This window comes from Mauremys reevesii, linkage group 5 (assembly GCF_016161935.1).
Source record: "Mauremys reevesii isolate NIE-2019 linkage group 5, ASM1616193v1, whole genome shotgun sequence".
In the NCBI taxonomy this organism is placed as follows: domain Eukaryota; kingdom Metazoa; phylum Chordata; order Testudines; family Geoemydidae; genus Mauremys; species Mauremys reevesii.
The window spans coordinates 43,876,605-44,020,783 of NC_052627.1; the positions used below are offsets into that span (position 1 = coordinate 43,876,605).

General features: G+C 39.2%; 1 long non-coding RNA gene across 2 annotated transcripts; it reads right to left on the reverse strand.

Moving 5' to 3' along the window:
- Window positions 1–9,035: 9,035 nt before the first annotated feature.
- On the reverse strand, window positions 9,036–120,431 carry LOC120407032. 2 transcript variants are annotated; one of them, XR_005599754.1, is made up of 5 exons: window positions 120,377–120,431; window positions 118,765–118,849; window positions 20,349–20,497; window positions 17,926–17,990; window positions 9,036–9,155 (listed from the first exon to the last, which is right to left on the reverse strand). It is a non-coding gene; the product is annotated as an uncharacterized LOC120407032 (long non-coding RNA). The 2 variants fall into 2 exon arrangements; XR_005599755.1 differs by lacking the exons at window positions 118,765–118,849; window positions 120,377–120,431 and adding an exon at window positions 25,884–25,979.
- Between the last annotated feature and the right edge of the window lie 23,748 nt (window positions 120,432–144,179).

The window sequence follows — 144,179 nt, forward strand, 5'->3', positions numbered from 1 at the left end:
GGGCCAAGCAGAGAATAGATAGCCTTGCCTAGTAAAAACAGTACTGAGATTCATGGGCAATATATTTTCCCCTTTTCTAGAGTGAGCAAAACACTATAATCTAGTCTAACAAGGGACAGAAAGAGAAAACAGCATCCTGTAAAACTCTTCAGAATTAAAAACATCTAGCCCATATTGTTATAATCACTTAACGGATTAACTGAGTGTCTTTAGTCCTTAACCCTAGTTTTGACTGCAGCTCAGCCCCAAACCTCTATCTGTCTAATCATATGGGAGTGGACAGAACTTTAACGAAGTTTAAGGATCCTATAGAAGTGGTGTCCTGTGCCAGTTTGCATGGCACTAATCCACTATGAGTTACAACTAGTTTGTCAGTCAGCTAAAGCTTAAACAAGTGAGGACTGAGAATATCTTATTGCTTACTCTGGGGCTTTAATTCGTTTTCAGTCTGTAGTGCTGACCCTGGTCACCTTCAAGTTCCAGAGAGAGAGAGGGACAGAGTGAATACATGGGGGGAATCAGAAAGACAGCTGGAGCTCAGAACAGCATCCACATCTCTTTTCTTGGGTTTGATACTGTTCAATACTTTAATTAATTACTTGGATAATGGAATGGAGAGTATGCTTTTAAAACATGCAGATGACACCAAGCTGGGAGGGGTTGCGAGCACTTTGGAGGGCAGGATTAGAATGAAAAATGTTCTTGACAAATTGGAGAATTGATCTGAAATCAATTAGATACAATTAATTGAAGACAAGTGCAAAGTACAATACTTTGCTCAGCTACAAAATGGGGAATAACTGGATAGGCAGTAGTACCGCAAAAAAGGAACTGGGGGTTGTAGTAGATCACAAATTAAATATGAGTGAGCAATGTGATGCAGTTGCAAAAAAGGCAAATATCATTCTGGGGTATATTAAGAGAAGTGTTGCATGTAAGACACAGGAGGTAATTGTCCTGCTCTACTCAGCACTGATGACGCCTCACCTGGAGTACTGGGTCCAGTTCTAGGCATCACACTTTAAGAAAGATGTGGACACATTGAAAAAAGTCCAGAGGAGCATAACAACAATTATGAAAGGTTTTTAAAACCTGACCTTTGAGCAAAGGATATATATCTATATCTAGATATAGATATAGATATAGATATGGGTATGTTGAGTCTTGAGAAAAGACCTGATAAGAGTTTCTAAATATGTTAAGGACTATTATAAAGAGGAGAGTGATCAACTGTTCTCCATGTCCACTGAAGGTAGAAGAAGAAATAACCAGTTTAATCTGCAGCAAGGGAGATTTAAGACAGATATTAGGGAAAACTGTCTAACTATAAAGGATAGCTAAGCACCAGAATAGGCTTCCAGGGGAGACTGTGGAGATCCTGTCAATGGAGGCTTTTAAGAAGTTAGACAACCACCAGTCAGGGATGTTCAAGGTATAATTGGTTCTGCCTCAATCATGATGTTGGACTAGATGACCTCTCAAGGTCCCTTCCAGCCCTACATTTCTAAAATTTTATTATACTTTTTGGGGTCTCTCATGTAAGAGAAAACTTCATCCAGATGAAAATTTAACACAATCTTTGTTTTCTATTCATACAGAGCAAAACATGTAGTTTCAATCTAAATTAGTTTTAGTTTAAAAGAAAAGAAAGAACAAATGTAATTCTCCACGAGAGAGAAAACAGAACATTTCTGTTACTCTGTAAAAGGTTTTATCTTGAATTCCTCAACAAACCTGTCTGCTAGCAAATCCAGGTAGGTTAACTTCTTCCATTTAAAAGTTCAGAATCATGACAACTTACTGCCAAAGAAAGCTAAACTTGTCAAGTGCTACTACATAGGAGATCCCAGATTGATGTTTTGACTCAGCACATTGTTCTCTGGCCACTCAGTGCTGGCAGCATATTAGAACAAAGGTTTTTTTTCTGTCATGATGACACACATCTCTTTGTAGCAGTATTGTTGTCTAATCAGGGAATAGATTTTAAGATTTTCAATGTCATAATTGACAGCATGGATTCAAAGGGTCTTTTCCAAAATAGAGGGATTTTGCTTTGAGGTGGCAAAGGCTTTTAGAGAAAGGTTGCTTGGTGTGTATAATTTGGAAATGTGAAGCATACACTTGATTCAGATTTGAGTTGTACCTCCATCTTAGCATCTTACCAGGACTCATGTTCACATCTACAGGATTCCCTTAATATGCATATTCACAACATCTAGTAGTAAAAAGAAACATGAACCCAACCATGTAAGCATAGAGAGCAAGTATATATGCTGCATAGGACAAGTGAATTATCTTTTGCTCAAAGTGTGATTTAATTCTGTGACTACAAAATGGCAATATCGCTTTTCACGTTGCTTTCTATGCTACCATATTCAACTTCTCAATTTAAAACAACACAAAACTTTTCTTTACCTCAACAGTCCTTCAGACTCAACCTGGAAGCTGTCTTCTTTCTTGCTAATGCATCATCTTAATAAACCTGATTCAACTGACACATATAATAAGTATCAGAGGGGTAGCCGTGTTAGTCTGGATCTGTAAAAGCAGCAACGAGTCCTGTGGCACCTTATAGACTAACAGACGTATTGGAGTATGAGCTTTCATGGGTGAATACCCACTTCGTCGGATGCTGCTTTTACATATAATAAGGGTAATTAAGGTGCAGTGTAAGTTTAGCTTGGATTAGATCTCAGCTTCACCATAACTACATCTATAACAACTCTTAGCTGAGTCAAGTTTATTGATACTGATGCATGATTAGGAAAGAACACCGCTTCATCATCAGATCCCAAGTGGCACTTCAAGAGGCTGGCAGAATTACCTCTAAACATGAGCAAAAAATATATGAGCTGAATAAGCCCAGAGCCCCCCATGTTTTTACAGCCGCTTCTGAGAGTAAAGACTTTAAATCATGACTGTACATACTAAGTAGTGATAGCAGCCTAATTTGTATTTATAATTTGAAGCATTAATGAAGAATCACTGAAAGAAGAAAAATAAACTCAGAATGTATACTTACAATATTTGCTTAACAAAAAGAGAAAAAAACTGAATTGCTACTGTAGCTGGATATGAAATCCGAGCAGCTGGGGTAAAATTCTGAATTATTTATATGCTGTGTTATTAAAAGTAAACCAAATAAACACAAGGGAACACCAGTCATTCCATGTGCTTTTATGAAATCTCCCTCAGGTTATTTCTTTTATATTTTAATAGTTTGTCCAAGCAGATTGCAGGGCTGTTCAAGTGTCATGCTAATATTTTGGCATGTGCAATAAGAAGTGATGGAGTGTAACACTTTTTTGACACTGTTAGCAAGTGCTTATGAAAGTGCTTATACGTATAATTGTCAAATTGTGTTAATTAGCACTGAAGGACCCTTCTGATTTGAAGTGTTCAAAAAATACACTAATCTGAGTGTCCACCAGGTGTTCTCTGTCTGAGGCACTTTAAGGACACATGTTTAGAAGGCTGTAAAACACCATTTCAATTCAATGCACAGAGTTGCTATCATTCCAATCCCATTAGTTCCCATATTTTCAAGTGTCTTCTTGACTAAGTTCAAAAATGTTAGCAGAATAATTGATCTGAATGTCACAGTATATGATGATCACAAATCTGAAACTAATTAAACAAATATAGAATATATTTTTAATTAGAGCTGCTTTTACATAGTGTCTCAGGTGCAGAGACTATGTATTCCCATGGGAATTAGGCACCTAAATACCTTTGAAGATCTGGGCTCCAGTCCCTACCTTTTCTACAACTGTAGTCTCTTAATTGCAATAAATAAATTTAAATGCAAACTACATATAAATTCACCCTATTCTTTAAGGCTGACTCAGGGTATGACTACACTGCAATAAGAGAGCCACAGCCTAGCCTGGGCTTGCCTGGGTCAGCAGACTTGGGCTCAGGGGGGCTCAAGCTATGGGGTTATAAAATTCCAGTGTACACTTTCAGGCTTGGGCTGGAGCCAGGCTCTGAGACCCCGTGATAGGGGAGCCCTGGACTCCAGCCCAAGGCCAAAGGTCTACACTGCAATTTTATAGCCCCTCAGACAGAGCCCCTTGAGCCTAAGTCAGCTGACTCAGGTTCTGAGACGTGCTGTGCGTTTTTGATTGCAGTATTACCCTTAAGGTCAGATTCTCCCCTGTGTGAGCTTTCCCATGTAGGGAGCAAGGAACTCCATGCATTTTAACTCATGGACTTTCCTTCCAATTATGATGTCTCAGGCTGTGCAAAAGCTCAGTGCCACTGTCCATCTACTTGACTCTTCTTACCTACCTCATGCCAGCATAGCTTTATAAAGATAGATACTCCTTAGGGCTGCATTTCTCTCAAGATCATTCAGTCAAGGATGAACGAAGTAGACCGGGCCCACATTATTTTATGAGGGGGATCACAAAGATATTAGCCACACCCTGGGCTCCACACTGAAGTACCATATCCTCCTCCCCACCCCTCCCTCCTCAGAGTTTCTGCTGATATTGAAAATTTATTTAATGGAAAATGCCTCATTGCTTTGTATGAATGTGCTTCCTGAATAACAAAGGTGGTGTATAGAGATAGCTCTGAGCCAGCATGTGCGCATGTCCCCTAGAGTCGACAGTGCCTTTTGGATTGAGCATTGGCCTGTGGAACTGGAATGCCTCCTGTGCTCTATTCCCACCTATCTGATTTTATTTTTACATATCACTTTATACACATTAGTTATGCCTCACAACAATTCTGGAAGGCAGATAAATATTATTCTTCCCATTTCATAGATTAGGAAAATTAAGACTGAAAGAGGCTAAAGTCGAGTTTGTCAACGGCACAAATGAGAGGTAAGCACACAACTCTTAATAACTTTAACTGTGACCACCTATGTTCTAGGACTGGAGTATATGAGTAAATAAAATAAGTTGGACTAAGAATATACTCAGACTCCATATCACTGGTTTCTCTTCTAGTATGAAGCTGGCCTGCAAGGCCCTGACTTTGGCTACTACTCAGCTGAGGGTAATACTTAGGGCTGGATAAAAATGTTTTTGATTGAAACTGTTTTTTGACAGAAAATTTAAATTTCAAACTACATTAAATTGTTTCCTAAAAGTGTCTATTTTCTATAGAAAATTTTGATTTTTTCAATGAAAAACTGAATCCCAAACCTGAAGTGTTTTGATTTGGAACTACTGTGGTGCCCCCAGAGAGGTGTAGATCTGTTGCCTTGTGTCCCCATACTTCTCTATTGGCTGTACTTGTGGACAGATTACATCAAATTATTTAAATTAAAGACTGAATCAGGACTGAATCCTTGCTTTCTCTGAAAATAAATCAGACAGTGACCAAAGTTTTCTTTGAAATATTGCTTAGTTTCCTATATTAAAAAGGTCTATTTGTGTTGTTCGTGAGGAGAGAATCTTTACATTCCAAATGAAATCATCTATAATGCATCTTGCATGCTTCCCATTGAAACATGTGACCTCTGATCTATTTCTACCAACATCATTATCATCCTTTATTATCAGAACCTAATACTCAGTAAAATGGCCTTGTACTTCACATCTTATGCCAAATATAAGTTATTTTCTTTCTTAGAATTTCAGGTGTGGTGGGGAAACATCCAAGAATATCTCAGCACTGCTGTTTTGGAACTTTTCCATGATCAGATGAACATGGCTGAGGTTTCTTCAAAAGTTAAAGCATATGACTGTGCTGTAATGCAAGAGGAAGGGGACATGGGAAACAGAGAGAACAAACTTGTTAAGAAGGGCTAAATATAGTAAATGACAGCACAGATGCTCAGTTACTCCCAGTAGTTGTGAACTGCTGTACTGTAGGGATATCTTAGCCATCCCATCTTCCTTCCATCCATAGTTGCTGCACTGGTACTGGGACATGGGTTAGCATAAGTAGTCCTATAGTACTTATATGTTACCGGCGGGCCGGGGGAGGGGATCTTCAGGAGGCCAGTTAAACTGTCTATCGGCCATAATTCTGTCATTTCCTATCTTTTGAGTGCTTCACTTTGCAACCTTAATATTTTTGTAACATAGTTTTTTGCAAACTAATCAGAGCCTCTTTGAGGGGCACCCACAGGATCCAGAAGGATGGAGTATGCTGCCCTTGCAGAACTCTTTCATCACAACACACCTTCCCCTATGTATAGAAATGCAGAGAAGAACAATTAATTATAAAATCATTAACAATCAAACTGATCCAACTCTTTACAAACAAAGGTGGGAAGGCTGCTTGCAGTGGTTGCTCTGAAAAAAGATCTCTCCTTAACTTCCAACATTCTGCTTCTGTGAGACAGGCTTCAGTGTAATAGTCCTGGATCCCTACTAATGCAAACCTTAGGGTACTGGTTTACACATCTGCCATTTCCCACTTGATCTCTCTCTCTCTTCTGTTCCTTCCCCCTCCTTCTTTGTCTTCTTTTTTACAATTACCTTTCAATTTGATTTTGGTTTTATTATTTTTAGTATAGCCTATCTACCACCACAACTTTCAAATACCGGCAAAGAAAATAGTCCTGAAGGCCACTTTTGCATAATAAAGAAGCTCCAGCCTTTTTTTTTTGTGTGGGATGAATGAGATTTTTGAGTTAATAATATGAAACATCTGCACTCAGCAGAATTCCAGCCATAAAAATCTGAAAAGTCTTTCCCTTGCATCATACCTAAGCCAGGCCATCTAAATCTACGTCTGCCTCAAATCACTGGCAGGTAAAAGTTGCCTCTCCCAGCAGGGAAATCTACTCCCAATGGGTCATTTTATGTCTTTGAGGCAAGGCAAACAAACATTTGGGTTCAGATTGAGTTTGCAGTATTGCCAACCTCAAATGTTCAAAAATCATGAGTCAGGCTCCCCAAAAATCATGATACTGGCTTTAAAATAATGAGATTATGTAAAAATAATAGATCTGATGTTACTTTTATTTGTTTTCTGCTTTAGGGTGCATTGGGGACACATTTTGAAGCTTTCTCCATAGCCTAGTAACTTATTTTGTCATTAAGAATGAAGGCTGCAACCATCACATATCCACTTGACTCCAGGAGCTGGAGCTTTAAAAAAATCATCATCATCATGAGACTCATGACAAAATCATAAGAGTTGGCAACACTGAGGTTTCTCCCCAAAGTTCATCTGAACTTTAGCATTTCTTGTTTAGTTTCCATGTATCGTTTTTTACAGTGTGTGCTGTTTGCTGGCAACAAACAAGAGTCTTAAAATTGATATTGGTTTGTACATGAGTATCTTTCAATTTGTGCAATTGTAAATTAAGTGTATTGAGGTAAAATTATGTCAAAATTATGTCAAAAGCTCCTACTTCTGGTGTCTGCACAGCAATTCAGGAAAGGCAACAATATTCAGGTAAGTTTTAGTCTGCAAGCTACAAAATGTTGATTTTCAGATGAACACATTTAATGATTGAATGTTCCTTGCTCCTGAAGAGCCTCTTCCTTTTTCTCTCTGCTGTTCTCCCCTTCCCCAAGAGACAACTCCCTACGATCCAAGCAGTCCTTACCCCCATAATCTTTTTCTCTCATCTTTAAAGCCACTACTCCTCAGAACAATATTATAGATGCACGTCTGTTATGCTACTCTTGATATGAGGGTTTCTTGCAAGTCTCCATGCCATAACATTCCTCTCTTTAGAGACCTTGACAGAGGTGCCATACTGGTTTGTGGGCATCAGGAAGGCAATGCAGAAGAGAGATTAAAAAATGATCATGCTCAGCCGATGTTGACAAAATAAAGGAGGAAGAGTAGCTGAGCCCTGCTGCAGCAGGAATAAAGTAGCATAAGAAGTCAGGATAGCAAGTGAAGCTGGGTGGGAGGCTTGGAGCAGCTGGTTTAGGATGCAGGGGGTTTCTATTTGTAGTCAGAGAAATGGCTAAGCAAGAAATACAAATAAACAAAATATTAAAATAGATGTGGAGAATCTAAAACTTTTGGAGCTTAGATAAAATGTTCAGAACATTTTTGGTCTATTCATCTGTAGTCCTGAGGTTGCTTCTAACCTTTGGCCTTCTATATGGCAGTACAATATCCTGCTATCAAGTCACTGAGATGGCCAATGTATTTCAACCATAGTAAATATTATTATAATATGAGACATCATAAGCCATCTAGCAGTAAAATACAGTACAAAAACAATTCTAAGACATCCAAAGATGCTGATATCAAATAATTGGTGTTCTCCATCCATTTTGGGAGCATGAGAAAAGGATAAATAGAGATGAAATATAGAAACTGAAGGCCTGATTCTGACTTCACCCACAACAGTATAAGTAAGGAGTAACTTTGCTGAAACCAACAGAAAGATTCAATGTTAAATTAATGCAGGAGGAGAATCAGATCTGAAGTATTCAAATATACCTAAACACGGCTTGTACAACTGTGATAAGAGTATGTGAAAGTAGGCACCTAAGTGCACATGCAACAAATGTGTTTGGACTTTGGGCCTCTATTTCTGAACATCAGAATCTGTGAATTATTCTGATCAGATGCTGTAGCTATGAAGCTCTTACCTTTAAAGGGGAGGCCTTGTGCTCTATCAGGAACTGACTACCCACAGTGAATGTATTGAAAAATCAATTTTCTACACATTTTAAAGTGTAATTTCAGTATAATTTCTGTTTTCAAAGCTGACCTCCTGCACTTTTATTTGACTTTCATGGTATTACAATTTATGACATTGTGATTAGCAATTTTGTTTGGTTGTTATTGCTCATACAGTTAAGATATTTCATATGTTGGTTACCCACAATGATACTGATTGTGACTATGTGCAAGAACCAACACCTGTACTACATATTAGGTACTGTCAGATGGATTACAACTCAACGTGTATTTACTGTATGCATTTAACAAGGTAACTAAATACTCATTTGCAAATGACAATTATGTGCACAAAAGTAGATGTGCAAATACATATCATTCTTGTCTCTCATTTAACAGATATCTGGCTCTGTGGTGGTTTTGAGATGTGGACAAATACTTATTGGGCACAAGGCTGAGGAACCCTCATGTTCATTTTCCATCTTGAGCAAATCCATATTTGAAGTCATCTTTTCTTCAAGTGCATCATTTTCCTATTAACCTATTTCTCCATCTGGTGCCGTTGCTTCTAAACCTTCTCATAGTGTTGTAACTCATGCCTGTTGACATATAATATGTTAAATATAAACCAAATGTTGCAGACATTTAAGTGATGATATCTTATAGATATTACAGGAGAAATTGTAAAGTAAACTTTGGCTGACAATTTTTTCTCCACCTAATAGAACAATAGACCAGTGGAATTTATACATAACTTTATTCTCAGTGTGAATTTAAGAATGGTTGATATGTTTTGCTTCTTAACCTTCAGATAAGCTTCACTTAATGCCCTTCAAATTGACTCTACAAATGTCCAAAATATTGATTTGCCTTCATACTCTGAAAAGTACAACTAAACAGATGGGCAGTTTCACGTGCTTTTAATTAACTTAAAAAAAAAACAACCCTACACACCTTCCGCACTCAATCCAGTTTATGCTGGTTTTGTTTTACAACATTATGGTTTATAAAACTTCGGTCAAACTGTGTTATTGTTTGATCATTATAAGAACAATCAGAGTAAGTGTTGCATTTTCTCATTCCAGCCAAGTCATAGTGTATATACGGTACATGATATAAGGAAACACGAAGGCTGATTAGTGTTCAAAGTACAGCACAGTGGGCATTATAATTCATCATTAATGTCACCATGGATTTTAAGCAGGCTTGTGCACAACCTCATGTGGGGGGGAGAATAAAAATCCACCCAAACCCACAACAAAAAACAAACAAACCCACTAGAAATAACATAAGAGATGTGAGTATGTCCTTGTACTATAACCTCCTTGCTGACACAGATAGATTGTTGCCATCCCATTTTCCTGCTACATCCATTGCAGGCTGAGGAAAGATTTTTTTAAACAGCTTTTCTTAAACTGAAACAGTAAACTTTTCCACTTATTTCCTGGAAGAGCTCAACTTCCTCAGACAGAAACACCAACCCTAACCGATCCCAAAACATTTGAAAAACTGAAATTAAATATATAAACTGGGCCAAAGATGAAGGTATAAATCTACCATGTTAGCACTTTTGTACTATAAAGCAGAGCTGAATATGAGGGAGAAGTTCAGGGACCCAAATGAATAAAGCAAACCAACATCCATAAGATAAATTTGATTTCAGTTGCCATTAGCTACTCTACCTAACAGAAAATGCCATGACCTATAAACTATCACATCTCCTTCCTGTTTTCAAAATGAACCTTACACCACTGTATGAATTTGGCTCAAATGGAACTTGGAAAAGAAGGCCATTTCTCTTTCTTGTGTTTCTTAGTTGAATGTTTATGGTCTTGTCTTTGAAGGCACGGTATGCACCTGTTTCCACTTGTTCAAAACAATCTGAGTCGCATTTCACATTGGAAGTTGTGTGCATTTAACTCAATTTGTGTGCGCATCTATCTGTGTGCATGCATATGCATGCAACCAAGGACATATTTTTGTAGTTTCTTGTAGTACTTATATACCCTCTTCAACTGTATTATCAATGGACCAATTATTTTGTTAGGCAAAATATTTTATTTCAAGCAGCATACACAAGCATGAACTTAATAGGCATAAATAACAATTTTGTGTGTTCCCTGATTTGTCTGCTAACAAATTTGCTGGATGCCATGGGCATTTACCCAATGCAACGTCACCTCAGGGCAAGTTCAGGGAGCACCTCAGGAGGCACAATCTCATCTGCAAGTGGGGATGCTGGTGATGGGCTTGCACACAACACCTTTCCTATGGGCAATCTGGCCCTCTGAATTTCTTTAGCATTCAGAAAAGAACACTCTTGTTTTTGAGTTTTCAGAAAAAAAATAGGAAATGAGCTAATATTAGTAAAGCATGATCTCAAATGTCTTCTAAGTTGAATGATGTATCTGTAAGGAGTTTGATAAATCATAATCAAGTAAATAACATACATTTCACTGATGGAAACTGAATCCACATAGATGGTGAACAAAAACTACAGTGGCTGGCAGCTACCTTATGTTATGATCTTGTCAGTTCTCACAAGCCAAGCAGCGCTGCAACGAGTCTGAATTTAAATAGATGAACCTCCAAAGGCAACCTATTGCTGGTGCTACCTAAGCATTTTCTGATATACTTTTGAACTAATGCCCCACATTGTCTTTTATCAGCTATAACTACACGGCTACAACTACATTGCACGCATCAAGAGGATATGACATTTTCTTTCACATTTTCTGAAAAAATGCATATATAGTAATACTACTAGTAGTAATGAATTGCGTTCAACAAGTGATTTCATTTCCATTGTAGACAAAATGATCATTACATATTGTGTGTGCATGTGTGTGTATCAGTTTATTGTTTGAAAGACACACGGTGGTTCTTTTTTTGACCTGATAGCTCTACTCTTTTCTCACTTTGAGAAGAGTCACTAGAGACAACATCCTAAGCAAATAGCTTTGGTTCTTTCCTTGTTCTGAGTCTTGATAGTCTGCAGTCTGCAAAATTCTAGTGGTAAATATGAGTATTAATATTACTATCTGAATTTGATATAAAATGTGATGAAAAGTACAGTTTTGGACAAATTACTTATCTTTTTAGCCTATTTGTAAATAGCAGAGAATAACTACTATACAAATAACTGGGTCTTTCAAAGCGTGCACTACTTTGTATACAGTTAATAGAAGTTTATAGATATTTTAAATGTTTTTTATACTCATGACTTCATTCAGTACAACTGTTTTTGTTGTATATGCCATAATAGCAATGAGAATATCCACTGACATAAGCCTATAAAAGATGTACAAATAAAACAAAGAAAAAGATGACAAGAAAACATCAAAACCCATTAAAAATCTTGCAGCAGGGTCTTAATGCCAAGAAAAGCAGATAAGCTTTTCACACTGTTGTGAAAACTGCAGGTAATTGATTCCCTTGGTATGGGAGTTAAAAAGGAAAGCACATTCCATATTCTTGTTGCAAAATGTAAAAGACTCTTTCCAGCAGTTCTAATTAGATTAGTGAATTCTGTTCCCGAAGATCAGAGGAATCAAACAGCATGCAAGGTGAAAAAAAGAGACATATGAACTGCACATCTAGATGAAAAGGGAAGAGGGAGAGTGTATTTTGAATGTTTTACACCAAAACATAAGCATTTAGAATGATTTATTATTAGTCTCTTATGTTTTATGTTTATTAATTTATTTTATTCTTTCTTAGATAGTTCAAAGGGAATTTGGGTTTGATGTTTCATAACTGTCACATGGGTTTACAACTTGTAGGATCTATGAAATAAGCAAGCTTTTATGAGTAATTTGAATGAGGAGAGGGTATCTTTGAGAACTGATATTCTGATATCAGAGGGGGCAGATTGGGAAGGGAACAGTGATGGGAGTAGAAGGAAGAGATGAATGGGGCATTGAGAATGACGTCTCTGAGGGAATTAGCCATATACTTTCTCAGGGCCAGTGAATGAATATATAGCTGTGGTAGACTTTCAACCAAAATGGCTCAAATTAATACTTTAGGGGTTTCTTCTTTGCTTCTCTGAAACTGACCTCTAAATCCTAACATCTACTGACCAAGTCCCTCAAATTTTATTTTAAATGATCTCAGAGTTTCCATGTGACCCCACTCCACTGCTATGCCTGTCTACAAGTAATAAGCACCAACATGTTCTACTTCTTACCTTTTACACCATTTTATTCCAATTCCTCCCTTTACTTTCTGTCTCCAACCTAAAAAGGTAGCCTGTAATTCATCACCATTCAGAAAAATGTGTGATCTCATGGATCCTGGATGTTGTAAAATATTGTTGTTGGGTTTTTTGTAGGGAGACAGATGTCTGTACACCATTAAACTAGTAAATCTTGTAATTTTTCAGAGGGTTGCCAAGCAAGTTATGACTGTTTCAAACCTTCCACAATCTGTTTGATATATCTAGAGGGAGCTATAGTAAACTATCCACCAGGTTAACTAGCACAAATTATAGAAAACTAGCATCAAATGCATGACATTTATATACTATAACCTCACTTTAAGTTCCATGCTACAAGTACAGTAACATTAGAGAGGGCAAAGCTTAAGAACACTGATTGTGACCATATGTGGAATGAGGGTAATTTATTTTTAGCATTGTATTTCTAGATTTTAATGTAATTCCACCACCCAGCACACGTGCATGTCCAAAACATTATCTAATATTTTAACAACTGCCATGAATAAAAGCCAGAAAAGAGAAGTATGCTTGTTTTACAGCATGTTAGGGGATAAAAGGTGTGTGATGGGGAGAGGCGGTATGGGTGAGGATTGGAAAAAGTTATTTACACACCCTCTATTTTTTCCTCTCTATTGCACCAGTGTAAATCTAGAATTTACTCTGGTGGATGGAACAAAAAGCATCCAGGACCTCTATTACAATATTCCACAGACTGGCATCTTGGGGAGCAGGGGTGGAGCGTGAAGTCAGTGATATTACCATGAGCAATGGTCCAATCTCTATTCCTCCTGTACTGAATAAACACATCAAAAACTACTATAAAATGAATGACAAACAAGACAAAAAGACAAATTTCCAATGCAGCCTCAGCCTCCATGCAGTACCCGCAAGTTCACGAGAGTACATTTTATAGCTTGCATGCTCAGATATTACATTTTAAAATATAGGTGTGCAGCTTTTGCAAAGTGCTCATGCAAGTGATGGCCTGTATGAAGTTTAGTAAATGCAAAAGGAGGGCATTATTGAGAAACGTCCCTTAAAGTCCTACAGCTGGAAGTATCACTCACATCTCTTCAAATGCCATTTGAACTAATCTCTTGACTACAAAGAAAAGTGAATGAATCAATTCACTATTGGGGGAGCACTCATATTTTGCTTAAGTGTTTGGAGTTACGAGTAGGAGACATAGCAGCTACATAGACTGATAAAACTCCTGACGCTAAATGTGCCAGTAAGACATAATCTCTGATGGAAAACTGACGAGAGAGAGAGAGAGAGATGATGTTGCCAAAACATTCATTTTTCATAAATGTTGTGCCTTTTTTCCATACTTATTTCAGATAGCTTCTAAAAATTATTTAAATTGTTTTCAATTGATTATAGACACTTTTCATTTACATTAGAGAAGTTTTTAAAAGCCATATAGGGCCCCAAATGCTTAAAACACATAATGCTTAGCACACTCATTCATAAATACTATACATTTCTTGGGAGTAAGACATGGACATTCAAAGAGGTAGTGCCTAATGGATGAACATCATAATTGAGAAGACTATATGCAATTCAGTAAACTTTAGACTTTAAATTTAATATGACTAATGAACAGAATGTTGGAGGTAAACTGGATTCTAAAGACTTCAACTCCTATGTAAAGCTAGAAATCTAATGCTACAAGGCATCATTTTACATATAATTACATTTCTATTTCTATACAACCTTTCATCCCAGGAGTCCCACAAACTATGAACCCAGTCCTGCAAACACACTGCAAAAGGAGGGGAATTTCTGGCCAAGAATAGAATGGCAACTCCTAATTCTAGAAGAATGCCATGGAATATTCAATCTCTAGGCAAGCAAAGGTGACCTTTATTTTTAAGTTCTGTGTGGTACTCAGCCATCATAACTTGGAAGGATGAAGGGCAAAATTAGTGCTGCCAGGAATTGACCCGATGGTTCAATAGAATATAAGTATTCCAAACCTGTTGCTTAGGCCTCTAAACTATTCCCTCCAGGATTAGATTTAAGAAGATCCTCGTGTTTTCTGCCAATTTAGGTCAATCTGAACCAACTATATTGCTGTTAGACGTATTATCTACTAAATACTTTCTCTTAGAGTAGGGTTACTTTTAGTTAAGGGTTGAGATTGATTTGATGTAATAATTTAACTTGTTGACAAATAAACATTTGAGGAAAAAAATGTTATAATATAAACTTGGCAAATTATAATGTGCATTTAACTTTGCTCTAATTTTAAATCTGGCTATTTATTACACCACTGTCTGCCAGAATTAGGTAGTAAACTGCTTTCATATTCAAAAGAATGTTTCCATTTAAAATATATGTTTAAAATTCTAATAAGATGTTGGATCTCATTCTCTTTATGGAAACTATATTGCATTACATTAGTTACACTGCTAGAGAAATGGTGCATTTCATTTTCAGTATCAGTTTCAATTAGCTAAAAGCATTGCTCACATTTTATCATGGGACAATAAAGTTAAAATTATTGTAATTCAGAGCGTCAAACCTTACTACATAGGTAGGTTTCCTATTAATTATTTATATATTTTTGTCTTGTGCCTAATCAATTTCTTACCTTCAGTGATAGTGCGCTACAGGCAGTTTGGAAGAGTAGATCGGAGTTCTATTGCTGTCCTGCATCATTTTAAAATATAACTTATGGTGGTTATTTAGAGAACTATATTAAGTACATTAAAGCCATGTGTGTTTCATCCACAAGAAATGCCTTATCAGCTCAGAGACCCATTATGATCAATATGTTTATTACTCATATTTAATAGAGTGAACTAAGCTGTAGATGATTACTGTTCCTGCCAGTTACCTGAAAATATGAGGTGCAGCAGACTGCTAGAAGGTTTCAGTATTCTCAAGATTTTTCAAGCTGTTAGAAGGTTTCAGTATTCTCAAGATATAGAAAGTATTTTCTTTGTTTTGTTATCTTCAAAGTTTGGAAAACACTCTAGCAGCTGAAATCCTTTAGAAGATATTATGTCTAACCAGACTAGCTAAAAATCTATAAAAGGTAAAACCCTGAATGTTAGTTCTTAAATGCTTTGCTAAATATGGATTCATGAAAAAAAAAGCTGAGAACAGTGTGTGTCATTTGTCTTGGCAGGAGGACATATTATCTATCACAATTATGCATATTTCAAGAATAAAAATAAAAGTGGTCAGCACTCCAATAAGCACTGAAGCCTTGGCATTGTATAAAAACATTGGATTTTTATAAGAGATTTGTATGATGGGAGAAATTCCACGAAATACCATGCATTATCTTAAACTCTAAACTGGTAGGAACATTAGAAACTGAAGGAACAAGATGAGGTCATACCATCTCTGTAGGGCCAGAGAAACATAGAAGATAGAGATGAAAAGCCCTATTCGGTTTATCTAGTCCACTCTCTGCCACCACAAGACTGTTCTCAAGAGCTTATTTTCCACGGGCCAAAGCACCAGTGATTCTGAACACCTGCAACTCATCAATAGCTGTGCTTTGCATCTGTCATAATAAAATCCTAGTTCTTCATCCAGTTCTGTCTTAAGTGTCCAGGGCGGCTCCAGGCACCAGCACGCCAAGCGCGTGCCTGGGGTGGCAAGGCACGGGGGGCGCTCTGCTGGTCGCCGCAAGGGCAGCAGGCAGGTTGCCTTCGGCGGCTTGCCTGCGGAGGGTCTGCAGGACCCATGGCTTCAGTGGACCTCCCACAGGCGTGCCGCCGAATCCGCGGGCCCAGGGACCTCCCACAGGCAAGCCGCCGAGGGCAGCCTGCCTGCAATGCTTAGGGCAGCAAAATACCTAGAGCCGTCCCTGTAAGTGTCTTACACAATGGGGCTGCCCCCACTTCTTAAGGAAAACCACACCATAGCATAACTGATCTGAACATAAAGTGAATATCAGAAAAAAATTATCTTAATTGTTTCTTTTCTCAGTTTGGTTAACCCTAGCTAACCCGGGTTTGACCAAATGAAATAATAATAATTGTTGCTTGTTATTTATAGTCTGAAAATACTTGTATGAAGTAACTGTTTCCCTATTAGTCAGCTAACTTATGCACAATTATTTCAAACTTCCCTTAGCAGAATGTCAGTCACCAAAGCCATATATACTGTAAAGTAGGGGTCAGCAACCTTTCAGAAGTGGTGTGCCGAGTCTTCATTTATTCACTCTAATTTAAAGTTTCAAGTGCCAGCAATACATTTTAATGTTTGTAGACGGTCTCATTCTATAATATATAACTAAACTATTGTTGTGTGTAAAGTAAATAAGGTTTTTAAAATGTTTAAGAAGCTTCATTTAAAATTAAATTAAAATGCAGAGCCCCCCAGACTGGTGGCCAGGACACGGGCAGTGTGAGTGCCACTGAAAATCAGCTCATGTGCCGCCTCCGGCACGCGTGCCATAGGTTGCCTACCCCTGCTGTAAAGCAACTATCACCTCTCTGCTCTCCTTTATCCCTCTGTATAGGTTCTTTTCAGGTTTCCTGTTTTTCAGGTTTCTCTTTAAGCCCTCATTGCCCTTATTAGTAGAGGTTTATGTCACACACGCTACTATAATCATCTCCCTAAACCTCAATTCCTGTATATTCACAGCCATTTCTAAGGTCTCTGCTTATACCATGTTGCTTCTTCTGATCCAGAGGTTCATACTAATGCTTAGCAAACAAATCTTAAAAAATCATGACTAAAATCATTGTTCAGAAAAAACAGATCGATTATACTTGTATTGAAGGCAGTGGCAAAAGTCCCATGACTTCAGTGGTCCAGGATCAGGCTACAATGAATAACTGAAATAGTTATTTTCAGATAAGAAAGAGATCACTTACACTTTGGGCTGGTCATTTTGTGTGTGTGTGTGTACACATATATGTCAAAACTTTTTTTTGATGGAAAGTTGGTTTACTAAATGAATTCTTTCTGTGAAAAGTGATTGTTTTCAGATGACAATTTCAATTTTTTGTCAAAAAACAGAATTCCTGAAAATGGAAATATTGTAATTCCAAAATGCTGGTGAGGTGATGTCTCATGGGAGTTTTGGTCTGGTTGCATCTTACCCCTTTCTCTTTATAAGCCAGGTTCCCCAGCTAAATTTCATCCCCATGATGCCCTGTGGCCAGAAGACTCCCATGACTTACTTCTTCCCCTTGCCAAGAGACTGTGGTGCCTCATGGGAGATGTAGTCTGATCAGGGGAACTCAACCTATAGAGGAGAATGGAAGAATAAAGCATATCAAAATTGATGGCATATCACAACTGGGTTTCACCCTAAATATTTTGATTTTTCACAGAAAATGTTTTCTGACCAGTTCTACTTACTTATATTTCAGATATACTAGACCCCAATCAGCAATTGAAAAACCAGTGAGTGTGACTGTCACTGCTGATGGGGACTCTAAAGTTCAGCAGTGTTTCTAGGTGCTCTGGTCTTCCACAAATAGGAACATACATATAGAAATCCAGTCCAAATTTTACTCTAAAAATTTCTGATAGGGTATTTGTTTTTACTGCCCCCTGATAGGGAGATTGGAAACTCCAAAGAGGGGCTATTCCATTTGTATTGTCTTCAGCTTCCAACAACAGCTGTTCCACCACACCCACAGGTTTTCCATAATCTTGTATCCTATTTACTCCCAAATCTTCCTCTAGTTAAAGTTAGTTCCTCCCATCTGTTCTCCTTGATATATATTATCTTACATTATTTATCCATAACAGATTTTTGCTTCCTTACTATGTTCCAGTTAAATCAACGATGCCAACATTCTTTGTGCTCATATGGTGCACGTCTAGTCTCCCTGTTTTCTTTGTCATGCGTCTTGCATTTGTACACAGGCAAGATACTTAAAAAACATCCCCTGACCTCTTTATTACATTCTGGGTTTTTAATCCTATTTCATGAATGTTTTCTTTTAACATTCTTCCCTTTCCCCCCGCTCCTCTTTTAGACCTATGTTTCTGGTTTTACTGCTGAACATTATTTTCTCCAATCACATCAAATTCTCAGAACTAAAACAAGCAGATAGGTGCACATTCTTTCTTCCTCTCCTCTGGCTTCTGTGAAAATCCCTGTCCATTAGCTTAACTTTTTTTTCCCTAAAGCTCTATCTATTCCTTGAACATTGAACATTCCAGTGCATTGATGTCTCTTCTTTCAATACTGTATCCCATCCAACTTATTATCTTGCTAAACAAAGACTTCATTAATTTACTCGTGAAGACTGAAACACTCATACATACATTTTCAGATTTTAATCTATCACAAACCTATGCAACCTAACTTTGCTTGTGGCACCAGAAGTATTCCTGAAAACACTACATCTGTGGTCTGTTCTTAAACTTACTCCATTGTTCTTGCCATATTCTTAACAATTCTTGATTTGGAGGAAGTCCAGTCCACTTTTACAGTGTTGCCACAATTTTTTTCCATAAAGAAATTTGTCACATCATGATTGTATCTATTCTCATTGGTCAAGCATGTGCCAGTTGAATCCCTAGATCCTGGCTAGAACCAGAGGAGAACTATACAACACTCTAGACAGCCTATCTTTAAAAAATAAATAAATCAATAAATACACACACACACACAACAGACTTAGTTACACTTCTACAAATCTAGAATAAGTTCAGTGAAGAAAATGGGTGGTGCTCCAGATTGACACCAGTGTAATTAATGTCAGTATCTAACCACCCAATATGCTTAGGTAAATACCTAAATAGGCATTAAACTTCCATTTAATTGCAAACATGGGCCTGATATGTCCTCTGTCTCCATGTACTAGCACTTTCTTTTTCTTCTATGTAGTTTTCCTTTCCTCATGACATGTGGTCCATGTTGTATGGCAAAGAGCTGGTTAAACCCCTGTTCTGGTCTGTATATATACACGTGTTAGGTGTCAGGAGAGTAGTCAACAAATCACTGCAGGTTGCTGTGCTGTTCATTAGCTGGTAACATAATCTGAACTACTCCAGGTGTCACATCCAAACAGAGATCATAAAATTGTAAATGTGGGGTTCTGAACATGGAGGTACACATTATTCTTCTCTCTGTTCTTTATACAAGTATTGTGGTAAGCAGCCAAGCAGAAATCAGCATTTTACGGAGAGTCTCAGAACACAATAACAAATTTAAACAGCGGTCAACCTCATGCACTCTGATGTGGTTGTGTAATTTATATATTATGATAATCTGTTTTTAGTTTATCCTCCTAATTCAATAGTTCTTTCATTTAAATAATTGGCTGATTCCCCATCTATGTTGCGGTATATATACACCATTGTAAAACAAGGATATTATTATCTTGGAAAAAGTTATGGTGTAAATAAATATGCATATAAAGTAATCTTAAAAAAATAAACAAGAGAAATAATTGTGTATGAGTGAATGCATCTGAACATGTTACAATTTACATATACTTTGAGTATTTTTAGAAAAGAAATTCTCTGGGGGAGGAATTCACTTAAAACTGAAAGGAGCAAAAGCCATTCTTTTTTAGTTTTTCTTGCAAAACAGAGTTTAACTGGTGGTGTACATAGTTTTGATTCTATTTTCTGGATACTGCACCTTTAAATGGAAGAAGTTTGCCTATGTCTCTGCTGGGGTAGGGCTGTGCAGCAACTCAAGATGGAGCCTCAGCTGGAATGAGGAGCATGTTCCGCTTTCCCCTTCATAGAAATGTTATGTCTGGTCTTTTTTTATTTTCTTCTTTGAGTCTAGAAAACAACAACTTAAAAACAATATAGAGCTTACACTTCCCGTTCCTGTCGCCTCAGATTTAGGCTAGTGCAATCTCCAATGCAAGCTGGGCTCAGTATTTGCTCACTCTAGCCAAATTATGTCAGCCTCCTGTGCAGGGATGGAAGAGATGGGGAAAGGCTACTTTTCACCCCTGCTCCAACCTTCTGCACCCAAGCACTAGCAGCCACAGTTGTTAATAGCTGTAGCATGCTTTGGGGCCTGATTCTCCACTGCTTGTCACACTGTGCAATCATTTACATCTGTGCAAAGTGAATGTAAAATACCATCTTTCTAACTTAGCAGTATTTTGCAGCTACTTTGTACAGGTATATGACTGGAGTTAGTGAAAGACAAAGGAGAATCAGGTTCACAGAGTGCTATATAAATGCTAATTTTAATTAGTAGTAGTAGTAGTAGTAGTAATTATTATCTTCCATATCAATTTGGGGTGGTCAGACATAACATTAGGGATGATGATGTAATGGCTTTAGCAGTAGATATGTTTTTTAGGCTAGAATATGTATACATTTCCAAAGAAATCAGAGGAATGCATAATTAGAGAGCATTTAATAGAAAAGACTATACATCCACAATAGTATTGACTTTATCTCAAAGGGAAGAATTAAAACTGCCATTATAATGAGTGCAGCTATATATAATTGGAGGATATTCTCAGAAATTTCTCCCTGTTTTTTACCCCCTGTATCCAAGCTGTTATTAGGTCAACTGCCACTCCTTGAAATGAATGGGAATTTACTATTGACTTGAATGACAAAAAGACCAGGACCCATATGAAATTCAAGTATTTGCTTCTAAAACGGAATTGATTTTTTTAAAACAAACAGAGAGAAAAGTGAATTGAAGACACATTTATGACTTTCACTACGGCAACAGCAGTACAATAATTTAGGGACATGCAGATTTGTTTCCATGTATGTTATACTTACATTAATTTAAATCTGAACTAGGCCAAATATTTGATAGAGAACAATCTTACAGAGGAAGGTGAAGGTGTTATAATGACGATGGGTAAGATCATGTGTAGTAGGAAACAATATTGCATGAGCAGGGAGTCTTTTCCAACTGTACTTTTCTGTTATTCTATAACTAACATTCAAAAGAGGTCATTTTATTAAATTCTGAGCTCTTGTGAAGCTGTGGCCCCTGTTTAGGTGCCTAAATGGGAGCTGGGCTCTTTTGAAAATCTTGACCATAGCCCCTGGGTAAATGCATTGTAGAATCATAGATGTAAAACGCAAACCCTGCCTCTCAATCTCTCTCTGCCAGTGTAGGATATTCTCTTGCAAATATCATCTAGTGCTTTATTTAGTCTAATGTCAAATATTAGAGCTAGGCAGAGAAAAGTATTTCTATTTCGTGGAGAATTTAGATATTTCAGAATTTGGTTTTGTTCCAAATTGTTCCAAATTGGAACAAAACCCAACACTTTTAAAATCTCTGCAAAAAGGAATACAGCCCAGGTTCTGGGGCAGTCTGCCTGGTGGGCTGCCCTGGAGCTGTAGACCCTGGAAACCCTGGGGTCCTCAAATCCAAGGCAGTCCAGCAGGCAGGCTGCCAAGAATCCAGGCAGGTGAGCTGGCGATAAACCAGACAGGGTCCTGACCAGTCAGAACCCTACCTAGGTTCCATAGAAACGTTGTCAAAAATCTAACCATCTCCATGAAATGTTTCAATTTTGATAAATCAGCCTTTTTCCATCAGATTTTTTCCAACCAGCTTCATTAGATATACTAAGCAATGGGGTTTCTACCATTTCTGTTGAGGGACTATTCCATATCTTCTTAGATCACAGCAAGGTTTACCTTATCTTCAATTTCAGTGCTCCCTTTGTAAATTCCATCTCATTACTCCTGCCAGCAGCTGGCAGTTCTATCCTAAATAAGTCCTTTCACTCTCTCTTTGCTTCTAACATCACTCAGATATTTGTCCCACTTAGTTGTTGCTTAGTCAAGCTATATATATATTTATTTTTAACCATTTCTCATAAACTAGTCTCTTCAGCTTCCACAACATTTTTAGGACTTTTCCTTGGGGCCAGATTAAAAAAAATGTTCCTAGTCCATATGGTTGTAAAGAAAAACTTGAAAAAATGTGCTGTATATAGCTGATGCACACTAGTGCTTAAAAGAACCGCTCAGAGGGGGGAATTGCCCATTTATTTCAATGGAGTATTAACTAAACACAGAAGTAATGGCATTGGGGAGGGCCTGCAAAAATTGTTCCAAGAACGGACCATATATGTGGCAGGAAGAGAAGAGTGCAGATGGACCAAGCCTCTCACCCTAACAGAAACACATCAGATGCTGCACTAAACCAGGGTAACTCTTGCCTCTTTTTGCTCATGAAACAGCTACTTCCATTCCTGGGGACACAAGGGAGCTCCATGCTGCTGTCTCTAACTCTATGGTAAAGGAATGGCTGTGGCACAGTGGCAGAGCCACGGGTATCCATGTTGTAGTGTGCCTAGGGCCCTGGCTTGTCTCAACCAGTCCTTCCTGGACTTCCTACAGTATGTCTCTGTCACCCTGCTAATGAAGAATCTATAAATGAACCTCCAAGCCTCTTGTAGTTGGTTCATAACTATTTTTTTGAACACTTAAACCCTCCCTCTCCCAAGGATATTCACACTCCCAAATGTCATTGTTGGGCCCTGCACATTATAAGATGATGAACAAAAGTCAAACAGGAATATGCCCCTGAACTTTGAGATGGTTTGGATCCAAGTCTATGTGCACAGTGGAACTTTCCAGGTTGGGTCCAACTCTCAATGGTAACAAGCAGTTTAGGAAAGAAATGCTATCTTAATACTGCCACAATCTAGGCATAATTTCTCAGATATGTGAGGGCTTGTGAGATTTTTTAAAGTAGTTTGAATGTACTGCCAGTAAAGCTTAAAGACATTGCCAATTGTTTGTTTTCTGGAACATCATTTGGGATGAAAAACTAGTTCACTCTGATCAATGTAATTGCGATGGGTTCGGTCACAGAGATCCCCTTGGGACTGTTACCTGATATGTTGAAATTACCTCTGAGCCCGTTTTCCTGCCAGCTTGGGACTCCAGAACCCTGCCTTGTTGAGCCAGACATGCTAGCCTGATGCAACACAGACTCAGGGTCTGGGCCATGCTCCCAAAGCTGCAGACTTTAATAAAAAACAGCTCATCAGGTTTCCTATCTCCAGCACCCAGATACCTATTTCCCAGTGGGATCCAAACCCCAAATAAATACATTTTACTCTGTATAAAGCTTATACATTGTCTGCCCTCTATAACACTGACAGAGAGATATACACAGCGGTTTGCTCCCCCAGATATTAATCACTTACTCTGGGTTCATTAATAAACAAAAGTGATTTTCTTTAAGTATAAAAAGTACGATTTAAGTGATTTCAGGTAATAACAGACAGAACAAAGTAAGTCACCAAGGAAAATAAAGCAAAAACACACAAGTCTAAGCCTAATACATTAAGAAACTAATTACTGGTAATGTCTCACCCTCAGAGATGTTCCAATAAGCTTCTTTCACAGACTAGACTCCTTCCTCGTCTGGGACCAATCCTTTCCCCTGGTACAGTCCTTGTTAGTTCCTGCAGACATCTCAGGTGATAACTAGGGGTTTTCTCATGACTGGCAGCCTTTGTCCTGCTCCACCCCCTTTTATAGCTTTGGCACAAGGCAGGAAACTTGTTTCTCTGGGTCCCCACCCCTTCTTCTAAATGGAAAAGTTCTAGATTTAAGATGGATTCCAGCATCATGTGACATGGTCACATGTCCTGTGAGACCCCAGCCTCCATTCTTCCTGGGCTGGCCCACAAGTAAACAGGAAGGTTTGCAAGTAAACAGAGCTATTTACAGTTCACTGAATCTGAAGCACCCTTAATGGCTTCCACTTCATATGATTGCATCAGTAATACAAGTTTATATCTTATCCTCCTAACTGCAGATATAGAAATAATACATGCAAACAAATGGGATGAACACACTCAGTAGAGTATAAGTGTTGTAATGATAACTTACAAGAGACCTTTTGCATAAAGCACATTCCAGTTACATCATATTCATATTCATAAGCATATTTTCATAAAGCATATGGAGTGCAACATCACAGTAATCTTCCTAAAGCTCTTTGTTTTAGTTATATTCAGTAACCTAACAGATTGTTGCCATGGTATTATGTTAAGCAAGCAAAAAAAGTCACTACTATTTCTTGCATTCTCTGTCTGGGCCTGTAACAGGGTTTACTGGCCTCCCGTGAGTGCCTCTACCATCCAGCACTCGTTCTCTAGCTGTGCTGCTTGTGGAGACCTCTGCTGACAGTTAACTTTCTGAGCAGGTTTTCACTGACTCAGCCCTCTGGCCAAGTCACACACAGTCTGTAGGTAACAACACAAACCCCTTCTGAGATACAAGTTCAACAAGGGCATATCTCAGTACTCTTAGCTAGGTCTCTTTATCTGTAGCCCTGTCCCTGGAATTGATTCTCAGTCTGTCTAATGGCCTATTCCAGTACCCTAATTGGCAGTGTTTTCACCTGCAGCCCTCAATGGGCTCAGGTTCTCAATCAGTCCATCTGGGCCTATCACAGTACCATCCTTCAAACTGTCTTTCAGCCTTTTCTGGGCTCTCTTTCAAATTATCCCTGCTCTGGTATGGAGCAGTGCCCCCAGACTATTTGCCTGTTGCCCCAGCTCTCCAGCTGAGTCACTCTTTAATTCAATCCCCTTCCAGGGATTGTATCATAAGTCTCACAAATACTGACCCTTTTTGGGGGTCTTTAGCCCCTTCCCTGGGGTGGTTTAATCTTCGCTTCTTCAGGGCCTTGGCCACTCTACCTGTGGCAGATGGTGTGTGTGATGTTATCTGATTAAAATATGACCATATAGATCATTGTTGCAACCACCGTTATATATTTGTAACAAATCTTGTACAAACTGTGGCATGTAAGATGTCTATGAAAAGGTTATGATTTGCTGGTTATCATTATGCTAAGTCTAGTGTTTTCGGTGGTAATACAAGGACTGGAATGCCTAAGGAAACTGCCTTTATGACTTCTTGTTAGCCAGTGTGGTGAAACAGAAGTTTACTTTTGTTGCTGGTTTGGTATATCTTGTGGGGGATTAACCACAAGTCTTAGGGTGTATCTGCCCTATTTCTCAGCAGTTTGTCATTAATTTGGCATCCTCAGTTTTGACCCTCTGAGGCACAGTTACAGGGGGACCCAGGCCTGCCCACTACTCCAGGTCCCAACCCAGGGACCCTATAAGTAGCAGCCGTTGGCTGCTTCCCTTTAACTCTATGCTTCTGTTCCTTGGGCTACTTCCACACAGTCCCTTTGCTTTACCTTCACCCTTCAAGTCTTTCTTGCATTCCCAGAGCCAGCCAGGAGCACCTTCCTTGCACCCTTGGTCCCTGCCAGTAACTGCTCTGTGCAGGTACTGGAACCAGCCAGCAACTAACTATGCTCTGTCCAGTAGCTCCTTTTATATGAGCCTACTGGAGTCTGATTGGCTGTTTCACACACAGCCACACTAGTCAGCCTGGAGGACTCACCTCCACTGCTCCTGTTTTGGGGCAGAGGTTCGGGGTAAGACCTCGAAGCCTCCAGTAGGGGGCCTCTGAACTAGTACATCCCATCACAGGACCTCCATGTCCCCATTTTGTTTATTCTGCTTTTACTTTCTTATTTCCTGTGCAAAGGTCATAGAGTCCAGGAGCTTTAATTGCCCATGTTAATTTCATATGCAGTATAGAAAGTGATGAAGCATAAACAGTACCTTCACTACCAAGCTCCTCGGGAATGGAAGTAATGCAGCTACTTTACTAGTTGAATTTTCTAAGGCTTGAGAGAAGAAATAAAATAACCTATAATTTATTTGACAACTTAAACTGAAGGGCAAAATTCTTGTGTCTGATCTACACTGTGGATCTTTAATTGTATATTCTGTACCCTGGAAGGCCAAATTATACTGTCAGTTACAACCATGAAATAATTAAAGTTAATGGTGTTGCTCAAGTCTGACAGAACAGTTTATTCCAACATATGCAATGTTGCAGTGTGTGTCATTGTGAAGGATTTTGCCCAAAATCTTTACTTGTCATTCAGCTTCCAGAAATCTGTGAATTAATAGACTGAGATAATGTGCACAAAAAGGCTGTATTTGCAGCTTGCCAGCCTTGGCATTGTTCTATTTTTATTTATTTAGCAGATAGATATAATGCAGAGAGATTAATGGACAACAGTTATCTAAGAAAGGAAATATTATAATGTATAATATTTATCCAGTACTATGAAATAACATATGATTATGAAATAGAAATTAGTTTCTGTATAGGCGTCTGTGTGTGTGCTTGTGTCTGAAAGGGATTCAGCTTTTCACTCTGCATCTCTTAATTGGATAAGAAAGACAAAAGGCCAGAGGGCTTGAATAGAGCTACACTCATTAATACCACTTGAGGATGTCGCCCAAAGTCAGTGTTTTTTTTATAAGAGCAAGATAAAAATGCCACTAACAATCCTGCAGACCATTTCCACTGGTCTCCTTCTTACTGTGGTCAGCTTACCTGAAATGGGGGGTAAGAAAGTAAATCTGCATTTTAAAATTTTCTAGACAATGGCTGTAATTTGGGGATATTTTACCATCAGTCTTCTTTGATCTTTTATGGGAGAAAAGTTCATGCAAAACCACAAAGCAGTTTGTTTTTTTCTGGTGAGTTTGAATGACCCAGAATGGAAGGCAGGATGTATTTAGACCTCCTGGTTCTGTTTTTTCTCAGTTACACAGTCAGTACTCAGCCAAAGTTCCTTCAAAAGCAGTTTTATTTCCCTTTGTTTATGTTTGCCACTGGATCCTGATTTGCACTCTCACTTTCTGAATGTTTTAACATCTTTATAAATACATCAGTTTGTTCCTGAGCCCTCTTTAAATCTTTATTTTTCGAGTACTTTGTCAGTCTTTAACTGCTTACCATCCTTATCTGTGCCGCTTCCCGCAGCTCCTGTTGGCCGGGAATGGCAAATTGCGGCCACTGGGAGCTGCGGGCAGCCAAGCCTGTGGATGGTCAACGTAAACAAACTGTCTCACAGCCTACCAGTGGATTACCCTAATGGGCTGTGTGCGGCCCATGGGCTGCAGGTTACCCACCACTGATTTAAAGACCAGGTTATAGAGAATCAACCATTTACACTAGTTTAAACCTCTCATAGCATAATTTTTGCACATTCTTCTTTGCAGAAGCATATTCAAGATAATACTGCTGTGATACTTTGAGAAAGCACATCTCTTCCATTTCTGCTCTCAGGGCACTGCAGTTCTAACAGGCTGTTAGCTCTCGTCTAATCATGTAGCTCTGCTCACCTTTCTTCTGTTCAGTATTTTATCCAGTAGCCACTCCTCAACCAGCATGGGATTCTCCCACCTTAGCAGTATGTCTCTTTCTTTTGTGTCTCTCTGGATGGATTTTCTCTTTTCTGTCTTTGGACCAAATCCAAACCTAAGTGATAGCATTGTTCAGTGACAGGCATTTTTCTTGCCACATTTATAACTTCCCTTTCTACCTGCTGAGCAGACTGAGTATTCACATAGATACTTACCTTCAGCAACTATATTAAATCTTATCTCTTGAGACTTACTCTGCTCATCCTTTTTTGTTTACCATGCACAGGCTATACATTGTTTTTTGTAGTCAGGGCTGGTCATTGAGCCACTTCTATAGCTTGTTCAATGTCCAAAATGTATCCAGTTTAGACACTGTCTCAATTCTGCTATTCTGCATAATATCTGTGACGCAAAGGGGAAAAAGTTGCTGCTGGAGTAGAGGACGGAGGTCGAATTGCTGTCTGCTCAGTTTGAACAGCCAGACACAAGGGCTATTAGAAAAACTTAGTGCAGAGCTATATGGTTCAGGGAGACTTTAAAGAAGCACTTCTACAGTGAGGCAGAGTAATACGTTGTGGTATACTGCAATGTACTTGGCCCCTGCTACGTTGGGGCCTGTTGGGAATTGTGTGATGTTTGATGTACAGGTATGACTATGACCTGTACATCAATGAACCTATTAATTTTGTGCCATTTGCTGTACATTTATGATTATTACACTCTGTGTGCTTGTCTCTGATCCTATGAGTTTTGTCACACTATACAGTAACAAGTATGTTGGTGCTTTCAGAGCTGCTAGGCACTCTGCAGCTTGCGTTGTGAACTAATAAGCATGAATTATGTTCCAAATAGAATTTTATTCAGTAACAAAATCAGTGAAAAGAAAAATCTGAGCAATTTAAAATCAAAGACATTAAAAATTTAATAAATTAATAGAACAGAACTTACCAAGAGGAAAGAACATTCATGTCCATTTTAGGTACACATACAGCTACCGTGGCTTTTATCAGGTCAGTATGTGAAGCTGTGATTGTTCCTAATGTACCCTGAGGTAGAGTGGTAAGGATGCAGCCTCTGCCGCTGCATGGAATGTTGGAGGGTGGAGAGGTACGGCGGAGCTGCAATGACGTTCTCCATGGACTGCAAAGGGAGGCAACCCCGAGTTTGTTGAACTTGTAGGGCCACAAGCATCTGCAACATCTGTATTTACTACCAGAGAAACCCCATTAAAACTTAGTGCATCTCCGTTGCCTTTTTCTGCTGTGAATCCTAGGCCTTTCTCCTGCCCCCTCTTTCCTTCTCCAGGCTGTCTGCAATGTTCATCCTCCAGGCCCTGTGCTCGCAATCTGAGCTTGTACGATCTCATTGAACATTTCATCCTGAGTCCTCCTCCTTCTCCTCCTTATCTAGCTCAGGCATTGCACCGGTGTGGAATTGGAACCCCACAAGACCATGCTAAAACATGCAAAGGTACCATTGTCTGTATAGTTGAAATGCAAAGAGAAACTCAAGATTCTAAACTCCCTTCCTTTGGTCCCCTAGAGACTTAAATAAGACATATTTATTGACACATCTGCTTCAGGGTCCTTGTGCACGGCGCCATTCACAGCATCAGCCGTGGTGAGTATGGCTCACCAAGGGTGAGGGAGATGAGGAGGGAATTGCTCCATTGCACGGAACTATGAATACAGAGCAATGTCACTGAATGCTGGCACCACTGGAGGTGGTGATTTTAGCTAATATCTTGTTCCTGAGGGTAACAAAGGCAGAGAGAGCACAGCTGCTGCTGGCATCCTGAAGTCACCCAGGCCCATATGCTGCTAACCTGTGTACTCTAATTGTACCTGCTGATGTCATCACAGACTGGGTGGGCAAGTGTCCTACTGCTGAGGAAGTATTAAGGTGGCCACCCCTAGCAACCTTCAGCACAAGATGAGATCTCTCATTGAGGATTTAAAAGATATTATTTTACATAAAGAAACTACTCTGCATGGCACCCCTTGTCTAATTCTACAGGAACATGAAAAGAAGATAGCAACACTTTATTGTGCCACTACCTCTTCTGGTATGAGTAAGTTAATGCAAAGTCAACAGCTGTGTCCTGTTAAGTTGGGGTCTCCATCATTGTAATGGGAACTAAATTTACATACTTACCCACGGATCCTTCCCCTGCAGTGGGTTCACCTGTTTCCTACTGCCAAGACTGACTAGACTGAGGTGGAGCCTCAAACAGGTCCTGACTCAGAGCATAGCTGGGCACCCTCTGCCCCCCATCACATGTCCCCCCATCCTCCTGCTTTTCATCCTCCACCTCACTGTTCAGGCCAGGCCCAAGGGCCTGTGGCTCGGGTTCCTTGGAAGTATCCATGGTGGTGTGCAGGGTGGTGGCGGGGTCTCTGCCAAGTATGGCATGCAGCTCTTTGTAAAAGCAGCGGGTTGGCAGCTTGGCACCAGATCAACTATTGGCCTCCTGTGCCTGCACCGTTCCTTTGTTTCACACGGCACTGCTGCTGCAAGACCTTCTCCTGCATCCTCCATCTAATCTGCTTGTAGATGTCAATATTTCTACAGCTGGTATGTAACTATGCTTGCACAACCTCCACTCTCCACAGGCCCAAGAGGTCCAATATCTCATGTCTGCTCTAAGTCAGAGCATGTCTGGAGCACTGTGGTCTGGGCAGTTGTGCACAACAGTGGAGGGCTATTAAGTGTGCTTGCCAAGACAAGCAATCAGGAAAAGGCATTTCAAAACTTCACAGGGCTTTAAAGGGGTGGGGGGGGCCTTCTGGTATCCATGACCCTGGGCAGTGGAGATCATAGCGGAGAGTGTCAGTATTATGAGACAGCTGCTGGAGGACTACTAGGGTCAATGTAGGTAATGCGGTATATTCACTCATGCTGCATCAACCTCAGTACATCAACCATGTCTCAATGCCACTCAGGGAGATGGTGACACTGATGTAGGTGGGAGACAAATTTAAGTGTAGACACACACAACTAGGTGAATGCAAAGTGGCTTATGTTGACCTTCATTTGTAGTATAGACCAGGCCTAGGACTCTGGAACTTGCTTCCCTTCCTCCCATTTGTCCAAGATATTCTGAATTTGATGGTCTTCCAGACACACTGCATAAGACATCTGTTTGATAAGGTGTTTGGAAAAGGCGGATAGCCTTCTTTCAACTATGGTGAATGGCAGAAAGGAGTTTCTGTATGTGTCTGCCTGCCTCTGTTCCTAGTGAATTGATTATTTTAATGCTGCTGAGATTTAATTGTATTGTAAGTGATATTTAGGGCATCTCCAGCCTTTTTAGTTCTTACTTATATAAAAAAAAAAAAGATTGGGCTTAATCATTTAATCTGCTAACCCTCTTCTAATAGCTGTTTATAATTTGATATCACAAATGGTCAAACTGTCTTTTTTTCTGATTTGGCCATTTTTAACACATGAAATATTTTACATCAAGTAATCATAATACCTTAAATTTTATGGAAACTTAAGAACAGGTAACATGTGACAGAACAGGTGCAACTAGATAAGTATGAGTGTCTGCTCAATGATAAAACCATGAAGATAGATTCATATTTTGTTTTATAAATTATATAAAAATGCCTGGGTTGTTTTGTACTAAATATAATTTGTACGTGTTCAAAGGATTCATTACTCCAGGCTGTCAAGTATACAGTCCTGATTCATATAGAAGAATCTTTTTTTAAATGGCAATAGAAGTTGATGGATCAAAATGGAGATACCCAACTGATTACCAAAGATGTCATACGATGTGAGTGATTCCCAGAAAATTTGAAGTTTATTCCCGTTAATTTCCATCTGTTTCATAATAGCAATTAGACACTCCAAGTAGGACATTTCTAAGGAATCACCTGCTCCTCTGGTGGTTGAAGTCACTTAGTCTTTGGTCCTTCTGCCTCACAATGAACTAGCTTCATACAACAGTTCCCTAGAAATTCAACAGCGGTCAATGACTTATTATTACTTACATAGGAAGGGTCCTGGAGGGGGCAAGAGTGGGGTTCACACAGACTATGGTAGATTTATTTGTTCCAAGTACTTAGGACTTGATTCTTGCAAACAAATGTGTGTGTGATTTCACTTTTGCGAGTAGTCCCATAGACTTCAATGGGACTAATCATGTGAGCAAAATTATATTCATGCCTAAGAGTTTGCAGGATCAGAGCCTTAATGGTTTCAGAGGCCAGGAATGCTTATACCAAATAAAATAAGTAAAACAGAGGAAAGCATGTTTTGAACAATATTCTGCATTTTCCCTAATTATTTGAATAAAATTCCGTGTATACATGAAAAAAAAATTACCTTCGCTGAATGCCACTGGTCATTAGTGGAACTGGCAGCTGTTAATGTATCAGTTTTTCTTTTCCTTTTTTTGCCTGTGCATTGGTATATCATATTTGGGTGTTACTAGGTTGGCTGGTAGCCTTCTAGAGGAATTCTTTTCAGCTATTCAGAGCAGCATATTATTACAGTAATTTATCTTATGTTTTTCAATTGCTGCAAATAAGATCTTTGCATTGTTTTTTTCATATATTTCCATTAACTGTTGCTTGACTATTGAATTGTGCCTTGCACTTCCAAGAGTCTTGTATGTATGACTTTCTCTATTTGTGGTATTTCTTCATAAATAGACGATTAGAAAATCTGGTTTACAGTAAGCAAAGTAAAATACTCAGGGCTGTATCAAGTTTCTAATGCAGCCTAAAATCAGAATTGCCAAAAATAGTGTTAGTCTTCTGATTTGTGTCAAAATAAATAGATGAAAACTCAACAAAGAAATAGGGTTTGCAGTTTTTTTTTCTCCCTGCCTTCTTGTAGCTGCATTAATGCCTTCCAATTAACAGCAGTTGTTACGAATAATTTCAGACATTCCATTCAATAATCCAGCTCTTAAAACTCTTTAAGGGGTTATTGTTGTTGTTCTAGCATAGGTTTTTTCCAACCACACTGTCTGCAAAGCAATTTGATCCCTGTGTCCAAACCTTTAAGAGTTCTTGTGTGGATACTATGTTTCAGTACTCCTTGACGAGCAGATGCTCTGCTTAAATTGAATTATAAATAAATAATTATTCGATACGGGAAGTGATTGTCTAGTAGCCGACTATATCTAATGTTATAGTTGTGTTTATTAATTTTGGCTGTTTGATAAACAAAGGTTTTAATTTAACTTAATAGTTCTTTGCATAGACACAGAAACATTATCTGGTCTAACTAAACTAGTATTCTTTCCCAAGGGAGAACCCATCAAAAAACAAATGATATCAATTTAATTATTTTCTTTCAGCGCACTCTACAAGCCTTGGTTATAAAAAATGTTTTTCTTCAGTCAATATACCATGTATTATGGTACCAAATTTAATGAAGCTTTACCTTTTTTTAAAAGTGAGAACTGAAGGATTTTTCATTACACAGTCATGTACCGCAATGTTTTAGCTTCCTTCTGTACAATAAATATTTTTCTACCAACAGTAATTTCATTGTAAATTAGAGGCAGTACTGAAGCAGAGCTCTGGAGATTTGACATAGTGAGGTGTTTAGTTCTCAGAATTTCTTTGGTCATACACTGCTAATATCAGATGATTTATTAAAACTGTGCTTTTAAGCAATAAAATATTCTCACGAGTGACAATAAATAAGTAAGTACAGTAACTCCTCACTTAAAGTCATCCTGGTTAACGTTGTTACATTGCTGATCAATTAGGGAACATGCTCGTTTAAAGTTATGCAATGCTTCTTTATAACGTTGTTTGGCAGCCGTCTGCTTTGTCCACTGCTTGCAGGAAGAGCAGCCCATTGCAGCTAGCTGAGGGGCGGGGTTGGAACCAGGGTGGACCAGCAGCCCCCCTATCAGCTCTCCACGCCTCTGAGTTCCCTGTGCAGAAGCTGCCCAGCAGGCTACCAATTGCTGGCTGTTCCGCCATCCCTCCTGCCACTGCCATGTGCTGCTCCTGCCCTCTGCCTTGGATCTGCTCCTGGGAGCCTCCTGCTTGCTGTGCAGGAGAGGAAGGAAGTGGGGGGCTAATGTCAGGGTAACCCCCTCCCCCCTACTCCTGCCCCCGCTTACCTCTTCTCCATATAGAGAGGGGTGGGAACAGGACAGGGCTCAGGACGGAGAGAGCTTGCTGGCCGCAGCTGCTGTCTCAACTTCCTGATTTTTTTAAAGACAATGTACTTAGAGTCGGGTCAGCATACTTAAAGGGGCAATGCGCATCTCTCTCTCTCTCTCCCACACACAGGGTGTATGTCTTTATCGCTATCTGCCACGCTGTCTCCCCTCCCTCCATTCATGCTGCCTTGTAGAGTGTGAGGCTACATTAACAACAATGTGTTAACCCTTCAGGGCTCAGCCAAATGCTAGTTCATCATTTAGCAGTAAGGCATTCCCTTGGAAATATCATAGAATCATAGAATATCAGGGTTGGAAAAGACCTCAGGAGGTCATCTAGTCCAACCCCCGGCTCAAAGCAGGACCAATCCCCCACTAAATCATCCCAGCCAGGGCTTTGTCAAGCCTGACCTTAAAAACCTCTAAGAAAGGAGATTCCACCACCTCCCACCCTCTTCCACCCTCTAACTTCATCACTTCAACCAAGTTTCACAATCATCATTGCTGTGTACAGTATTCAATTGTTTATTTAAAACATACTGTGTGTGTGTGTGTATGTGTATATATATATATATATAGTTTTTTATCTGGTGAAAATTTTTCCCTGGATCCTAACCCCCACCCCCATTTATATTAATTCTTATGGGGAAATTGGATTAGCTTTTCAGGAACATAACTACAATGTTAAGCGAGGAGTTACTGTAAATAAAAAGTTGCCTGGAAAAACTAAGTTTCCCCAAAAATATTCTAGAGAACTAATTGTTGTGCATGAAACCCTATTGAACATTAATTATATTAGTGGAAAATTACTCATGGATTATTACTTTCTGTATAATAGAGTGTTAATCACAAATATAACGGAGACAAAACTGTTGCTCACTAAGTCCTGAAATGTTTGTAAGTACAGATTTTTAGGATCTGGACTTTGACCTTATACTTCTTAGCCATTTAAAAGCCATCTGGGAGGCCATATGGTAGTTGTATAGAAAGTGTTTTTTTGATCTTGCAGGAAAGTACTGTATACAAATTCTATATGCACAGTATCTTGAAGATTAATGTATTTACATTCAAATTGATTGCACATTCCATTGATAAGAGGACAAATGAGCGCACATGAAGATATGGTAAACTCAGTGATAATAATACATACGGTTTTGAAAAGGTTCACCCTGTGGGGTTAAAATTGAACTAGTAGCTATTGTTAAGGTTAACAATGCTTAATACTTTCCCTTTATATGCCTGCTTTCAGTTTTCTATAAATTTTACCAAGATTTAACTGTCTGGACTGAAATTTTTCATGCCAACTCTCTCCCTCAGAAATGTTTTGGAGAATTTCAGTGAAAGTGGCTTAGTCATTTCTGAGAATTAGATCACTTTGCTACACAACCAATTTTCTGGTTTTAAAAAGCCATGACATTACATAAAAAAATACATTAAACATTAAAGTTGCAAGGTCAAAAACTCAAAAGTTAGGAAATCCTAGAATAAAGTTGCCCAGGCACTCTCAAATGGCCCTTTTCTTTCCATAAAGGGTTTTTCAGTCTAAGGGTTACAGCAGTCTCTATTGAGCTGCCATAGAAAGGAAAGGAGGAAGAAAGGAAATGGAACTAGGACATATTTATGGCAAGTCATTTTTTTAAAGTTACTTTTTGAATAATGAGGGACAATTCATCTTCTGCCCACTTACACTCCACCTATGGGCCTTCTATTTTTAACATGTGTAGAAAGGTAACAACATACCTAATGACCTGCTTTTTTCATATATAACCAGCTTGGCTTCTTTTACCATACAGTCACATAATCAATGACTTAGCAATTAATGAAAGCTCACAGGATTTCCGGCTTATGAAAAAAAGAGCTGCTGTTACCATATTACTGAAAAATCATCAGTACAGATTTTGCTGTTAGCACATCTTCATATTTTTAATACAGATTTTTAAAAAGGCCTTCTCAATGTCGCTGCTCTCCCATCTTACTGATTACCTGATATATGAGAAATTTCTGTTTTTCTTAAGGTTTGGACCAAGGCCAGAGTCTTCAGTCAACAGGTTTTGTTATAGTTTACTTATTGTAATTCAGTGTCCTATTAAACTAAGTCATTATCTGGCTAGCTCTAATGGAAGTATTCAGTACTGTGATCAGTGAGTGTTGTTGGACCACTTTCAGCACCTTATGAGACTTTCAGCTTGTGAATTAGACTCATAGACTTTAAGGCTAGAAAACCTTAAAGTCTATGATCATCTAGTCTGACCTCTTGCACATTGCAGGTTACGGAACCTTGCAAATACTTGAGTATGTGCTTAACTCCTACTGAAGTTAATGGGACTAAAGCATGTACTTAAGTTCTAGCATATGTTTAAGTGCTTTCCTGTATAAGGATAGGATTAGTCACATGCTTAAAATTAATGAAGCACTTAAGAGCTTCAGTGAATTGGAGCCATATTTTTGAGAAATCTTTTTTTATTATTATTTTGTAACCATCTCTGGATTTATTAAAACTGGTCAACATTTTTTGTTTAAAACATTTTTTGACAAAAATGTACATTCAATCAAAATGGAAATTTCCATGGAATGGGTTTGACAACTTTTGGGGGTTTAAAAGCAAACAAACTAAAAGCTGAAAACTGAAGATTTCAGCCAAAATCCTTTTGTTGTTTTTGGTTGCCAAAACAAATAATTTTCCATTTGCAGCCACTTCTTACAGCCCCCCTTCATATATGTTAGAAGATCAACTCCCTCAAGTCCACTTACACCCACTGATCAATATATAATTTGCGTCTGAGCCAAAAATTATTGAAGTCAATGGAAAGCCTATCCTAATTCTTCTCTGTTCTGTAGGTATAACTATTGTGGTTATCTTGAAGTGTACATCTACTGTTAAAAGAAAAACAGCTTTTATTTATATTCAGAAGAGAAATAGTATGAACAAAATATAATGTAGGTGATGCATCCAAATGCTGGTTATTGGCGAGACAGTGAGAAAAGAAGTAGATATTGACCAGAGAGTTTTGGGCGTGTGCATACAAACAATGGGCTGAGGAGACAGTTCCTCCTCCCATCTCCCCTGAAGATTGCATTCAGATGTAAAAGAGAAAAGCATGGGGAGAGATTCAGACTACTTAAATAGTTTGTTTTCCATATATTTTTTCTTCCCTCTGGTCTACATATGTTCTAGAAAGCCAATCCAACATATCTCCATTGTCTGATTTAGATGTCAGATGCAGAACAGCAGAGCTGACCTTCCATTGAACACCACTAATTACTGGAAAAGTACAGCAGGGCAACATGGGAGGAATAAAACTGGGATATTTTATTGCTATAACCAAAAACACAGAGATCAAGGCTAATGCTTTACCAACCAGAAGAGCCAGAAACAGTTTCTAGAGTCCCCTAGAGGAAACATCAATACATTGGCTAGTCTACTTCATATTATCACTTCATGGTTTAAGTCCTTTTTTTTTTTTTAAAGACATCTGTGGGCCCAAAATCTGTTAATGCATTTACAGTATCCTTTAGGGATGCATTCAGAGAGCAACAATTCATATGATTACTTTAAATTATCTTGAAGAGTGCAAGGACAAATTTAAGAGGCTATGAGTCCAAGTCATTAATGAGGTTACACAACAATTTCCACCCAATTGTCTCTTAAAAGTGTGGAGCGCACACAAAAACAGGTAAGTCCTTTGATTTTGCTTTTCACATAGATTTCTATGTCACTGTCCCCAGCTCTCTAACTCTGCACAAAGATGGTGTGCAGCTAAAAAAAAGTTAAGTCAGCTGAAACCAAACAAGTGATCTAAATGTAACCCAAACGGTATGTTACTTTCACATGTGCAAACACACACACACACACATACCCCGCACACACACACCATTTTCAAAAAAGGAAGGCAGAATGGCCAGAGAGGCAGACAACTGAGAGAACAGTAGGATGTGAAATTCTACTGACTCTCTCTGTTAAGACTGCAAGACCCAAAAGGCAGGGTCTGAGTCTGCTTCTGTGTTGCATACTGAGCCAAGGGCATGCTCAGAACCTCAATATAAAACAATAATGAATAAATAGCAGTGAAGTCTTAATTGTAAATATATACATATTTACATTATAGCACTCAACATGGCACTTACAATATGTGTGGAACTGATCAAATAGCATTTGCCAAATACAAAATTGTGAAATTAAACAGTAAACTCCATCCTTCTAATTTATAGGAACAAAGTTAGCCTTCAGCTTTTGATGGATCACATGTGGTATTTAATTGGAAATGCCTTTTTAAAGTAACCTATAATATTTTGTCATTTCTGTTAGGAACTGTGGTGCAACTGAGGCTGGGGTTACACTGTTGGCGTGATACCACCCAGCTTTAAGCATTAAAACATTTGTAGGGTTGCCAACCCAACAGGATTGTTCTGGAGTCTCCAGGAATTAAAGATGATGTCATGTGATGAAAACTTCAGGAACATTTCCAACCAAAATTGGCAACCCTAATTTCAAGCCAGGCTGTGACAGGCTCTTGTTTGTATGGGCAGGGTCTAAGGAGGCTTCTCCACAGCTTTGCATGCCTTGCGCAAGGGCTTGTCATGAGAGCAGTTTCTGCACTTGCTCCCCGTGCGTACCACTGAGGTGTGCGCCTCACCACAAAGTGCCTCTGGAGAAAGCAGAGCTGTGGCCCTATCCCATTCACATCAACTCAATAGGAGGCCCACTGCATCAAGGGGAATGCATGGCACTGTTCTTGAGGCACGTTCTGTCTGTAGTCTGAACTGCTCCTTACTCAGAGCTGTTCCTTAAAGGCATAGTCCAGCCCTAAGGAATCATGTAGCACAAGCCCACAGGAGTGTTATGTCTGAAATATTTTCCTTGAACACGTATTATTCTAAGAGGAAGAGAGGGCTATGTTATCCAAGAGATTGGCCTGGTGACTGGAGCCTTGTAAGAAGGCTAGAGATACATTACTACATTCTGCAGCAATATTTAATTAAAGTACTATCATTACCACTGTGATAAAATGTAAGTCCAATACATATAAGCACTCTCAACATTTCCCACTCCTAAACTGTCTTTTGATTACTCATGGGCCTCATTGTCTGCCTAACATTCTTTTTTATTGCTTTCAGCAGTATCGTATGAGTCTAAGCAGATATCAGTTTTGAACAAGAAAGATTTTTCCACTCACCCCAAAAGTTGTAGATTATTTATTTTCATATTTACTTTCACACTGACATTGTGACGTATTTGATACCTAGTGAAATGTAGGGATTCAACTCTCTTAAGTTTTCAATACTGTACATCTTTATAAATGTTCTTCCACTGAAGAAAAAAATTTTCAACAAAAACTTCTATTATTTATAATACTGGTAAATGAAAACCCCAGAAATAATCCCAAATCTTTCCTAGGGTCATATGCTACCAGATGCTAAATATCCTTAGACCCTCAGAGGGACTGAGCAGTTGCTGAACATTTAACTTAATGAAAGTTACAAATGCTCAGTACCTGGCAGAACCGGCTCTGAACATTAAAGAGAAAGCCAAAGAGTCTGTTTTTTTCTTATTTTATATCTTCTAGCGTAATAAAGTTTTAAACCAATAAACATACACAAGTATTTCTATTAAAGTCAAAGAAACAACCTGAGTGATTAGAGCTACTGCTATGCATAAGTTTTTGCAAAATGTGACCCTTAGAGTTTGATGTGTTGGCCATGTTTTTGTGGGGAGTTTTTTTTTGTGTGTGTGTTATTGATTTATTTTTTAGGGAGCATGTATAATTTTTGTCAGTCCCTCCCCCCCCAGCTTTTCTATGAATTTCAGTCTCCTGCAAGGAAGTCTAGAATAGTGCCAGCTTCTGGGATCCTTGTTTGTTACGGTGTAAGTCGTTGTACTGATCGTTTTCACACTAAACAAGAAGGATCATATTTTGATAATACTGCAACTACCCCATCAGTCATTTATTGTTACTGTTTATTATTTGTATTGTGATGGTGCCTAGCATTCAAAGCCGAGTTTTGCTAGAATCTAGGACTTTGCAAACACTTGTGTCAAAGGTTCACCATTGGTGTGCTCCCTTATATGCTGTCTCTATCACCCCATCAGGCACAGCTTGAGCCACTCAATGGTCTATTTCTTGCAACTGGGCCCTCTGGCCAGGTCACTTGGAGCCTCACCCCTTCCAGGGTAACAGGAAAGTTCAAATAAAAACCTAAAATCCAATGACTCTATGCAAGTTCTTCATTCTCACTCCTTCCCCTTTTACTCCCAAGACTTATATCTCATCTGCTGCATGGAGGGAGGAGTGGTAGGTAGAGTTGCCAAATTCCTGGAGATTTCATCATATGACATAATCTTTAATTCAAGATTAATCTTTAATTCCAGGCGACTCCAGGAAATCCTGGAGGGTTGGCAACACTTATGGTAGGGGAGTTAAGACCCACCAATATCCCCAAGTTTCAGCCCAGAGCCCTTGCTATAAGGGCCTGTTTCATACAATCCCTGGCTGGCTTCCTGACTTTGCCTGTTTGCTGAATTTTCCAGTCCTCTCTCCCTGGACTTTCATCTCTCCATACAGTGCCTCTCAATTTGCTGCTGAGGAACTTTCTCGGCATGGCTCCTACCCTCTCTGGCAAGCATCCTTCTCTCTGCCTGAGCTGCAGCCTTTTATCTCAGCTGGAGAAGTAACAATCACATCTATTAACCCCTTTCTGCTTGCCATAGTGTGAGGTCTGTACACCACCTCAAAAGCTGACAAAGATGATCCCTGCCTTGAAGAGTTTACAATCCCAGTAGAAGAGTATAGGCATAAGGTGGATACAGCAAACAGGTAGGGAGAGTACAAGGAAACAATGCAACAAAACTGGTCAAAGCACAGCAGCTGCCTAACAATTTTTAATTTGTTGTTGTCAGCCACACAGCAAAGAAGAGTTGTAAGAAGGGATTTGAAGGAGAATAATGAGGCAATTTTGTGGATATGTCTGAGTCCCCTCCCATAAATAGGGGATGACATGAAAGAAAATGAGAAGTTGCCTGTTCAAAAGAATGTTAAATGTGTAATGAAGACTGGCAAAATTTGTAGAATGAAGGCAGGGGTTAACATTTTCTTCTCTTTTTGTTTAATGCCTGAGAATTCTCACTACAGGGAGAAAAGCAGGAAAATAAATCAGGCAACACATGCAAGTGAAAATTAAATATTAAAATTACCCTGAATTTTTACTTTAAAAAATCATAGAAACTAGAAAATACAGAAGAGCCCACTCTTGCTCCCATTCAAGTCAATGGGAGTTTTGCCAATGATTACAGTTGGAGACTGAATGGGATGTGAGGCTAGAACATCATCCTTAAGGAATCCTGCTTTGTCTTTGCTTTGCAGGGGTCACCAATCTGTGGACAGACACAATAAGGACCAAGTCCTGTGAACTGCTAAGTGCCCACACAGTTCTGACTGAATTCAAAAGTGAGTAAGCACTCTTAGCAAGTGCTCAGCAATCTTATAAAAAAAAAGTGGGGGAGGGCATGAATTCAGGGCAGAGTATGAGCCTTAAGGATTCACTAGCATTCTCCTGTGCCTGTTAACTTTTTATTTTAAATAAAAATATCAAAATCCATTTTTCACATTTCTTTTAATTTCAGCATTAATAAAGGACTACAAGACAGCAACTATAGTATAACTTGAACTATTGTGTGACTGGATTAGTTTTTTACCATTTTTATTGTAATTTCCACCACAGGCTCACACAATCTTAATTTGGATGCATTTTGTAAAAGTCTGCAAAACTTGGCTGTAAACTGTAGTGCTCTGAGCCTTTAAACATTTCATTTTGTGAATTGCTGGTCAATCTCCTATTCTCCCCCATTTTCTGTGTTCCAGATCTTGCAGACCTGACCCTCAGACCTGTGGAGGCACAACCCATCAATGCATTGGGGAGTAGAGCTAATGGAAAATGTGTAACTGAAACATTGTTTCATGAAAACTGCAGTTTCATTACAATTGGAACATTTAAAAAAGTGCCTATTTTGACAAAAACTCCCATAGGGATTTTTTTTTCATTTTGGAAAGTTTTCATTTTGAAAAAAAATTCAAAATTTTATTTCACAATTTCAAAATCTGGTTTAGAATTTTATTTTATAGGGTTTTCATTTTTATTTTTTTATTTTTACATTCTATCATATGTCAGTAGTAGTAAAGTAAAATATGCATTACTACTACTGATGTCATACTAAAATAGTTTAAATATTCTATTATTTTATTGTTAAAATCATTAAGGGAAACTACTGCCTACTACTGATAGTGACTCCTTTGTGTGTTGTGATATTTCTATCTAGAAAAGATGGTAAGATGTTTCAATCAATAAAGAGTAACAAACTGCCCTTAATGATTTTAAAAATACACAACTTTATATACAACTACAACTACTGGCATGTCAGTTAAATAATGCAATAAAATAATATAAAAGTGAAATGAAAACAAAACAATTTTAAATTAATTTTCAAAATTCTAAAACAAACTTTTGAAATTCTAACACAAAAATTTTCCTAAATGACTATACATATTTCTTTTTTGCATGGAATTTCAAAAATACTTGGTTTTGGTCTAAGTCAGAATGAAAAACTTTGAAATTTTAGAATTTCCCACAAAATGGAAATTTTGAGTTTTGGCCAGTTCTATTTGGGAGATTTGCCTGAACAGGGACTTAGTAGTGTCTAGATTTAATCTAACAGCTGTAACCTGATAATAGTGAAAAGTTGACAGACTACTAAAATGAAAAGTATTCAAAAACTGTCTTGAACATTTATTCCTTGTTGTCTTTCACAAACAGGGGATAAAACTCCCCTGTTTTTGAACTCCCTACTCAGAATGATGAGCACTTAGTCATACAGGTTGTCCCACTGACTTCAGTGGAGATATTCATGCAAGTAACTGTTAATCACTGAGAGTAAGATGTTCACTGTCTGCCCCAATGTAATCCTGAAAACAGTCGAGAGAGGCAGGCACAAAATATTACTATCCCATTTTACAAATGAGGAAACAAACACAGAGGTTAAGACAATTTGACCCAAGCCACACAGTGAGTTAGAGACAGAGCCAGTACTAGAAGTTCACAGTTTCTCTAGACCACACCACTTTGCTCACCATTTCATCTGGGATTTTGGACTTGTCTGAACTTTAAAATAAAATGTAAATAAAAACAGAACTTTTGGTCTGAATTCTGCAGATTTGGTCCCATGTATATTATGATGTCAGGGAAAGGGTGAAAAATGTATTGTAACAAAAAATGTTCTCAAGAATGCAAATTTACACATTATTAACAACACATTCTGGTGATGGTGACTAATAAGGATGGAAACAATATGTGCAGAGTCTATTGTCAATTGAATGTGGAGAATGTGTTTGATTGTTATCTTGTGGCCATCCTTGGATGTTTCCCTAAGGGCCTGATTGAATACAGACGTTTGAGTTTTTAAAATTATTAAAAATTCTTATTATACATTGTGTCTACTAGTACTCCATTGAAGTTAATGGGTGTTTGCAAAGGACGTCAGTAGTAGTAGGATTTCACCTTATGTCCTCAATATTTTTGTTCATTCTAACTCTCTTGGGGTGGGGGTGGGGGCACTATGGTACTAGGGCCTCATCCAAAGTCTACTGAAGTCAGTGACTTAACTGGTGCTTAAAACATTCCCCTAAAAACATAGAACTGGGAGAGTAATGAAAAATGTTTCCAAAATGTTTGAATTATATTTTGTATTCCCTGTGTCTACATTCTCTCCACCATGCATGAATGTTTGTAAAAAGTAAATGTAAGGAAATATTCAGGTGGCAGGAAGTATTTGTGAATATTCAAGATTTTTCTCAGTTGTGTTTGTGCAGCCACATTAGTTCTTCGTGGGTTTAAAGCACCGGTGTTCACATTAGCAAGAGTAGCCTTTCATATAGGCAAGTGTCTTTTTTGCCATCATCCTCCACTGCTGTTCCTTGTGTGTGCTCTTGAACATTAAAGACAATCACAAATGGCGGTGGCACTTGTTAAATTTAAGTTAACATATTAAAGAGACAAAGTTGTTGTAAATATTTCTTACATTCCTGGCTACAGCTTTGGCATGAGATTATTTTTAAAATCTGAATATTTTTTCACAATTTGGAACCCACCGACACAATTACTGAGTCAATTACTGTGGTGATGAGGAGAAAAAAAAATACAGAAAATATTGCTGATATTCTTTATGGATGTAAGATACTCCTGAATAATACAGTGCATGGCATACTTCTCTCAGCTGTTGGCGAGAGCCCTGGTATGATGTCTATTACTTGGTCCTGACCATGCCCCTGACATTGTAGGCATTGAAATACATTATAAATAATTATAAGATTGGGTTTGAGTAACACAGAAGAGTAGTCAACTTACCAAACTTCCCATCTAGAGGCTCTAAACTGAGGCTGTTCTTGGATCTGACAAAGGCCTTCACAGCTACAGTAGAACCAAGCATGTACATAATAGACAGTTACTTTGCATGAATAAGAAAAAAATATCAAATGTCAAGGCTCTGATTTTGTTGTCACTTTTAGTAGTGTTACAGCAGCTCCATTTATTTCATTTGCGTTACTTCTTATTTACATCATTGTAAGTAAGAGGAAAAATCAGGCTGAACCCGGCCTACAAATCTTACAGTAGCCTAATTTTTGCAGGAAAGATTGCTTTTGGCAAGGGTGCAGTGGGCAAGAAAGGAAAAAATGCTTTAAAATAGTCCAGAATTCCCAAAAGCTGATTTTTTTCTGCTACCTCTCCCTAAAGTGCTCTCGTCCTCTCCCTAAAATAATTAAATTCCCCATCACAGCCTGGCAACCCACAGCCCCCAGGTTTATAACAATTACAGTCATCAAATTAAGGAACAGAAAGACTATCACACAACTCAAAAACTGTATTCCAAATATCAAAAACTTGCAACAGTTTTCAAGCGCTAAGCACCCATCCATAAGCTGCAGTATGTTTGCATAAAACAGCATTCAAACAAATGCATATACCACCACCATTTGGGGAAAATATAGTGAACTACTCAGACATTCCAGGAACAGAAACAATGCTAGTGACTCCATTATTCTTAGTGAATAATTAACCAGAATCTCTTTGTGCAGAAGGTTGATGTTATTTTTCTAATTATAATAACATTTAACTCTTACATAAACATATTCATCTAGCCATTTCAAAGTGCTATACAAGTAACGTTGTCTTCATTTTACAGATGGAGATTAAGGCACAGATTTGTCTGTCTGAATGTCCTGACTCCACATTGGGTGCTGTACTCATTGGAACACAAGAGCATAATGTTCCACCTATTACTTTTCTAACTCATGCTTTAAATTTGACTTGTTCCCTTAGGAACCTCTTCAAATGCACAATTTCTCCCATTTTTGTCTTAAGGCATTGCTGTATTTGCAAACAAAATGTAACCACTGACTAACTAGTACCATCAATAAAGCTTCCTTACTCTTTTTAAATAGTGCACTGATGGATACAATTACATGAAAGAGCAAAATTATGGCAACGGGGTTCATTTTACTTTCTATATCTAAAGTAAAAAAGAAAGATTCCCTTTTGATTAAAGGCCAGTTTCTCATCTGCTGTAAATTGGTGTATCTTCAATGGAGCTAGGTAGGTTAATACCAGCTGAGGAGCTGGCCCTAAATGTTCTGGGATATCATAAAGAACACTTACTGACAGGGTTGTGATACAGCCAAAACTACCATTAAATTACCTGTAAAATATTTGGTACCAAATTCTAGGCCAGATCTTTTCAGTTATAATTCAGCCCTAGGTTAAATAAACTCTCTAACTGAATGAAATAAAATGTGTGGCAGTCATATACTTTCAAATTTAATTCCAGTAGAAACAAATATATCCTGCTCTTTTGGAACTGAATTATCACACACACACACACACACACACTCTGAAAAAGCATGGAAGCTTTGTGACTTTCTGAGAATGCTAGACTTCTTATATTTCAATCACAAGCCTACATGTATAGTTACAATAGATCCCTACAGTAGTAATTTCTCTGACAATTAATCAGTTGGTTCCATGTAAAACTACTAGAGATAGGCTCAAGCTACAAATTTGGAGATGTCCGGTTTTAAGTTTTGCTGCAGGCCCATGGCCAATATAATTTAAAAGTGCTCACTATCAAAAATGTGATTGATTATATTCTTTTAGGTGATCTGAGAAAAACTGCTCACTTTATCAGTGGTTCAGTGTATATGTTTTTATCTAAATTGCTTATATTAACCTGGGTCATCACAAAAAGTCCACTCCATCCGTCCCACTATGATCCAGTCAGACCATTTGAAAGAAACATCTACATAGGTTTCAGTCATCCTGGGATATGGAATAATAGATAGATCTGTATATACTGCAAATTGTCCCATAATGACTCATGGATTAGCTAGGTCAGTTTCAAGCAGAAAATTCCTGAGAGGTAAGGTCAAAGCTGTCTTGAAAGCCCTTAATTGAAAGTTATGCAAAATAAATGGAAAAGCAACATTCAGTTGACATCTGCTTTCGTGGCTAGTGCTGGGGTAGTTTTAAGATCCTCATCATTTTGAAATGTTAGATAAAAGTGTCAGCATAGTTCTGTAGGCCACTTGAATACAGAATGTGGTCAAAATATACCTCCTTAAAGAGTGTTATGTTACTGTCAATAAAAGCATTGGCCACAAGCTTAGAACACTAAGAGTTTATGTATTTGGCTAGACAGACATAGGAGCAGGGGACAAGAAGCATTTGTATGCTGGCTGTTGAAAGCTAGCCATATGCTAGAATCTAAAATAAAAGATGCTTCTCCCTACCAAGGTGAAGTATTCACATAGGAGATTGTTAGCCATGGGACCAAAACCTGGATTCCAAAGACTAAAATAGATGCAGCCATAAACACAGACATAGGAATTTTGGAAACCTTCAGAAAGAATATTTTGGATCTGAACTTGCTGTCACTGAAGACACTGGGAATTTTACAGCTGATATCATTGGGAGCAGAATCAGAGTCAAAGGCTTGAGGAAAGTGGATTTATTTTCCATAAAATGCATAAGGTGCATTGTGTTTTCTTATCTTCCTTCCTCTCTAATATTAAATAGGGTTAGAGTGGGGTTAAATTTGGCCCTGAGGGAAAAAAGATCAGGAAATTTTAGCAATGGCTCACTAGACTATGCAACTTCTCATACTGTATTTGCTTGATGAGACTACCTGCCTGTGCTGTTGAGCTAACACATTCTGGTTGATTTGAAAAGTTGAAGAGGTTCTGACATAGTTTACAGAGAATTGGTAGAAAAGAGGATTGTGATAGAGGATAAATCTCAGGGTATTGATGAAGAAATGTATATCTATTGCTTTGTATTGAATAGTCTGAAGAAAGCAGATAAAAACAAAGTATGTTGATTATTTTATGGTGATTATAACTTGGGACTGATACTGCATAGAACTCTACACAGGCCAACGACTTTGACTCAGTGAATTCGGAGAGGCTTCATGTTAATGGTGGCATCTGCACACATGGAGCTCCTTGAAGAAATGGGGCTTGGTTTGTAATCACTAAGACCATCATATTGGTAAAGAATAACAACTTTGACTATAATAAAATATTGTATCTGGATTGTCCTGTGTGGAAAATGGTTGGGGAAAAATATTAATAATACTTTTCAATAAATGAAACCACTGATTATTGGTTTGAAAACACACTACTTAAACCTTTTGCCTATTCCTAGATGAGTGGCATGTGTAATTATACAGTTTTAAATTGCAGCTCGGTTCACACCATGATGATGAAGATGAGCCAATGTATGGTTTATATTTCAAGTAGAGTGCATCACAGTAATCTAATCTCAAGTGACAATGGTTTAAATTATGGTGTTGAGGTCTGCATTAGAAAGAAAAAGTTGCAACCCCCTAGCCAGATGGAAATGATCAAAACCAGTGTTGGCTACCACTAAAAGACAACTAGGACTCCAACCAGAATTCTCAGTTGCAAACCTGAGAGTCAGTTGATGGAGACACACCTTCACAGATGTAATTTTTGCCATATGGTAAAGTTGCTCTTCCCTACTTATCCAACATCACTTCCACCTTATCTGGATTGATCCCAAGCCATTCACTCTCCCCCATGCCCCGATCTCTGGCAGATATTAGGAAAGCACATTTACTTATTCTGTCTGCGTCAAAAACGGTACAAACAAAAAGTTGGGTTTCATCAGCATACTGATGACCACCTAACCCAGGCTTTCTCATTAATTCTTCTAACAGCCTGGTCTACACATTGGCCAGGACAAAGGGTGAGTTACTACCCTGTGGGTTGGAATCCCTGTACTTGATATAATTTTTATGAAATCAGATTGTAGCAGCTAGAATACTTATATTTACCTAATGTATTGTATTTTCTGTTCTAAAAAAAAAATCAACCGAAACTAAGTAAAAGTATGACAGGGCAGATCTTTTGTGACAAGATTTCCTCTAGAAGTGGTCTGTACCCACTTCCAATAAGAAGGCCCCAAAGATTTTTGGTATGGCAGTGGGACCTCTTATTTTTAGCAGCACTAGTGCTTTAGAAACCTTTAATCATCATTGCTACTGGCAAGACATCTGTTGGAAATTTTGCAGCACTGAGAATGAGAAAGCTTATAACTTTTCAGAGTTTGTTAATATAAAGTGTGAAATAAGACCTGTACAGTATTATTTGAAACCTCAAAATGTTCTGATAATAAATGGAACCTGGCTAGAAAAGCTTCGGAAGCCCACAGAAGGCCTCAGTAGGGTTAAGTGAATCAGTTTTATAAAATAAGAGCCTACTCTGGAGCCTCTGTGTCAACCAGGCAAATCTCTGAAGTATTTTAGCATTCAGATCTGTTCACTCAAAAAAACCAAACACTCTTCACTATTCTTCTGTTGATCCCCTTCTTTCCCTTTGATTTTTCACAGATGCTGGACTCTTCGCTCCCCATATCCCCTGCTGCTTTCCAAAGGCTCTTCTACTTTTGGGGCTCTTGTAGTGGGATCCAGCAAGCCTAGCAATCTCTCTACTGGACCCTAGATGCTGTTGTATTCAGTCTTGTCTGTCCTTCCCTGGAATGCTTTCTGAAAGTGTGAAAGCACTGGAGAAATCCCAGAATGCGAAAAATGAAAGTGCAGTGGTCTAAGGCCTAACAGACAGGCTGCCACATTTGTTAGACTCCAATTAGTATGTCAAAGTTTGGAAACATATATGGCCCATTGAGAGCCAGAAAAGAGAAGCCAGGGTCCCATAAGAGCATGGTGTTATGGGAGGAGAGGAAATACCCTTTAAACATTTGCATATTTGTAAAAACTGAAATGAATCTCTCCATTTCATCTTTTAATAATTTACTATTCATGAGATCTATTGTTGGCTAAAATGGTCAGTAGCCATAAGGCACAGGAAAGTAACTATAGAATCCTTTGTGGTTTTAGAATGCAATACTGTTCCCACTCTTCACCCCGTCCACCAAATAGTGTTGGTATTTTAATTCCATAAATACAGAAAACAACGGGTTATCAAATTTTACCAAAGACACAAAGTGTACCTTTGCTCAGACTAAATATGGATGCTGTAAAACTGAAACAGTAGGTCTGACTCAAAAGAGAAATTCATCAAGGTCATTGGTTAGTCATAATTTAACCTCAGTAACTAGAATCTTGTTCAGCACAGAAACCTTATTCTATGTATATGAAACAGCTCAGCATTTGCCTATACCATTTTCTAAACAGGGGGTTATTGTGTTCTTTTGCCCAGAAAAAGGAGACATTTTTATGTGAGTAATTCTACAGCAGCGTGAATAATCTGGCAGTTAATATTCCAGTTTTTGTAGCCAGGAAAATAAAAGAGGGCCATAATATTTCTTTATATAATGTATGCAATTAGAAATACATTGGGAGATGAGGGTGGCTATAAATTTGGATGGATTTTTCCATATGTAGATTTAAAAAACTTTACAGCAGTATTATTTTTCTTAATAGTTACTAAGATATTCAAAATTGGTGTTACATTAGATTTGTGTGTGTGTGTGAACGATTGGATTGTTTATGCATACAGTTGATATCCAGGTTTACCTTTCTAATGATTTGACTTTATATAAGCAGAGAAGTTAATAGGTGCATCTGAGAGTTTTGCCATTGACTTCAGTAGGGCCAGGATTTCTCCAAGGATCTGAACACCATTATTGTACCACTATTGTTCTTTATCCAGAATAACATTTTCAGTCATTAAATAGTTTTATGAGAAGAAGTTGCCCCACTGTAATCCATTTATGTTGGTGCTCCTACTTGTAGTACCTGAAAAGCTGCTGTTTATGCTATTGCATGCTCACTTGTTTTGGAACTAAAGATACACTTTGCATTATCTGTCACTGAGTCAATTATTATTCAGGATGGATCCTCCCCTTTAACCTCTTTTTCCAACCTCTTTTAGATGTATGTATCACATACTAATTGTAGATAGATGATAATTTTCTAATAAATTCTATAAGACTTTTTCTCTAAAGGGAATATGTAATCATTTGAAATTATTGCCATAAAATGCAGAAAATCATAAAAGACTATGATCCTATTTTTTTTGCCTACTGCATAACACATACTAAAGCAGGAATTGGCATTGATGAGTTAATGGTTTCCTAAACCCATTCTACTTCATTGACTAGTACTGTTAAGAATAATAAACAAATATCACACAGTAACTTGATAGAAAATAAAAGGGAAAAGTTCATGTACCGGTATTGATTCTCAAATGGAATCCAGCATATAAATTGCTTTATAAAAGCATATATATATATATATATATATATATATATATATATATATATATATATATATATATATATAAAAGCATAATTTAGTTAAGTTGGATTTTTTTTTCCTGTTAGAGTGCCAAGAAGGATCCTAAACCCTATCAGAAATTTACACACTTGATAGATTAGTCTCAGTTCAGAGACATATTATAGTTCTGATGAATGAGAATATTTTCAAGCACTTAGCTTTCTGAGCTGGAAGATTTAATAAATAAAACTGGTGTACAGAATCCCATGTGCGTAAATTGCTGTTTTTATGTCCCTGATCTCTGATTTCAATCTTAGTTCTTATGTGCAAATTACAGATTTAAAACAATTTATACAGTGATATTCAGAAGTGGAGAGAGAGCGAAAGAGACAAACAGACAACTACAAAGGCACCGAACAAAGCTATCATAAAAGCTGTCATCAGTTTGTCCCTACATTGACAAAAAATGAGGCCTGTAATTCACTGATGCTAGCAATTGGGAGACATTTATAACACTATGATCTAACCCAAACACCAGAGCCTTGTGTACACCTCCTTTTTCATCACCTACTACTGGAGTAGCTGACCTGGAGGTGAATTACTGGTTTCATTTTTGCCAGGGTAGACGAGGTCAGAATTCAAGCAAATAAGAAAGGGCTTTTGTCACATGTAGTGATACCACTGATACATGACGATGCAATTTTTCAGCATGGCTGGCATAAGTGTAGCTCATGGGCGTGACATACCTTTTGAACACCTTGTAATGCAACATGTGGATCTGCACCATAGAGATTTTACATCTTCAAAATATGATGCTCCTTCATTCAAGCAGCCTTGAAAAGAGCCAACTTGGATAATACCCTGGATCACATATTGTGATTGGGTTCTCCTTATGTTCAAGCTCCATATTAAAGGTGAGGGTGGGTGCAATCTACACCACCGGTGAAGTTAGCTGTACTCCCCTCATGTAAGCCTTACTTGGATAAAGTATGGAGTTTTCCAGCTCTGCATCTTGTAACTATAACACACATGTAGCAGACCAGGCCTTCTGTGGCCCCTTTGTGTTGGGTGAAAACAAGTATGTTAAAATTCTAGCTGTGTTCTGAAAAATCAGACAAAATACTTGCTGCCAAGAAAAAAGAAACTGAGAACTTTTTTTTCCTGGAAGTTACTGTGTATGCTTTCCTATGGGCCAAAGCTGGGTTCTCCTGAGACCTATAGCTTGTGAAACAACAGCATCCCTATTCCAATGAAGCCTGAACAAACAACTTGGGAAATGTCTTCTTGTTGGTTTATTATGTGTTTTACTTTATATAAAGTGCAGTGCTTGCACATGAGGGTGTTTTGTCTGTCCTTCAGCCCTTCCTCTTCTCCAGTTACAGGAGGATACAGAGGAAAATTATAGCATAGTAACCCACTACGCCACCTCTCAAGTTTCACCCAAGGAAATTTAAACCTGCAAATTCTTATGTGCATGTTTCTCATCACACATGTGAGTAGTCTCATTGATCTAAACTGGCCTACTTATGTTCGCTAAAATTTGTATGCATGTTTGCTTTATCTTAAATAGAGTAAGTTGAAAGGGTACCAACTACACCTGACACCACTCACAAACCATTAGACAAAAAATTTATAATAGAAATTTAAGTTTAAAACAATATTTCTTTATTACAAATAACATCTGGATGGGGAAGCTTTATTGCATCAAACGTGTCATAAAAATTATCTCCACACATTTTGTGCTCTTCAGTTGCTCAAGAGCAGGTTTCACAAGTACTTCTGACACAGGGAGTCCTAAATGGCTGCACAACTGTATGCTTGTAGAATGTGGCTGGACCAGGGAATGGTTTAAGAGGCACTCCCTCAAATTGCTAGGATCAATTCCAAAATGGACTTCACCAGAACAGCAACCTTGAACTGGTCTGCATTCAATGGGGAGCCAGCACAGAGACCATAGCACCAGCTGATGTATTCATTTCAACCAGTCTTGCTGAGCAGATGGGCTGCTGCATTTTGTGCCAGCTAAAGATTTTCAGAGTGTAGCTTCATTCCTACCTATAAACTATTGCAATAATCACAACAGAAGAGCACAAAATGTGTGGAGAGCCATGACCAGGTCTTTGGCTAACTGGATGTGGTGCAATATTCAGTTCATTCACAAGATAGAAGTGGGCAATTTTTGTGGCATGGTTATTTTGGGTAATAGGAATCAAAAGTTCCCCAAGACTACAGTCTGAAAGCAGATGAGCTTGTAAGTGTGAGGGGATGGGGAAGGGATGTTGCAGAGGAAACAAAGCGATTTCTTCTTCTCGTTAACATCATCTCAGTTTTGCTTGGGGTTCAGCTATATCTTCCATGCTTCATTCAGGTGCTCATTTTGGCAAGGTTTTGAGATGGTACAATTTACATTTATCAAAAAGCGATTCAGAACTGGGTGACTGAATACTGCTGGTGTTTCTACTCATGTTATTTCACCAGGTCTCTCCACAACTTCATATAGATATCAAATTATGTGGGAGAAAAGTAGCAGCATTGTGGGACTCTGCGGGCAAAGACTTTGCTGATAATGACTATATCTGGATAAGAGGAATAATGTCAGCTATTTCAGAGTTTTTCCATTAATCTCTGAAGATGATGAAGGTGGGACAGCCGGAGAGTGATCAGTAGTATCAAAAGCCACAGAAAGATCTACTCATATTGATGTGTTCTCCTTAACCTATGAGAGTAAATGATCACTCACCAGAATCTGCTGTTTCTTACCTGAAACCTATATCAGAGAAGTCCAGGCTACTGGCAGTTGACAGATGGAGTTAGGAGACTGGTTTGCTAACTTCTTGTTTGGCTTGCTCAGAAAAGGGAGGATGGAAACATGATGATAGTTTGGTGAGGTGTTGATCACAATTTTTTTTCATACTTATCAGACTTTTGCATTTAATGCATATGGTAGATTCTCCTAATCAAGCATGATCTCTATTTTTTTCCTGAAATATATTTGTTATCCTTTAAAAGTTTGTTGTATTAATATTTTTAAGAAGATAAAGGCTAAAGAAGATAAGGCTAAAGCATAGCCATTGTTTGTGAGGGTTTTATTTGCCTTTCAGAATGGAATGTTAGACTATATCTTTTTCCTTCTGATTTTTGGAAATTTATTCATTTCTTTGGGTCCATTTTCCCCCAGCTGCTGGAGAATTTTGACCACATTTGTTATAATTTGAGAAATTGCCACATTCAAACAACAGCAACAAAAGTAGCAATTTTTAAATTATATGCATTTTATAAAACCCAGCTTGAAGCATTATTGGTAAATGAAGTATTAAATGCAATTTATGAGGCTTATCTCCCATTCAAACTCCTTCTGTGAGCAGGACCATGACAAGTTGCCAATTTGCCAACATAAATAAAAAAAATTGTTAAAATTAAGTTTCCCTTTGCTGCTGTTCTGAAAAGTTTTGATTGTTTTGGATGCTCCAGAGTCAGTGGTTATCCAAGAAGAACAAATAAAAGGAAGGTCATGGCAGGAAGGAGTTGTGCATCATTGAGCATGAGGGAACCAGCCCAGGTATACAATACCAGCAAATGAACCGTCATGTTTTATATGATGGAAAGTAATGAGGGCGGGAGTATTAATAGGACTGAATTAACCAAAGGGTTCCTATGAAAGCCATGTCCTGTGAAACAATGCAGAAACATGACATGGTTATATGCAAAACTTCCAGACAGATGGACTCAGTGATTATGTCATTCCAGTGCCTAATCTTTTAACATGATATATGAGAGAGAGAGAGAGAGAGAGAGAGAGAGAGAGAGAAGTAATACATTTGTTTTATTGTTGATTTCAGTAGGAGAGAATAATCTGAGCCACAATGAGGCCAAGAATTTTTAAGTAGTGGAAAGTAGAACTGAGTAAAAAAATTTGCATAGAACTTTTTTTTCAGTGAAAAATGCAGATTTAGCAATATCGAAACATTTCACAAATTCATGTCCATTTTGCCAAATTGTTGTGGTTAAAAAATAAAAGAAAACTAAGAGATAAAATTCTAAAGCAAATGTGAAGTTTAATTTTGACATTTTCAAGACAAAATACTTCAGGAGGCCAAGAGAGATGGTTTCAGTTACTGGTTTTGGTGCCTAATTCTAGAAGAGGGTTCATGGCTGAAGATCCCAAGCTGAGGAAGGAGCTTATCTCTAGCCTGTCAGCAAGTGCACCAGATCAGCCATTTAGCCATTAAGCACCTCACCTGACCCAACCCACTCTAGGAATGTATTTCATTCCTAGATAGCTTAAGTGACTCCCCACTCAGCCTGTGTCTTCTGAGGATCCCTTTCTTAAGTGCCAAACTCTCCCCATGCATTGTATGGGGACCCGAGGTGCATAGCTCTGGGCCAATGATACATCTAGGTGACAGGCTGCTTAGAGGTTAGGCATTGCAATGCTGAGAGAAGCACCGTCTAAGTACCTTTGAAGTTCTGATCGCAGCGGCCCAGGAGCCAGCCAACAGGGCTGCTAACAGGGGAGTTTGAGTGGGAGTTCCCATTGGAGGAGCCAGGTATTTTGTGTTTGCGTCTGTCTTTAGGGTGCTTGTGTCTCTCTCTGTCGGGGCAGACTGCTGAGCCCTGATTAGGGGGTGGAGATAGGCGGAGGAGGGGGCCTATAAAAGCAGCCGCTCAGCCAGGCAGCGGCACAGCTGATCGCAGCGGCCCAGGAGCCGGCCAACAGGGCTGCTAACAGGGGAGTTTGAGTGGGAGTTCCCATTGGAGGAGCCAGGTATTTTGTGTTTGCGTCTGTCTTTGGGGTGCTTGTGTCTCTCTCTGTCGGGGCAGACTGCTGAGCCCTGATTAGGGGGCAGAGCTAGGCGGAGGAGGGGGCCTATAAAAGCGGCCGCCCAGCCAGGCAGCGGCACAGCTGATCGCAGAGGCCCAGGAGCCGGCCAACAGGGCTGCTAACAGGGGAGTTTGAGTGGGAGTTTACAGGGGGAGGTGGAAGGGGGCGGCGCCGTGTCCCCCGAGTTCCCCAGGTAGGAACGCCGAGCGAGGCTGAGACAGCAGCAGCCATGAGCCAAGCAGTGGAGGATACACCGGGGATGAGAGCATGCAGCAGCTGCGGTATGTACATGGTTCTAGCGGGGGACCCAGAACAGTACTATGTATGCATGAAGTGCCGCCTAATAGAGCTGCTGGAGGAAAAAATCCAAGGCCTAGAGCTGCAGGTAGAAACCCTGGTAGAGCATACAAGGGGGTTCGAGCAGCTGATGGAGCAATGGCAAGCAGTGACCAAAGGGGAATGCCCAGGGGTACAGGGGGAAGCAGGGGCTAAGGCCAGTGAGGGGGGACCGCCGGATGAGGAAGATGGGCGGTGGAGGCATGTGACCGTGAGAAGCAGGCCGAGAAAAAGGAGAGCCAGTGAGGGAGAAATAGAGCTAAGGAACAGGTTCAAATGTCTGGAGAATGAGGAAGGGGTAAAGCAGGTGGTAGCTGATGGTGGGAGGCCAAGGAAAAAGAGAAGAGCGGCTAGTCCGATAGAAAGAGGGGAGGAGTCTATGGAGGCAGCACCAAGTGTGGGCCAAGGGAGGATACAGGATGGCTTAACGGGAACCACAAGGAATTATAGGAATGGAAGGAGCTTGCAACCAGGGGGGATGGAGGATAGGTTAGAGGACCGCACTGTCCCCAGGCAAAGGCAGGTCTACGTGATTGGGGATTCCATACTGAGAAGGTTGGACAGGCCTGTGACCAGGGCCGATCCGGAGAACAGAAGGGTGTGCTGTCTACCAGGCGCTAAAATACGGGATGTAGACCTGAGGTTGAAAAGGAACCTAAGAGGAGCAGGTAAGAACCTTTGATCATCCTTCATGTAGGAACCAATGACACGGCTAGATTCTCGCTAGAGAGGATCAAGGGAGACTATGCCAGGTTGGGTAAGACGCTCAAGGAAATTGAGGCTCAGGTGATCTTCAGTGGGATCTACCTGTCCCTAGGGAAGGGCGCCAAAGGGGTGACAGGATCGTGACGATTAATAGTTGGCTGAGGGAGTGGTGTTACAAGGAGGGCTTTGGGATGTATGGGCACTGGAAGGCTTTTGGGGACAGACAACTGTTTTCACAGGATGAGCTCCACCTAAGTAGGGAAGGAAGTAGACTTCTAGGAGGGAGGCTGGCTCAACTGATTAAAAGAGCTTTAAACTAGACACTGGGGGGAGACGGTTGGGAGAGGTCCAGGTGCTCTCCACGCCAAATTTATACACTGGGAATGAGAATAACAGGATAACAACAGATATAGCCAGAGGGGGACGGTTAGGTGTAAGGAAGAGGGGGGGGACAGATACTAGATCGACAGGTCATACTGGTAGTACTGTGTCCCTACCAAGTTGGGTGAAAAGGGTGAGAGGAGCCAAACAGCAAAAATTAGGATGTTTGTTCACCAATGCGAGTTTAGGTAACAAAATGGAGGAACTGGAGCTCCTGGTCCGGGAATTGAAACCGGATATCGTAGGAATAACCGAAACATGGTGGAACGGTAGCCATGACTGGAGTACAGGTATGGAAGGGTATGTGCTGTTTAGGAAAGACCGATGCAAAGGTAAAGGTGGGGGAGTAGTATTGTATATCAATAATGAGGTGAACTGTAACGAAATAACTAGCAATGCAATGGATAATACGGAGTCTGTTTGGGCAATGGTCACATTGGGGAAGAACACTACTAGAGCCTCCCCTAGGATAGTGATTGGGGTGTGCTATAGACCGCCGGGATCTAGCCTGGATATGGATAGAGAGCTCTTTAATGTTTTTAAGGAGGTAAATACTAATAGGAACTGTTTGATCATGGGGGACTTTAACTTCCCGGATATAGATTGGGAAACAAATGCTAGTAATAATAATAGGGCTCAGCTTTTCCTAGACGTGATAGCTGATGAATTCCTTCATCAAGTAGTTGCTGAACCGACGAGGGGGGATGCCGTTTTAGATCTGATTTTGGTGAGTAACGAGGACCTTGTTGAGGAAATAGTTGTAGGGGACAACCTTGGCTCGAGTGATCATGAGCTAATTCGTTTCAAAATAAATGGGAGGATAATCAAAATTGCATCTGAGACTAAGGTATACAATTTAAAAAGGGCTAACTTTACTAAATTAAGGCGACTAGTTAGGGAAGTGGATTGGACTAACATATTTAGGGATCTAAAGGCAGATGACGCCTGGGGTTACTTCAGGTTGAAGTTGCAGGAGTTGTCAGAGGCATGTATCCCGAGAAAGGGAAAACGGCTCGTAGGTAGCAGTTTTAGACCGAGCTGGATGAGCAAGCATCTTAGAGGGGTGATTAAGAAAAAACAGAAAGCGTACAAGGAGTGGAAAATGGGAGGGATCAGCAAAGAAACCTACCTTATTGAGGTCAGAGGGTGTAGGGAAGCAGTGAGAAAGGCAAAGAGCCGGGTGGAGATGGACCTAGCGAAGGGGATTAAAACCAATAGCAAAAGGTTTTTTAGCCATATAAATAGGAAGAAAACCAAGAAGGAAGAAGTGGGACCTCTTAAAACTTTAAACGGAGTGGAGATTAGGGATAATCTTGGAATGGAACAATATCTGAACGAATATTTTGCCTCGGTCTTTAATGAGGCTAATGAAGGGCTAAGGAATAGTGATAGAGGGACTGATGGGAATGAAGATATGGGGGTAGACATTACGGTATCTGAGGTAGAAGCCAAACTTGAACAGCTAAATGGAAGTAAATCAGGGGGCCCGGATAATCTACATCCTAGAATATTAAGGGAATTGGCAAGTGAAATTGCAAGCCCGTTAGCGATGATTTTTAATAAATCTCTAAACTCGGGGGTTGTACCGTTTGAGTGGAGATTAGCTAATATAGTTCCTATATTCAAGAAGGGGAAAAAAAGTGACCCGGGTAACTACAGGCCTGTTAGTTTAACATCTGTAGTATGCAAAGTCATGGAAAAAATTTTAAAGGAGAGAGTGGTTATGGAGCATGAGGCCGATGGCAACTGGGACAAATTACAGCATGGATTTACGAAAGGTAGATCGTGCCAAACCAACCTGATCTCCTTCTTTGAGAAAGTAACAGATTTTTTAGACAAGGGAAATGCGGTGGATCTAATATATCTTGATTTCAGTAAGGCGTTTGATATGGTACCGCATGAGGAATTACTGGTTAAATTGGAAAAGATGGGGATCGAAATGAAAATCCAGAGGTGGATAAGGAGCTGGTTAAAGGGGAGACTGCAGAGGGTCGTATTGAAGGGGGAACTGTCGGGTTGGAGGGGGGTTACCAGTGGAGTTCCTCAAGGTTCGGTTTTGGGTCCGATTTTATTCAATCTATTTATCGCTGACCTGGGAACCAAGAGTAGCAGTGGGCTGATAAAGTTTGCGGATGACACAAAGTTGGGAGGTACTGCAAATTCGGAAAAGGATCGGGATATCCTCCAGGGAGATTTGGATGACCTTGTAAACTGGAGTATTAGTAACAGGATGAAATTCAATAGTGAGAAGTGTAAGGTTATGCATTTAGGGATGACTAACAAGAACTTTAGTTATAAGCTGGGGACGCACCAGTTGGAAGTAACGGAGGAGAAGGACCTAGGAGTCCTGGTTGATCGTAGGATGACTATGAGTAGGCAATGTGATGTGGCCGTTAAAAAAGCTAATGCAGTCTTGGGATGCATTAGGCGAGGTATTTCTAGTAGGGATAAGGAGGTGCTAGTCCCGTTATATAAGGCGTTGGTAAGATCTCATTTGGAGTATTCTGTGCAGTTTTGGTCTCCCATGTTTAAGAAGGATGAATTCAAACTGGAACGGGTACAAAGAAGGGCCACTAGAATGATCCGAGGAATGGAAAGCCTGTCGTATGAAAGGAGACTTGAGGAGCTCGGTTTGTTTTCCTTAACCAAAAGAAGGATAAGAGGAGATATGATTGCACTCTTTAAATATATCAGAGGGATAAATACCAGGGAAGGAGAGGAATTATTTCAGCTCAGTGCTAATGTGGACACGAGGACAAACGGATATAAATTGTCAGTCAGGAAATTTAGGCCTGAAATTAGACGAAGGTTTCTAACCATCAGAGTAGTGCAATTCTGGAACAGCCTTCCGAAGGAAACAGTGGGGGCGAAGGTTCTCCATGACTTTAAGATTAAGCTAGATAAGTTTATGGAGGAGATAGTATGATAGGATAACGGGCTTAGTCAATAGGTCAATTAAGTGCCACACTGGTAATTAGTACAATGGGTCAATGATAGGATATTGTTAGCCTTTTTCCAGAGGGTATGGCTGGAGAGTCTTGCCCGCATGCTCGGGGTTCAGCTGACCGCCATATTTGGGGTCAGGAAGGAATTTTCCTCCAGGGTAGATTGGCAGTGGCCCTGGAGGTTTTTCGCCTTCCTCCGAAGCATGGGGCAGGGGTCGCTTGCTTAAGGAGTGGGTGGATCGGCTTATGTGGCCTGCATCTTGCAGGAGGTCAGACTAGATGATCATAATGGTCCCTTCTGATCTTGAATTCTATGATTCTGGACCTAAATAACTATGGCTGAACTCTGCTGACCAGAAAGTAGGGTAGGACAGTGTGAGCAGTCAAAGCTCCACTCATTCCCCACCCTTTCCTGCCCCAGTCTCCATTCTCCTACTCTGGTATTGGAGTAAGCAGGCACCTAGCCTCACCTGTTTTCCTGCATACTGTGAGTAGCCATGTAAGGGTTCAAAGAGGGTCCTAACTCCCCTGAACAGGAAACAAAATCAAATTCACAGTCTGACTCACACACAGGTTAAAGAAAAGTGCCTACAAATCATGAGAAAGCTCCTGTAAACTGACCCTAAACTAGTCAGATTGAAGCAAGGTTTTTTGTTCTTTTTTCCCTTTATAGAAGGGAGTTTATTTTCCAGCCAGTGTATCTTAAGTTCTTTCCCTCTCTGCCTTTATCTAAATTGTCTGCTGATTTTTCCCCTACAGTGTTCAATCCACTTATCTTCCTGCTTATATATTTTCTGACTAGATTTCAAATATAAATTATTTCCATTTACTGAACCATGAAAGGTCTTTCCATAATTTGACCATGTACAGTAATCTTTCTTAAAGCTGAGAAATGCTTCAATGGCAATTTTCCATGTAATGGAACAATACATTTTTATATTCAATAATAATGAAATATAATTTACACAGGAATACATTCCTATACCACATAGTTCTGAGAGGAATGAAATTTTTAAAAGCAGTTCCTGTCTTCACATTAATTAATTTTGAAAATATAAAACTTCTTCATAGTTGCAAAATTAGACAATTATACAAAATACGGTGCAATCATAATAGTTTTCCGGTTCTGAACATTTTTACTTGTTAGTCTCACTACTAATGGACTTTCAGAGCCTATGAAAAATGTCTGAGGGTTACTAACCCAATCAAGAGTTTAAAATGTATGGACTTTACCTTATATCTTGTGTGTTCTTTGCACAACACTGTGGGATAGATTCACAAGAGTGACTTAGCCACCTGCCACTTTCAGCAAATAAGTCCAACATTTAGGTCACCACAGGCATTCATAAAACCATTGCTCAGCTGCCACATAATCCTGTAGGTGCCTAGGTTTCCACTGATAAAGTCCCTGAGGTGCCTAAATTTTGGCAGGTGGGCATGCACTGAGCTGCCACAGCCCTGATGCTGCCCAGCAATTCAGGGCCAAACTCACGTGTAGAACAGAATTAATAATGGATTTTTCTGAAAGAAATTCTGGTTTGATTGAAATTAAAATACATTTTAAATATTTTTTTGTTAAATTGAAATTTTAAAAAATTGTTTTGAATTGACCAAAATGTTTCAAGTTGACTTGAAGTTTTTTGTTTGTAGGGGTGTGTTAGCTGTTGGTCCCAGGATATGTGAGAGAGACAAGTTATGTAAGGTAATAAACTTCTCTTCTGGTAGTGGAAGGTACAAGCATTTGAGTTACCCAGAGCTCTACTTCAGGTCTAGGGAAAGAAAGTGTGTCTGAACTAGACACAGGTTGGGATAGATAGCTAAGCATAAGGGTTAATGAGCTATAAGTGGTCACTTGAAATGGAGTGGGCAATTAGGGTTAGATTGCTATGCAGAAGGGATTGAAGTGGGCCATTAAGGGTTAGCAGGCAGGTGTGTGTTACAGATGTTGTAAGGAGCCATGAAACCAGTGTCCCAGAGTCTAGCATAGTTATGAATTTAAGTTCCCAGACTTGCCTTCTAAAGATTTCTTCTGAGGGCAAATATTGAAAGATCAGATATGAAGTGAGCACTCTGTGAAAAAGTGTTCACTTGAGGTGATATGGTGTTTTTGTCTTTTATCATTTTTTGGTGAGAGTTCATCTGACAGCATACTGATCGTCTAGTTTCATCCACATAGTTGTTACTGGGGTATTTGTTGCACTGGATAAGGTAATGTGATAGGCATGTGTACGCCCCATGAATCTTGAAATTTATCATCATAGCAGTGAAGATATGTCTGCGTTCAAGGAACCATCTCCTGCAATTTACATACACTTCAAACAAACAAAAATCGCCATGTGCTCCCACACAAAGGGGAAAAAAACCACAGGAAACCTACCTGGAGATCATCCAAGAAACCTAAAACAGCTATCTAAAAAATCTCTGATGATAGCCATCCACCGCAAAAACCAAAAAGTGAATCAATTACAACTCCACAACCAATAGAACACCACCTCCAGGAGAAACCAAGACACCATGACCCACCACGTGGACACTACACAACACTCCAACCTTATCAACCTATCAAGTTTACCCCTAATCAGAACTAAAGTATCTGTACTCTCCAAGGGACTGAACTTCTGCACCGTTACAGAACCTGATGCCATCATAACATATGGAGAACTAGAAGAATTCTTCCATCAACACCACCTCAAGGAATTCTTTCCCCACAAAGATGACACCTCCCACAACTATAACATCCCAAACCAACAGAAAAAAAGAATCATCTGACTGGACATTCTGCAATGGATAAAACCACACACTGGATCATTACATTGATTGCTTCCGGAAAAAAAAAAGACTGAAATTCTTAAGAGACATTACAGCCAACATAATCTCTCTACAACTGAGAGAACAGTTATACATACAGTCCCTGAAATCCAACCAGTAGACAGTGATCAAGCCACCAGACAGAGAGAGCACTACCATAGTCTTATATACTCCAGAAAAAGAATGAGCTTTATCACTATGGGATTTTGCAAATTAAAGGTTAACTCAGGGGTCAGCAACCTTTCAGAAGTGGTGTGCCGAGTCTTCATTTATTTACTCTAATTTAAGGTTTCGCGTGCCAGTAATACATTTTAACATTTTTAGAAGGTCTCTTTCTATAAGTCTATAATATATAACTAAACTATTGTTGTATGTAAAGTAAATAAGGTTTTTAAAAATATTTAAGAAGATTCATTTAAAATTAAATTAAAATGCAGAGCCCCCCGGACCGGTGGCCAGGACCTAGGCAGTGTGAGTGCTACTGAAAATCAGCTTGAGTGCCATAGGTTGCCTACCCCTGGGTTAACTAAAAGGAGTTAGTTTTGGTGGTTCTTCTTACCTGCTTTTTTGAAAATAAACACCCTGCAATTGTCATATTAATTATTTAATATGAATAAAAACCTAGTTCTTACTAATATTATATAATTCCTATCATTGATAGGTCTCAGCATATTTTTATATACCTAGTCACTGAGCTTCATAGTACCACTATGAGCTATTACCATGGGTAATATCTATGAGAAATAGTAACTATGAGTGACTGTCTGGGTTCCCTCCCCACTCTGAACATTAGAGTACAGATGTGGGGACCCACATGAAGACCCCCTAAGCTTATTTTTACCATCTTAGGTTAAAAATTCCCCAAGACACAAATTCTTTCTGATACCTTGGATTAAGTAATGCTGCCACCACCAAGTGATTTAAACAAACATTTAGGGAGGGCCACTTGGAGCCCTACCTTCCCCAAATATCCCCCCAAACCCCTACACCCCTTTTCCTGGGCAGGTTTGAGAATAATCCCCTCACCAATTGGTACAGGTGATCACAGACCCAAACCCTTGGATCTTAAAACAATGAAAAATCAATCAGGTTCTTAAAAGAAGAATTTTAATTAAAGAAAAGGTAAAGGAATCACCTCTGTAAAATCGGGATGGTAAGTACTTTACAGAATAACAAAAGACTCAATAACAGAGGATCTCATCTCTAGGCAAAACCTTAAAATACAAAACCTGGGATAAACTCCCTCCTCCTACAAAGGAAATCACAAGCCAAAATAAAAGTAAGCTAACACATTCCTTCGCTAGTACTCACTAATACTAATGGAGTTGGATAGCTTGCTTTCTTGAACTGTCTCCGGCAAGCACACAGAACAGACAGACCAAGCTCCCCTTACCCCCCCAGATTTGAAAGTATCTTGTCCCCTTATTGGTCCTTTTGGTCAGGTGTCATCTAGGTTACCTGAGCTTCTTAACCCCTTACAGGTAAAAGAGGAATTAACCCCTTACAGGGTATAGAGGGATGTTATGCTACCCTTAGCTGTATGTTTATGACAGTTACTATTTCAGAACTGAATATATTAAAATGCAGAGGTAAAAATGACTTATTCAAGGTATTACAGCTCACGGTAATCATCATCTAGGAGTTTCTGCTTCCAGGTTCCATGCTCTAAGACTAGTTAATGATGCCTCTTCAAATAAGAGTCTATTAGGCCACTCAACTTTGTTCAGGCATCTCCTCTAGTTCTTTACTAATCTCTAAGGCCCATTGAAATACATGGAAGTTAGGAGTCTACATACTTTTGAAGATTTCAGCCCAAGACCCTTAAAAATACAATTTAAAAAGCCATGGACTCTTCTTCTCAGTCTCTCTATCATGAACTCATGTGCCACACTTACTGTATAATCCTGCCCCAAAATACAATTGCATTTGAAATGATACTGTGATCTCTTCCAGAATGCTACCCTACTAAGCAACTCTCTTGGCTCCAGCCTTTAGAAAGGTGTGAACTTTTGGCATCATTGTGTATCTCTGCTTTTGGCCTGTCTTCACTGCACATTTGATGGGTGCTAATCTAACTTTATTAGTCTCATGCAGAAGAACAAGCCTGCTGGGAAAACAACAGATAGCTTGCAAGCTTTTGGAGTCTTGTTCAGAGACCTCAACATCTCTGTCTAAACGCTTATTGTCTATTTAACCAAGACAAAAGGAGAGATTGGATCACCATAATGAACTTTAAATTTTTATTTCTCGACAAGGGTAAAACCAGGGTGAATTAAAGCTCTAAAATCCTTTAACACAAGAACAAATGAAAGCTTTAAATTATGCATTTTTTTCTGTCAACTAAATAGGCATGACTTTATAAGAATGATTTAATCCAAAAAACAGATGCACTCTTCCCTTAAGACAGAAAACCAAGCCAACTGGCTTGCATAAGCATTTTCTGTGTGTGATTATTGGACGTGGCAGCTTGAGAGAACCAAGAAGCAAAATTTCTAGCCATGGCAGGAGATGCAAAGAACAGAGGTCCAAGTCTTCAGAGGAAATAAAAGCAAGCAAGGGAGAGACTGGAGGGAAGATGTTCAGCAATGTTTAATCAGCGAGTTCAGGAATCAAGGCATGAATGCTGTGATGACATGTATAAGCAGCTGCCCTTTCTGAGATTTTGCTGTGAAGTGCAGTACTGAGAGCTGTTGTGTAGCACCTGGAGCCATGGTTACAATTTTTACCTAGTAATGATTCCACTGTGATTAATGTAGGTACCCATGACATGTGGAAGGATACTGATGAGGAGTTTCAATGGCAGACAATAGAGTAACTCCCTTCATTAAACAAGTCTGCTCACTTTATCATAAGAGAGATGGATATATCATATTTCTTGATTGTTAGGATCTTATTTTTTCTGATTGTGAATAAACTCACAGATTTCTACTCTAGCAGCTCTTTCCTTAGTTTATTTTTGCATTATGTCTTTTTCCTTTTCAAAGCTGATCAGGACAGAAATAAGACCCCATTACATTTTTCCTTTATCTCTGGTGGTGGAACTGAGCAAATTTTGTTCTATATATCACTGTAACCAATTCTCCCTCCAACTTTTAAAAAATCAGTTACAATATGTATTGGATACAATTTTAAAGCATTTTATTAAACTCCTTGCTAGCATATTAATGTGTTTAAATATTTTTTATTTATTTTCTAGTTATTAAATGGTATTTGGTAGGAACAAACAGTCTATTTTAAAACTCGGAGTTCATTAAACAAGTCAAATTTTTTATTGAACTCATATCCACTAACTTCTCAGATACAGCTAAGTAAAAGGAATGTGAAATCACCTTCTTGTCAATGATAAGTGTGCTTCTATAAAACAATATAAAAAGACCAGATCTTACCACCTTCAAGATAGAATATATAATGTCTTTCTAAAGCCTTGGTACAGTCAGAATCTTGAAAGAATACACCAAGATGGCAAAGCTCCCATTGACTTCACTGATGTAAGACCAGACACTTTGTGCCAAAGTCAGTTTGAAAATAGGTCTTCAGAGCTCTTGAAAAATCATACCCAGTGAGAGAGAACCCTAAGATGAAAGTGATACCACCCAGAGAAAACCCAAACTCAGATGTAATCAGTTTTCACTGTTAGAGGTTTAGGGAATTGGGGCTTATTTGCCACCTCTCTCTTTTTTTACCCTTTCACAGCTCTTCCAGCTGAACTAGCATAGTGGGGAATGGATGTAAACACTGTGTTCTGCAGCAAATTACTAGCCCCAAGGCTAAGGGAAAAGTGGAGAGGGGTCTCTGGTATAAAGCCTTCCAGGGCTCTTTGCAGAGTGATTCAGTTTATATCCATAGGCACAAAGTCACAGAGGTAAAACTTGAAATAAAAAAAAAAGTCAGCATCAATTTTAATGAGGCCAATATTTCCCTTTACAAGTTAGATCCTGAAGAAAGAAACTCAAAAGTTAAGTGCAAGTGGGCTATCGGAGGCAGCTAAGTCTGAGTGTAGTTAACAATTTTAGGAAGAGAGACTGTGAATTGTTAAAAGGTTCAGGAGTGCCATCCCTGACTTGAAGGATTATAGAAATGAGTCCCCAAAAAGGGAAGATTTCAGATGATCACATCCAAAAATAAGGCAAGTAGAAATGACATCTCTGACTAGACCTGATGCTAATCCTACCAATCCTACCAATGACTTCATCTGGAATAGTGTTTATAGCTCCAGTCACCCATGTTCAAGAAAGAGAAATTCAAACTGGAAAAGTTTCAGAGAAGAGCTACTAGAATGAATGGATGGCCTCTTTTATGAGAGGAGGAATGGATGGAAATGAGGTAGTTTTTAACCATCAGGGGAGTGAGGTTTTGTAATAGCTTTCCAACAGGAGTTACAGAAGAAAACAATTAATTTAACAAGATAGCTGAGCAAATGTATGAATAGGATTGTATGACAGGGTTACTTGTGATGATGGGAGGCAGTGTTTTGCATCCCTGGGCATTCTTTCTAGTTTATGTCTTCATTACTAGGGTAAGTCGACCTAAGTTAAGATACTCCAGCTACATGAATACCAACATAGCTTAGGTCCACTTACCCCAGTGTCTTCACTGCACTGTGTTGATGGGAGATGCTCTCTGGGTGACTTTACTCTTCTCGGAGAGGCAGAGTACTGGAGTCAACTGGAGAGCGCTCTGCTGTCAATTTAGCAGGTCTTCACTAGACCTGCTAAATTGACTCCTGCTGCATTGATTGCAGCAGCGTGGATCTTCCCATGGTGGAGACCAGCTCTCTGTGTATCTCACTTACTTCTTGTCATTGCAGGGGCCTTGGCCATTGGTGAACCTTCAGTCCCTTCTATTCTCTGCCTAATACAGTAGAATTTCAGCGTTACGAGCACATTGGGAATATTCATAACTATCAACAAAATATTATGGTGGGTCTTTCAAAAGTTTACAACTGAATATGAACTTAATACAGCTTTGGAACTTTACTGTGTAGAAGAAAAATACTGCTTTCCTTTTATTTTTAGTAGGTTATATTTAACACAGCAATGTATTGGATTTTTTTTGGTCTCTGCTGCTGCCTAATTGTGTACTTCCAGTTCCAAATGGGGTGTGTGGTTAACTGGTCAGTTCGTAACTCTGGTGTTCATAACTCTGAGGTTCTGTTGGACTCTAATCTCCTATGGGTTGTAATGCCTTGGTCTAATTTTGGTTGTTGGGTTTAGTGTATGACTTCTGTGTGGTACTTCTGGCCTTAAACTCAGAAAAAGAGGAGCCCAGAAGCCCAACTAAGCACCCAGCTCCATCTATTGCACAATCCTCTCTGGTAGCAAGAAAGATTTACAAACTCCAATACTGGAGACTAAATAACAATAAAGTACTTATATGGCCTCCATTAACATAGTATCTGCACACCTCATAATCTTCAATATATTTATCCTCACATCACCCCATGAAGAAGGAAAACGATGTTATCCCATTTTACAAATGGAGATCAGAGACTCAAATAGACTAAGTGACTGGTCCAAGGAAGAGCAGGAAGTTGAACACAGGTCTCCCCAGTTCTGCGTTAGTGCCCTAACCACTAGCTCATCTGTTCTCTCATATTTTCAAAATTGCTTGGCTGAAGCTTTTGTTCATTTGAGAATTAAGATATGAACAATGACTTTGCTGAAACCTGCCTCCAAACTTCCAGTATTTAACTATAGAAAGGAGATTACTTAATTTATATTGAACAAAGATCTTTATATTTACTGATATATTCTTTTTAGGCATTGTAGTGAGGCGGCCTGGCTCCCAGCCGCACCTGAGAGGGACGAGCCAGAACAGCCGCCACAGTGGGCGGAGCCACCGCCCCCTGTCCCCGCCCCCTGGAAGCCAAGGGGTGGGACAGGAAATATAAAGGCCCGGCCCCAGCTCTCAGTTGCTGCCTGGCGGCCGGAGAGGACAGACGCTATGGACCGAGCTCCTGTTGGACCGAGCCTTCCCCGAGCCCGGTACCCTGAGGAAGGCTGGCCAAGCCTTCCCCGAGCCCAGTACCCTGAGGAGGACTGGCCGAGCCTTCCCCGAGCCCGGTACCCTGAGGAGGACTGGCCGAGCCTTCCCCGAGCCCGGTACCCCGAGGAGCTGCCTGAGTGTTCCCTCGCCCCACATCCTGAGGAGCAGCCCGACCTACCCAGCACTCAACACCACGAGGAGCCCATGGTGTGGGACACGGCGGAGGATGCCAGAGATGAGCAGGTACCCATGGAGGGGGAGATGGGAAGTAGCCCGGGGGTAGTCGACCCCAGTCTGGCTACAGCAGACTGTGAGCCAATGTTGGTATGTTGCGGTCAGGACACCACCAACACAGCTGCAGACTAACTGCCGCTGTTAGGGCCCTGGGCTGGGCCTGTGTCCCCCCCTGCCACCCCACTTACGGGTGGCAGCCTCCCCCTCACACCAGCGCTCAGGCATAGAAGCCTGGACTTATCAGTGTTTGCTCAGCTCCTGCCTGAGGACCTGAGCCCCTGAACTGTTGCTGTTTGCTCAGCTCCTGCCTGAGGACCTGAGCCCTTGAACTGTTGCTGTTTGCTCAGCTCCGGCCTGAGGACCTGAGCTCCTGAACTGCTGGGTGTGTTCGCTCAGCTCCTGCCTGAGGGTCTGAGCCTGCGAGTTACTGTTTGTTGCCCCGCCCTGACCTAGGGCTTGGGGCTTAAGAGGCTGTTTGTGCTGCTCAGCCCTGCCTGAGGCCTGAGCCCGTGTGCTACTATTCACTGCCCCACCCTGACCTAGGACTTGGACTCTGGGGATCGAACTGCTTGCTAGCCTCCTGTAATGAGGCGGCCTGGCTCCCAGCCACACCTGAGAGGGCCGAGCCCCCGCACCGGACTCTTACAGGCATATTGAATAGTTTACAAAAAAAATCTACTTCTGCAGAAACTTATGAAATATTGTATATTTGGTTAATTTGGAGTGAAATGTAGTAAGCTGTCTTTATTTTACATGAAGAATGATGCATTATGTTTTACTTTTTCGCTGATAATAATCAAATAGAAATTGCTTTACTTACTGAACACAAGTCAGAAGAAGGTTTTAATGTAGTGAGTTAATTTTCTGAAAAAAAAGCTCATGTAAGATTCTCTCTAATTTCAAATTCATTGATCTTAAGGACCAACAAAATTATGCCACATTGTTGAAGGGAACGGATGAAAGGAAGCACTCTACAGTACAGAATGGCTTTATAAAGATACAAACTTGACAGCACAATAAAGCTCATAAACAATAAAGCTCATATGCACAAATTCCATTGATTCAGAGATAGCTACAAGTATGCATCCATACTTCTCTTGCATTATGTCCATTTTGTTTTCTCCTCAGAGCTGTAAATATTATTTTTCATTTTTTCCACATTCTCATGCCACTGAATTTTGCTTTAATGTTTGCAGCTGTCAGTGGAATCTTCATGAAATTGGAATGATGGTGGTTGGTTAAAGAAATAGGAACACTTTGAATTGGCTCCTGAAAATGAGAAGAAAATGCTGCCTCTGTTAAGTGTCAGAAGATGAAGACAGACAGCAAATATCAGGGAGGTGGAAGTTTTCTGTTGCCAGTTTGCCACCAACACTTGCTGTATGAGAATGGAGCCTGTAATCCACTGTACGTGCACATGCATATGGATGACTCTGTTCTATTGATGAATAGAAATGTTTGCCTGGCTGATCTCCTCCAGGCAGATGCTGATAAGGAGAGAACTGCTAGAGAAAAAGGTAGGTCTTGAATCCAGTTCCCAGCCCACATAGCTGGGCTAAATGTTGAAGGATGGAAAGAATCCTCCCTTTCCCCCTCTCCCCCCCAGGGACATAGAGTTGAGGTAGATGCACTCTGCAAGGACTACTGTAGCCTCTTGTCTAATGAAGCATCCTATGCCACTTACATATGGATAGGATGTGGGGGCGGTTCCTAGGTATTCCTTGTAAAACATGGATAATATTTACCCCAAAGTTGCTTTAAATAATGCTGTATAAAACTAAGTAACAGTCCAACAGAATTTGTGATATTAAAGTATCCCTATCATTAATTAATATTGGGAAGTATAAGGGTTACTGCATATACTATTATATTTCTCTAAGGCAAAGCTGGCAGCATCAATACATCAAAGGGTTTTTTGAGGCTACTATTTAACATTTATAAATCACATTTTTCATGGAAGATTACATAGTAGAATTATTTATTTTAGTTATTTAGAGTTGGATACACAAAAGAAGTTAGGTGTTATGATGCTGAGCACAATTAATACAATTGATGACAAACCAGTGATCTTCTACCAGATCCTGACAAATATGTATGTCTCCATTATGATTATATTGTATCCTTTTGGATACACACTACTTTGGTCCCTTGAGAAAACATCTGACAAAGAGATGCTCCGTGTACAGACCATGAGAATTCGGACACCTTCTTACAACTTGGGACACCATGAACGAAAAATTAAAAACTCTAATCTTGGAATTAGAGCTGTACAAATAACTGATGTTTTGGTTTAGTGGCTGAACTGAATATTTTTTTTAATTGTTCTGGGTTGAAGAAAATGTTTATTTCATTTGAGAGTTTTTTAAAAAAAAAGAAAGTAAAATTCAAAATGAAAAGTCATTTCAACTTGAAAACCACAAAATGTTTAGTTCAGAAAATGTTGAATGAAATGTGTATATATTTAAAAGTTGTGTTAGTTTTCTCCATCTGAAACAATTCAGCAAACTCATTATGATTTGTGTAATGTTTCGGTCAACCCAAATCTGCATTTTTTTTATTTTATTCTTTTTTGGTGAGGGGAGGTGAAAAAAATTCACTTAGCACTAAATTTTTATGGTCTTTGTTAATTTTTAACCAAATCAAGAGAAATCAAATAAACCTCATCCACTGAGATATCTAAAACTAGACTACCTAAAGCATGAGAAATATGCTGTATGGAAAAATTTTGCACTCATAGTGGCAGAAGGATGATATGACTTGAAAGAACTTTCCATCCATAACTTCTGCCATTGCTTGACAATGCAACCAAAAAAACAGGAATTTCTAATGATAAGCCCAAGGAAACATATACTTTCAAGGCATCCAAGAAATAGTTTTAGCAACATACAGTACATCCATTTCAGTCTATTGTTTCTGCATGTCTGCAAGTATAAGCCAAGTTTTTGCAAAGCAGAACATGATGAAAAAGACCAGGAGGCTGAGCATACTGACTGTAATTTAGTGGGATATAAGAACATTGGTTTTCCTCCAGATATTTCTCAGACCTCAAGTTCAATAGTGCCAACTTCTAACTTTTACCTTGTTCAGTGATGTTAGCCATCAGGTTCTTTATCATATGTGAAAAGTACTCTCATTCCAGAATGAAAACATGTGTTACATATGATTATAGAACTGGATAAATTCCCATTGATATCAAATGCAAATTGAAATTTTAAACGTGTCTTTTGATGTAGAACACAATGGAGAGGCTAATGGGAAGACAAGGGTAACAGTAAAATAATAGAAATTGCAGAAATTAGTGAGGTGGGGTTTTGGTTATGCTTTTATCAGTAAATGAACACGAAATGTAAATGAATTTCATCTACGTTATCATTAGGCAGTTTTCTGTGGCTATTCAACAGCTCCTACTGAAAGCAATGTGTTCTTATAGTACTTTTGAAAATCCCCACCAGTTATTTTAGTACCTAAATGTAGATTTAGGAGCCTAGGGGTTTGCACCTTTTTAAAATAAACAAATAAATAAATAAAAATTGGCCTGTATGTTTATTCTATTCTTGTGAGCAACTGGGCTATTTAAATGTATACAATTCTTGCTCTCAAAGTAAGTCTTTGATCAAAATCCAAACCAAAGCTTTTTTCAAGTTTGAAAGAGCTCAGTTGAATTTTCTAAACTGTTTTCTCCATTTAAAATTGGGATAAAAAAACTGACAGAACAAAACATTTGGGAAGGCCGCTGGATGCAACATTTCTCCCCGCCCCCCGCTCCCTGATTGTTCTCTCCCTTCTTACTGTCCCCCACCCTTGAAGGTCATTAGGAAATCTCAGAAATCTCACATAAACCTCCCTGTTCTCAAGAAGTTTACAGCCCAATTTTGCAGACCAAAGAAGATCAGAAAGTTCAGTTAGATATCCAGACTCTTCACCTGTAACAAGTTGAAATGCAAAAGAAAGAAAGTCCTGCCCCAATCTTCCTATGGCTGCCATATGTATGTCATTTATTAGGGTAGAATTTACTATTTATTAATTGTGACTGTACCACAATTTTAATGTATCACCTGAAGCAAAATAGATAATGATATTAACTAATGGCTGCAAGTACATGAATCCTTATGACTGTGCAATTTTTGTTTCCATTTTGTGTGCAGGGTCATAAGCAGAACTGGTTGGGAATTTTCTGTCAGAATAATTTTCCAACAGAAAATGTCCTTTTTGCAAAAATGTCCCCTGAGGAAAATTTCAATTTTTCAGAAAAATCCCCACAAATTTCTGTCAGGAAAATCAAAATGATGGCTTCCCAACTGCCCACCTGGAAGGTTCTTGTCAATTTTTTTTTTTTTTTGCCTACAAGAAGAAAAATTATAAAGATCCTTCAAAGCAAGCAACAATATTCCATTTTTTAGGGAGTAGCTGTGTTAGTCTGGATGCACAAAAAAACAGGGAGTCTGGTGGCACCTTAAAGACTAACCAATTTATTTGGGCATAAGCTTTCCTGGGTAAAAAACCTCACTCCATGCATCTGAAGAAGTGAGGTTTTTTACCCATGAAAATTCCATTTTGGTTCTCCCAAAATAGAATTTTTCTGGGAATCCTTTCTTGCAAAAATATCTGCATTTTTTATTTTTTGTTCTGGCTTAACATTTTCAAGAGGCAGAAGTCTGTGTGGTGAATAAAGATCTGGAGTTGGACACACTATGGTGACACTGCTACTGCCACTCTCTGCGTCGAACACCTAAGCCCTATCTTACAGTGTGATTGCAAATAATGGGGAACTTTCCCAGATACTCAGAAAACAGGAGCAAGAAAGAGGCAGATATTAGATGACCTGAATCAAACCTGCCCAAAACACTCTGCATTCCTGAACATCATCTCTGCCAGACCATGCAAACAGGCAGGATTGTCATATTAACCACCCAAGTCATGAACCAATAGTGCTTAAAAAAACTTGAATGGGCTCTAGGAAGCCAGTGTAACAACTATTAGAGAGCAGATCAAGCAAAACTACAAGTTAATTTGTTATAGCTCTCTAAGCAGAAATTAATTGCTAGTAGAAGACCTCACAATTGTGAAAAACAATACCAAAGGCAGGTCGCTCTTCCCCAAGAGCTTAATTCTGGTCTCACTAAATCCATTTGACTTCAGTGGAGTTACTCATGATTTCTACCATTGACAGTGGGATCAGTGTCAGTCCCAAATATAAATACCAGGACCATTATCTCTAAAGACAGAAGCTGGTAGATGCAAATTAAATTGGAAATCGAAAGAACCTACTATATTACAAGCGGCGAACAAACAAATTATTTCCAGATTCTTATACCATAGTCTTAATTTCCAAGCTGTCAGAAAGGCATTTTGCTTTCTAAATGGAAGGATATTAGGAATATTTTTTCCAGTTACCAGAAGACAAATAATAAATGATAGCAAACAATAGCTAATAAATCCCATCCAGTACAAATATTTGGGAAAATAATCATTTGTGATAAAGTTCATGACAAATTCGTGATTTGTGAAGATTGTTGGGCCAGAGTTTTAAAACTGGTGGTAGGGGGAAGATATAACATTTTTCACCAGTAATTTTTCACCAATAATTAATTGTCAGTGAAAAGACTAGAATTTAGGGGGATAACTTTCAAAAGCCCAAACGACAATTAAACACCCATCTCCAATTCAAACTCTATGAAAGAGGGGCATCTAACTCTGAACTGTGCCTTTGAAAATCTCCCTTTAGATATCTAGCTACATGGTTGCAATTGAATCAGCAGAGTGGAGACTTAGGGACCATGTGAGTAGCACATTTGGACTCTGAGTGGGAAGAAGTAGGTGCCATCTACTGTGATGTATACTATTGTGTGACTACTCTCAGCTGAGATTATCTAAGAACATAAACGGCAACAGAGGAAATTGTTTCTTTCTCCATAAGAAAACCAATACTAAGATGGATCAGGGAAGCACACTGAGGTGGAAAAAAATACCTGTGGCACCATAGAATTACAATGCGGGCTCTTCTTATGCAATGATGTCTGGGGAGATATCTGGTGGCAAAAGATTCTATTTATTTTTTAGAGCATCCTGTCCCTTTAAATCGTACCATTCAATTTCACATAAAACTTTCTCTCTATATATAAAACCAGAAATTATATATAATCTAGCTCTTGTACATAAATTATGCAACAGATGTTTTATATTTATTTTCACACAGGTATAATGTTTTATTCATTTCTAATTAAATGTTTATTTGACTAATATTTAAGCTAACTTGAAGTTATGTGTTTTATTTGAAATTTGAAAGCATGCAGTACCTCTGTTGTACTGGCATGCTGTAAGAAAAATTCTTTAAAAAACATTTTCCAAACAAATGAGGTAGACAACAAAATTGTGTGCTGCATGTCAGCATCTTCTACTGAAGATACTGTATGTGGTCAGCAATCAGAATCTGCTGTCTCCTCATGTTAAGTGGGAAACTATACTGCAGAATTTAAACAAACTACTTAAAAATAAATTCTACAGGAGAATATTTGAATTTTATAGCTTTTAAAAAAGTGAGAGAAAGGTCTGCCAGCATCAGAATTGTTAAATAAAATATCCAAACGTCAAGTAAAAAGCTGTAAAAGAAAATGTAGATTGTAAAAAGGGTCCTTTGTCCCAAGTTATTTTGTCTTGAAACTTTAGAGATCAGTATGTTTTTATAGATATAAAATGGCTAAGGAAATGCTTCCCAGCACTTTTTAAAATGACTATACCCTACCAGATGGGATAACACTGAGGAACCTTTTTTAAATGTCAATCTTAACGTTAACATGTCAGAGAGAGAGACTGATTTGTAGGAATTTGAACAAATGTGGGCTTCTCCTCAGCAGGATGAAAGGTAGAAGCCAAGGGATTGAATGAGGGTCATTTCTTAGAAGTATCTTCACACTAATAATATTAAACCATTTTTCTAGAGCTAGGAGATTATCCAGGTGCACTTGTAGCTTTTCAAGAGGCAAGTGGCAGTATGTATTTAGGTCACATTTTCACAGGAACTGGACTAAAAATTGAAAAGTGACTACCCAAAAATCCAAAACCTTATAAAGATTTGCTTTGAGTTTAATACTACAAATGGTCGAAGGTTTCAGGTGCTAACAGGCAATTTCCTATTTTATTTATAACTGATTTTCCTATCTTCAAGTATAATACAAACCACCAGAGCTACATTACTGCATAATAAAGAACATAACACAGAGATGACATGGATGTCTCCTCGCATTTGGTGATATCATATGTGATATGCTCATCATGAGATCATCTCAAGGGAGTGGAATGACTTGTATGTTTCTATCCTACCAATGAATGGATATTTTTGAAAAACTTCCTGTCAATTTAATGAACTTCAATAAACATATGTACAAATTTACACAGAGTGATGGGGATACATCACCAATGAATTAAATCTGCCCCTTGGAATTGTCATAGGGAAGCACTAGTGTTCCAGAATAACCTAATAGCTTACCACTTCAGCAGATACAAATATTTCCCTGCCAAAGTCAGTGTTCGGCATCAGTACAAGCTCTGTGCAGGGTGCATGTCCCATGAGGGCAGCCACAGAAAACAGAGGTTTCCAACCTACAAAGTTCAGATCCAAACTTTCCCCCCAAAATGAGGATAGTCAGAGCCAGGTTTTCGTTAAGCACCACACTAGAAGCCAGCTTCAATTTTGGATCTGAATCTCAACGTTCCTATAGTTCAAGCGGTTTCCTGAGCTAGGTTTTTGTTTGACTCATTATCGAGATATAGACCAACCATTAAGTTCAAATGTGAATCTGGGCCAAACATTCTCATAGCTTGGACTGTAAAACACATGTGCCAAACTGTGCACAGTACTGAAATTACTCTCCCCCAGAGGTGAATCTTTCTGATGCAACTGAATTGCAGGATGCAGGTGGGTGCAAACTGAGGCTCAGTAAGTCAGGAGGGCAAGAAATGGGCAGAGCTAGGGAGCAGCATCTTTTCATAGGATGTTTTCCTGGGGAGCTCATGCAATTCTGCTTGAATAATAATATTGCTAGAAGAATCACTGGCTCCCTCTCTGCACCTGCTTGGCCCTTCTAGGGTAATAGGACACAGGCATTTTTTATGGTTGCGGAGGGGGATTGTGGAAGGATACCTAGTCACAGCGTGAATTCAAGGGCTTCTAAATGATCCCAAACCACACCACTTGTCACCTCCATAAGGTCAGAATTCCTTCTTAAAGAGAGAGCATGGAGCAAACTAATTGCCAAGAATCTTGCAAAGTTTCCAGACTCTCCTCCAACTATCATTTCCACAAGAGGGGATGATCTGGCCCTGTATCCTGGCTAAGGGCCTGAAACCATCCAAAGCAGTGACTTTGAAAAGTCTGGAGACACTTGAAGCTTTCTTAGATGTCATGGAAAAATTTGAAATCCATCATGTTTAATGACATTTCGGCTTGTATAACACATTGGCTGGATTTCTTTTTCTGTTTTGTTTTGTGTTACTAAGAATATTTGCATGAAAACAGGATATTTATTTATTAAAAGTTCATAATTTCCTGCTGTTTCTCCCCCACTGTGAGTGATAATCCTTAAAATGCATTAGCAGCAGGAGCCCATGAATGCTTAAGAGAGATAGATCCTGTTTTCCTGTAAACATCCTTTGTATTTGTCTGTGATAATAAAATAAGGAAAGGAAGGGGGAAAAATAGAGAGAGAGAAAAAATGTATGATGCATGACAGGCAGGATTGTTTCTATACAGACTGGTTTTAAAATTTTTCCATGTGATGTCAACTGCTCTTGAATACCTTTCATATGCCTCTCATTCTCAGCCATTATGTTGTAATTATAAATCCAATCTTCACACATATTGAACAGTCACAAATTCAGCACCTTCCTTGCAGCCAGGAGACAGAGAGAGAAAGAGAGAGAGAGAGAGAGAGAGAGAGAGAGAGAGAGAGAGATAAACTCTGTCTATACTCCTGCATTTGCACTATATAAAATGATCTATAAAAACAATGCCAGAGACAGGCAAGCAAGGAAAGAGGCATTCTTGTCTGTCCACACCACCACACACACAGCTGGAAATCTAGGTGTGGAGACCATCACCTAGAAAACCAAGGAGCAAAGAGTTAAAAAAATGGGGTTGCTAAAAAAACAAACAAGGGAAAAAAAAACCAGGCAAGTCTCAAATACAGACTTGGATTTAGCTCCATACTGTCTTCTCATCTTTCATTTTCCTTTGAAATATGGTTTGCATTTCTAAGATGTACTAGTCTGATTGTCACATGACTGAACACTGTAATAAGATGAGGCCCTGAAACATAAACTCTTGTGTCAGAGGCCCAGTCTGAGGCCTGAAGCCCGAACCAAAGTACTTCCAGTCATTGCTAAGCAAAAGCTGGGCTGTGAGCCAGAGGCAGGCCCCACTCACAGAAGTTGGCGAGAAGAGGGTTGCTAGAAGCAGGTGCATCCACACATAAGTGCTAATCAGAGAAACTTGTGCCAAGATGGCATCAGAACACTCCACAGAGATAACGAGGAACAGGCAGGTGCATCTTAAAGACAGGGTCAAAAGGACAGCATGATGGATAGATCTGTTTGAAACAACATGATCAAAGGAGGAGACAGCACTCTAATGAGCCAGAGGGTTGTACTTCAATACGTCAGTAGGGATGAGTAATCTGTCCTGTAACTGTATAAAAGGAGGTCCCGGAGTGCACATCTTTGTCTAGCCTAGGGGGCAGTGGAAAGTCCCGCCACTGACTGAGCTGGTCCATTGTCAGGGGGCACAAATTTGTAATATGTCTTGTAGAGTCTACGGGAAACTATTACTGTGCTTCATTTGACAATAAACCTGGCTTGGGTTCCTTAGTACTTTATAGAGTCTGTGGCCTTTGGTGGTTCTCTCGGGGTCTGCTGTGTCAGCTATCTGCACAGAACCGGGGCAGCACAGAGGGAACATGCACACAGCTGACTGTTATCATCATCGAACAAGAGCAGAGCACCACACCACTACCTACTGACAACAAACACGTTTACAGTTTTGAGGTTTTGCCTAAAATCAGAGAAGATTCAGGAGTTACAGAACATGATGATGTACTATACAGTGCAATAGAAATTGCACTGTATAGTACATTGACATATACTCTAGCAAATGCCCAAGTGAGTTCTACTTTTTATGAAAAAGATGATCGTATGCGAGACCCCTTAACAGGTCCATTCTTCCACTCGGGTTATTTTCTTAGTCCTTTTTACTCCTGCTATCAGTGGTCAGTCTGTGTTTAAGAAGCTTGCAAGAGCTCTTCTTTATTGTGTGCCCATTTCAACCAGCTGTGCATAAGAAAACTTCACAATGCATATCCCCGATTCTCTGTCTGGGAAGATCAGCCACTACAGGCACAGTCACATATGCCATAATTTCTTACTCTAGGGAAACTCCTAAAAACAGGACCCTGACTGTAATTAAAGCAAATGTATTTAGAAAACCTGGTCATGGCACAATCTATAGTATATCCTCATTTTCACAGGTGTTGTACAACTGCAAATCCCATTAAAATCAGTAGGCACAACAGTGGTTCAATTCCTTTGGAAATCAGTTTCCATAGCTATTAAAATTTAGGGTTATATCCTCAGATGGGTTAACATAGGGATTTATGGCAGCTGAGGATCTGCCCATTAAGATTTAGGAGCAATATTAAAAATATTATTTTAATAAATATACAGTTGAAATAAATTATTTTTACTACAGTATAACACAATGTTGGCCTGTCCTCTGCCTCACTTTCTCCTCCCTGACTCTATGTTCCTGTTCCCTTTATACCCTCAAGGTTAACCCCACACCCAAACCATTAGTTTTGACAAGAATAGGGATGAATCCCACATCCAAACCAAACTCCTGTTGAAACCAAAGGACGTTTCGCATGCAAAATAACTGCAGGATCAGGACCACAATTTAAAGCAGTGATAACCAAATGTAGGGCATTCCCTGGTAGGGGCATGTGGAGGAAGGTTCGGGGGGCATACGGAGAGGCCTGGGCCAGCCATGCCAGGGGGGCAGAGAGTGAGTACAACCCAGTCCCACTCTGCCCCAGCCACAGCTGCACTCCAGCCCAGCTCTGCACTCATTCCCTCTCCACCCCCAAGCCAGCTCCACCCCCATCCCCAGTTCCACCTTCAGCCCAAGCGCCTCTCCTGAGCCAACTATGCCATAATAGAAGAGGAGCATGGACAGATTCCATTACTGGGAAGGGGAAGGGAGCGCAACAGGAAAAGTTTCAGCACCATTGCTTTAAAGTTTAGATGTTCACTATTATGAGGAGCTTGAAACAGAACAAGAAAGAGAAGGTAAGGCGGTTAGAAATCAGCCCAGATAAATCTTTCAAGATCTCAGCAATTGCTTTCAAATGAAATGAATTGACTGCATTAGGAACATCTACACTGGATCAGACTAGTGATCCATCTAGTCCAATAATCCTGTCTCTGACAGTGGCCAGCACAAGAAGCTTCAAAAGATGATGTAAATAACCTTAGGCTAGGCATCTGTAGGATAATCAACCCCCAAAATATCTAATTTTAGAGATTGGCTTGGACCCTGAAGGATGACACCTGCATTCATGACTGCATATAAAGGCACATAATTCCCCAGAAATGTATCAGTAAAAAAAACCCTCTCTTTTTATTGAAAGTAATTTCTTTCACTCTTGTGTAGAGAGGGTGAAATTTACCCTCCCAGGACAAAGCCTGAGGTAATGGGCTTAGTGCAGGCAACTAAGACCCAGTCCTGAAAAGAGTAGCTCTACTGAAGTCAATGAGACTGCTCCCACGTGGAAAAGTTAAGCACACACTAAGTCTTAGTAGGATTGCGTCTTAAGCAGGAACTTGAGTGGGTGGAGGGGACAAAATCCATCCCTTACACAGAGGGGAAAACTATGGCGCTTCAATGCAGCCTATCTATGGCTACTCTTCCAGAGCATGATCTAGAACAGTAGTTGCTGCACCTCTATGCCTCTTTTGTAGAGGTTCATATGGATCTAGTAGCCACACCAGTAGCTGATTCCTACACTTCCCTTCATGTCAGACTCTTCAGAGCTGGCAGACAGCATCTGTGATGCTGGGGGCACAAAGTTGTCTGAATACCAGCTTTAAGTGTGATTGGTGAAGGACTCCCCCTATGTACAGGAATCCGTGCATGATGTAGAGCTCCTGTAGTATCTCTTATGCCACTTGCCTTCTCTGGGTGGAATAGGCATGGACTGGGAAAAGACCACAGCCAGGAGTCCCTATCTTCAGCTACCTTAGGCTTCCAGATCTCCTTACTGGGACCACAGGCAGACAAAGGGTAAGTTAGAGCACCCCAGTGACTGCTCTAACTTTAGCTGGGGTGCTGACTGATTACCATCTATTCCCAGAATCAAAGAGGCATTAAGATGCCTTAAAACACAACTCAGACGTACCCCACTATTGATGCTTGAATCATTTGAATTTTACAACTATAAGAAATAAATGATACCAATTATTTTTCTATCTATAAACCTCCATTAATTCATGCCCTCAGGCAAACAATTCACAAGTGAGTAGGAATAATGATTTTTAAAATGATATAACATCAGAATATGGACAAAAGAAATCTCAGCTCCATACAAAATTATAAATTGCAAATTTTAGACTGGCTAAAATTTTCAGACTCAGGCACCTGAAGTCAGGCTCGTAAATCCATATTTACGCTGCTAAAGAAAAGTGACCTTATTTTCAGAAGTGCTGAGAATCCACAAATCCCATTGGAGATGGAGGTCTGAAAAAACTTGAATAATCCTTACTAAGAATAATCTAGGCTTTGCAACCCTTACTATTTTCCATTGCATGGACAGCAAATGCAAACTATGGCATATGATATATCTGGTTGGGAATTTGGGACCTACATGTCTTATGTTAACTAACATTTGGATATTTCATATTTTTCTTGGACTCATTTACACATTTATAATGGTGCCAGAATGAGGAGAAAATTAGAAAATATTTTGTGTAAAAAAAAATCCCTTTTCTCAAACCCTTTTACTTGAAGACCTACTTGTTTTCTCATTACTCAACTCATGATGTTGAAGCCCAGCAAAATGAGACCAGCCTTGTTCACGCAGATATATAACTGCATGCTCTATTTAAAAAAAAAAAAAGATTTACAGCCTTCCAGATGCCACAAAGCAGATTTGTTATACTATACCATGAGTGACAGTGGTTATAACTGTGTCATAGGCCAGGATTTAGGATTTATACCACTAAGCTTGCCAAAAACCTCTTGATCTATGTTAAATTATTAGAATGTTGGGCCCTGATTCTGTATCAGTCTGCTAGTGCAGATTCCTTTGCTTGTGGAGAGTCCCACTGAGCTCAATGGCTTCTGTATCAGATAATGGAGTCTGTGCTAATTGATCCCACTACAAGATCAGAGCCTTTGATTGCAAGTTTTTTAGGGCAAGGAGCGTGTCTTATTCTACATTTTCTAAAGTACTGTGAACATCTATGTAGCTATATAAAATCATAAAAAAAATAATAAAACGAACCCAGGGTAGGGTGACAGGGGGTGGGAGGTAATAGGAGCCTATATAAGAAAAAGACCCCAAAATCGGGACATCTGGTCACCCTAACCCAGGGCTAGTGGATAGGTGTAGCCATTATACGAACAGCAACATTCTGGCAGGGAAGTTTATCAACATCCCGTTGGCAAAAATGTAACAAGGGGCTCCCAGAAGCTGCAGAGCGCTCCCTATAGCACATCACTGGCAAATGAAGAAACATGCACCGGACCATTTAAAAAGTGAACGTGTTCTCTGCTTATATTAGAGATGGGATCAATCTGAAATGTTCAGCTTTGGATCTACTATTTCCTGATGTTGGGCTATGGGGTTGTGGCTGACACCCATCTCTAGCTGAAGCACACAAATCAGATTGTAAAGACTGGTCACTAGAGAATTAAACACCATACTGGAGAAAAGGACAATTCTATTTTTGTATTTCACTACAGGTTTCTTTTCTGCATCTGGCAAATAATGCCAAATGGCAGACAGATGATTAATATTAATCATATTTATAGACATTTTAAAAGACTCTGCATCCTCTCCATAATATCTTCCCTCCAAACGTAAGCAATTATTGTGGTTACCCCAATAGGGAAGTTATATGATTGTAAGTGGGAAGAGAGGTGGTCCAAGCAAGAATGAAGTAAATGTGAAGCTGATCAATGATGCAGTCTTTCTTCTAAGTTGTGATCATGTTATGGAAAAGGTTGATAACCCTTATTCTAGGCCCTTCTTCTACCTTTCCCTTTGCAAGCTCCCCAGCAAATGATGGAGCATGTTAGTTCTAGGGCTTTCTAGCCTAATTAGAAAGACATTTTTCTTCCATTTCAGACTTCTGACATGACATGTCAAATCAAAGGTCTGATTCAGTCAGGTCTTGAGAACATTTTTTTTTTTTAGGCGAACTACAATTTGTTTTTCAAAAAATCCAACCATATGTTTAAAATCCCAACTCAGTAACACAGTATCTCTGAAGTTTTTAAAACTATGAATAAATGCATTTTAAAAACACATCTTAAAAATCAGTTCCTCTTCCATTTTCCCTGCCAAGGTCTGAGTTCAAGAATTCATGAGCTGGATTCACTAATCAGTTTCTCACCCTCTTACACCACTCAGGAGGTACAAGTCAATGGAAACTGGCCAGCAGACAATTCTTCTGTTGCAAGGGAAGTTCTCTGCCAGCACAGATGTGTTGGATACAGAGATGTGCTGCCCCTCCCACCTCCTGTTTGACATACAGTGGTGAGGTGGGGGAAAGAGGATGCATGTCAGAGGAAGAAAGAGGCCTCCCTGGAATTCCACCATGACAGTCCTACAGTGGTTTACGGTCCATTAGGAAACACTATGCCAGTTGCAAACTCAATGCTTCCTGTCAGTTTTGTTTGGCACAAGAGAGACTCTAGTTTTGTGTTTCTCTTGACTTCCTTTATGCCAATTTTATATTTAAGTCACATCCCATGTAATTTCCCTTATAAATTGTTTGAGAAGAGCAAATGAAGAATGAAATCAAAGATTAATCAAATTGCAGTACGTACATTGTTAGATTCAGATTCACTACCTGACAAATATTGCAAAGCACTTAATTTGCACTTCTATGGCACTTTCCATCTAAGAATACCAAAACACCAGCCCTGAATACATTTCTCCTCCCACCACCCTTGTCAGGCATACTTTTCAGGTTCTTGTACCCAAGAGATGTGCTATTCCCATTGGATAGATGGGGAAACTGAGGTACAGAACTGTTTCTTGCCCAATGTCATTAATTCTTAAAAGTCTAGGGCCTTCTCCATACTGGCCTATGAACTCATTTAAAATACCATTTTAAACCAATTCAAGATAATGTCATTTAAACGTGGCTGAGTTGGTCATATTTCTCAAGTATATTCTTTAGTGGATTATACTTGACCAACTATGCAACTGATTGCAAAAGTGTCCTTCTAGCAATTTATTCAATGTATAATGGCATTATTCCTCATGTGTGCTATGGTATTTAAGCAGATCCTCTAGCAAGAAACATGTTTAAAGTTAGGTGCTGTGTGTGTTAGTTTAATGTGCATATTGCTTTATTTCTCCCCTCCTCCCCCCGATTGTAGCACTCAGCATTGAGTTAGAGAGTTATCAACTTTTCATAAATGTGTCAAATAACCTGAATAGCTATTTTCAAGGTTTTTTTTTAAAACGGGCTTGTTTTCCACTTCATTCTGTTTCCTTTTCTTGTCTCCTGATGGAAAACCCTGCCAAATATTTCAAAAGCTCTTCTTGGCAAATAGTAAAATAATTGGGAGAGCGAATATCCTAAATTAGAATGTTTTGGCAGGTTTCATTTTTGGATGCTGATGAGACAAGACTTTTTTTTAGTATCCTTGACCAAATCATTAGTAAAGACACTTCCCTGCCCATACATCTCCATTGCACTACAGCTAATGTTTGCTTGGAGAACAAGCAGGGAGATTGGTCCCAATTTTGATTTTTTTTTAAAGCGCAGATAGCATTCAAATAAATCTGTTTCTCTCGTCCCATCTGTCACTCATTGACACCAAACTCATAAAATCTTATTTTTCTCCCTATCCTTCTGTGTCAGAAAGCTGTTCCCTGCCCTTTGGAATATAATATGATGTTGCATATTATACAATTAAAGGTTGCACAACACATGGAGTAGCACAATTTGTATCATTGTCATTAAAGGCTAAATTTTATTACTATATTTTTTGGTTAGGTTTGGCACCATAGAAATGCATGTAAGGCCCAAGAAAACATTTTTAATGGGCCGGCGGGTGGGGGCTGGGAGACAGGAAAGAAAGAACATTGTGGCCTTGCACAGGTTTCAGCACTGCAGAAGCCAGATGGCATTTTTATTGGATCCCATTCTAAGTTTGTGTCAGCACTTCCTTTATGAGTCCTTATTTTGATTTGGATTATAAATTGCTCATAAAAATCCATCCTAGACTGAAAGTTGAGGCATAAAGTCTCAGTCTGAAAGGAATTTTTTTGTGAAGTACCAAACTTGGCTATTTGGTCTTTTAAACTCCTAAGATAACAAACAAAACATACCTTAGGTGAGCTGAGATAAAGTTTTTGCTTTACACAGGAGTGTCCCCAGCAAGCATTAAAATTAGAATGTAAGGAAAGCTGTGTCTATTTACTGATGCTTCTGCATCTTCACAGTTCCCTACATGGCTCTTCCAAAGACATTCTTACTACCAATGAAACCAACTGCAATAAGCCACAATACAAAGCACACATTTTTACAGTGCCATTCTCCCAGTTGAAGAAAAGATGTATTGACTAATGAGTTTACTTCTCATAGTGTTATTTCCACTCAATTAAACTTCATCATGAGCCTGAATAAAAGCCCTTTGAAGTCAATGGCAGTCAGGCTTCAGGTGAAGAGCAGAGAAAACGGTCCTTTTAGGTTTTTATTTTTCTTATAGTTTTTCCTTATACTTTGTGTTCTCATATCTCAAAAAATGAAGTGAAAAAATGTGTTATTAACCTAACATGGAAAAGAACATAGCTCAGGATTCAGATGCTTACTTGCTTGCCAGCATTCTCTCTTCCTAGTCTCTGGCTTGGCCCACCTCTAGCTTTTTCCTTAATTGCTTTTACAAATGGACCTGCAGTTGAAGATGGAACAGACCTACATAACAAGGTTAGGATTAAATAACAGTTATTGTGGTTAACAGACTGCATTTTGCCTTTAGAAATACAATGCATGCCTTCTGAGGAGGGGGAAAAGTGGAAAAAATGCCAGATTTTTAACACCATTTCAGCAGTTTTCTCCAGAATTGCCTCACTGCCAATTATATCACATCACACCAGCAGCCTAAGAAAGGAAGCTGGCCTTTCTCACTGCAAGTCACAGAGTTGCTTTGTAGTTTGATTAATCTATCCTCAGCCTGCTGCTTTTAGCAGACTCTAGTGTGTTTCGGGGAAATACACGTAATGCTGTGAGCCTCTCATTCCCAAGCCTGTACAAGGGTACCTGGCCAAACTGTGTTCAAATGACAACATGGCAATAAACAGATACTGCAAACCACACCTCAAGGAAATGATAGAGAGCCTCTGTGATGCCTCAAAGAAAAAAAAGAGAGAGTAACAGTTCAAGGCAAAGGATATCTTGCAGAACAAAGGTTCATTATAGGCAATACTTTGGAAAGCTTATTCTGACGGATGTTTTATTTTATGGGTAAAGAGTGTATCTTAAGGAATACACTAGAGTATGTAATACTTGACAGAGTTCCATTTTGTTTTTGGTGCATAATCAAGAAAACAACACTAACTGATAATCACAAATAATTGGTTAAAAGTGTTCCTGGCACTCAGCGAGAGAGCGAGAGAGCACTGCAGAAACTGGATAATGCTCCTGTGATGCTTTGCAGAAGCCACGTGTGCTTGTGTTGTCAGCAGATCATCAAACCCAGACAACGCTTTGGTCAGTTTAATAATGAACCTGGGTATAGAAGTAGGCTAGCCATTAGCAAGGATGCCAGCTTCTGCTTCACAAGTTAAATCAGCTTCTCTTTGTTGGGGATAGCAGGCGTGTGCAAAGCATAACACAAAATTTGTTACAGTTATACTACATCTTGACTTGTTAGTGATCTCTCTTACTTTCATCACCAGATCCGCATTAGTTCTTTATGTCAGCTTCAATATCCAGTTACATACATATGTACTTGCTGTGGCTCATGATGATCTGTGATTTGAAAAAGTCTCATGAATTTTACACATTGTATTCTGCATTCATGACTTTCTTAGTTCTCTAGATGTATTTATTTAAATAAAAGCAATGTATTTTTTGTATTAACTTCAATACTAGCGTTGTTCAACGGCTACTGGGCTAAATATGTTCATATAGAGGGGGGCTCAAGCTGCAAAATTGGTTTCTGGATTTCAAATACCCAAACACTCCAGGTCGTTTGGATATGGGGTTTAGCTTATCCCATTTTACTAAGATTCTGCCTACTAGCAATATTTGGGTTTGTCTGAACACCCACAAAATGTGGGGTGTTTGGATCTTAGGTTTCAAATTAGGTCCATCAGCTACTTAAAGCAGAGATCAGGTTCAACTAGTGACAGAAGAACATTAAAAAGTAAGTAGGTGCATAACAGATAAGCCCCCCAGAATTCAAATAGGTATGGAAGTATTTGTAATATTTTACATTTACCATTTCCAGTCTTGGCAAGAACCCTTAACAGCAAAGATGCATAAGAATTAAAAACCAATACAAAAGTTAACCAAGTGGGATGGAGGTGGAATTTCAGCTGGACCTTTGAGTTTCCTTACTCAAATGGGGTTTGAGCAAGTCAGGCCTCTAACGTTACTTTAAAATACATAGAATTTGTATGGTACTTTGATTCTTGAAGCTTCATAATTTCTTTCTTTCACCATGCTTATAAGTATCAAGTTATAAGTACTGCTGGAATGGCAGTGCTTTTCATTGGATAGTTTTTTTCTATTTTCTTCCACCCATCTGCCAACTGCTTTATTTACCCAGCCAAATAATGAAGTAAACCCTACAGTAAAATTCTGTTACATAGGAATTCCACACACTATTTTGTTGATAGTATTTCATTAACACAACTTGGAAGCATAAAAAAAAATGAAGTTAAATTCTCAGATTGAAAGAAGTGAGTAAAAACAAAAGGTTCAGTTCCCCATAGTAATGAAAGAAGAGCATGTTTTTCCTTTGTTTTATTTCATGAATGTGTAAATGACAGAGGTCATTTATGGTGCTCACTTCATGCTCCAAGGAAAAGAATTCCATTCTGCACAAAACATGCTGAACTCAGCATATTGAATCTAGCCAAAAATAAGACATTAAGGACTACGATTTTAAAAAAGTGTGGAGGCAGACTAGAGAGACAATTGTGTTCATAACATATACAATTGTGAGTTCAAAATAGCTAATGAGACATAAAGGGGTCATTGTATTTGCAAACAAATTATCCATTAATATTCTCATAAATTTATATTGGACACACTCAGGCCCAGATCCTCAGATGGTACAATTCAGCATGTGATTTACATCAGCGGAGCACATGAACCTCTGTGTCCAAACATAGAAGTGCAACATATCTGCCTGTTTTCTGAGAATTTGGTCCAAAATTCTTAAGGGGCTGAACAAATCGGTCAGGGAGAAATCAAAACCATTCCTGTATCAGCTGCACTGGACTATGTAAACTGAACCCATAATATATCAGTTATGCTAATACTTTAGATAATTGTATCATGTCTTCGTCATCACAACATCCTGAAGTTGTGCCGTGATATTTAGCAGTCAGAAGTTTGAGTTCACTCAAGTCTGAGGCAACAACAGAACCTGGAATTATACCCAAGACCATTTGGAATCAAATTTTTTAACTGAATTGTGTGACTGAGTGATTAGTCACTCTTCCTTTTAAGAAATGCAGATAATACATACTGATAGTGATGTCATTGCGTCTTTAGCTAACTTAAAAAGTGAACAAGTAACTTTTTATGAAACTCAATTTTCTGTGATGAGTTTTCATTTCTGCCTTTGATGAAAATGCTTGTGTGGATCAAATGTTGATTCACACCCCGTCTGGACCAGAGTGATTTAATCCTATTTGATAAAGATCCAGTTTTAGTGATTCAGTTTGCAGGAGAACACTGCCTTGGATCTTTAAACAGAGCGAAATTAAGGCAACTGAGGACTTTAAATACATCACAGCACACCTCTCATTCTCCTGTATTTCCAACCTCAAGCTGTGACCCTAGCCTTCCCTAACATATCTGAAGGTGAGACGTGTTCTGCTTTACTCCCCCACAGAAGTGAAAGAAGGTGGAATGTACCTACTTATGGGGTTGTACTAGAACTGTTGCAGTCTGTTCTAAATAGATCCTTATACCAGATTCATCAATGTAGTATCCGAGTGTCTTCCTGTATTGCATTAAGCAACTGTACTAACATTTGTCATTTGTCTCCTCATCCTCCCCTTAGGTGAAGCATCTGCAGTGTAGCATCTTGTTTTGATAAACCTTTTGTTGTTTTAAATATACATGTTTATGTATTTATGTTAGAGAAGGGAAGGTCAAAGAAACACCTTTTGCAGTTGGAGTGGAAGCTCGTGAAGTTTGTGACGGTCCTTAGTTCATGTTGGAGTAAATTCCAGTGTCTCAGACCAGCACTTGAGAAAGTTATGGCTTCCATACTCATGAGCTTTTATCTTATTGTAGAGCATTCCATTGTGCTGGAGGAGAAGAGTTATCAACCATGGTCTTAATCCCAGAGCTTTAGATGGTCTTTTAGATTCCCTAGGCCCAGACCATGGAGCACCTTGAAGGATCAAAAACCTTGAATTTGATTTGAAAATCCAGGAAAAGCCATTGTAGAGAGGAGAACTGGTCTCATGTATTCATTGTAGCCTGTATTACTTAGGAGATGTGTTGCCACATTCTATACTAGTTGGCACTTCCTAAGTGCTGAAGGCTTCATGCCCAGACATTGCTGTACTTGAACTCAGAGTTCAAGAGTGAGTGAATAACTGAGGCCTGATTATCATCCACAAGGATGGGATGGAGTCTCCTAGCCAATCAATCAGAGATGATGGATGCTGCTATGTGAGAGCTTAGTTTCAGTGAGAAATCCAAGAGTACTCCTAGACTATGGACTAAATTGACCAGTTTGGGTGTGCACCTTTAACCAAAAGACACTGCACCATAGGTGAGAGTTCTTCCAAATGCTTTTCTCTGATCACCATCATCATTTCTCTTTCTCTGGTTCATATTCAGCCAGCTACTCTTCATCCATGAGTTGAAGCTGTCCAGGCACTGGGCCATCTTGGTGTTAGTGGTATGGTATGGTCACAGGTGGTGAACGATAGGTGAAGCAGTGTATCAATTACATATTGCTGGCACTTGAGTCCATATCAATTGACCAAGTCACCTAAAGTCACCTCAAGTCTACTCATTGGGTGCACCCTTCCAGGGAGGATTCAGACGACAGTATCTCATGATCAACAGTGTAGAATGCTGCAGATAGGATGGATGATATCAGAAGGATGAGAATCAATAGATACAGTGCAGATATCGACAGGAGATCATCCAAAATAGTTTTAGTCCCATGTCCTTGCCTAGAATCAAGACTGTGCTGTGTTTAGGTTATTAACTTCAGTTAGATGAGCTTAAAGTTGGCCTTTTGCTAGCTTCTCTATGAACTTGCTCAAGAATTGGAGGTTTGATACTGGCTGGCAGTTGGCTACAACTGATGAAGCCATGGTGGGTTTCTTCAGTGATGGTCAGACTATTGCATATTTGAAAAGGGAAGGTGAAATTACTTCTCTGAATGAGGCATTGGCTCTTTCGTCAGAAATGGCACTTGCTGTCCATGACTCTTTTACAAGCCAGAAAGGACATGGGTTGGATTCTTGGATCAAGGTTTTCCTGTGGTTTCAAGAACTTCTTGATATCTGACTGTCCTGAACTCTGGGAATGCAACTGGGCTTTTGATTGGTGGGCATAAGCAGAACAAATTGTTTGAGAAGGCTGCCTGAATGAGTAGCAGCCATGTTAGTCTGTATCCGCAAAAAGAACAGGAGTACTTGTGGCACCTTAGAGACTAACACATTTATTTCAGCTTGAGCTTTCATGAGCTACAGCTCACTTCTTCGGATGCATAGAATGGAACACACAGGCAGGAGATATTTATACATACAGAGAACATGAAGAGGAATCACTTCAAAAGTTTTTTTTCTCCTGCTGATGATAGCTCATCTCAATTGACTAGACTCTTCCCGTTGGTATGCATACTTCCACCTTTTCATGTTCTCTGTATGTATAAATATCTCCTGTCTGTGTGTTCCATTCTATGCATCCAAAGAAGTGAGCTGTAGCTCACAAAAGCTCATGCTGAAATAAATTTGTTAGTCTCTAAGGTGCCACAAGTACTCCTGTTCTGAATGTGTAAGAGCTTTTCAGTGAAGTGAGATGATAGTTCACTGGAGCACTTGATGTTCAGTTTTGATGCAGGGTATAGACACTCAGGATTGATTAAGTGGTTTACCACTTTGGAGTAAGATTGAGATACTGAAGCTGCCAGAGTCCTCTGTTGGAATGGTGTTGGTGGGTCTTAGAGGTAGCAACCTTAACACCAGATTGAGATGCATGGGGCAATTCACCCCTCAGCTATTTCTATAGTGTCTGTGTTTTAATCTGGTTCCATTTTATATGCTGGAATGCCTGGCTGTGACCTCATTTACTATTGATGAAGACTAGCTATGCTAGGAAACCCAAGAAATACTTGAGTTTATCTGACCCAAGACAGACCCACAAGACTTTGAACCAGATCAGAGATATCTTGGTACCCAAGTTGAACGTAGAATTCTCATACCCAAAAATCTTTGGTTAATGTTCTTTTAAGTAGCACATATGGGATACCCAAGTGATAGAAAGGGCTATTTAAAAAAAAATGCTCATAAATTGTTGCCATCAAATTTGTACAAATACTCATTGCTTTATGGAAATTCTATTTGTACATGCACATGCAAATAAAAATAGTAATAGTGCATGCAAATAGGTACATAGATGTTCTATTGTGAATGCTGTAGTTTTTTTTCTGGTGCACCTTAAGCACTACCTTGTGAAAGTGTGGCCCAAAGTGTAATCTGATCCATGAGGCACATTCATTTTTAAAGTAAAAGTTTCAATGAATACAAATAAAGAAGCCTCTTTCTTCTCTTGAATTTTTTTTTCTATTCTGTTTTATGGGAATATCATATATCTCAAACTTCTTTCAAGGCTGTCTCTAATTTTGACTAGAAAGTTCTTCTTACCTTACCTCCAGTAGACATTGTCCCTCTCAATAGACATAGGTGAACAACAATACATTCAATGAATTAATCTCTATTCTGTTTAGGAATTATCCATGAACGGATGGTGACATTTATTGTTTTCTTTTAGCAGGTGATTAACAATTGCTCGCAAATTTTGTAGCTCATCACCTAAGGAGCATTCTCTCCCTTGATTAGATTACTCAAATCTTGGATATAGACTCAAAATTTGCTTTGCATGAATATGCATGAAAAAACAATAGTGCTCACAAAAAGCAAGTAAAAGCCCCATGTTGGGAAATCACTTTAAACATGTCTTTAATTCTATCCCTATGCAAGACAAGGTTTAAGCATGTGATTACATTTAATCATGCACTTGAGACCTACAGATTTCACTTGAAAGTAAGAATGTGCTTCAGTGCTGTCCTGAATAGGAATGCTTTCCTGAATCAGAGTCCAATAAGAATACAGTCATAGTCAAAATCTGTTTAGAATCCTCAAAGTGTTTTAAAGGAATCAGTAATTAAACTAAAACTTGTGATTTATGATGTCCTTTCAAATCTAAGTAATTTTTCTGTTTTCCTGCCAAAAATTGGCTTTGGTTGTAGCCTTTTCCCTAAACTCCTTCAATACCTTTGTATGTTCACTGTACTTAAAGTAGCGTCCATATGGCACAATATACGAATATGGTGTATCAGGGCCTGATCCAACATGCATTTAAATGAATGAATGAAAAATTAGTTATTTCAGTGAGTTTAATGCTGGATATCACTCTGAAGTCCTTACTGAGGAACTGATCCAACTCTCAGTGAAGGTAATGGAAAGAATTTTATTGGGAATTGAAACGTGTCTTCAGTTCCTATGGACTCAAAATTCCCTGTGTCAATGTGCACATACTCAAACACAGATCTAAATGAAAACAAATGTTTGGCAACTTGTTACACAAAGGCCAAATCTCTGTGTGTGTGTGTGTGTGTGTATGTATTTGGGCCAAATCAAAATTATTTGTGTGACAAAATGTCACTATATTATTCTGAGGGGTTTTTTTTTGTTTGTTTGTTTTTTTACCCTTATTAGTAATTGTAAATGAATATAAATCTAACTTCTCCAAATTTTATTTCAATATCTATTTGCATTATAGTGTCACTATAGACAGCAATCCAAGAAGGGATTTCTATATAAAACTATGTTCAAACCTGTCATAACTTTGACAAAAATAATTTTCTCAGACTAGAACTTTCCGTGCTTGGTCTCCATAGAGAGCAGTTCTGTTTTTGCCAAGTATAAAGAAATTTGGTTCTGCCAGTTTTCCATATCCAAAACACAAAAGATTTCATAATTTAGATACTCCTTGACACTCAAAACACAAGAGCTGTGGGCCAGATTCTCAGAAGAGCTGAGTACTTGCAGTTCCCATTGACTTACACTGGAGTTGTGAGCACACCGCCTCTGAAATCAGCTCCTCTATTTTAAAAATCTGAATGCTTCAGTTTAATGATTCCTGTTTATGATAACATGGATTTGGACACAACAGGTCAAACTGTGCCTTGACTAGCATAGGAGCAAAGGTGCTGCTGATAGATTCTATCTGCAAGTAAGATTCCTGTAGCAGAATAAAGGCATATTGTGGAGTTTGCTTTTCTGTCCTGCTGATCAGAAATGTTGCAATGTTTCTAACTAATCTATAAAGTCACCAGCTGAAGACTAGACCTGCCACCAATTTTAGACTTTGCACCTTGGGGTATGGTGGCACATTAGCCAGACCCACCTGCTTGAATTTTCTTCAGCATTGTGAAGAGATCCTTCCATCTGTGTAACAGGAAGTAGCTCCCTATGCTTTTTTTCCCTAATGCACACCTGCTCAGAGTAGGATTTAGTTGTCCAAATGATGCTTTGATTAGCTCATTGAGTGTTCTTGGTGACATAGGCATGTTTAAATCCTCCCCACATGAAGCAAACATCAGCCTATTTACATACTAGGTATCCATCCACCTATAAAGCAAATCAATCTCAGCTGATCAGCATTTGTAAGCCACTTTCACTATAGTATCCAGACTCTGAATATGGATTAATAAACAAAATGTTAGGGCCTATCCAGGAGGACACTCAATTTTCCACTCTGTAACTGAGATAATAGTGGGATTACCTCACTAAATGCAATTTTGGATTTTCTTCTGGTCTAGTTCTTGAGGAACGTTATGGACCAGGCAGGTGATTTGACAACACAACCAGAACATAGCAAGAGTAGGGCTCTCTTGAAAACAATTTATATTGACATATAGTTTACATTGAAAACTCTACATACATATAAAAGCAATGTCAAATGCTAGAGGGTATTCAGTGAGTTGATACTTATAAAATGTATTACAGTAAAACTACTCTGAATGTTGACACAACACAATATTAACAAGGAGAAAAGGTGGGGGGAAAAAAGGAAACAAGAGGTAATGCAGTGTAGTGGATAGGGCAGTTGACTGGGAGTCAGGAGACTTAGTTTTCCATTCAGGCTCAGACACTGACCTGCTGCGTCACCTTGGGCAAGTTACTTCACCTCTTGGTCCCCCCTGATTCCTTCTCACCTTTTGTCTGTCTTGTCTCCTTAGGTTATAGTCTCTTTGGATCAGGACGGTGTCTTACAGTGCATTGGCATAATGTCTAGCACAATGGGGCCCTACTCTTCACTGGAGCCTCTAGATGCTACTGTAATACAAGTAAGAGGATGGAGTGAAGAAGAAAATGACTGGGGTACAGCCAGCTAGAATGGAAGCAGAGGAAAGTTACCTGGGTGTGAGAGGAGTGAAGCCAGGACAGCCACCCAGGAGGGGAGGTGGCAATGGTTCTGTGGTAATTTTGGATTAATGAAGATAATAGAGCAGAGCGCTTTGGGGGGCAGTTATTTGATTTTTTATTTAATTTTTGCTTGGGACCTTTACATGTGTTATGTCCTGATTCTAGGCACAGCTCAACACCTTTTTCTAGAAATTAATTATTTTTATCTGCACTACTGCTGTTTCTAACATTGTAAATCTAACAAACTAAGATCAAAGAGAATGCATAAATCCTTCTGGCAATGAATACATTATAGGGATGATGGAGAATTAGGGAACAACAGCATTTTCCTTCAACTGGCTGGAAGCCAGAAAGCAGATGTGTTGTGTAAGTCCCAAAAGACCACAGGGGCTAGATCCCCAGCAAGTTTATCTGTTCATTCTTCTCAGATAGTCATAGAGGCAGCTGAAAAGCTCCATAATGTTATGGATATCTTCTATTTCACTGCTTGGGGAAACTGGCATATTGATGGCTTTTCACAATGACACCCAGTCCTGTGTCTTGATTTCTCCAAGAGTGAATAATGACATTACCCAGCTAGTCCAGTCCCTGAAATAAATAGAGCATTGAAGAACTGGCAGAAGTCATGACTGATCTTTAAAAGACATATGTCCTCTACTTGTGATTACCTTGGAGTTCTATTAGAGTCATCACCTGACATAGAAAGCCAAACAACCATCACATGCAATAAAATTAAAATGTAGTCTTCTCCCATATTTAGTTATTTAGAAAACTACATCCCCTCTTCTCAGACAAAAGTCTACTCATGGTTATCTTTGTCTCTTCAAGTCTTGACAACCTTCTACTAAATCCATTGGAAGCCTCCAGTTTGTTTGAGACATCAACCTGTCTCTTGATTTAAACATAAGGCCATATTTCTTCCAACTGATTCCTATTCAAAAGTGACTTCACAAATGGACTTTAGAACAGAAAATTCTCATTGGGGTGCTGAAGGGGCTTGTTCTTCATGTCTGATGTTGCTATCCAATTATTTATTGGAGTCCAATCCCATTAATTTTAGAGGGAGCAGGATCAGATCCTTAAATTACAAGGTTATAGCGCTGGAAAGGCCTGCACCAGAAACAAGAAGTTTGAATGTAGATAATCTGTCTGAGAAAGTTTGGGTTGATAAACGCTGCAGAACAAAAGTCTTCAACTAACTTTTCTTAACAGAATTTGGAAGAAATGCACCTACTGTACATTTTCTACCCTAATTACATTCTTGGAGCTTTGACTTCCCCCTTTACTCCCTAGTCACATATAGGTATCTAAACATGGGGAAGGCAGACTGTTTTCACAGCTGCTATTACAGTGTTATACCTATGTACTGTAGGCCACACAGGGGGAGCAGTCATTCAACTATTAAAACAATAATAAGATGTAGTTTAAGTTAATGGTCTTTAATTGTGCTCCTTAATGTTCAGCTTTTATCCCTAGAACAAAGTTGCTGTGAAAGAAACTATAGGTAAATTTCTTGGGGCGCCAGAACAGAAAGAATTCAGTCTTATGAAACCACCAACACTGTACAGCTATTTGTGATCAAATAACAGTATACGTGTGGTGAGTAGTCTGTTCTGCAAGTCAGAAACTATTAATGCTGTCATAAATCTAAATTCATGGCAATCCATAATGAAACCTTATAAACTTAGGAACAATTCTTTCTCTCAACTATCATATTTACCAAACTTAAGCCAACAATGAAGGAGGTAAAGAGAAAATGTGAACCTGGGCTTTCTAAGATTTCTAGGGGGAGGCCTTCATGAAATAGATATTGAATGTTAAAGATCTGTGTTTTATTTTAGCAATGCTCCACTCAAGTGGAGTAGATTGCTCAGTGGATTTGCAATCAGATCCAAAGCCTTACATTGTTGTATTATCCGTTCAATGTATCATAATTAAGCAGAATTGGTATTCATCTTCCTGTGTTTTATGTTTGCATCACAAAAACCACTACCCTACTTAGTGCTAACTGGGAGCCATGTTGGTAATGTCAATGGAAAAGTCAAGAATTTTCAGATGAGGTATTTTTAAAGTTACTGGGCCAAATTTTCAGCTTGGGTAAACTGGTGTAGTTCCATTGAAGTAAATGGAGCTTTTCCAGTTTTATTTTTAAAAAAAACCATATAATTGGTCCGTTCTTTTGTTTTAGCACTTACATTCTTTTTCACTTGGCAGACTTAAAAAAAATGTAAGGAATAGCTTAAAATAAACCTACCAGTTATTCCAGAAGTGATGGTTTATTAGAAAAACAGGCAAAACTATGTCTTGAATTTAAAGACAACATAGTTTTCCTACAACCAACCAAAAAAGAAGATAAATTCATATTTGGAACTTTAAAACTTAACAGTTAGAAAACAAGCATAAAAAGATCAAATGAATACTGCTGTAGCTAAAAGCCTACAAAGCAACATTGACTTTTTTATATATCTTGTACATAGATCAGAAAAATTCCAATTTTCATCAAGCATTCAAATTTGTTACTGCTTTCCAAATTTTCCCTAGTGCAGCTCATTATAGAACTAAAGCCAGGTCACTATAGTCCTCCCTTTCCAGTGTATCAAAGTCTCTCTGGATCAGCAGCCACTTGCTGTTCCACTCAGCTTTCCAGTCCAATGCCAGCTACAGTGCTTCATTCCCAGTGGCTGGTGGAGGAACAGAGGTCCTGCCACTCCTCTGGGTTCCAGTGCAGGGACCCTATTATCAGGCAGCTATGGTCTGCTAGCTCCCAGGTCCTGTTGCTACTTCCCTGGACTCCTTCTGGACCTCCCCTCAGTTTACAAGGTCAAACCCCCGCCTCTCAGGTAGTACCTGCAGACTGCTCCTTCTCTCTTTGCGAGACTTAGTCACCGCAAACACCTCCTTTCTCCATAGGAACAACTGCAGACTAATTCCCCTATAGCCCCCTTCTGGTCTTACCTTGCTGGCTTTATACAGTCCCAGCCTCCTCATGCCCAACTGCCTTTATCATCAATTAGTGTTTCAGTCTTTGGCTCTCCCCCAGGTGATGCTTATTAGGTTAACTGGTCTAACAACCGGCTCTGCCTTTTGTGGGGTGCACATCCCATCATACTGCTATAACATAAAAATTAAGTATTATAAAAGGGATCTTTTCAGTAATGTAGAAGAGAAAAGTAGAGAGCAGCATCTCCCACAGGTAAAAGCAGTAAGAACTTTGAGTTTAAGATTTAAGATATGGATTCTGATGTCATATACCCTGAAGTCTGAGGTTGTTTGAGTTTGGCCCCTAACATAACTAGGGTCCATCCTGAAAATATGGATGCATATCTGGTTCACAGTATCTAAGGCTTTGTCTACACTGGAACTTCACCAGCAAAACTTATGTCATTCAGGGGTGTTAAAAACTACATACCCCGAATGACGTAAATTTTACCAATGAAAAGCGCCAGTGTGAACAGCACTTTGTCAGCAGGAGAGCTCTCTCCTGCCAACAAACAGCAGCTACAATGTGCGCCTTCTAGCAACACGGTTGTAGCGGCACAGCCATTGCCTAAATCACCAGTGTATTTGAGGTGACGGGAACCTACATAGCTTTGGTTCCCTACCAATAATGTTTCCAAAGGTGGTTCAGAGTAAGAGAGGTGAACTCTGTGTCTAAGGATTGAAGAGAGCACACACGAGACCCCTACTGATGAGAAAAAAATAAACAAAGAGACCACCAATCACATGATTCTCTGATTCCCCTTCATCTGTGATCATAACACTGAAGTCATTTTCTAGTAGGGAGTGCTATTTAAGTGTTACAGTGCCAGCAATGGAATTCCCAAAAAACGTATTTCCACTGCTCAACTCTACTGGAAGTCAATGGGAATTGCAAGCACTCAACACCTAGCAGGGAGTGCTCAGCAACCTGCAGTGCCGGGCCCTGTGCAAAATCCATGTGTTATCATAGAAGTAAAGTGAAGGAACAGTAAGTGAAAATAATCTCTCTGCAGTGGATGATCTAGCCAAAATAAGCACATTGTCAGAAAATATGCACCGTATGCAAGAAATTAATGGAAGGGAAGCAAAAGCATTCCTTTATCCCAACTGCTTCAATGGAGAGTAATAGACTTTGCCAAAGACAGAGAATGCCAGTTCTCGGCCAATGGAGAAAGGGAAAAAAACACAATGAAACAGGAAAATGACATATTTTTAGTGAGAAAGATATTGATTTATTTACTATGGAATTGTTGGAGAAGTACTATACATGGAATCCATAATTCCATACAAACACAATATGGTTGGCAGTATATTATAAAGACAACCATAAAACTGCCTAGCTCTTATTAGCACTTTTCAGTCATAGATTTCCAAAGTGAAACTTTATAAGAGGTCAGTATCATTATCCCCATTTTACAGTGGGGAAACTGAGGCACAGAAACTTGCCCAGGGTCAGCCAGTAGGTCAGTGGCAAAGCCAGGAATACAATCCAGCTCTGAGTCCCAGCTGTGATTAAATATGAAACATGCAAGTTGGCTATCTATTTGAATGCTTGAATTTTAATGGCATACATCTCTAATTTTTGGTTTGTTTTTTTGTTCCTTGTTTCACAATAATAATAATAATAAATCAAGGCCCAAATTTGGCATGTGCCTGCATAGATTTTTTTTAATCCCACACCCATAATTTACACGGAAAGAAAACTTCATAAAGAATGAACCACATCTGCTTTTTAATAAGGAAAATGCACAAATGAATTCATCGTCTATTGAAACAGTTTTACAATATCACAGTATGTTCTGACCCAATCTGCAGGCTATTAAAATTAAATTTAAAAAAATCTTAATTACAATCCAAATCTGCATTATTAAAGTAATAAAATGAGCAAAAAATAAATATTCTGTAAATAATGTTTTCTCTACAGATGGGAACAATACAATAAAACACGATTAAACTAATGTAATGTATAGGAAACCACTGCTGTGTCCCACAGTGCTTGAAACAACAAGAGCAATCTCTTGTCTTCCATAGCTGTAGGGCACAATTCTCCTATCCTCTAATTCATGCTCCAATTCCTCTTTAATGGACACACTCATATCATAAGCAGAATTCCCATCAATGTCAATGGAAGCTCCATATGTGTAACAGGTGCAGAATGTGTCATACTTTACAGCCCAGTAGGACAAATGTTGTAGAAATTTGACATTTTTGTTCAAAATGTCTATAAAAATCTGTTCTCCCATGTTCTTGATATTAAAAATCTAGTGTATGTCTTCTATTCAGATATGCACATAATATCACATTTGTTAAGACCTTGTCTTTTTTTTCCCAATAGACCAGAGAATATGTCAACCAATTCCATCATTATTCCCCTACACACCCACACCCATGCAGCCCTCCACATGAAAGTTCAGCAGGATAATTTTCCCACTGAAGTTTTGTAAGGATTCCCTAATTCAATTTTGCAGCACTTCTTATTCAGATTATATGCTGGTATTGAAAGATCTGCCAGTAAATTCATTTTCTTCAAGCTAAGTATCCCTCAGTTCAATGCCCCTAGACTGAGCTTTACTGAATGCTAGCACTTTATCAGGTACACAAGTTGCTAATTAAAGGTCTGAGCCAGAGCCCATTGAAAGAATTTCAGTGACTTCAGTGAGCGTGGGGGTTCAGGCCCAAGCCCAACATGAGGCAGACCAGGAAGTTTTTAAAAAGTGACCTGTATATCTTGATCTCCCAGTTGCCAATAATCAACAGCAGGAATGAGCACCCAGCCTGCAAATCCTGCTGATTGTCTCCTCTTGAATCTCTTAAAGATAAAATTTATTGTCTGCTATACTTAGTCTGCACTTTTATAGATGTTTCTTAGGTTAAACCTTTTATTTTAAAAAAAGCAAATGGTTGTATAATACAAAATATTTACCTTCACACTAGAAACTTCTGTGATCATTGCACCAACTTTAGATGTTTTCATTACCATGGTTTTTATATTTCAACAATTTAAGCCACTAACATTTTCACTAATCTCGGAAGTAATATTTTGCACACTAATCATCCTGGTGAATTTGATCCTCTTTCTAGTGAGCTCATGAGAACAATTGAGTTTTACCAGGATCCTAAGTCTGACATATGTATATAGCCCAGTTTATTATTCCTTAGAGTATGACTTCAGAAAGTGATTTAAAAGCTATAAAGCACACTCTTTTCTCAAGTGTATTCTCTGATTCAGGTTCAAACCAGGACTTACCACTGTGAACCAGCTATTTCATAGTTATGACGCAGACACCTTTAAAGTTTATTTCTTTCAATACAATTAGAACCATAACTTTTCTTCACTGACTTTTTGCATCAGGAAAAAGAGGACCAAGTAATCAGCAAACAAAATATTATTCTCTTTCTCATAGAGGCACTTAATCGGTATCAAGTGCTTTTCAGTCAATTACATTTGTCAGATCAGTTTATGAATAACACAGCGCTGTTTACGTATGAGGGAAAACTTTGATGCTTTACACAGACTGTCATCAGAAAGACCTTCATTCAGTTTCATTATCCCTGGACACAGGAATGAGCAAACATCTGCAGAAGGAATGAAGGGACCAGATCACAGTATTGATTTCCCTGGGATTTGTTGGTGTACATTTAGTGCAACAAAGAGCTCATTCACACTATGAAATTCAGAGTTATTGATCATTAGGTACGTATATATACTATGAAAACTTTGAAAAATACAAAGAAAATTGTACTATTTGACATTGCAAGATGTTCATGATAATCCTGATCTGATTGTTTCCTGATGTCTCTTTTTAGTATTTGCAAATGATGGCTTGATCTAGGTGATTAATACATGAAGGAAACTGATCACATTCCTTTTTGCATTGCCCTTATGAACAGTGTACTTAACAGTGAAAAGGAAGGGGTTTTTTTTTATAATGCCTTTTCAATTTCAATGCAACTCAGTGCCAGTTGCCTGCACTAATTATTCAACTTTTTTCCCTTCCACACATTGTAAATAAATATTATATGCAGTGCAGGTAGTGACACCTAGAACCTGTTTTCATTTGTTTACAATTCTGCCAAAATTAAGCCATGTGGGCTGGAATTTTCCATGCCAAATATTATTAGCTGCAATACAGTAGCACATAGGGGCTTCACCTGAGATCAGGATCTCATTGCAATAGGCTCTTACTATGTGTTTACACCGTGCCTTTGTGGAAAGGGGTGTCTTTCTGTTGTGTGTACACAGAGCCTATCACAATGGGGCCCTAGATCTTGATTTGGCCTCCTAGACACTAGCATAGTGAAAATCATGAATAAGAAGAGTCTCAAAGAGCTTACAATCGAAATAGAAAAAAAAGGTGGGAGGCACAGAAGGGGAAGTGACTTGCCCCAGGTCATACAGTAAGTCAGTGGCAGAACTGGGACGAACTTGCAGATCTCTTGTGTCCAGTCACACAGCCACTGGAGACTGCTTTTCCGAGCCGTATCCTGTTGTCCTTGCTCAGTGTTTATTCTGCCAATGCTATCAGTGAAGTCTTTGAGTAACGAATGAGAACAGCAGGATTTTACCCAAAGGCAACAACATTATTGCTAGTGTAACTTGTAGTAAGTAGGAAAGCTGGAGGCAAAGAAGGGGAAGAGAGGGATGGGTGGTCTGATTTTTGTTTATTTTAAGAACAAATTTTATTCTGTTGTGTTAACACATGCTATATTTAGAGTTGCATTCAGCTAATACATCCATGATATGAACCCTGGTGAACAAACTCTTGTATATTCATTGTAACCCCCTCCCCGCACACACACATTCCTTTATATTTCCATCAAGCTTGCAATTAAGAAATCAATTTCTCTTGTCTGAGTTGCAACTGCTGCACACAAAGGAAATGGTCATGTGACATCCTGCATTGTCAAGGAGATAAACACAATAGTCTTTACCGTCTCTAATTTCTGTGGTTCTGAATTTTACCTTTAGCAATCTACTAGTTCAGATTGTCATTTCAGCAGGAGAAAGAAGGGACGCTATCCCATATATCAGTGATGGTCAAATTGCAGCTTGCGAGCTGTATGCGGCTCTTTTACAATTAAAGTGAGGCTCGCGGAGTCCCCCCCACGTCCCATTCTTTAGCTACCAGACGTGGAGGTTCAGGGGAAAGCTTCAGGCTTCTGCCCTGCAGCAGAATGGTGGGGCTAGGGGCTTCTGCCAGAGACAACTGGTGCCTGCTGAGAGTTGGGGGGCACAAACCTTTAAATTGTGTCCCCCAACACTTGAGGCATGTCCCCCCCAAAGCACACACCTCCCTCTTACCATCAGCCACCCCTCCCTGCAACTCCCAGGTGTTAGTTCTATGTGGAGAGGAAGCAGCATAAGCAGAGGTTCTTTCTATAGCTCCCAGCTGTTTGCTGCTGCCTCTACCCATGGCCACAGCTCCCAGTTTGGCAGTTCCAGCAGTTGACATACAGGGAGGGGGCCTGGCGGCACCATGCGACCGAATGGGTCTAGCAAACCCTGGCAAAAATCTGGGCATGTGACCCCCATGTGCCACCTCTGGGCTTTCTACCCCACTGGGAAGGGAACCCTGGGGCTTCAGCCGTGCAAGGTGTGCCTGCCGGGGCTCAGGGCTTCAGCAAGTGTAGGGCTGAAGCCCTGAGCCAGGGCAGGTTTCTCCTTTGGGGCTGAAGCCCCAAGACCCCTCTTCCCACAGGGCTGAAGCCCCAAGCCCTGGTAGGTGCATCTCAGCTCTTAAACACTTGGAGATTGCCTAATGTGGCTTGGTAGGTCAGTAAGTTTGGCCACCCCTGCCATATATTGTGCATTTTTTCCTTTCTTTATTACTCTGGGGGCTATTTTGAGATCTGATGGAGCACTTTGAAATGATTTATTTTTTGTCTTGAGATGTGTGTGTCTGCCAAATAGCAGCCCAACATTAAAGTGAACTTTACTAATTGGCAGATATTTACTCAACTAGTGAATGGACTAATGTGTGTTTGCACGTGACCAGAGTCTACATTTAAATCAGGTCCTTCATAGTCTATAGGGTTTGCCAAGTGACCCAAAAGATATCCTCAATGTGGCAGCTCCAGTAGGATCTATATAACATTTGTCTCAACTCCTTTACAGAAACACTTTAGGGGATCTAATCTAAGTTATCGACAGTAATTTTGTTTTCCTGTTCCTTTAGTTGTATGTAACTTTAATTTCTCCACCTCTTTTATTCAGCTTGGAAAGGTTTATTTCACAAAGAAAATTCTTGATTGATGGGTTTGGGGGCTTTTTTTAACAATATCTTGTAGCAGCGAGCACTTCATATAATTTTCTTTTTAAAAACATTTATTTTAGCCAAGTGTAAAACAGCGATATCCACCCACATACCTACAATTGCAGCCTGGTTTAGGTGGTCTATCCAAATAGCATTGCTCATAAAGCTGATGCTGTTAAGTCAACCGTGGTAGGGAGTTTCACAGACAAATGTAGCAAACAGTTTGAAATGCCCAAAACAACCCACTATAGTTTCTTTTTTAAAGAAAAGCAAATACAAAAGAGTCTCATTTTTGCTGAGGCTCCACAGTTTACTTAATTTCCAGAGCAGGAAAACTGTTCTCTCTTTAATTGCATGCTCATAAAGTTTTAATTAGAAAACTTTGAAAAACATGACAATCATGCTGCTGATATTTAGCCACAGTTTTGATGTACAAGTCTGCAAAGGATTACTTGGTAGCAATCAGGATGACTTGCAATGCTTAATAAACCCAGAGCTCTCTCATATGGATAAACACAAGCAAATGGTACAATAATTATCCTTGGTTGCATTAGTTAGAGGATTTTCACAGAGGCAAGCCAAAAGAGAGTAGATGGTACCCAGTCATTTGACTATGTCATACAGTAGGTAATGCATACTTGAAGTCCTTATGTATTGTGATTCTTTTTTATTAAACACAGAGATTGTTTTGCCACCTATGAGACCTGGAACAATCACTTTTATGACAGAAAATGGTCTAGTCTGAAGATACTTGAACTAGTCTTCATTTATAGGAGCTTTGGCAGCATAGAAATGTTTTGTATGACACACAAAATATCCAACCCATACCCATAAAGTGATATTTTAGTTGACTACCAAAGCTGATTGAATTTTTGGAGCCTGGAAATGTTGGAAAGTCTAGGGCCACAAAGAAGGGTATTTTCTTAACCATTTTATTTACTATACTGTTTGCCTGGTGGGAGTAAACTTTTATTTTACTATATAAATAAACTTCACCCTTAACAGCCAAGGACAGCTTGAGCCCTGTAAGCATTTCTGGAAGCTCTGCAAAAAATTAAAAACTGTAAACCACCTGACTGGAAACACTACTCCATGGATACCACACAGCAGAGTTTAAACTTGGATGGCTAATCTTTCAACAGCAACAAAATAAAATCCTTCATTAAACTCAGCAGCTGAATTCCAGATTAAAAGACAGAAGTTTGGAAATACAGAGCTGGGGCATTTACCCAGCTTTGTGTCATGCACACACTTAATATATATGTAGATGCTAGATTTACCTCCCCTCTCACCCCCAAAAAACATAAAACAAACAAACAAAAAAACATTACAGGGAACAATATCATTTTTTAGTGCTACAGCAGTAGCACTTCCCCAGACAACACAGGCATTCATTCCTGGCTAAGAATATCTGGATGTCTAGATTCTAGTCACAACTCACAAGTGAAGCATGTGTGTGAACATTCCAGGTCTTAGCCAAAGGAATCTTAATCAGAGCTGAAATAATATGCCGTATGTAGTTACCTAATATGTATATTTTAAAAATTAAATATTGTATGACATTTTCTCTACATAGTATGTTTTAAGTTTAGTTTAGGCGCAATAAAGTAACTCAGGTCAAATGGGTTTTGAGGATGTACATGACTCCTAAAAGTTATATATATTATTGCACTTAAGATAAATGCTGCAAAAAAATATTTAACGAGCCTACTTAGTACCTTTATCCACTTGTGATATATTTGTCCACTCACACTTAACTTCTGCTTCAGGGTCAGCTATCATAAACAAGATCACAGGATTTAATTCAAGTGAAGAATTTTATTTGTTGTTTTCTGGCTTTGATGTAAAACACAACTAGGATTGCTTCCCAGTATCAGTGAAATCCAAGCAACCAATAGTTGCCTCATCAAACATGGATTTTTTAAAAAAATGTTCATTGGACAGATTAATAGATTTTAAGGCCAGAAGGAACCATTTTGATTAGATAATCTGACTTCCTGCATAACATAGGCCATAGAACCTCACCAAGTGATTTCAGTCAGACGTCGAATCTTGACTCCGTAGATGCTGAAGTTTTTTCACCTTTTCCCATACAAGAAAGATATCATTTGGCGATTTTTGCAAATATTTGAAAGGGAATAAGATGGTCATCTCAAGGGAACTAACAAATACCACAGAGCTTTGCATTCTTTCCTTCTCCAATTGCTTGATCAGAATTAGCTTCATCCTTTTCTCCCTACTTCAGACATAATAAGTAAAGCCATAATAAGGACTTTCGCTCTTTGAAGTTTCTACAAGTCTCATTTCAGCATCTTCCAAGTATATACAGTGGTACCATTAGGGCTGCCAATCCACCCGGTTTCGCCAGGATTCTACTGGAATCATGCTCTATCTTCCAGAGGCTACTGCCGCCAAACTGGGAAATTTTAGGAACTGGCAGCACAGCGGGGCTAAGGCAGGCTCCCTATCTGCCTTGGGTCCGCGAAGTGGCCAGCACATCCCTCTGGCTCCTGGGCAGTGTGCGGAACAGGAGGTCTCCATGTGCTGCCCCCACCCCAAGTGCCGACTCCACATCTCCCATTGGCCAGAAACTGTGACCAATGGGACCTGAGGGGGCAATGCCTGTGATCAGGGGCAGCAGCACACAGAGATGACCTGTCGTCCCCCTCCTCCCCGGGAGCCACTGCCAGAGGGATATGCCGGTCACTTTTGGGCGCTGCCAGAGGTAAGTACCACCCCCCTCACTCCCTCCTGCACCCCAACTGCCTGCCCCGGCCCAGAGCCTGCACCCAAACTCCCTCCCAGAGCCTGCACCCCCTCCCGCACCCCAACCCCCTGCCTGAGCCTGGTGAAAGTGAGTTAGGGTGGGGGATGGAATGAGCAAGGGGTGGGGCCTTGGAGAAGGGGCAGGAGAGGGGCATGGCCTTTGGGAAGGGCAGGGCAGGGGGCAGAGCAAGGGTGTTTGGGTTTGTGTGATTAGGCATTTGGCAATGCTAGGTGCCATATTCATATCCCAGCCTTTTTAAAGAGCTTGTGAGGGGTTTAAATCAAGTGACTCTCATTGACATTCATTGTATGGCTAAATCCTGTCTCATTGCCTTGAAAATGTGATATACAGTCTTTGCAGATTCTGCCACTGCACTGCTCTTCCTTTGGTTGTGCAGAATTAGCATTCTTGGAACTAGGGTTTACTCTTTCCCCCCGTGCCAAGACCAAGTAGCCAGACTTGCCATGTCAGGGTTCTGCAAAGGGAGGTGTTCCACTACACACTATCAATGCTAGTACAGTCCTGAAGCTCCCGATGCTCCTGAAGACCCAGTCTACAGAAGCCATTGGTTAGTGGATGTGCATAATGGCAGATCCATAGTCTCTGGCCTGCTCTTTTCTCCCTGGCCTACCTCTGCTTGCCTTTCTCCCTACTCCAAAACACACTGCATAGGGAGCCAGATGTATCCCAAGAGCAGCTAGTTCAAAACCCCTGGTCTGACTCTAAAAGTGACCCAACCTCTTGGAGAGCACCCACTGTGGTACAGGTAGTGACTTCTCCATCCACAGAGGTGGCAGAAAGATTTGGTTCCATCATAATGGATTTAAAAAGCTGCAGCAAACAGTGGGACTGGCAGAGACTCTGGTTTCACACATTTATTAAAAAACTGTTTATTCACTCTTTGTGCCTAGGACGTGTCCAGAGCTCCTGCTACCGATGATCTATTAAATTACTGTACAGATATGGATCAATGCCCTCAAAGTCCTACAACTGTCCTGTGGTTGAGGTACATCTGGTCCAAAAGAAAGATGCATAAGCTTACTACATCTGTATGTAGTAAATCAAGTTGCCCTAATGCAATTTGGCAGTCATTACTAGAGAATTATGGTGTATGGAATAAGTAATGGTGGGTTTTTTTAAAACTGGGTTTGAGAATGTCTCAGCACATATAATGCGGTGCAGGGGGCTTCTGTCCTATGGTGTCACCAGCTGTAAAGTATTAATTTAAGTCAATGGCAAAACTCTTTTACTTCAAGGGATCAGGCACTAATTCTATTTTTGATTATTTCATCATCTGCTAGCTACAACCACAAATAGTCCTACTACCACTGAGAACTAAGACGTTTTCCTCTAGTTCAGTTGTTCACAAACTACAGTTTATAAACCAAGGGTTATGGATTTAATCTCTTCTGATCAGTGTGATGTCTATATATATATAGCACAAGGATTAAGTAGACAGATTGTGTGTTTATTTTTCTATATTTTTGGAGAGCAGTTATTAGGATTATCAGAAATTGCTAAGTGTTCATCTATAATTTTTGCCTTGTTTTACCTTTAATTTAGTATCTTATGCTTATCTGGACAGAAGCAATTGTAGAACACAATTGCCTTCTTATTCTTTACATAGGGATGAGACACACTGCAGCCTGTGTTCCAAAATTACACTTTGCTGCCTGTAGCCCACAGATGCAACTGATGGTATATAATGCCCTTTATAATCTGGGCCTGATCCTGAGTTGCCTTCTACCATCATAATTGGTCTTGCTTGAACATTCATCTCTCTCCTGACACTCCGTACTAGACCTGGTCCCTCTTCGTTCACACCCCCTTTTTGTGGAACATTTTGGTTGAGGCAGTCCATCTTTCTATTGCATCTTTGACCTCTTGTTTCCCTATGTTTCATTTGCTTGCCTTTTTTTTAAGCGTTACTTCTCTTCCCCCTAGGGTTTGAGTAACTGCATCTTTTGGTCCAGAGAGGCTAGTACTACTTTAATATTTTACAGTATCCTCCCACATGTTCATGATAGGTACGCCAGAAAATATCATAAGCAGTAGCATCTTCATATATCCACACTAAATCTTTTGTCTAGTTTACTTTATTAGGGATTAGAATTGAAAATAGGTGTTCCAAGAATCTCACCCCTTGAGCTAATAAAGGAGATATATTTAGTTATAATGCTCCTTTGTTAATGGTTCAGTTGTCTTTTCATAAGATCAGAGGAAGGATTTAATTAATGTACTGCATATCAGTGCCAGCTGCAGGGTTCATTTTTTCTATGACTTTCCATTTCATGTGCTGCAATATATTTATCACTGGAAAAATAAAGTGATTTAAAATAATTATAAGTTCTCAAGTGCAAAGCAGCACAGGAAAGGAGCCTACTACATTCACCATACCTGAGGAGGAGGCAAGGGAATATAAAATCATTGCTTAGAGGAAAGGGGCTATTGGTATTGCAACATGAAAAGTGATATTTTATAGGTTGGAATTCATAATGGGGAAGAGTGGAAATGAGCTTCATCTCTACCCAATAAAAGTACACAACATATTGTAACTACTTGGTAATAGTAATTCCCCTACTGGTATTATCATTTTAATAAACTTTAAAAAAAAAATAGCTACCCCCTTTGACTGGAGCAGTTAGCCAATATTCTGGGACTTGAGGGGTTTTTCTGTTGGGGAAGAAATTGATGGAGTGAGCTATTTCATTGACACAGTCTTGTTTATTTACAAAGAGTGTGCACAAAGTCCTGTTTCCCTTAACACAGTAGGAATTGTACACAAAAACTGTTTAATTCAAACTCTCTTTCCAGGCAGCATTCTAGTCAAAGCCCTTTCACAGATTTGTACTGATAATGTTCTTCAAAGTTATCTTGAAATACTTAGGGATCAATGTCCTAACAGATAAGATGCCAGATTAGTTGGTGTCTGCTACAGACAATCAGATCACAATAAGGAACAAGATGACCCTCTCCTTCTGTACCCATCTGTAGGAAAAAAAAAACTGACCATGGGAGACTTTAATCTGAGTGATATGCTGCTAGTACTTAAAACATCCTTGGACTTGCTAAACATTGTCATCTATAATTTCCCAAGTAAACACCATTGCAACCAACACTGGGTGATTCTTTATTAGACCTTGTCCTAACAGCTAGAGGAACGGATAATAGACCTAAAAATTAGTGATAGCTTGGGTACAAGTGATCATGATTTGATCACATTTATAATATGCAAGCAGAATAAAGTTCAGCTCAGTAATACACACACACACACACGTGGTGCTTTAATGTGGATAGTTTCATAATTTTCAGCTTTATGAGCAAAATCAGCTGAAGAAGAATTTAATAAAAAAGTGATTAATTGTGAATTAAAGAACCTTATTAGGTGCCCAAAAAAGAAGATAGCCGTGCCGGTTAAAAAAAAGTTACCTGGTTTAGAGGGTCAGTGAAGGCAGCTAATAAAAAATATATATAAATAATGGAAGAAAGGGGAAATTTGATAGTAATGAATATAAATCAGAAGCTAGGAATTGCAGAACATTGATAAGGGAAGCAAAGGGACACAAAGTAAAATCTATGGCCAGCAGGGTTAAGCACAAGAAGGATTTTTTAAAAAAATATATTAGCAACAACAATAATCTTGTCAATAAACTGGTGGCCATCCAACACCTTGACAAATGAAAGGAGACGTGACAAAAAGTCAGTAGTCATTGGTGCTACCTATAGATCCACTTGCCAGATGGAAGTTGAAGCATACTCCACTTCCTGGCTCACCTACAAGCCTCAGCCTGGGCTCTCTGATGGCTCTTCAAAGTGACTGCACCAGTCTTAACCTGACTTCCCCAAACTGAACAATTATGGGCAGGAATTTTCCCAGTTGTCAGTGGGAATGCTGAATTTCTTGAGGCCTTGCTGCTGTATCAGAGCTTTGGTCTTCCTCTGCATCGTAGATGGTTCTAAGTTGGCCACAAAATCATCTGCCAAAGGCTATGCTCTGAGGCATATGCTCCACATGTCCCAGGCAGTGAAGCCTGCGAACAGCCATCATACATTGCTTAAACTGTAGGCCATTTCTTGTTATTGGTGATCCATTGGTCCAAGTAACTCCAACCATTTTTCTAGACAGCAGAGGTGGAAACTGTTCAGTCTCTGCCCTGGCTTAGAATATGTAACCCAGCTTTCACAATTATAGAGGGTACTAAGGACACAAACCTAATAAACATATCTTTGTGCTCAGGATTAGCAACTTATTATTCCAAACACGTGAGGTAATAATGGACCAATAAATCAATAATGTGGAAGAGGCAGAAGTGTTTATGTTCTGTTTTTTAGGAAGAAAAAATGATATAGCCTCTATGTATGATAACACTTTCCATTCCACTAGTATCTCTGTAGCAGTTTCTGTTTTACATCCTAAAGATAGACATTTTTTAAATCAGCAGGTCCAGATAACTAACATCCAAGACTTTTAAAAACAGCTGGCTGAGGAACATCCTGGAGAATTAATGTTGATTTTTAATAATTATTGGAACACTGGGGAAGTTCCAGAAAACTAGAAGAAAGATAACGCTGAGCCAAATTTCTAAAAATGGAAAATGAGATGACACGGGTAATTATAGGGCTGTCAACCTAACCTCAATCCTGGGCAAGATAATGGAGTGGCTTATATGGACTCAGAGAATTAAAGGCGGGTAATGTAATGAATGCAAATCAACATGGGTCTATGGAAAACAGATCAGTTTATTTTGACAGGATCTCTTTGTTTGACAATATTACGAGTTTGGTAGATAGAAGTGATGTCGACATAATATACTTAGGGCTCATTGTAGATTGTCCATCACTGATTATTTTAAAAATTGAGATTGGATTGTTTGCTAAAATATATGCTCTAGGAATTATTTTGTAGAAGTTCCATGGCCTGCATTATACAGGAGATCAAACTAGATGGTCACAGTGGTCCCTTTTGGCATTGGAATCTATGATCTCTCACACTCCTTCCTGTACCCATGTTTACAAACTGTAAAATGAGGTTAATAAAGTTACCCAATTTCACTTCCAAGGATAAAATTGTTTGTGAGGAACAGAGATACTACAGTGATGCACAACATAGCAAATGCAATAAACCACCACCACCAAATTTCTTTATCATAGAAAGTTAAAAAGATGTTATTGAGATTGGCTAATCAAATACTAGCCTATGCCTGATTTTTTCCATGTATTGGAAAAATGGCAACTTCCTTGATGAGTGCAGTTGCCTTTATAGATGACATTTGGAAGGTAGTCTAAGGTAGCATTACCCCAGATTGCAGAAGACTATGTTGTGTTGGACCCAGAAGTGAACAGGAAGCCAAAAAACAGTGGAGGACTTTGTCGTCACTGGCTGGCCCCACCCATTAGGTGAGATAATCTGTTGCATTTGGCTCAAACTGAAGTTTGATTGTCTTTAACAGGCAGCCTAAAAGTAGATCAAGTATCTGTGTAAACATATTGCTGCTCACAACCCTTGGAGCCAGCCAAGTTCCATTTAGCTAAGGAGCCAGGCAGCAGAGGGAGGTAGCTGTGCATTCTTAGGAAAGGTAGCATTTGATATATCATTCTGTAGGTTTCTACAATAGGTAGTGGGAACTTGATCACTACACGCTAGTCATGTAAAAAAAAATACATAAATAAATGTTACATCTGGTGAATGGGGAGTATCAAAAATAAGGTGAAGATGACATCTGTGGAAATGTAGCAACATTATAAATTGCTCACACTAAATATTTACTCTCCAAATAAGATTTAGAATTTGCCCTTCCTGGCTCACTATTGTATTATATTATAGATGCATCTATGTCTGGATGCAGCTTTTATGAAAAAGTCTACAACAATGCTGAACAAAGTGAGGAACATTTTTCTTCTGTGTCTGATTAATGTATTTCTTCAAAATTACCGACCTACAGATCAGTCTTTACCATAGTAATTGCTTTCAGTACTCTAAATTTATTGTGGCTACTCCATGGCGTTTCAGTAACTCCAAAGCACACTAATTACAGCTGCTTAAACCTATACCTATATATTTTCCCTCTCATAACAGTTTTGACTGTCAGTGTAGAGATCAGATCAGTGCACATTATCTTTTCCTTCTGAAGGTGGACTGATTCCCCTGCATCCTTTTGAGAACACCCTAGCAAGCACTCTCAGCCCCACTCTCTCATTTGTATGCACCTTTGCAGCAGATCAGCTGATTAAATGGACTGTCTTCTATCCATTCATCTTCCTGTCTGGCCCACATTTTGCACAATTGCTGCCTTCAGAGTCTCTTGCTAATTCGGAGTTGGATCCAACTCCCACTAGAATCAGTGGAAGTCTTTACCTAGCACCCATTAAAATCAGTGTAAGGTCCTCAATGAGATAGGTTGTCATATCAACTATTCCTTTCTAGATTAGCAATCTGTATCTGTCATCTAGACTTGGTCTACACTAGGAACTTATGTTGATACAGCCTCATCTTCCCAGAGCAACGTAGTTACACCGGCCTAGCCTTGGTGTAGACAGCACTATAACAATGGGAGGGCTTTTCCCATCAACACTGGTATCGCCTCTTGCGCTGATACCTACACTGATCAGAGAAGCTCTCCTGTCAGTGTAGGTAGCATCTTCACTAAGTGCTATATATGTGCTGCTGCAGTGCTGTGAGTATAGACGTGACAAATTTATGTTACCAATCTGCCTGAGGCATCAGGTGACCAGGCTGAGGTCACAGGATCATTCGGGGAGGAGATGAAGGAGCACACCAAGTGACTAAATTTTAAAGCTTTATTAATAAAATAATAGTGGTGAGTGCTGGGAATGCTCCCACGTCACTGGGAGGAAGAAGAAAAGTGTTAGTGCCCCAGTCCTAACCCACTTTTCATACTCACACACACACACACGATCCGAGGCTGGCCAAGCCTGGGTGTAATGTAAGAAGAAGAGAGGGAAGGGTGGATGAGAGTTATGTCCTGTTAACAGGCCGTCCAGGGTCCACTGTTGATCTTCGACTTGCTTTGGCTCTCAGGAAGGTTTTTAAGTTCTGGATTCTTTTGGGGGCATTTTGTTCAAGGACTTTTGTCCCCTGTGCTCTTTGTCCCAATTTAAACCGGCTTCCTGCAGCTTCCCCTGTTTCCCAGAATACACCGGCTTCAGGAATGTGAGACTTTGTTTTCCCCCTCACTGGCCTTTGATGTCTCTCTAGTTTTTGCAGCCTCTGCAGTCCTGCTTAGCTTAGTTTTCCTTTCTTATGGCTGATTGGGGTTGGAATCTAGGCTCCCATCTTTTTTGGCAGGTAGCCCAGAGTTGGTTGTGTGCAATGGCCTTGGGCTGAAGTCAGCCTCTTATCTTCGGACCTAGCTGGAGCATTGAGTTAACCCATTCCCTTCTCTTTCCCTCCCTCTTCGGCCTCTTGCAACATGCAAAGGAACCTTTCACTCCACACTCACACCTTTAATCCTTCCCAAAATACCTTGCAATACTTTCAACAGCATTAGCAACGTACAATGCTGATCTGCCTCCCCAGGGGACCCCCTGAGGGAGGGGTCCATTGGGTTGTGACATAGACAAGCTGACGTGCTTGTCTCCTTCACTGGAGGGATCAGTAAAAAAAAAAACCCTCTTATTTGCATCTTAAATGAAGCTTAACTTTGTGTCTGTTGCTCCTTCCTTGCCAACATCTCTCACATTTCCACAATAAAAGCTCAGATGGTGAACAGAAAAAATACCAGAGGAGAAACATCACTAAACATTAGGGAGGTCAGCGGGTTAGGAAACAGATTAGTAGAAAAACAAAAGCATGGAAACATTTGAGAATTTTGTGCAATTAACCCTGAGGACTGACTCACACTATGTAAGAATAAAAATGATTGTGTGGTTGTTGTTTTTTTATTAATAGTGTGTGTTGAGAAAAGCAAGATTTATAGGGAAAATCAAAACTACAAATTCTACCAAAAGATAAAGGTGCAAATACTGTACAATTACATTTCATGAGTCATCTTAGAAAAGTGAGTTTCTGTATTTTAACATGTGGATTCCACAATAGGTTTTGTATCAGTTAATTTTTCCACATAGTGAACAATATCCTTAAAATAGTCACTACATCCATAACCCCTGGTTCCTACTCTTACCAAATAGCAATGAGCATATTAATTCTGGAATTAACAATGAAGTACTTATAGGGTACACCAGAGGCAGAAGGGGCGGGGAGAGTCTCTTGCAGTGAGCCAGTGACCACTCCTTGATATATTTCCCCATCTCCAGCACAGGTAAGGACTGCCTAGAGGATGTTTTAACTTGCCCCACATGCAGGGGTACCAGAATGGAAGCACCACTTTTTACCATCATAAGGTGGAATAACATGGGGAGTCTTGTTGGAGAAGGAGGAGGCATGGGAGCAGGACCTCAAGGGAAGGGGCAGTATAGGGGCCTCACACTTTTAGGGAGCTTCTGCCACTCATGACCTAGTGTTATGGTTCTTGAAGGATCAAATGCTACCTGGGGATAGCTCTCTCCATTCTTCCTTACTCCAAACTCACCCCACAGTACTGACAGCTCTGGGAGGTGAAGTGTAGGAAACTGCTCTGCTTGTCAGGCCTGCTGCAGACTCCCCTGGTTTGGAGAGTCTCTTGACCATATGGGTTTTCCTCAGCATGATTTGCTGGTTTTAAAGAAGCTTTGGACCAATGGAGCCAGCCAGAGTGCTCTCAAGAATAGGAGCCTACTAAATTTGGAGAATCAGCTTCAAGCCTGGTTTAAGGGGATGCAACTTCATGATTTCAATGAAATTGTACCTACTTGTACTAGTTTTGAATTTGGCCCTGTTGGTGCTGTATGAAAATCAGTCATGTTTTTAACCATGCTAAGTAGTGTGCCTTGATGTTTCCATTTCTATGGAAAGCAGAGTATTTTCAGAAATTAGGTAATTTGAAATAATCCTTTGCTTAATTACTCCATATTTGCTGACTCAGTGACCATTTCCAAGGGCTGCTTTTAGGAGGTAGGCAATACTTGGAGTTCAATTCTGTTTTCAGATATGTGCATGTAACTCCCTTTGATTTCAGTGAGAACTACAAACCATTATCTGAAAGCAAAATTAATCCCTTAGTGTCCAATTAAAGGTTCTTTAACATGTGCAGAATTTCCTTTGTTCTTCCCCGTAAGTACTTGCTGTGCAGAAAAGGTTAAAACCAAGTCTTTTGTCAGTTGAACCTCTGAAAATCCAGAATAAATCCCCTGCCTTCAACACTGTTACTCTGACTATGCTCCAGTGTAAATGAGAACCCAATTTGACCCTTTGTGTTTTAGTACAGTTACCCTTGTGATGAGAATAGCAGTAGTGTGATCATCACTCTGAGCATTATTTTGAATGATTTTATTGGTGGTCCAGTTTGTTGTCTATAACAAAGGGGCCATATCTGGTTAGCGTGTACTTAGTCAATTCAGAGCTTCCGTTGCCAAGTGTACATTGCAAAATTCAGACACTTTACTGACCAATTTAAGCAGCCATTCTTTTTTACCGTAGACACTGGATGTGCAGAATTAAATAGCATATACCTCCCTGAAGCTGTTTCTTTCTTATACCATCTGGTAACAAGAGTATCATTTACACCACATAAAACCATGACATCTGGAAAGGAAAGACCAGTCTGATAAGATCACACACACACACCACTAGGACAAGTCGGCTTTTAATCGGCCTTTCTACTTTTCCAAATGTTGGAAATATTAGGGAATGTTTGTTGTTAAGAGTTTAATTGTGGATGAGTAAAAAGTTTATCTTCAGTTCATGATTAAAATGTTTAAAATTAAACTAGAAAGGATGAGGAAACCCATGGAGACCTCTTTAGAAAGAAAGAACTGACACAAAAGTAAAAAAGTCAAGGAAGTGAGTGATAGAAAGCAGGGTTATACTATATACTGTACATGAGGAGAAAGAAGGTGTTTTATGTTGATTTAAGGCTTTATCAAATGTTAGAGCTGAAGTGTTTGGGCCCTGATCCTCAAAAACTGCACATGGGCCCCAATCTTTAGGTATGGCCAAGCTCAGCATGGGACCAAGGTTGGTATGGGGGTGCAAATGTGGTGGGTAGAGGTTATCATAGCCACAGGCACTGACTTCTGTTTTTGCTAGTGGATGCTTTCTGGTTTCACTGTGTGCCATGTACGTGTTCCTGCCACCTACTGGAGGCTCATTGGTGCTGAGCACCCCGTTTTTTCCATGAGTACTTGAGTCCCAGAGCACAGAGAGTTGGTGCCTATGACCATAGCACTCCTCCAATCAGGGGCTAGCACTAAAGCTGGTAAAAAAAATAGTTTCTTTCCAAATTTGAATAAAAAGGTTTAGAAATTCTGTGAAATGGAATTTCAGAAATCCCAATTTCAGAATTGAGTTTATTTTTATATTCTATTTGTCACACCATAGTTGAATTTTTATATTAGATTTTAGAGTAATTAACAGCAGCTGCTTCTTAGCACCAATTGGAACAGTTTATCTTGTTTTCTAGATCAAAGTGTCTCTGGAGTATATTGATCTAAAAAAGAAGGTAACTGTTTCAATCAGTGCTAAGAAGCAGCTGCCCTTTATTTTAAAAATAAAATCCAATAAAAAAGTGCTATATACTATGTGCTATTACTACTGGTATGTGGTGAAATAGTGTAGAGGCATAAAAATTACAAAATTTTAAATGAAATTTCAAGTTTTCTAAAATGATTTTCAGAGGGGGAGGGGGTCAAGAAACATGCACACGCACACACACAGCTCTAGCTAACCATGGGGTTTGTTCAATCCCCAGTACAACTTTTAGTAAGGCCTACCTGAAATGGCCTTCATGGGCTCTTAAGTGACAGAGAGACATTGCTAAAGCTCACCACCACACTTCTAGCCATGACCAGATTGTAAAAGATGTGAATGTGGCATAGATTCAGCACAACCAAGTGAAACTTCAGCTGCTATTTAAGCCAGCATTATATAGCCCCTCTACATTACCAGAGCAGAGGATGTGTCCCATTATGGTCAGACTAGTCTTAACCATTTGGTTATAGAACAGAAAATATTTAAGATAAGGAAGTTATTGGCTTATTCTGAAAATTTCTTCAGAGTCAAAATCAGTTTCCCCAAAAGCACAGACATTTTGTGCTGCCCCTCTGGAGCCTTCTCTATACTTCAGTTGGAGTATTGGTTCTATGCCAGCTGGGGACCTCCCTCTTTGTCCTCCCCTGAAAAGTTGCAGATCCAGTTTATTTAACATCCACAATAACTATTTGCAGCTCCCAGGTACTCGTCTCCTTTGTACTGTCTCAATTTCTTGGATCTTTCTTTTACAATAAGGTGCATAGAACTGTACACATGATAATCCAAATATGGCTTCACTTTCTCCTATAATGTTGCTGTAATTTCCTTTGACACATTTACACATTACACATTTGTTTTCTTTCTTACCACTACCAAGCCCTGTGTGAGAAGTTTCAAAACTACATCCATCATCTTCCACCCCACCAATTATACTTATGAGCACTATTTAATAGACAATTTTGGCTATCAGTACCTTGCAGTGAATTGCCTAAGCCAGCTGTCTGTGCTTCAGCTCCTTCTTTGTCTGTCTGAATTCTTACAGTTTCTTAAGGCCGGTCCTGAAAAGATTTAAGCACATGAGTAATTTTACCTGCATGCATAGTCCCATGATTACATCAATGAGAATATTCTAGTGAGAGAAGTGTCTCATGCGCTTAAGTAGTCACACAATCAGGCCATTATATTGTAAGCTATTTAGGGTAGCATCACATGTACCTCTAAGTTTGTATAGTGCATAGTACAATTAAACCCCAGGCCTAATCCAGTCTTTCTACTTATAATCTGCCTTGTAGAGTCACCTGATACCCAGTATTTTATCATCTGCAAATTTAAGTACTGTCCTGCGTATTATAAACCATTAAGGTATAAGCACTCAGGATGAAACTCTCCATAGAAAAAAGCCGCATAGCTGGATCCAGATAGTCATTACCTCTTTTCAAATGACTTCTGTGCATTTTGTTAATATACATTGACTTTGCATCACCTATTACTCCTCCAATGGGAAATGGACATAAGGCCCTGAAATCTGCTACCACTTGGCAAAGAGACAACAGGACCTTACTTCAATTTCCTACATGTTCTTATCCACTATTTATATGGAAAGAACCACTTTCCATAGCAAACATGCTGAAAGTAGGAACATAAATAGTAACAGAAGTTTTACCAAACCCACACATTTAAAGATCATTTAAAGAATAAGACTTTAAGCATTGAGATTTTAAAAATAAAACTTGGGATTCTTTTCATTTGCCTCCTGTTTTTTGAGTCTCAGTGTTATACATGGATCCCATTTTTCAGGTCTCCTCTGCAACGATAGGGTAAAAACTTACTTTCCTATTTAAATGAAAGCCGAGATTCTCCTGACTCCAGGAGTTGGCATTTTAAGAATAATGCAACACTATGAAATATTACCAAATATTAGCAGCACTATGCTGGGGCATATTTAAGATGTTCCTCTCACAGGATCCACTGACAACCTCTTCCTACCTATTAAGGCAATTAGCTCCTTCTAGGTCGGGGGCCCCCTTCTGCTGCTTGCTGCACATCCTACTGACACTCTCTCTCCAAGTCAGCAACCACAGATGTTCCTTGTTCCTGATTTGACCCTCAGGTCAAGTCACTGTGACAGCCCAGAACAGGGACATATGCAAAGTCTTTTCTCCCTTGCAGACTCAAGCAGTCTTCCCATTCCCTTCCTCATGGTACAACTCCCTCAGTGGCTGGCCAAGATAACTGAGGCCTGCCCTCTACTCCAGGTTTCAGCTCAGGAACCCTCTAATCAGCAAGCAAGGACTGTTCTCTCCTGAACTTTATTGCCTTTATCTGAGCCCTTTCCTCACCACCTGGCACTTACCCCCCAGGATTGCCAGCCAGGAGCAGCAGTAGCACCCTAAAAGTGGGGGCCCCAGAGGTGCCCACACCATGGCCCCACCTCCATTGCTCATTCTTAAAGCCAGTAAAAAGTGAGAGGGCATAGCCCTCCCACTTTTAAAGGGGCAGCATGGCCCCATATTCCCCACTGTTCTATCCCCCTGTTGCCAGCCTTACAACTTCTTCCTCCTAGGGGAGGATTGTAAGCTACTTACCGCTATAGCCCTAAACACAACCTCCCTTCTCCAGAGAGTGACTGTAGACACTTCCCTATAGCCCTCTCTGCTATCAGCTTCCTGCCTTTATGAACCCAACCCAGCCAGTTCCTCCCCAACTGGGACCCTTCATTATTCAGGAGATTACTTAAGCCACCTGATTCCCCATAGCTGTGGCCTGTCTGGTTAACTGGCCTCCTTCTTAGCCTATTAACTCCTTAAGGGTAAGTGTGGGGTAAACCACAGCTGCCATCTCATAACCTTTTAGGCTGAACTATTCAGGGCTAGATTGTAATTTTACAATCTGTCCAGAGTAAGGGGCTCTACATAGTTATACTGCCCCAGGAACAAACTAGAGAGTGAGTCATGATTTAGAGCATGTCCTTTAGCTTATAGAGGGGACTATTGGATTAGCAGCCTCTGCTCTGTACCACCAATATGAACTGGAGTGAAATATGAAGTTAGCAAGTAATTAACATATAGGATCACCAGTTCTCACAAGAGCAGGACTTATTCTCTAATGTATTGGGTTCCCATAGCTCCCTTTTGTTGTTAGATACCCCTGAAGGTGTGTGGGGATGGGTGATTTTACTCAACATATATCAGAGCATAGCATAGTTCCTTTTAAGGATAGTGTTCACAGATTGATTGGTAACAACCACCCATACTCCTCCTACAGACAGATATCTCATTTATAATATTCAGGAGATTCATACTCCCGCAGAATATGGGAGCTACTTCTTTTGCCTACTTGTATAGCCAATACAACCTTTTCATATCTACACATCTGGTACTCCAGGATTTGGCCAATACTTAATGGAACTAATTTTGAATAATTAAAGTCAATGGGAGTTTTACCATTGACGTCAATAGAAGCAGTAGCAAGGTATTCAGTGAGCATTCAGCCCTCCATATTGGAGTAAATTCTGTATGCTAAATGATTCTATTAAACACAAAAAAGTATTGACTCCTGATTACACATCTAAAATTAGAGTTTCCTCACAACCACCTCCAAAACATTCTATCCAAGATATCAAATTTTATTAACAATGAAAAGTGATTTCAGTGAATGATCAAAGATGACATAGTCACTGTGTAGCTTTCCACACAGCTGTTAAAATTATTTAAAAGCAGAAACACTTCCCCTGCTTGGAAAAAAAACAAAATGCATTGCTGAGACCTGTTTTCATGTAGATTTTCAAATATGCCCCTTAAGAAAAAGGGGCAAGATTAGCTTTTTACAAGATGTTTTTCCATAAAGCTACTAGAACAATTTTTTAAATAAATAAAGCATGCAAAATTTCTGAAAGAGAGTTCCTTCATAACTGCCTTTAGTTATCCTGCTTCAAAAAAATCAGAGCATAAGGAAGCTTTCAAAAGCTTGTTCTTTGGCATGCAGGGTAGAGTGTACAGCTGAGTAATTAATTCAAAATGATTTGTATTTAACCTCTTAGTTGTGCTCATGATAATATCTTTGAGCATATCAAATGCATTTGCTATTTGAATTTAGTTGAGAAATATTTTGAAACGTTTTTTCTGGGTCTTAGTGTGAATTTCAATAGTCACACTTTGAGCTCTGTTGTAATTATTATATTCATCTTGCAGACGCACTCTAACTTGAGGTCAGATTGTGGATCATCCTGTGTGTCTTCATTGGGGAACAAGATGGTAGAATGAGCCACTTCTTCAGTGAGGGCTACGTATACCAAAGGTAGCTGAACAAGAGGGTGGGAGGAGGAGCACCCTCTATAGAGCTATGTCCCCATGTGAAGGATTTAACTCTTCTCTATAATAATAATAATATTTAATAATCATCATCATCTAGCACTGCCTTGTGGCCAGGTGTGGCACAGCAGCACTCTTCCCATCAAGTACCTCCTGCTGATGGTTGCTCCAGGCCTGCAGTGGTCTGCGTCTTTCTGTAACTTGGACTACCAGCCAGGCCACTTTAAAAATCTCTCCCCTACCAGGATAGTCAACATACAATTTATTTGCATTAATTGCCCTTGGTTTTGAGTTCACAGGTAAAAGAAGGAAATGGCTCCTTCACAGAGTGCATCAGCATATGGCTCTCCCTTTCCCCAGGGCAGCTGAGGAGTTCTGCTCTTCAGCCTGCCCCATCTTAAGGAGCTGAGCACTGACCGCCTGGTCTGCTGTCCTTCCTGGTCTGCCATCACTTGAGCTGGGGTCTCCCTCTTACACGTCTACCTCCAACCCTGGTACTTCAGGATTTGGCCCCTGACATTTTTCACAACCACCCGAGCTCACATTAGCTCATTAATCCCATGTTGTCTGGTGTGGAGGTTGGATACCCCCATCACATCCCAATACATACAAGTAGGCAGAAAAGAACTGAGCTTCTCACTATCCTAACCAGCGCTCACCAGGGAAACCAGGAGGCAGAATGTGACTCTGAGTGATTGTGATACTATTCATAGCAGAGGTCTAATTTAAAACATTATTTTTCATCAAAAAAATGAAGTTAATAGCAAGAAAATGTGTCTGTAATTAAAGATGAGCAAATGCTTGTTTTTGATTCAGTGGCCAAAATAAAAACACCACACAAAAAAAACTGGTTTATTTTGAACCACAAAAGATTGTTTTCAGTTTTTCTCATCAAAATGAAAAACTGGAAACATTTTGGGTCAAATGAAATGTATCAAATGTTGATTAGAAACAACAGCTTGAAATGAAACAGCACTTGTCTACACTACAGGTTATAGCGGCATAATTTATGCAGTGCAACTGTACTGCTATAGTGCTTCTAGAGTATACTAGCCCTAGCTACAAAGCAACAAAAATTAAGTGTTAAAATGGCTCATTTCTCCTTTTTTCCATCATTTTTATTTGGCCAAAACTATCCTGAATTTGACCCAAATTCTAGTTTCAGTTGGCCCCAACACTCCCTTTTTCAGTGAATTTACTACTCAATGGAAAAATTTCACTCTACTGTACCTATAATAGAATAGTAACTTACAGCATATTTGATTACATTTAAATTTGCCATAACTTAGCAGTGAACTTGCTGAGTTAAAGGTAGAGCTCACAATTCTAGATCATGTCTTTTTTGATTGAATTCTCATTCAAACTTATCCCATTCCATAATAAAGTTGGAGGGAGGGAAATAACATGCATAATCAGAACATGCCAGAGGCAGGATATCCATACTAAGGTCACTATTATTACTCTGTTGAAAGTGGTTAGGATTTCTGGAGCTGCTAGGATACCACATAGTACATTTGGCAAAACCGTTGTCATCATCAGCAAACAATTAGCTACCCTAACAGGCCTTAGAGCACCCAAGCATGAGTTTTGCTTTACTGATGCCAGAATTTATTTATTATGCAACGAGTGTCTTTCTACGGTAAAAATGACAAGGGGAATGAGACTCTCTTGGTTATTTTAAAAAATGAAAAATTATACAAGTTGGTGCTGCAACTGTATGGACAGATGGCTGGCTGATCACAGCTATTATATTGGGATTTTTTTTTCCATTGGCTGTAGAGATTTCTATTGGGTAGCATGAAAACATAAGGCTGTAAGAATGCTGCTTTTCAGTCCAGCTATCAAGGCTATAGTGCATATGACTAATGAATATACATTTAAAATAGACCCTATTGTTCTTAAAGGTGTTAGTGTGTTTAAAAAAGTTTAACAAATAACATTACTTTTGATCAATGTTTTCCTGAAGAATATTATTGCTTGTAATAACCTTGTTATTGCTTCTGCCTCATCCCATTTCTACTGGCAGCACATCAGGATCCTCTTCACGCTTCCATGGGTATCGTGTCAAACCAGGTTCTGGCATTCTTGTGGACGCTTGGTAATTCAAAGCATTTTTGTAGGCCAGTCTATGGTTCTTAACAAATGGACGGCTCACTGAAAAGGTTCTGAAACAATTTTAGCAACCAGCATGCTTAAGGTTTAATTTATAGAAGCTGATTTTTAGGAAGCGATTTTATACAGTCAATTGTCTGTGTCCCCACTAAGCACATTAAATCGGTGGAGTGCGTCCACAGTACTGTGGCTAGCGTCGACTTTCAGAGCGCTGCACTGTGGTAGCTATCCTACAGTTCCCGCAGTCTCCGCTGCCCATTGGAATTCTGGGTTGAGCTTCCAATGCCTGATGGGGCAAAAACATTGTTGCGGGTGGTTTTGGGTATACGTCATCAGTCACCCCTCCCTCCGTGAAAGGCAGACAATCGTTTCGCACCTTTTTTCCATGCAACGCCATACTGCTTTCAGCAGACAGTGCAGTAGGACTGCTAACCATCGTCATCCAACCACCACTTCCGCTGCAAGTCTGCTCTCCTACTCTCCTATGGTGTCCATATTTTTGTTGTGTTTTTTGTTTGTTTGCAAATCTGAGTAGCTGTATCATTAACAATCTGATTTCTTCCTATAATCAAATTGTGGGTGCAAAAATGCCAATTAAGCCTTTGATATGGCTGACATCTTTCTGAAAATTTATCCTGTACTGTTGAAATGAAGGGTCTAGGGATAGGCTATTTGCTTCCATATCAGAACTTTATCTCACACATACACACTGCTATAACTGAAGCTATTGGTTTTGTAAGATTTAATACTTGAAAGGTTTTGGTTATTGCAGTTAGGTATAAGTAATTAAATCTGTTAAAGATCATGTGAATTTAGTGAGAGTTTTGCAAATTATTTTAACTTGGGTTGGCAATGAATCTTCATGTTTTATTCTTTAAAGACCATATGCTGTTTTAAATCCATATACACAACTCCTTTGTTAATAAATAATCAAACAGTATACTGACCTGTATGTTTTTGTGGATTAAATTTGTGGATTAAATCTGAGTGTTATGGGTAGGGGGAGGATTAAATGAAATTCAATGACAAAGCTTTCTTGCAAGCACATATATTCAGAGATGGACTGAGCTACTATATTCAGTATAAACTACCTGTCAAAACCATCCAAATGCAGGGGAATGGGGTGTTGACCCAAGGGGTCGGTTTGACCCATTATACAGACAGGAAACAGCTGTGAAATTTGTTGATTCCTTGCTACCTTCCACGTACTTGAAGGTGTTCAAAGCTGGGGTTTTGTTTCAACTCTAAATTCAACATATATCAATATTTTTTTTAAAAAAAAAGAACCTAAAAATCCACGAAAAGCAGTAGTTCCAGGTGGGTTTTTTTCCTCTCCCCCTTATTGAGTCAGCTGCATTTTCCATTGCTAGTCTTAAGGTTTCACTGTTCTTATTTGGAGGTGGCTTTTGGACCCTAAGGATATACCCACTGTCTCTACCATCTGAGGGAGCTGGAGGTCACCTACATGCTGCACTGCCATTTGGCTACTAGTCAAAAACTGAAACCTGCTGTATAACTTGTCTCTTTTCCTTTACGTATTGCATTGCTACAGCAATAAAATTACTAGAGTACAAAAAAGGGGAAAATAGGTCAATATTTTGAAAGTAGTTTTGTGTGTAAAAGGATGGGATTTTGAAAATCAAAGTTCATTTAGAAAGAAAGATGAGAAATCCATTTACAGTTCATTAGGCTTTCTTTTGGTAAGCTACTTTCAGAGTTTCAGACCAGACAATGCAGACATTGTTTTACCTTCAGCAGAAATATCTGGGCGGTACAATAACATAATATATGAAGTTTTCTGACTACACACATCATCTAGCCAGCTGAATATACAGGCAAACTCATCCAAAAAGCACAGCTCATCCTGCCAGGCACTAAGAGACCTTATCTTCTGTTAACTGCAATGGGAGTTGAGAGCAGACAGCATGTTACAGGAGATGATCAACACTTCATAGGATTGGGCCTCTAAAGGTAGTGCATGCTCAGATTTCCAACTGCTGTTCTCACTGCAGATGTGCAGTTCAAATTAAGGCTCCTATTTTATAGAGGAATTGTCATATTGTAACAGAGCATTTCTGCAATGACCAACGTAATGCTTTAGAGGGAAGTGGAATCCCCATCCAGAAATACATCCATCCATTGGTACAGATGAACATATTTTAATATTAGGGTCAAAAGAATATATTTAAACAATTAGCCAAAAATGATAGAAAATTTAAGTTTTCTGCTTCCATAAGTGTCCAAAATTATGAAATCTTCTACTAGTCATACACCAGAGACATATGTATAAAGTGTTAGTGAACAGCAAATCTGTATCTTGTTCAAAGAGAAATATGTCATCTCAGTCAAATTATAAAAGGCCAAACAACCTTCAAAGTCTACATTCATAATAGTGAAAAGCCAGTGAGCTGACACGATCATAAAAAGTGAGAAAAATGTATCCTTTGTTTCCCTGAATATCTTGTCTAGAATCTAGTCATGTAACAGTGGGACTAAGACCCTTATCTCAACAAGAGAGTGCATGGTATCCAATCAGTTTTTCAGCAGCTTGCTTTGTGTTTTTTAGTGCATGTGGTTTGTTAGCCCTAAGGCAGAATGTTCAGATTTGGCCCAATGTTTAGATTCTGGTCAACACAGTGAGCAAAGATTAGGGATGTTTAGTTTATTTACTGATGTAGAATTGAGGTGTCAAACATCTCTTGGATATTAAGGAAGACTTACAGATGAAAGGCAGTTTAAATAGCAATTGTTCAAGGAAACATGATTTGATAGCAGGCCAAGGATCCACTCTACAAATTCCCAAGTTGATATGTTTAAGTGAAAATAGGTAGCAAACTAAGGTATGTGAAGTAAGAAAAATGGCATGAGAGCAAATCAAAAAGATCCTTTCAACAAAGAAGAGTAAATGTGTACAACTATTCCAGATGTTCCTTGAGATGAAACAAAACACAGTAATTGTTTCCAGATTGAGGATACAAGATGAATATGCCTGAAAAAAAATTCCAAGGGCACTGAATATATGTGACACCTGTAGGCTCAAGGTTAGGTGATTGCCTAAGGGAACACAGAGCCTCCAAACCGTTGATCATTTATCAGATACCTGTAAAACATTAAAATAAACCCACGAGTGGGAAAAATAATAAAGAACATTTATGAGCCAAATGGAAATGGGTATATCCAGTAATCAAACATATGGAAGAATTACTAAAATTAATACATGGATTTACTTTTACCTCCAAGAAGATAACAGTATCCTGAGAAGCTTTTAACTACACTGTGGCTTAGGGACCCGAGATTTTGTATTTGATTACAGGAAGCAATAAGGTTGCATTTTTCATCTCTATAGAGCCCAGAATTACATGCAGTTGAGTGAGTTCTTGTGATAGTTTGATGTCTTTGTTTTTAACTCTGAGTCCCATTTGTGATGTCTTGCTCAGGTCACCCAAAACTGTGAGCCAGTGTGTTACCACTATGCCTCAGCATGAGTGAACTGTGCTGCTGCTAAACTATTTGTCAGTCCCCTGACATGCCAGCTTGTCTGCCTTGCCAGCTAATTCGTCAGGACTATGCCAGTCCAAACTTTGCCTTGCGGGTAACAGTGAACTTTATTTCCCAAGTTCCCCAGAGATGTCTTCCTGTAGTATCCAGTCCCTCTCACTGGACACTCACAGAAGTTAGTTCACTGCCTCCAAAGAGACAGAGCAGACAATGGTCTATTAGGTTAGCTGAAGACTTACATTTCACTTCAATATAACAGACTGAAATATTTTTTATTACAAAACTAATAAGTTTAACAAGGAACATAGGTTTGAGTGATTTCAAGTAAGAGTAAGAAAGACATTGAAAGGTTACAAACACACTTTCTAGAGACTAAAACCTAACTTCAGCAAGTAACAATCTTTGTCTAAGCAGGTTCTTCTAGAAAGTTCTGATTAAAACAAGTGAATATAATTTTCCTTTGAAAAAGTCATGTCCTGTTCTATAAATAGGAAACTAGCATTCTAAATAATGTTAAGGTTTCTGAACCATTGTGGAAGATTGGACTTCTGACTGCACTCCAGTGGTGGATTGCAACTCCAACATAGAAGGCATGTTAGAATGGCAAGGGGAAATGGTGCAGTTGCCTTCAATGGTATTATGCAGATTAACATCAGCTGAGGATCTGACTCAAGTCCAGGTGATGCACTGATAGAAATCCTTTTTCTTCTTTCATCTAAAAGTAGTCTTGCCTGCTAACAATAATTGGGATGGGTGGGGCAGAGGCAAGCAAAGGGACTTCAGCATTACTATTAAAACTTAGGTAGACCTTTTATCAGCTCACTAAGAACTGCCAGACCCCAGCTAAGGAGGCACCACTTGCAATGGGTTCCAACATTGTGCCTGCGGATGACTGAAATGGAGATAATACCACCATAAGTTACTAAACAAAAATTTCTCTGCCTTCCACAATGCCTATTCAGTGATCATTTGATTAATTTTACTGATACTAATTGCTTTTTCTTGCTACACCTTTCTCTTCTGGCCCCCTGGCCTGAGAGTTACACCAACATAAAGTCCCTTAGTCTTCCTTATGCTCAGTCTCTCCAAGCCAAATTTTGCCCTCAGTCATCCCTGTTTAATCCAATTTATTTCCTCAGTGGACCAAATTTAGAGATAATAGGTGAAATCTTGGTTCCACTGAGGTGAATGGCAACATTCCCATTAACTTAAATGGGGCCAGGAATGTGTACATAGGGGGGTATAAAGTGCATGCTAATAAGTGGTTGTGAGTCAAATAAAGTAAGTGAAAGGAAATCCAAGGGATTCTAAATTTGTGTAACATGCAAATTCAGAGGTCAGGAAGAAGGAGCTAAAAGTAGATCCCTATTGTCATTACACATGCTAATGAGAGCTGGGAAAACAGTTGCAGTGAAATATAAAATGAAGAATTTATGGTTTTCTGTTGAAATCCATATAAAAACAGAATATTCCTTTAGCAGGAAATTAAAACAGTGCAAAATTAATTTCCCATTCCAAATCAGAACAATAAATTGAAGGGTACCATTTTCAAGAGTGCATAACTGACTTAGCAGTTTAAGTCTCATTTTCAGAAAAGGTGCTTAGGCATAAGTCAACGAGCTTTAGGAACCAAAGCTCCCAAATAAGTTTTAAAAATAGGACTTTCATTACTAAGTCACTTACAGCCAGATTTTCAAAGGTATGCGTGCATTTAGTTGTAGATAAGTGCTTTGCAAAATCCCACTAGGCAGCTATGCACCTAACTTCCATTGCAATGTCTTTAAAAATCTGCCCCTTGATGCACTTTCAATAATCTTACTCAAAATAACATTTTTGTTCCAAAAACAGGTAATTTCTGAAAAGTTTCAAATAAAAAATATTAAAATGGAAAATTTCAATATTTTCAATCAAAAGTGTACTATTCAACATGTCAATCTGATTTTTCCCCAGTACTCCTGATTAGAAAAGCCTAATTTTTTGTTGAAATTGAAATTTGAAACACATTTTTCTGTGAGAAGTTTTTTCACTCAATTCATTTCAATCTGGTCTATTGCTGATAAAGTTTACAGTTGACACAAAACTTAGTGAACTGGTTAACAATTATAAAGTCAGGTTAATTCTTCAGAACAATCTAGATCATTTGTGTTTCATGTACAACATCCTGGGTAATAACACAAGAGGGCTCCATATTCCTATAACTGAGCTTTTTATTAAGAGATGCTGCAACTATAGCTAGCATTCAAGCCATGTACACACAAAGTGGCTTGCTGGTGACACCTTTAAATTCTTCCCATCTGCAACCTCTGCTTCTCCCTCCACGTTCCGTACAGGATGCTGCAGTTTGGTAAGCTGGGCACATCTGAGCAATGTAATTTTAATATTGTCAAATACAAGGTCATACATATAGAAATAAAAATATAGGTCACACAGGAGCAGAGACTCTACTTTGGAAAGCAAAAACTCTGGTAAGAACTTGGGCCAGTGTGGCTTACCAATTGAACATGAGCTTCTAGGGCAATGATCTGGCGAAGAGGGCTAATGCAACTGTTGGACATAAACGTAGGCAAATATCCAGTAGGAATAGGGAGATGGTATTACCTTTGTATACAGTATTAGTCAGACCATTAATGGTCTATCATGTCCAGTTAGGATGTCCACACTTTTAAAACGATGTAGACAACTTGGAAAGCAGCTATAAAAATGATTCAAGGTTTGGTTAACTGCCTTACAGTGAGACTTAAACAGCTCTATCTATTTAGCCTATCCAAGAGATCGTAGAGATGACTTGGTCATGGTATATAAGTACTTGTAAGGAGAGAATTTTTCTGATAGCAAAGGGCTCTTTAACCTGACAGGCAAAGGCATACTCTGATCCAATGCTGGAAGCTGAAGCTTCAGAAATTCAGGTTAGAAATAAGGCCCAAAAGAGAGGGTAATTAAGTGTTGGAAGAATTTACCAAGGGATATGGTCTTGAAGTGTTTAAATTAAATTTGGATTGCTTTCTAAAAGATATTCTGTAACTCAATCACAAGACAAAGACATGAGACAAATTACTGTGTGACACTCTATTGTCTGTGTTATACCTGTCAGGTTAGATGATCGTAAAATAGTCCCTTCTGCCCATAATTTATGAATCGAAGAAAACTATCAGACTTCACATGATCTTACCTGTAATACCATTTCCTGAAAAAGCCACCTTCTATTGCTGATTCTTAGTTGAATGTCAGCTGGGAACATCAAACTGTCATTGTGAGTAAGTTGTGATTCACCCACTTCTGAAGTCCCTGTGCAGGACTTATTGCAATTGACTTAACTGGGAATTACGTGCTCAAAGGGGTGCCAGAAGCCAGCCTAAAAGTAACAAAGCAGTGACATTTATGTAGCGCTTGCTATTTTCAAACAGTATTTAATTAACCCCACCATGCTTTTGTGAAGTGGGTTATTTTCCCTCCATTTTATAGATGGTGAAAGACATGGGCAAGTTAAATGATTCCTCTACCACCACATAGCATGTCAGGAGAAGACCAAAATTAACCATGCATTTCCAACTACTAGACACATACTTAATACATTAATTCATGTTGCTTCTCAAAATCCCTGTCCTTTCAATTGATCAGTGTATGGATAAAATACTTTCATCACTATTTGATACCATAGTCTTCCTAAAGCTATCCACAATATTATTTAATAAAATACATAATTAACAATGGGTAGAATGAACATTTTATACTGTAATTAGTATTGTACAATACTAATGTACATATTTCTATCTAACTATTATTGTCAAAATACTAATAATCTGCTCCTTTCTCTTTTCCTGTCACTCTTTTACAAGCTACCTGTCTTCCTGGAATTACCTGTTAGGAGTGAGGGTGATCTCCCGATCCTTTCCCCCCTGCATCTATTCAGAAAGGTTAACTTTCAAAGCAAGGATCGGTTGCAGTCAGTCTTTACATATTCTTTTGCCTTCATGTGGCTAATAGCTCAATCAAGCTCCCCAGGAAGTTAATGGAAAGACACCCACTGACTTCAATTGAAAGTGGAATTTACACCATTTCATCTGCATTTTTTCTGCCAAACCACTGCATTTTGTGGTTGAGTAAAAAAAGGAAACAAATATGTCTCATTTTAGAAAGATTTGGCGAGGAAACACCTGGATTTTCCTGCAATGATTTTCACAATAAAAGTGAAAACTTGAATATAATTCATCACAACAACTAGTGACCTACTTTTGATCCATTCTTTATGTATTTGAGATTTCTGACAAGTGATAAAATTGGCCTCAATTTGATCTGACTTATACTACTTTTGCAATAGTGTAACTCCCTTGACTTTATGGAGTAACTTCTGATTTACACCAGTTTAAGTGAGAGCAGAATCATGCCCAGAAGCCTACTTATTTTTCCACAGAAGTAATAAGCATGAATCATTATTTATTCCATGCTCATTACCATGATGTGTGAGCACCTAAGTGAAAAGAGAATCAGGCTCTTCATTTTCTAAGAAAATTTTATGAACTGTGATAATTTATTATCAAACATAAAATGCAGCTAGTAGCTCAAATGCAGTTTAAATTAGAGCTACTGGGGGAAAAAATCTATTACCAAGATATATTGTACTAGCTGGAGTTGCTTGAAAGTACAGTAAATGGAAAATTATCTCCATGGTTGAGACAGAAGGAAAAGAGAGATCTCTTTGAGGAATGAGAAAAATGTGAGTTGACATATGAAATTATTTATCTAGTTAATTATTACCTAGTTTAATTCACTTAGCCAGTGAAATTAATGACCCTGTTTTAAATAATTAAGTAGATAATGTCATTAAACCAGGAGTTTAATTGAAACCTACAAACTCAAATATCAAATGCTGACATTGATTCATTGTATAAATATGAGTTAAAAGCCCAGAGAGGGTTTCCAATAGCCTCGCTTCCAAACTGGTTGCTACATTGTTTCATGTTAAAGATACTTAATGGATGTCATTCTTCTCCCCTTACTCTCTGCAGAAGACATTATTAACACACCTCCTTCCATTCTTTTCTGGAGTCCCAAAGTGGATTTGCATTTGCTTTCTCAAAAGTAATTCAGTAGTGCTGCACAGCTGCAGAAGAGAAAGAAGAAAAAAGTCTATGGTAGTCCAAAGTGAAGAGGAAGCTTTGGAGACTGAAAAAGTTTTCCAAGAAATATCAGTATTGCTAGGCCTTAAGGTTCATCCAATAATTTCTGCATCAAACCCAATAACGTTTTCAACAGGTTTCAAGTGCCTTGAGATCCTAAGTCCCATTTTTCTAAAGGGACTTAGGCAGTTAGTTGCATAATTAAGAATCTGCCCCTAACAATGCAGATAGGCACATAGTTGGATTTTCAAAATCAAATATGAACCAGCTCCCATTGATTTAATTGCTTTCAATGAGAGGCAATATTGCCTGAAGGTTAGAGCACTGGACTGGGACTCAGAAGACCTGGCTTGTATTCCTGATTGTCCTACTAGCCTGAAGGCTAACTTGGGGCAAGTCACTTCACCTCTCTGCACTTCAGTTTCCCCATCTCTAATAAGGATACTGATCTCCTTTGTTAAGCACTTTGAGATCTACTGATGATATGTGCTACGTAAGAACTTATTATTATTAAGATGTCATTATTTGCCAACAGTTATCACAAAGTCATACCGGAGTTGCCACAATCTCCACTTACACCTCATATAATGAACAGTTGCTGTTCATTAGGTACCACTGTGTAAATCTGATAAATGTTGACATTTTCATGGTGATTATTTATTATTATTATTATTAGGGAATTGTTAAATATTGCTGATATCCTTGTCATTATCGTGGCACAAGTTGAAGCTATTCTACTTTTGTTCACTGAACTACTTCAGAAAAAAAAATTAGTGCCCTCCCACTTAACCACAGCACAGGATTTTCTGAAGACATCTTAATGTATGTCTTGTTGACAGATAAAAATGTACATAACTTCTGTTTTAATTTTATTCCATGTATTATCATTTGAATCAAGATAAATGACTTATCAAATGGGGCTAAGAATTGCTATTTCAGTCAAAACAAATAATGATACTACATGTACTGAACTCTAACACGCATTTGATCTTTGTTCAAAAATCAGTCCTTCCTGGCTTGGTTTTCCTATGTACCACCTAACCACATATGCAGTCTTAACTTCTTCACCCCTCCATCATTTTGTCAAGGCTGACCCCTTATCTATCTCCTCAGCACTATGTCTTAAGTTCATACTCATCTCTATGTGATGAGTATGAACTGTCTGTCATGAAATCAAAGAAATGTAGGCTGGAAGGGACCTGAAGAGGTCATCTAGCTCAACCTCCCCTCCCACTGCATAGGTAGGACCATGTATACCTAGACCATCCCTGACAGGTATTTTTCTAGCCTCTTCTAATACAATCTCCATTACTGGAGATTTTTTTAACCTCCGTTCCAAGTTCTTAACTTCCAGTGCTTAACTATCCTTATAGTTAGAAAGTTTTTCCTAATATCAAACCTGGAGTCTCCCTTGCCACAGTTCAACCAATTACAACTTGTTCTACCATCAGTGGACATGGAGAACAACTGATCATCCTCCTCTTTATAACAGTCCTTTACATATTTGAAGACTTATCAGGTCCCCTCAGTCTTGTTTTCTCAAAACTAAACATGTCATCCTTTATGCTGCTCTCCTTTGTTCTCTCTCCAGTTTCTCCACATCTTTCTTGAAGTGTGGAGCCCATCACTAGACACAATACTTCAGCTGAGGCCTCACCGGTGCCAATTAGAGTGGGACAATTACCATGAGTATCCTTCATACAATATTCCTGTTAATACACTTGAGAATATTAGCCTTTTCCACAACTGCATCACATTGTTCAATCATATTCAAATATATTGTGCCCGTAAGTTTATATTTAAAAAATAGAGGGGAGTCGCTCCCAATTTAGTTATCTTGTTGGGAAGCAGGATGGGGAAGTACTGCTCATGAGACATTGCCGAGAGATGTATCCTGGCAGTGGTTTCAGGACCACTTGCTCTCTGAGCTTTGGAGATGTGTATCTAGGTATATCTATGTAATGTTCCCAGAGGATTCTATCTAGATTTTTAAAGAGGACTTGGAACAACTGCCAAAGAAACATTCCCAGATTTCACACTCATCCCAGTGCATGCTTGGACAGGTCTTTGAGTAGCTTAGTTACAATTTCCCCTGGAGGGCAGACATGGTAGCAGTGTTGAATGCCATTTGTCAATATCTAGTATTGATTAAAAGAGGTCCCCACAAACTGGTACATAAAAGGTATGATGTGCAGATGTTCTGTTTATTTACCCATTTGGAGTGAGACTTGTGCATTTTAAATTATGTCTCTAATGATGATGGGAAGGATTCTGGACTGAGTTTCACTGAGACACTGAAAACCTACCTTCACAGATGTTCCAAAAATGTCACTCAGTTAATAGTCCCAGCTTGAGGTCCTTCTTACTGGAATCTTCTCCTGCCTTTTTCTGACTCTCCTGCAACACAGCTGAATCAGAGACAAGACACAACTTCTCCATTCAGCGAGAACTTCCCAAAGTGAATTGAACTTGCCACATAGCACCCTAGTCCTTCAAAAACTTAAACCTGTGAACAGTCCTAGTAATTATTCATTTAAGTTTTCCCATGACCCAGGCATAAATTTCAGCTATCTTAGATGCCCTGATATAATGGATTTGAACCCATAAAAAGTCTTTGGACATTCACATAAGATAGCTAAGTGTCCAACTACTCAATTTACATGCACAGTTGTTTTTCTATGCAACTCAGTCCTGGAGCACCCCAAAACACAAGTGACCATAACTGCAAGCTTCAAAACTTGTACATTAGTAAATTAGTTAGTTTTGAAAACTGGGCCCTTTTGGTAATATAGCCCATAACATTAAAAATGTAGAAGTCCTCACTGTAGACAGGCAGGAAGGTGACATGGTACAGCCAAGATGTTAAGAAAGAGAGTGATAAAGGATGAACCCTGGTCCCGTGGATGAGTACAAAACTAGAGCCAAGAGACCTGTGTTCTCCTACCAGCTCTAACAGTCTTATTGCTTGAGCGTAGGAAATGTCTTCAGCTCTATGCCTCAGTTTCCCACCTGAAAAACAATTCCTATGACAACAAGAAAGAGGCATAACCCTAAGATAACAGTAATGAGCAAGGGGAGATCCTGCCAGAAAACGTTAATGAAAATGTTTGTGCTACTACTATATTTCTAAATGTGCAGCTTGACTATACAGTAGTTCTCTTTTAAAAAGTGTATGTACTTTTAAAACTGTAATATGATCATTATTTTTTTTTCTGTATTATACAGTAGTCTTCTCTGCTGGGGCTATAGCACTGGAATGTAATGATATCATTGGCTGAAGACTCTGGAGGATTCCGTGGTCTGTCATTCTCTACATGGCTCTCCAGCTGAGAGCATTGCTCTTCACTACAGCATTTCTTTTCAGCAGTATCATTTCCGCCCCCCCCCACCATCCACCTCCCCATTCAGTACACAACAGTTCCCAATTGGTCAGACAGCTGTAGATAAAATACCAGATAAGAAAAATGTAATAAACTGTTTCTCCCATGCCACAAATATACACTTTCGAAAAAGGCCACTTTGGCCAGCTAAAAGACAACAAATTCTTTACCCATCCCATAGATTGAGATAGTTAAACTTTCTAGATCAGCATTTCTCAACCTTTTTGATACCAATACCTGGCTTGCTGCCTTTCTAAACTGTCAGGGAGACCTCAGGGACCAGCACCGGTCCATTGAGCAGCCACTGAGAAATATTGCTCTAGCTGATGTTTGTTTATCCTCGTGTTTGTAATAAAAGCCACTCCTTCCTTAACCGATAGTCTGTTTAAACCCTAAAAGCTAAACCAAAGACTCCCCTTCAGGGGCGGCTCCAGGCCCCAGCATGCCAAGCGCGTGCTTGGGGCGGCATGCCACGGGGGGAGCTCTGCTGGTCGCCGGGAGGGTCCGCTGATCCCGCGGCTCCAGTGGACCTCCTGCAGGCGTCCCTGTGGAGGGTCTGCTGGTCCACTGGCACACCTACAGGGGGTCCACCGGAGCCGCGGGACCAGCAGATCCTCCGCAGGCACGTCTGCGGGCGGTCCACCGGAGCAGTGGGACCGGCGACCGGCAGAGCGCCCCCCCGCGGCGTGCCGCTGTGCTTGGGGCAGCGAAATGGCTAGAGCCGCCCCTGCTCCCCCTTTTCTCACAGTTAAACATCTTAGATACTTATATGGTACCTATTACTGTACCATCTGAATGCTTCACAATCTTTAATGTACTTATCCTCATAACATGTCGAGAGGCAAGGAAAGTGATATTATCCCCAATTTACAGATGAGGAGCAAAAAGACTAAGTGAATTGTCCATCATCATACAGAAAGCCCGTGACAAAATTAGTACTTGAATGCAGGTCTCCAAACACCTTGGCTGCTCCCCTTACTACTGAACCTCGCTGGCTAAGCTTTGCTTCCTCACTCCCCTCAGTTACTAGGACCTACCTCATGCCAGCCAGGCATCCCCTGACACTGGTATTGAGCCACATTACCTCACCTGGAGCTCCAAAAGAATTCTGTCATCTGCCACTACACTCTTTCAGAAAGTGCAGCATATTCCACCTGATATGCTCAGTCTGCTCTGCCAAATTAGACCTAAACTAACAATTTTCAGCTCCTGAACATTGTTCAGTAAATTCAGAATAGCTCATCTGACTTCTGGAAATTATTCTGGATTTTCATTTACATAACTAAGATCACAATCTGGCCCCTTATTTCCTTTAACAATCCAATTTACACTATACTTATCTATTTTTATATAATATGTTTAGAGATTTATCTTCCTGGAGTCAATAAAATTTAGTCTACTGAGCCCAAGAGCAGAATTTTGACTTGTGTTGCTTCTCTATTGGTCTTCTCACAGATCCTAAATACCACCTGTGAAGGAGTAAGTGACAACTCCTAAATTTATTTTCACTCTAATCCTCATATTGAGGCCCTATTGTCTAAGGGAAAAGGCAGGCTGAACTTCCAAGAATAGGCTTTCACAATCTCCAGATTCAATTGTAAAGATGGCCCACAATTCTTAGTCTGAGTCTGACTGATTGGAAACTCACTTCTCTAATGGAAAGAGTAAGATGATCCAGGCTGTACGACCTGGGATTTCTTTCTTGCCTCTCTAGGATGACAGAGGTCCCATATCACAGAGAGACATAATTCCAAATAGTACTGCTAACTCTCAGATGTTACATTCTTAGAGCAGAGTGGTAATATTTTATAGAGCTGACTCATAAAATGAGTTAGGAATAATTTGTTTGGCTGCCACAGGTTACCTAACACAATATCCCCTGCTTCTTCAGTTCCTAGAGAAAAATAAAATCTTTGGGGTTGGGACAGGGAACTTTGTGATTGCTCCCACCCATATATCACATGGATATACTGAAGATTTTTATGCCTGCTAACAACCACAATGGTAGCTACTTGTGCATCCCAACATTGCATTGACCGTAGCTTTGGGACCACAGGTTGGCAGTAGCAATTGCTCTAGGGAAAAAAATGTTGACAGGGACTAGAGTGAGGCAGCCCTATTTAAATATACTAGCCTTTTTCATCTCCCTTTTCAGGGAAATTGGTTTAGCTGTGAGTACCCAGATGTGGAGACACCATGCCCCAACAGAACTTTCCTACTCTAGGATTATGACAGTACTGATAATGGCAGACTTGTTCCCAGCTAGCATTATGGCCATGAATCCAATGGACTCCTGGAGTTGCCCAAACCTCCACTGTCCCCATCCCTTTCTAAAATCCAAATACTTTGGAAGTAGTACTTTCCTGGATAAAAATTAATGAATAATTTGTTCTAGGTTTTTTTTCCTTAATATTTGCACATGGTCTTAAATAAGTGCAATAAGATACTTGACATATTGGAATATCATAAGATTTTGGCAGATTACCTAACAAGGCATACCAGGCATGGTGATTTCCCAGCACAATTTAGACCATCTCAGATTTATTCATGATTATTATTTGCTATTTATTTGGATTTAGAATAATTATTTCACATGAAATGGCTGGTGGGATCTTTTCTTACTCTTCCGGAGTTTTTCCCCTTTCTCTAGAACATTAAATTTGCTATTTTTAATTGAATAAAATAAAGGTGAGAGAATGCATAGGGGTAAGTCTGAGCTAATACAGTGTCTGGTAAGCCTTCACTTGTTCTTCCTTCTGGCCCCGATCCTGCAATAACTTTTGATTGTGCTTAACTTTACTTGCTGAAAGTCTCAATGAAGTTGGGGGACAACTTACGGTATGTAAAGTTAAGCATGTGCATAAATCTTTGCATGATAGGGGCCTTTGTTTTCCATTTATCACAACCTTCACACACCCTCTGCTCTGCCATGCAATGCTACCCTTGAACATCCACCTTCTCCCAGAAACATCAGTTTCTCCCACAAACTTCTCCAAGTTTTCTATCCTGCAGACCCTTAATCATATAACATCCTTCTTGAAGAAACTGAAAAGGCCAACACATCCTCTCCTTCAAATTGGAGGAGGTCTCAAATCCTGTGTCAAGACCTCATTTATTGTGATACCTACAAGAAATTAGCCAACTGATGACTACTATTGATTTATGCAGGGAATATTGCAAAAAACTTGTAAATAACCCAGAAGCATGAAGTCATGCAAGTGGCTAATCTATATAACTGAGCTTATCTAAATGCTTGTCTTCCTTCCCTTCTATTGGCTGTTACACTCACTTATTGTAAGCCTTTAAAGGCAGGGATCAAGTCTTCCTGTGGGTTTGTACCATGTTTTCCCCAAGCCTGTTTGACTCATAGTACAATATAAACAACAATAATAATTATTACTTAGTACTGTTCAAGCACAGAGAAATCTGTGTTAAAAATCCTTTATTAAGTAGCACCTTGCCCCAAGCAGCCATTCCATAACAGCACCAAGCATTTTAAACTGACACTATCTGTTTTACCCATCCAGAGCAATCAGAGACCATTTACAACTGGTCCCAGAAGAAACAGCTGAACTACTTAAATAGTCATAAGGCATACATGATATAGACTGTACCCAGACTGTTTTTTTTTTTTGCACAGAAGACACTTCACTTTACAGAGACCTGCGCTACGTTTTTATAATGAAACACCAGACAGCAGTTAAATATAATACACTTTACTTGTGTATGTCACCTGTGCCTAGGATAACTGTCAGTCAGATCAGTTTTTCATCTACAAATGGCCTTCTATCTTGTTAATAAAAGGACACTTAATATGAAGTATTTGAAATTGAAATGTTTTATAATAAATGTTCTACAAACAAACAATTTTATCTAGTCAATATAATTTCATCTTGTATGGGATTCCAGTCAGTTATCCAAGCAAATTTCTTGACCACCTTTATTAAAAGGCCACCATCTTTAAAAAGACCAATTTTTGTCGGTCCCTTAAGTAGTTGCATGACAAAGATTTCACTGTAGTTCAATTCAGTATGACACAGAATAGTGCAGATCCAGGGAGAATTTTACTTGGATCTCAAATGTAACTCCCAGAAAAATCTAGAGTACATTGAGTCTATGCTAATAATAAATTATAACTTTCCATTGTTCCTCTGACAAATCTTGGATGCTTCTTGCTGCTCTCGAACAAAGATAGTAAATAATGTCTCTTCTTTCATGCTGTTTCCAAATTTATTTTGTTTTTTTTAATTTTCATTTCAAATACTATGAGTACCAATTACACTATAGAAAAATAAATCTGAATTTAAAGGCCACATCTTTTTAAATCTGATCCTATATATCTTGGGAAAATCCTCCTCATCTCTTTATTCCCCTTTTCCCACTTTTCACTTAAGCCCTTTCAGCTTCAATTAATTTCCCATTAAGAATGAATCTGGCACATTGTTTCACTAAACAGTTTATAGTTTCTTCACTGCTAATGCCAAAGACAGTTTAGATACTAAAACAGTTTGGGGCTTTACAAGGGATTACCACCTCTTTCAAGTAGTATCTCTGATTCCAGATCAGCTATGGTTGAAAAATCTCTGATGAGAATGACATCAGCTACTAATTAAAGCTCCACATACAGTACAGGGTATGAAGAGAAATGAAATCATCATCATTTCTGCCTTGCTGGACCTGGTGGTTTTCAGTCCTCTAATAAATAGTTATACTAAAGTTATGTGAAGTTACCTCCAGGGATGGCTAATTACTTACTTTTGAAATAGTTACCTGGAGTAAAACATCTGGTGATTACTACATTTTTCTTCCCTTCATCCTTATAAATATAACACTATTCTGATTTCTAGCACATTTGATACAACTCAAATATGCCTTGCATCAGCATTAATGACCATAAGGAAATGGGTTTAGCAGTGGTTACATTATAGACACATTACTGTTACAATGTATACTGAGGCCCTAAAAAGATCCTTCAGGATGAAGTGTGTAACACAAAGCTTTGGAAGGAGGCAGGATTTCAGTTGGTTATTTTAAGCAAACAGCAGAGGGGCTATGTAACAAAGGAGGAATATTTTTTCTTGCATGTGAAAAATGAGCAGTCTGTATTCCAAAGGAGGCAAACATTCTACTCCACTTTCATTGGCTGCATTTCATTGGGCTGGGGTTCATTAGCTAGGACAACAGCAATGGTGACTTCTCTATCAAAAGCAGGAATGAACAAAACAAATAGGAAGACCTGACATACTTGAAATTTTTCTGATAGAACATATTGTTTATATAGTACTTAAAATTGTCAACTTAGAAGCCTTTAACTGGTGAGAATGAGTGAGAATGGAAATTCTGGTTCCTTTAAAGAAAACAGGAGGATCAGAAACTCAGTAATGGTTACAAAACCCATCTTAAAACAAAGAAGTCACAGTTCTATAAATAGAATGAGGCACTCTCACCTCCGCCCTCCCCCCAAATTCCCTCTACTCTATTAATATTGTGCATATTACCATGGCATAAGTGGCTTAAAAATTCTAAATGTAAGCACAAAGGATCATTGCATCTTTTTCCTCTATTCCCCTTCCCCCCAAACAAACCATCAAAACGTTTATGGTTAGAACAGTTTAAAGTCACAGTTCTGTTATCTATACATGATTTTCATCATGAAAAGATACAAGAAATTAGAACTGTGTGTAGACATTCATATTTGGGCTTGGATTTTTGGCCCATAATTCCAATACAGTTACATAGGAATATGACCAAAAATTAGGACATCCTCCTCCACCATCTACGTTAAGTGTATGAAGTCAAGCCTGGTTAGGTGTGTCTAGGTTGGCATTATTTGGGGGGACAGGGGGGCTATGGTTGGCCAGTTAAGAAAGACATAAGGTAGCAGCTAGACCCCATAAATGGTGAAACTTAGCCCAGGGGAGCAAAGTCTCTGGCGACAATAGACTATTGGTAAAGGAGCTGAGTATATCTTTCAAACAGCCACTAGGACAGGCTACAAACTCAAACAGCAGGTACTCGTCTCCTGTTTGGGGAGACAACAGCCTCACTAGGTCAGCAGATAATTTCAAGAGGCATTATGACATTATGTGAACTAAAGTCTGCAAAGTGAGTCTTCTCTATCCATGATATTGTAAGATAGTTTGAATATTTTATATTTAGGCTCAGATGCAGCAGGATTCAAAACTCTAATGAAGCTTTATAGTGTCAAAAACTCTTCTCTCCCTTCCTTTTACCTGCAGTTCACCACAATTAATGTTCTTTTTTTGTTTGCTCTTTTTTCATTTGTGTATTTGCTTAGATTTTTTTTTGGCAAGGCAGAAACTCATGTCCAATTCATTCATTCATCTCTATGCCTCCCATCATGTAACCTTGTGAGGGAAGTGTTGTGGTGTGCTAGGAGCAGAAGAGGATACCAGCAACTGGTGACTGACTTAAGAATGCCTAAGGAGATATTACAAGCTGCTGTAGTTCAGCACAGTCCTGAGGGATCTAAGTAGGTAAGGCAACCAAAAGTGGATGGTGCTTTCTGGACAGGCAGCACAGTCAGTGTGACTGAAGAGTCCACTAATACTCACTGGAGACTCTCTGATCAGTGTTGTTCCTATGGAGTCCTGTTAGGAGTTAAAGATAGCCTCGTCCAAATACAAAAACCAGAGAGGGCAGTAGTGAGAACACTGAATTTTCTGCAGGAAGGATTCTGCCCTGGATTTTTCAAGCAGTTTTGTTGGCACAGTGAGGGTAAGTTACTGGCCACTTCACAATTAGGTATCTAAATGGGAGCTGTGCTCTTTTGAAAATCTGTCCTGGCAGTTGTAAGTGCTATATTAGCAACACACTACTAATACTGCCTCATAAAGTTATCAACTGATCCATCTGTCTTTCATAGAAAATTAGGGATGAAGGAGCCCCATTAGGTCATGTAGTTCATATCTTTGCCAACGCTAGATTTTTCCATGTTGCATTTCTTGAGGTTTGTTCAGTGCTGTTTAATGACTCAAGCATCGGAGCTCCCACCACTTTCCTCAGGAGATTCTTCTATATTTTAAAAGATCACATTGTTAAGAAATGATGCCTGATATTCAGACTAAAATTTCCCTTCGCTCATTCTTCCTTTCCTCCATATTATACTCATACATGGCAAGGGTCAAATTCTCCTCAGTTACATCATGCAGCCTTTCTAAAGCTAGTGGGGTTGCTGCTGGATGTAACCATGAGAAGACTCTGTCTTGATATTTGATTCCTTTTAAAAAAAATGAATTTCCTGATAGAGGTAGCAGCTTTATACCTTTTTATTCTTTTTCTGCATATCATGAAAATAAACTGTTGAGAACTTTCCTTCACAGGAAAGTCTGCCTTTCTACCTTAGCCAGAAATGTCACTTCAGAGGATCATAAAAAATAAATAAATAAAAAGGTCAGAGACCACTAGCATTTTATAAAGAAAGAGAAAATAGGATGAGGGGTGTATAAATAGCAGATGATGTCATTTGCCAGTAAACAATTTACAGACATAGGGCAGCCTGTGCAACTTTTCTCTATTGTAGTAAGGCTGTTTCTGCCATAAGGCAGTTGTGCTTTGGCTCTTTGATTCTATTAAAACCCAGCATAAACAAAAACGGTAACAAGAATTCATTGTTAACATGTAGATTTTTTGGCTCCCAGAGCAGCCTGCATGTAGGCTGTGTTCCATATTTACACGTTCTTAAGTTATGAATAGCCGTTTTGGAGGGTAGGGAATGCTGTTGCTGCTGAAGCTCCATGCAATGTGCCGCTTCAGGATTCATAAATACACCTTCACACATTGCCAGTTGCAAAACTGCATTTGTAATATTTTTCTTTACTAGCTCTTCATACAACCCTTTTTAAGAATAACCCAACTCCTTCCAAACATGAATTGCCAGTGCAATTTCCAATTAAATGCAAAGCTTGATAGCTTTCATCATTGATCAAAATGTATGATGCAGGCCCATAA